The sequence below is a fragment of the Brachypodium distachyon genome, chromosome 3 (assembly GCF_000005505.3).
Source record: "Brachypodium distachyon strain Bd21 chromosome 3, Brachypodium_distachyon_v3.0, whole genome shotgun sequence".
Classification (NCBI taxonomy): domain Eukaryota; kingdom Viridiplantae; phylum Streptophyta; class Magnoliopsida; order Poales; family Poaceae; genus Brachypodium; species Brachypodium distachyon.
The window spans coordinates 44704119-44844942 of record NC_016133.3 but is presented as its reverse complement, the minus strand read 5'-3'; the positions used below and the strand labels follow the sequence as shown (position 1 = coordinate 44844942).

The window sequence follows — 140824 nt, the reverse complement described above, 5'->3', positions numbered from 1 at the left end:
AGATGAGCTTAAAGTGAAGGTCTCCCACATTGGAGTATGGGGGAGCATATTGAGTATCTTCACCAAGTGACCGTGATCAAGCGAAGGATTCCAACTTGAGACGAGCATTGACGCCTACATCAACCTAAAGTGGATTGCTCAAGGCAAAGGTATATTTTGCTAGGTTTTCCTACTTTTACCGGTCTCAAGGAGTTTGGTGAGAGACCAGTTTATAAGTTCGATAGCCATTCTATCAAGAGGGGCTTTCGGGCGTTAGCTTGAACTCGTCATGCGTAGAGTACTCAAACTTTTGCATATTTTGTATCATCTCTTTTGGTTGATCTTTACTGGTTTTCTGTGTTAAAATGTATAGCTCGTTGTCTTCTTCGAAACGAGACCAAGTTCATCAAAATCGGAGTTCGTTTGCAAAAGTTATCGCCGTTTTCGTGTGTGTTGCGCTGCAGTTTTGGGCAGCCCGGATTTAAATCCGGAACCTCCGGGATTTCCTTCGGATGTGTCCAGTAGCTTCGGGTTTGGTCCAGAATTAATCCCGGAGCCTCCGGGATTGCTTCCGGGTCGCAAAATCTGTGTCTAACGGGCAGTTTTTGGGGGCCCTATAAATAGGGGTCTTCTTCCCCATCGGGTCTAGGGTTCTTGGAGCCGAAATTTTCCCATCTTTGAGAGCTTTCTCCACCTCCCCCAAGCCCCAATTCTTCCATCTATTTGAAGGGATTTCGTGGATCTAGTTGGGGGATTCATTTGTTGAGTTCCTCCTTTGTTCCTCCTCTCTAATTTCTCCAATCCATTTGTTGATTTGGGTCAGATTTGGGAGAGAGGGATTTGAGCATTCTTGTGTTCTTGCTTTGCATTTGGTGCATTGGTTTGAGCTCTCCACCTTGATTAGTTCAAGTGAGAGTCCGTGAGCTTGTTACTCTTGAAGGTTCACCTCTTAGACGGCTTAGTGGTTGTTGCCCCGGTGACCTCTTCGTGGAGATTGTGAAGAGGCCCGAGGTTCTCCTTTGTGGTGCTTTGTGAAGTGGTTGTGGAGCTTGCCATCTCCGGAGTGGAGGAATAAGCTAGCCATCTTAGTGATTGAGCTCCTGCTTTGGTGTGGGAGGCTTAAGGAGTTGGGTGTGTCCTTTCACGGCTATTCGGGTTACCTCTTGTGGTGCCCGCACATCTCCAACGGTGATTAGTTTCTTAGGAAGTGAACATCGGGATAAATCACCGTCTCCGCGTGCCTCGGGTATTTCTAAACCGAGTTCATTCACTTGTGCTTTAATTTGTGATAGCCATTGTGCTTGAAGTCATATATGATCTTATATGTGTTTTGTGCTATCTTATATATCTTGTGCTAGCTTATTGATTAATATAAGTACTCATCTTGTTCTTGCTTAAGTTGTTGGTGCACTATAGTTGAGCCTAGCATATTTAGGATTTGTGTTTGAAAATATCCGACTAGTTTAATTCCGCATTTAGGATATATAGAGCCAAATCCGTAAAAGTTTTAAAACGTCTATTCACCCCACCCCCTCTAGGCGACATCGAGGTCTTTTCAAGCATGCTCAATCTTGCTCTTCTCGAACCCCAGCTGGTCAAGACATTGGTCCACCTTGGTGTTCCAAGCTCGTGGTGCCTGGCGTAGCCCATACAAAACCTTGTCTAGGCGATATACCTTGCCCTCAGCCCCATCAGCAATGAAACTCGGCGTCTGAGCGACATACACTTTCTCCTTGAGTTCACCATTGAGGAATGCTGACTTGACGTCCATGTGGTGTACAGACCACCCTTCGTGCGCTCCCAGCGAGATGATCAGCCTCACTGACTCGAGCCTTGCCACAGGTGCAAACACTTCTTCAAAATCCACTCCCTGCCGCTGGACATATCCTTTTGTGACTAGGCGTGCCTTGCGCTTGACAATGTTGCCTGCAGCATCCTTCTTGAGCTTGAAGACCCACTTCAGGCCAATTGGACGATGGCCAGGAGGGAGGTCGACAAGCTCCCATGTTGCATTTTCTTCTATTGCCGTGATCTCATCCAGCATTGCCCGCCGCCACTCTTCACGTTCTCTGCCTCGGCGAAGGTGTCCGGCTCCGCTGCGTCGGCAAGCATAAGCTCTTCGACATCAGAACCGGTGATGTAGTCGCCGTACTGGTGATTGGGCAGTACGATCCCATCGCGCGCCCTCGTGCGCATCGGGTGTGCAGCATCGGCGTCAGTCGGGGGCGCCGCGGGTTCTGCCGCCGTTGCTGCCGCGGCAGGAGATGCGGCAGAAGTAGGTGTGGGCGATGCTGGCGTAGAATCTGCCGCAGTTTCTGCCGCGGCAGGAGTCATGGCAGGAGACTCGGCAGCTCCTCAGACCACGACAGTGTGGTACTCGACGGTGAACCACCCGTCGTCGCCTCCAGTTCCGTGCTTCTCCCAGTCTCAACTCGCGTTCTCGTCGAACATGACATCGCGTGAGACGTGCACACGGTTCGCCACAGGGTTGTAGCAGTGGTACGCCGCTGATCCCGGCTTGTAGCCGATGAACACCATCGGGACGCTGCGATCGTCGAGCTTGCCGGGATGGGGCTTCGTCACCTTCACGTGCACAACACAACCGAATGTGCGTAAATGCTGAACATCTGGCTTATAGCCGTGCCATACCTCGTAGGGAGTTTTGTCGTTGACGCTCTTCATGGGCGCGCGGTTCAGGAGGTAGACAGCGGACGTCACCGCCTCGCCCCAGATGCGCGCGGGCATCCGCTTGGCCTTCAGAAGGCAGCGCGCAGTGGAGACCACCGTTTGATTGCGCCGCTCCACGACGCCGTTCTGTTGCGGCGAGTATGGCGTCGTGAGCTGGTGCGCCACACCCTCGTCGGCAAGGTGTTCGGCAAAGGTCGTCGCCGTGAACTCCCCTCCCCTGTCCGTGCGCAGCATGTTCAGCTTGCACCCGGACTCCAGTTCCGCGCGCGGAACCGCAGGATCTGGGTAGCCGCCTTGTCCTTGCTGCGGATGAGCGTCAGCCACATGTAGCGGCTGACATCGTCCACAAGCAGCAGGAAGTACCGCTTGCCGGCGGGCGTCGCCGGCGAGATGGGGCCACACAGATCCCCGTGGACCAGCTCCAGACGTGTCGACGCGCGGTACTTGGCCACCTGCGGGAAGGGATTTCGCCTCTGTTTTCCCGTGAGGAAGCTGTCGCACACCTGCTCGACGTGGTCGATGTGCGGCAGCCCCGCACCATGCCCCGGGCAGACAGCCGGCGCAGCGCGTCGAAGTGAAGGTGGCCATACCTGGCATGCCACCGCCAAGCGCCGTCGTCCCCTCGCACTGGGGGCACACGGGCTGCACTGGGTTAAGGTGGAGCACGTACAGGCGCCCGCTGTTCCGTCGCACTCGGGCGAGGAGGATCTACTGTGGATCCCAAGTAGCAGCACGCCACGATGAATGTTCGTCTCGCAGCCGATCTCGTCCATCTGCCCAAGGCTGATGATATTGCTGCTGAGACGGGGAATGTAGTAGACATCCGAGAGCACGCGATGCTCTCCACTTCGGCACGTGAAGACAATCTTGCCGCGCCCCTCGATGTCCACCAGAGATCCATCTCCGAGCTTGACGCGCTCGGACACGCTGGCATGGAGCTCAGAGAAGATCTCGCGGTGCTCGGACATGTGGTTCGACGCCCTATTGTCCAGGAACCACGACATGTCGCACTCCCCATCACCTTCGGCAGCACGAGCCTTGGAGCGCTCCTCATTCAGCATGACGCGCTCCTCAGCGCCATCCACAATCACTGTTGGCACGCACACGCGCGCCATGAGGAGTGCCGGCTCCTCGTCGTCGGCTTGGGCTAGATTCGCCCTCCCCTTCCGTTCCTTCCTCGGTTCACGACACTGCTTTGAAAAATGCTCCATCTTGTTACAGTTGAAGCACTTAACTTTCGTCATGTTGATGTTGCCGTCGGCGTCGCGGGCGTGCCCAATTCCTTGCTTAGGCGCCTTGCCGCGCCCACCGCCGTTGCCGTTCTAGGCGCCCAACGTGCCGCCCGCTTTCTGGCCAGAGCTGCTGCCCTGGCCCGTGTGTTGCTGCTTGCGGCGCGCCTCCCACTCCTCCTCAGTGAGCAGGAGTTGCCCACCAGCCGCCGCCGTCGTGTTGCCGCCGAGAGCGTACCGGTGTTCTGCCGCCCGATCAACTCCTCGAGCGACATCATCTTCAGGTTGAGGAGCGTCTCAATGGACATGGCGATCTGCATATACTTCTCCGACACGCCAGCGAGGAATTTCTTGACAACTTGCACCGTCGCCACCGGGTCGCCCAGCGTCGCCATGTGATTGACGTGGTTGTTGAGATGCATACCGAATGAGTCCAGTGACTTCGCCGGGGTTGAAGGCGAAGCAGTCGAGCTGGGTGCGGAGGCGCTCCGCCGCCGCCTCACGCACGCGCTCAACGCCGAGGCGCATCAGCTTGATGGCCTCTCATCCTTCCCTGGCAATCTCCTTCGAGGAGATGATGCCCTTCATCTCCGGCGGCACAGCTCGGATCAATGCCGCCAGAGCGTTCATCTCGTCGGTCTCGCTGATTTCATCGTCTTCATCAGCAACGACCGCGTGCCACAGACGTTGGGCATGCATGTTCACCTTCATGATCTGCACCCACTCGACGTAGTTCGTTGCCGTCAGCTCGGGGTAGGCGATCGCGCCTCCCCTGCCGCCGGCGACCATCCTCTCCTGGACGATGATTTGGCGGTTGTCGTACCGCCTCGCGCCAGGGCTACGTCCGCGTGGTCATTGCGAACCAGCTTGCGAGCGTGATCTTGATCCCACGCTGCGGGAGCGTTTGTCGTCGGCCATGGCGCCAGGAGCTCAACAGAGCTCTGATACCAAATGTCAGCCGAACTCTCTCCCTCGCACTCTCGATCTCTCTTCACTCTCGTTTCTCTCTCGCCCGTGAGGTAGACAAAATGAAGGAGACGAAGTTTGCGCCGCGTAATCCTTCCCGGCTTTTCGGTTTTCCTTTTATTCAAGCGGCCAACAACGTGTTGCCGATTAACGCGGATCACACCTCCTCCATGCTGCACGAATTTTGCATCGCGCCATCCCACGATTTCGTGCAGCGATCTGGCCGGTGGCTCCCAAAGACTCGCATGGCATAACAGCCCATGCAATGACGTGCAAGACTCGCACACGTCGCGAGCTCAAGCCCAACAGAAACGGAATAGAGTTTAACTAAAAACGGAAAGAATAAACTGCAAGACCAAGTGCACATGATTTATTAACACTATATCTATATGGCCAGACCCCGTATATTCCAACACGACATGTCTTTGCAATCTGCATTTTTCCTATTGCCATCATTTTGTAATCCTGCTAATCACAGAGGCCTAAGACACAATCTTATTTATCGTCGATTTGGTAGAGGCAACTTTTCACTTCATACAATTTGTTTTTCCTTTTTTTTGCGAGGAATTTGTTTTTTCTGGACCTGGGCCGGCCGTGCCGGACTCTGGTCGATTCGTGACCAAGCTATCGAAAGTAGCAAAATAATGCAAGGGAGATGGACCAGCCAAAGTGAGAATTGAAATGTGTAGATCAGCAGCATCCACGATGAAATTTACCCGATCTCGCCTGATGGACGACGACGTGCAAGTGCCAGATTTCTCCGCGAGTATGTGTGTGAGATGGGCAAGGATAAAAGTGGTTGGCGCTTCGATCTCACCAGCCGACCATTGATTTGTCTCCGTCCTAACCATGCATCAGAAGAATATATGATATCCGGGTCATGTTCATCTTCTCACTCTCAGTACACAAGGATAGATTTGGCTTCACGTGCATTGCTGACGCACTAACCAAAGCAAGCATGATTCAACGTTACAACTACTGGCTACCGGCAGCTAGTTCCAATTGGGGGCAGGCACTAGCGCTCTAGCTAGCTACTGTACTCAGGATTAGCTAGCTGGGCGGTTGTCGTCTGGTTATATGTGTGTGGCCTGTCTCAATCTGAAGGTGATACGGATTGGAGGGCGAGAATCGTTGATTAGTGAGATATATCCGAATATATACAGGTATGTACTCTCCCCATCCCTAATTAATTGGTGCCGGCCTTTTTTCAAAAAACACTTGTAAATTTCCGAAATAAATCTGCAGTCCACATCTTCAATTAAACATGGACTGTGCGTTAATTTCGAAAATTTGCAGGGGGTTTTCGCAAAAGTTTCAATCGAACGTGGACATCAGATTTATTTCGGGAATTTACGGAAGTTTTTTTGCAAAAAAGCCGGCGCCAATTAATTTGGGACGGAGGGAGTACATAGTACGAGTTTGCTGTTTTATCTAGTTAATTACATCGTTTTTTTGACTGGACCTAGTTAATTACTTATATTAGCCTAGTTAAATTCAAGTTAATTAAAGTCGCCGGTAAGATACTCCGTAAGGAAAAAGGGTATCCCACCAGCTTTGGTACAGGCCGAGTCACCGGCCGGTGATTAGATAGAATTACCCACATTGGTGCTACCGTACTTAGGACGAATGTTTTTGCCAGGATATATAGCTTGCTTGCATGTTCAGCGCATGTACACAGCACACTTAAATTTACATTGCTGTGTCTGTCATCGGTGTCTTCTTGATGGACTGTCATGCCACTGCCTCCAGCTACGCCTATACGTCGACCTGGCATGGAATGCTCCTGTCTTTTTTGTCGCAAATTTGGGACTCAAGAAATAGCGTGGTCTTTCGTGGTGCAGTCTTGCCACTTGATGTAATTATAAAGAACATCATAGATGTCTCGACCCTTTGGACGCATCGATTAAGCAGACCGATTTAAAGGCAGATGATGTTTCTTTGCCGAACTACCTATCCTCCCAACTCGTGAATATGCAACATTTCTCTTTGTAATGAAATTCATAATGTGGAGAAACTTACCCAGTTGATTCCTCAAAAAGAAAAAAAAAATACATTGCTAATTACCAATTTTCTAGCTCCACCGTCCATTTTAGCATAGGTATATTTATATGAAAAATACAGCATTATGTAGCTCGATAGACTATATATCGACTTGAGTGACACTGAAATTGATTATGGTCAAATTTCATGATACAAGTGGTTACGTACCCAGCTAGAAATGCTTTTTTTTTATCAACAAGCTATATATAGGTCTGCTGATAAAACAACCGTAAATATATTACAGGGCCGAAGCTAGCTAATTCTTGGCGATATTGGCACTTCTATCACTTCTGAAAGCGACATAGCACAAGCTACTATAGCTGCCGATCGATCGAGAAACCGAGAAATAACCAATGGACGTCCTTAAACTTTGATCAAATTTATAGAAAATATACTAATATATACAATAGCAATTAAGTGTAATATGAAAATATGTATCGTGATGGATTTAATAAAACTAATTTAGAACTATAGATGTCGTTGGGTTTTTCTATGGTATTGGTCACTTATTTAAGAAGTGTGACTTTTAGTACAAAACTAGAACACCTTAATGCAGTAACAAATAAAGGGAGAGTTTCAGATTAATCGATGCTTGGCCGCCTAGTTTACCAGGACATGAGAAACATCTCTTGGTGTGGTGGTGGAATTATGTGTGCAGGACTCCACCCACCAGGTTCAAATCATGACGCTCATAATTACGCTGTAGGGCTTTCCCTTACCGTCTTTCCAAAAAAAAAGTTTACCAGGGCGTTCAAAATACCCTCTGTTTTTAAATATCTGTACATTTTGGGGTTATCCTAAGTCAAACTTTGCAAATTTTGACTAAGTTTGTAGATAGAAACACCAGCAATATTTTAATACTAAATAAATGTAATATGAAAATATTCTTAATTGTAATGATAGTACTAGTTTGGTGTTGCACATGTTGGTGTTTTTTCCTTAAAAATCGTTCAAAGTTGATATAGTTTGACTTAGACAACTCCGAGTGAACAGATATCTAGAAACAGACGAAGTAGTTAATCGACGGGTTAAAGGTATTATATGATATCAGCATGCAGCTCATACAATGCGAACTAGCTAGCGTCGTTCGGAAGACTTGTCGCGTGCATGTTTAGCCGTTCAGGTGGACAGACTATTAGTGTTCTCAATCGGCCTACTTTATTAACTGTATCCTCTGAATTTTGGACCCTTCTGTAGTTGTGGAAACTTCTGATCCACGCCATGGATGCATATGTTCAATTCACAATGATAATTGAGAAGATTTTTTTTTGCGAGAACATTGAGAAGATATATAGAGATAGATTATTAATTATTTGGAATCATCGGGGCATGTATATCTTTGTGCATGAAGTGGGGTCCTGTATAGGCGCACCGTATGTAGATAAGAACATTATCTGAAAAGGCCAGGCCAGGGTCCATCCAGGGATAGTGCCAACTAACAAACTTTTAACTACAAATACGATATGCTAGCATTTTTAAACAGTCCCCTCGCTCGGATATACTAAATGAAGGACATCACCGGCCACATAGACGGATTTAGATTGGTACAGTACCAAATTCATGCTTAGAGAAGAAATTAAGGTGGTTAGTGGCGTGTCACCATGCGCGAGCGGACTAATTAGCAGTACTAGTCGTCTAGCCTTTTGGTTAAGTGGGACGCATCAAGCATAAACACATGGGATTAATGGTGGAGCTGAGGGTGACCCACTAACTACTGGTCTACGTACGTGGAGTACTACTCTCTGTACCACTTGTTCAGGGAACTAACCACACCGGCCGGGCTATACTATACCGCACCGCGCACAGGCCGGATGACAGGAGATAATTGCAGGTCTTTCACTTTATCGTCGTCAATCATACAATTGAGCCGCGCCCATCTTAATCTTAGCGCACTGGCGGCAATTTTTTGTAAATCCAAGATACCCAAACCATCAAGCTAGCAATCCAGGAGTGCAAACCCTTTTTGCCAATTGACGAGACAACGTACTTGCACCGGCACATTGCGGTTCTCCTTTCCATATCCAACCACGTTTGTTGCCTCGTGGATTTTCTTGATGATCCACATTGGCAGTTTGTACGTAGAGTTAAGCAAGGGACGGGTTAACCAACCGCATATATGCATGCGCACGTACTCTTCTTCGCTAACTGCTCTACATTATCCTGTAAATTAAGCCGTGGTTGGTACGTACGTTCAAGTTAATTGGGGCTCGCTGGCTGCTAAGGTTGTTAATATCGACACAGTGTGTTGGGATGTCGCGGGTTGACGTCCGTGCACCGTGCTATAATTGTGTTAATAGACTAATCGTTGTGATATATCACACACCATGGTCCACTTTGCATCGACAGAGAACACGAATAAGGCACCCCGGGAGGCCGGACGGAATTATCATTCGGTCACATGCATGCATGCGGGTCCTTGTAATTCTTTTCGATCTCAAATGTAAAATCGCTAGCTAGCTAGCTATAGATTACTTCAGCGATCCCATCCCCGGTCTAGCTAGCTAGTGTGATCGACATTCCGAATCGAAAGGAAAGCGATCGAGCAAAACGATCAATCAATGACAAAGACATCATGCATCACTTCACTGTACATCGATCGACATAGGTAGCCATGCATGCACACCCCAGCCCAAACTGCAGTCACTCTCAGGCCCCAGCTTCTAGCTCCCTCAAGCACAATGTTAAGTAGTTAGGCACGTAGCCCCTCTGTTCCAGAATAAATGGACGGGCCAGCTAGTGCGTACGTACGAGCTAGTACGTCCCAAATTAACAGATCGATCGATTGCAGTTTGCAAGAGAACACATCATGTGGCCGCCATGCCAATGATCCGTGATCGGTCGACGCCGTGCATCCAATTCCATTGGTTTGCCTATAGCCTTGTACGTTGCTGCACTGCGCAGTGCATGAGAATGTGCGATGCAACCCCTATGGTGCACGCACACCCGGGCCTGCAGCTGCAAATGCAATTGCAATGCATGAATGATAGATCGATCGACAGACAGCCCGAGGCCAAGGGGACCCCATGTGTTTGTGCAGCTAGATAGCTTTACGTATACATGTATATATATAGGTGTGATGCATTGAATACGTTGCGCATATGGATACGTGAATGAAATCGTGGTTTGTTCATGTGGTGCGTATGCAGTTATATATATACTCCGTATACATGATAGTACTGCATGTCTTTTTGATGCATGCATGTACGACTGCAAAAGGCTACAGAGTACTGCTACTGTACAGCTTGCAAGTTGGAGAGAAGTACTTTAAATCGGATCATGCATCGGGTCGGGAGCTGCCGATCGACCTGAGACGTAGTACTGCTGTTTCCCGCCTAGCTTTGGGAGCCCCCTGATATCAGACTTTTTGAGATGTTTTCTAGCATATTATTCATTTCAAATTAAAAACACTACAAACAACATTACTATTTGGTACGAAGGTTTTGGAGTGGATTATCTCTAGTTTCCTCAACAAAAACACTCTATTTTTTTACCAAATTAAAACACTTCTCAAACTAGTGTTTTTTTCGTTTTGGGTTTTGAGACCCTCAAATATCAAAACACTAGTGACTTCCCGCATTCCTATGTACATACGGATGGCAATATATGTATGGCAATTAGCTTCCGGGAGCTTCAGGAACTGCAATATGTATGGCAATATATGCATATTCGAGTTTAATCCAGCCTATGTACATACGGATGTGTATTACAGAGCTGCCAGTATAGAAATTCTATTTTGCTATCGAGAAGTCTCCGTTTCTTAGTTAGAGATGATTAGTCCACGTGTTTGGATCCACCGTCAGCATGTGGGAGAATGAAGAGGAAGATGGCATCATGAACTGAGATCTAACCCATTTTCTTAAAAACCAGGCGGCTGAAATATAATCACATACATAGAAATTAAAGATTGCATTTACCTGGATTCATTCCAGGGTTTAACCGATGTTATTCTTTCAGTGGTAGGTAATGTACCCGTCAACAGCGAGGCGCATGCGGTGATTTCGTCAATCTCTCAAGAACCGCCAGTTCAGTCTCTCGGAGGTGCTCATAGGAGTAGAATGTGCATGTGCATTCATAGGGATGAGTGTATGCATGTGTGTGAGCGCTTGCGTGTGTACTGTGTTTCTAAAAAAAATCATATATTGAAATGCACGTATCGTATTAATTCGACAAAACATGAATGATCCATATGTCTGTCCTGGATCAAGTACTAGCTAGCTAGGAGCCTAGGATGGCAGGGAAACAACTGTATACGTATAACCCTGTATAGATCTCGGCATGCATCAAAGTGGCCGGGGCCCCTGTAGGCCGTGTGGGTGGTGCAGATCGGTGTACACGTATCACGTAGTCCGTGGGTTCTCTGCTGACTTTATGAGATGGTTGGTGCAGGGTGTATGCAGCTGAGGCATATCGAGATCAATCAGTCGTTAATGTCATTGGCGCACTTTTGCTTACTTTGGCGCGCCGGGGCCGTTCATTGTGCCGACTGCCGAGCTTATCTCAGTCTCTTCTGCATGCGCACCTTGTCTTTTCGCGCTGCACAGCCACTCTTGGCTGATACACCGACTTTCTTGTCCGGTTTCGCGCGCGGGTCGTTTATGAAAAAAGAGCTTGAGGTGATTAATTTCTAGTTATTCGTATTTTATTTCTGCAAACAATCGAATCAGTAGCACTTTAGCAGTTAGGCACGAACGTCCAATTAACCTCACACCTCGTTTGATACCCATCATTTGAGCTCAGAATTCAAGAATTCATATCGAATTCCAGAAATGAACTTGTTTGGTTGGCACGAAATTGGTCACGGGAATTCAATCTCAAATTCCATGAAATTGTACTATAACTAATCGCAATTCCTCTCCGAAAGCCATCATTTCTCTAGAATTGTCTCTCACTCTACAAATCCATGTGATAGACAAACATGATTTTTGAACAATAAATTCAACTTCAACCAAATGAAATTCTATAAAAAAAATTGTACCAAACGGGCTGTCATTTAATTTAGGTACTGCGGTACTGTATTAATACTTTTTTTTACTACTAGAATACATATATACGTACAACCAACTGCCTTCCTTGTTCATTCTCTTGTCAGATCACCAGCAGGAGGATCACGTTTGGAGCTAGCTGCTGATGTACATAAAGAGAGAGAGAGAGAGATATATGATTATCTTAAGCTGGTGGATCGAATAAAGTGTCTTTAATCAGACTTGCACACATGCATGCACGGAACTGAACTAGTCCAAAATCGTAGCTGCAGGTTCAATCGTAGTTAGATGCTTCCTTTTCTTGCATGGTTGGTTGTGGTTTGGAGGCGGATCATGTGACCGATCTGAACCGCCCTTCTTCCACTACCTGCCCTGGATTTCCTCGTCTTGCACGACACGGAGCTCGACGCCAGACGTGTGAATCGGCTGATCGCGGACTTGATCCTTCCGCAGACGGTACGTATCTTTCGCCACAAGTCACCGCCCTAGCTACGTTCCTCGATCTGGCCACTGCAGTGGAGCCGTGCTGCCGTATTGGTAGTAAAAAGTCCAAGCATCCAACTGGAGCCACTAGTAGCTTTGCTGCGATCGCAAGGTAATTTCCCTCAAGATTCTTCGTTACCATGCTGTCACTGCTCCAGGTCGATCACCAGCTAGCTGGTGTGCGTGGAAGCACGTGAGCGGTGAAGTGGAGAACCCTCTCGTGTTTCTCGTGCCGCCGTTTAGCCCAGTAGACTATCTTAATTTAATGTGTACTGCCAGGTCAGCCCGCCACCGACACACTCATACCTCCTCCCTCCTGTCTGTCTGTCTGTCGACTCGATCGAGGAGTACACCAGTACTATGCTTGACCGGAAAGCAGTGCAGTGGCGCTGAACATGACTTAAGTATGATGTTGCCAAAGTTAGGTAGTCGGCCGGGAAAAAAATGCAACATGAACCAAGACTAATCCCCGTCCTTGCGTAAAAAACCAATATTACTTGTCTCAAATTTGTCCAAATATAAATGTATCTATGTATAAAAATCGTCTAAATACATGCAACATTTCGATAAATAATATGGTGGATGGGAGTAATAATAATATTTGGGCAAATACTCCGGCAGTTTTGTCGTTGTTGGATCAAAGACAGCGACTAATAAACGTTACGGCAGCCACAGTTGAACGCGGGTGCATGCAGACCGCAATTTTAGCTTCTTTTTCCGCGGCGGACAAGCTTCAGAAAGAAGACGATGTGAGGTTTTGAAAGGGAGGCGCCAGCTGTCTGCCACGTGTCTGCTCTGAGAAGAGCCGCTCCGTGGGCCAGGCCCCTCCCCACTCGGCAAAGAAATTGTCCAACGCTGACTCCGTGGGGCCCGGTGGTGGGGCCTCTCCATGAAAGGAGCACGACATGTTCTAAAAAAAAAAAAGAAAGCAGCACGACATGGGCGCCCTGCCTGCGACTGCGATCAGCTGAACCGCAGCACAACGCTGGCCTTGCTCCCAAATCCCAAGTTTACGCTGCCTGTGAACAGTAAACAAACAAGACTTCAATTCCTTCTGCTTGGGAAATGCTAAGAGAGTCACTCCGTTGCTTGGAAATAAGATACTCTAGCCCAAGATGTTCTACATTTAGCCAAAAGTGGTGCTTTATATCAGGTGAAAACCATCTTTGCGGTGCGAACTTAAAAAATTAAAGAATTACAAGTGTTGGAAAAGTGATGTTTTATACGTGTGTATAATTTCGAGTCCAAACTCAATAAACTCGATTGTATTAAGTAGCAGCAAAATAAAACAAATTCGGCATGAGTACTGGTTCTTCATTGTTTGGCATTGTTCACTTGTATATACATATATTTTAATTCCTTTCAAATGCCTTTGAGTTTTGACTTGAAATTTTGCACGTTTGTAAAGCATCAAACTTCTAACATATGATATTTTTGTAGATTTTTTTAAAACTATTTAAACCTGATTTTTCTAGAGTTTGCACTGAATGGCAGTTTCACCGAATACGTCGCCTTCTAATTTTGTCCAAAGTTTGACCAAGTTTATAGAAAAAAGTCTGCCAACATTTATAACTTTTAATTAGTTCCATGAAATCTATCATGATATATATCTTCGTATAGTTATTTGATATTGTAGATATGATTATATTCTTGTACTTTCTCCGTCCAAAATAAGTGACGTGGATTTGTATAGAAGATCCTATCACTTATTTTTGGGACGGAGGAGTATAAAATTGATCAAACTTTAAAATATTTGACTTTCATCACGAAACATTTAATAAAAAGCACGAGATGGAATTCTCTACGAGGATTTCCAATAATTTCTGTGGCTAATTTCATGAAACTTTTAACAAATCTATAGTCATCTATTTCACATTTATATCATTTGTTTATTCAAGATACGACGGATATAATTGTTTTTTTTTTGTTTTAAGTTTGGACTGCGTGGAACTAAGGCTAACGGAGATGAAATTAGAAAAGCAAGAATCATAACAGTTGCAGCGGCTCACTCGGTCAGTATCCCAGTCATTGTTTTCGTCTAGCAGAAGCTTCTATCTTATTTTCTCGTGCCGTAGGGCTAAGATTATGGCAATCCTTCCTTTCCGTTTGAAACATCGCGTGTGAAGAACCTGAAACATGGACACACAGAACGCGTGACGCCTGTAAATCTTCCTCTCTGCTGCGGCTAGGAAAGTGAAGTGGTTACATCAGCCTCCTGATAACCGGTCGACAGGATCACAAATTCCTTGGCTGAGTCAAGTTCCAATCCACGTCGTTGGGTTCCACGGGGTAATTTTGGATTACGGATTTATTACTAGCCCGGATTTGTTGGTTCGAAGCGACGCGTGTCGAAGCGGCGTCCACTCTCGTATAAAATACTCCCTCTTAAAAAACCGGTTAATCCACACACCGCTTCTCTCCCTTTCAGTGCCTCCTCCGGCTCTCTCTTTCTTTCTCCCTTTCCCCCCTAGCTTCCTTCCCCGAGGGGACTGCCACGTCCATGCCAGCCGGAGCCCATCGCGAGGCCGACCGACACCGCCACCGAGAGAACGGACGGCCAGAGGCTTATTAGCCGCCGCGGCATGGCGAAGCCCACGCCCGTCGCCACGGCGGAGGAGGCGGCGGCGCTGCGCCGCCGGCTGAGGCGCCTGGTGGCGGCCGTGACCACCGGCGGCGCCGACGGGGACGCCTTCGACGAGGCGGCGTCGGCGCTCGCGGCTCTCAGGGCCGCCGAGCTGGGCCGCCGCAAGGATGGTGGTGGCCGCGGTGGCGCGGCGGGCGCCGGGGGGAAGAGGACGGCGACGCAGGCATCGGTGCCGGAGCAGTTCCTCTGCCCCATCTCGTCCGAGATCATGAGGGACCCCGTCGTGCTCGCTTCCGGCCAGGTAACTTTTTTTTTTGCGCCCGGCCTGCGGTTTCCGTGCATTTTTATTCCGGAACGCCTGGCATCCGTGGTCAAAATCGGTTACTCGTTTGGTTTAGGGTTGTTAATTCGGTCTTTCTCCCTCCTTTAATTCGCCATTCCTACTGGGGACCCATCGACGAACAAACCGCGTACAGTAATTACTGCCTTGTTGTTGTTTCTTAGCCGATCGAGTAGCTTTCTCGCGTGTCGCCCCATTTCGATGCGGTTCTTATACTAGCTGCTGTTCCTGTGTAATCCCGGTTGCTTCTCTCGAGTACCTTTGTCCTGGCCTCTTGAATTCTAGGTGCTTGTAGGATGCCCCAATCGTCAAACGCGAGCAATTAATTCCGTGGTGGACGAGCTTCGGATGATACTATCACCTGTCCCTTTCTTGGTTCAGAGAGACTTGCTTTTCTCCTTGCCTGTTTTTGCTCATCTATTGTTTTCCTGTATAATACTTCAGCTCTTGATTCGTCGTTCAGTGATGTGATTGCGGTTGGTTTTTGCAATCCTTGGGTTACACAATTTTTTTCTAATTTCCCCCCGTCTCTCCAGTTTGGTATAGTCGGATTAATCTGTTTCTCTTGGACCTTTTGATTGTTCAGGTTTCTGCAAAGGTTAGAAACTTCTCTTAACCTGTGTTCTTGTTTACCCCTTTCATTTAGTTGTTTAGTTGATGAACATTCTTCATACACGGGGTGGTGGATTATACTATTTTTATGTGATCAGTAAATCACCAATATAGCTGCTCTTGATTTTATTTAGTCTTTTAATCTGCAGATAATGTGACTTTTAGTTTTGTTATTATTGTTTTTATGTCATACTGGTTGTACTTTCTCTATGAGTAGTAGTACACAGAAATCAATCCACAATTCCACATGGAGCTTGATCTTCATGACTGCACAGCAGGGTCACACGTCATGTTGGTCTCTGTTCCATTTCGTATGGAGTAACTACAAGATCAATATGAGACCCACTTTTTATTGCCTGGATTCGAAATTAGGAATATTTATTATGTGAATCTCTAAAATTAACTCCATATGCATATCCATCTGACACCCCCCATGCTAGGACCATGTGAATCGAGTTATTGCCAATGCCACGTTTGCAGGCTCTTGCTTTGCCTTGGCAAGTCATAGAAGATTCAGCTTTTTATGGTTTTGGATTGGTGTTTAGTTGGTGTGATGCAAGTGACAAATGAATTGAATGACCATTTCAGCTATTGTTTGGCCATGTGTAGATGCCATGTGCAGTACTGTTTTGTCCTGCAATTTGGATGCAAAGCATTAACTTTGCAGTTTGGTTACTTAGTTGTTTGTTGTACTTTATAATTACTTCATAATTGAAATTAAGGCATTTGCGAGTTAAATCCATTTAACTCCGGAAGTGAGGGACTCTGTTTTCAGCAATTACTTATCTTTGACTTATAAGTTGTAAGTGTGGTCTCAGATTTAGAAAGAAATTTTGCAATTTCAAGTCATGTGACGGGTAGGAAGAGGGTCATGCTGCTAGACTATGTCAAAGTTGCAGTTGAAAGGTCGTGTTTTAGCTGTACGTGTGGATAGCAGGTCTGTAGCACTGAAATTACACATCCCTTTCAGGTATGTGCTGTATTCCATACAGCACTGTAGTCCTACATCGTCGGCCGGTCTTACTGGAAATTTAATTCCGCCATTCAGGAAAAAAAAAACTAGATTAGGTCAATTCTGACTCTTGAACAATATTATTGTCATGCCAACATCATTTTCACGCGGTCCCATATTTGGTGCTGTGTATTGATGATTGATAGGCTTTAGCAAAATTCTCTTTATATTAGCTCCTACTCCTGTGGTCCCTGATCTTGACATCTGTATAGATACATTTCATACCGTTTTGTTTGGCATGAATTGGCACAAACTGTCATGAATCAATCAGTATGTTGCATAGGGATCACGATGTATACTTGCTGAAAAGTTATGTACCTCAGGAACATGTTTGATACCTAGTCATTGTCTTCACGGTATTGCAGTTGGATAGTCATGTTATCTGTTGTTTGTGAGAGGTTCAGAGATTTTTTTGTGTGTGCATTGGAATATGCAGGTTTCACATGACTATTTTATTGTACTCTTCCTGCAGACATATGATCGCCGTTTCATTCAAGAATGGTTAAGCGCTGGAAACCGAACATGCCCACAGACTCAGCAGGTCCTCTCGAATACAATTCTCATTGCAAACCACCTTGTTAGAAGCATGATCTCACAGTGGTGCACAGAGAATGGGATCACTCTTCCACCAGTTGAGGACCGAGAGGAGGATCTAGTTACCAACAACGAGCGAAAGGCGTGCGGTGAAATCTTTGATAGGATCACTTTCTCATCAAACATATCCGAGCAGAGGCAAGCTATTAAGGATCTCCGGCTGTTGACAAAGCGCAATAGCTCATTCCGAGCAGTCATTGGAGAGAAGCCAGATACCATCGCGCAAATGATTTCTGTTGTCGCCGACTCAGAGTTAGAACACAGTGCAGAAGTTCTTGAGGATACAGTGACTACAATTCTCAATCTTTCAATCCATGAGAGCAATAAGAAGATCATTGGAGATGACCCAACGGCAATCCCATTTCTTATACGGGCGTTGCAGTCAGGGACAATGGATGCCCGCAGCAATGCTGCGGCTGCCATCTTCAGTTTGTCAGCTCTTGACAGCAACAAGGCAAAGATTGGCGAGTCAGGTGCATTAAGGCCTTTGGTTGATCTTCTTGAACAGGGAAGCATGATAGCAAAGAAGGATGCGGCATCAGCTATTTTCAATCTTTGCATGTTGCATGAGAATAAATCCAGAGCTACAAAAAGCGGAGTTATTGATGTGACTCTGAAGGCCATCTGCGACGAGTCCCTTATTGATGAATCCATGGCTATCCTCGCCCTGTTATCAAGTGACCATGAGACGGTGGAGGAGATCGGCGAGACTGGTGGTGTGCCTTGCATGCTCCGCATAATAAAGGAGGAGGATCAGTGCAAGCGTAACAAAGAGAATGCGGTGGCGGTCCTGTTCGCGATCTGTATGTACGACCGCTCAAAGCTTAGGGAGATCGCGGAGGACGAGAGTCTGAACGGATCGCTTGCTTGGCTCGCGCAGAATGGCACCACGCGGGCACGTCGGAAGGCTGCTGGCATCCTCGACAAGCTGAAGAGGACCATGCACGCCACACATTACTCCTGTTAGCTCTGGATGCGGCAGATATGTAATTAGGAGAGCAAATAAGAGGGAGATGTTCATTTGGTGTACATATTGGTTGCGTATATATCTACTCTTGGTTCGGTACATAAGGTTACAGTTTCAGAGTAAGCAGTGGAGGGTGGTGCCCCCTTTCCTAGTGAAAGAGTTATGTTTCCTATTCATCTGAAATTTACAATTTTAAAAGTGTTTCCGCAGAGCTTTGCCATCTGGTACCTACATTTGGCGATATAAATTTTGCTCAAATGTGATCAGTTTTACTTTTATTTGACCATGGCTATTTTCCAGAAATTTTCATTCTGGTTATGACGATGCATTGTGAGCTGCAACTTGCATGTCAGTAGAACAGTAGATTCCTCAGATGCATGGATGATTCTCATGCGTTGTCAACCAGACTTCTCTGCTGATTCCTAAATGTTGCCAGTCCTTTATCAGGGCTGTCGGCGAGCTTTTGACCGATGGTCTGTCATGATCACTCCACAGTTCAGGTTTTAGACGAAAAATGCTGACCAATTATTACTCGGATCGAGGGTTCCAGCCTAGGTCCAGTGCCTGGGTTGACATGGCACGTTGCATTATTTTATACTTTTTTCTTTTATAACAGGTCCACTGTCATTTTCTTTTATACCTTGGTACCTGTATAGTAGTGGTATCTTACAGTAAAAATCATCTCTTCAACTTTTGGTTCCATCTCAATCCAAAAAGCAAGAAAGAAAATATAAATACCTACTAAGTACTCTTGTTGGAGATGCACTTATGCTTTGTTTGAATGTAGATATTCAACCAAGAAATTAAATTGGGGATCCAATACCAAATCTGAGGGGAAATGAAATTGAGCTTCCAATTCAATATTACTTTTTGGATGCTCATGAAATTGATAGTTGGAATGAAAGAGAAGAGCCAATTCCAATTCCTGTTTGGACGTAACTCCTACTTGAATTGTTAATTGCATATGTCTTAAAATCAAGCGACAAATACACAGAACACAGAATACGTTGATCTAAGGTATAGGACGACAAGTTATGAACTTGAACATACATCTTCAATTACATAAGAAGAAGGACAGTGATATACTTGAACATGAACCGATAGCAGAACAGACTGCACAAGAAGAAAATGGAATGAGGGGCTGGGAGTGTAAAACTAACCCCAAGAATATCTCCACTGTAGCATATCCGGCAATGCCGGTTCTGTAGCTTATCCCGCTATTAGGTAGTTGTATTTTGTTGAGATGCTAACAGCTTCTAATCTATCTTGTAATCGTTGTACCAGTATAAATACAAGACCACCGGCAGGCTATTGCCTACGCCAAAACCAATCTCTGACTTGGTATCAGAGCCCGATCTATCTCCACCATGACGTCCGCTGCAAGCTCCGGATTCGAGCTCGTCGGATCAATATCATCTGCCGTCGGCGCCACCATGTCCGTGACTTCGCTCGGTGGCCTCATCAGCGTCAAGCTGAACCGCGACAACTTTCTCCTGTGGCGTGCACAGGTCGAGCCTGCCCTAAGCGGCCAGCTCACGCCAACCAGCCAGAGCCTGTTTGGCTACCTCGACGGCTCCATACGCGCCCCTGCTGACATGATCACCGAGGGGACCGGCGACAATGCGCGTTGCGTTGTCAACCCAGCGTACCTACGCTGGTTTCAGCAGGACAAGACCGTCCTCAGCATCCTGCTCTCCTCCATGACGGAGGGGATCCTCGCGCGGATCGTCTAGCTCAAGACGTTGGCGGCCGTCTGGGCTGCCCTTCTCGCCATGTTCTCCTCATAGAACATGGCTCGAGTTGCCCAGATACGGTACCAACTGTCGAATCAAGAAGAAGGGCATGACGGCTGATGACTTCTTCCACAAGATGGAGGCACACGCTGACGCTATGGTGAACACGTCTTCCCTTTTACATCATCTTCCCTTTTGCATCGTCTAATCCTAGTTCTTCTCCTTCGGATCCCTCAGATTTTCCAACTTCCGAGCCGGTCATACACCTTGATTCTATGCGATTTTATCATGTCGACGCTAACCCTGCAGGAACTCTCTCGCCCACACGACCTGCACCTGGCTCGGACGCTCCGAGCTCGCCAGGTGCCTTGGACAGGAGCAGCTCTTCGCCTGTCGCGACAGCAAATCCGGCTGCAACGGCTGCCGCGACAGCGACCTCTACCCCGACGTTTGTCGCGACAGCAAATCCGGCTGCGACGGCTGCCGCGACAACGCCTTCTTCCCGACGACCCAGGCCCTCCGTCGCCTCTGGCCCTGCCTCCTCCAGCTCCTGCACGTTCCACGGTGGTCACCCGGCTTCACAACAATGTTCGCACGCCTCGTCTGATCACGGATGGGACAATCCGGTACGACCCCAATCGGCGAGCATTCTTCACCGTGCCAACATCCCATCGCCTTGCTCTCTCCGAGCCTGCATGGCGAGCTGCGATGGAGGCCGAGTTCTTTGCCCTCCAGGCCAATGGCACGGGAGTCTGGTGCCTCGCCCCCCCCCCCCCCCCCGTTCAGCATGTGGTCAGCTGCAAATGGGTGTTCAAAGTGAAGGAGAAGCCCGACGGCTCCATCGACAAATACAAGGCTCGCCTGGTTGCTCGCGGCTTCACGCAACGACCTGGCCTCGACTATCTCGACACCTTCAGTCCCGTGGTCAAGCCGGCCACGGTGCGTCTTGTCCTCTCCGTGGCCGTCTACAAGCGGTGGCATCTTCGTCAGATCGACGTCAACAACGCGTTTCTTCATGGCATCCTCTCTGAGGAGGTCTACATGCAGCAGCCCCCAGGCTTTGAAGACTCGCGATCGCCTGGTCATGTCTGTCGGCTTCACAAGTCGCTCTATGGTTTGAAGCAATCGCCCCGCGCCTGGTATGCTCGGCTCAGCGACAAGCTGCATCATCTCGGGTTCACTCCTTCCAAGGCTGACACGTCCTTGTTCGCCCTTGCTCGAGCCGGCATGACAATTTACATGCTCGTGTATGTCGATGACATTGTCATTGCTAGTTCCTGTCCTCAAGCCGCCGATCGTCTCCTGAAGCAACTACAAGTGTCTTTTCCCATCAAAGACCTTGGGTCTCTTCGGTATTTTCTTGGGATTGAGGCTACTTCTACTTCAGGGGGAATGCACTTGTGCCAGCAGAAGTATGCCTTGGATCTTCTTCATCGTGCTCACATGGAGAACTACCGGCCTGTCTCTACTCCTATGGCTGTACAGGAACCACTTGCCCGTGATATTGGCTCTCCTCTCAAAGATGAAGATGTTTTCCGCTATCGGAGTATGGTCGGTGGCCTGCAGTATCTGACCATGACACGTCCTGGCATTTCTTTTGCTGTTAACAAGGTTTGTCAGTATCTTGCTGCACCGACTGAGGCACATTGGGATGTTGTCAAGCGAATTCTTCACTACGTCAAAGGCACAGTTGCTACCGGCATCCACATTCGGCGGTCTCCCTCCACAATTCTCAGTGTGTTCACCGATGCCGACTGGGCCGGCTGCGCAGATGACCGGCGTTCCACTGGTGGCTTCGTTGTATTTTTCGGTCCTAATCTAATCTCGTGGAGTGCGCGCAAATAGCCAACAGTTTCTCGGTCCAGCACGGAGGCAGAATATAAAGCTCTAGCTAATGGTGCTGCCGAAGTTACTTGGATGCAATCTCTACTTCGTGAGCTTCTCATTCCACAACCGCGTCCTCCAGTTTTTTGGTGTGACAATCTCGGCGCCACCTATTTGATTGCCAATCCGGTGTTTCATGCCCGCACAAAGCACATTGAGGTAGATTTTCATTTTGTGCAGGAAAAGTGGCGCTTGGGTGTTTGGAGATTCGCTATGTTTCATCCGCTGATCAAGTGGCCGATGCCTTCACGAAACCCGCTACCAAGCTCATGATCGAGAAGATGAAGCACAATTTTAACCTTGGAGCCTCTGGTTAAGATTGAGGGGGAATGTAAAACTAACCCCAAGAATATTTCCACTGTAGCATATCCGGCAATGCCGGTTCTGTAACTTATCCGGCTATTAGGTAGTTGTATTTTGTTGAGATGCTAACAGCTTCTAATCTATCTTGTAATCGTTGTACATGTATAAATACAAGACCATCGGCAGGCTATTGCCTACGCCAAAACCAATCTCTGACTGGGAGGAGCAACATACACCAATCAATTCCACAAGGAAAACAGATTACAGAAGAATCAACCACTAGCAGACTAGCTGGACACCAACTTCTCCGCTACGTGCTTCCTCCTCAGTCCTCCCTCCCTCCTTCCCAGATCTGAGATGCGTCTCGATCTGATTCTTCTCCCGTGGATGTGTCTGTGGGGAGGGGAGGGGGAGCTTGGTCCAGATTGACCCCGTGGATGGAGAAGAACAGGCGACGGTGGTCGGAGAAGAGCAGGCGACCATGACCCCATGAGGTTCACGCTCTGGTCGAGCTTGACGTCGACCGCCAGAGCTAAGAGAGAGGGGATGCGGGAGGTGGGGATGTATGGGGAAGAGATGGCTAGATAGAGCTCTTGCCTGCGCCGCGCGCCAGCCGCTGCTGTCGACCGCCGCTCGCCGCCTGGTCACCTCGCCCACCCCTCTGCGTCTCGGGGGAGGATAATGTATCTCGGGGAAGAAAACGCTTCGGGAGGGAGGAGGACGCGGATGAATTCCGGGCAATACAGAGCTCGGGGGCTCGGAATTACGAGACGAGTGAGGCAAGCAGTGCGGGAGACGGTTCGGAATTCAACCTCGATTCGAGCGGTCAATTCAGTGACAGCCAAACAACGGAATTCGGGGTATCCAATTCCAATTCCCAATTCCTAACTTCACTGCCTACATCCAAAGGGAGTATTAGGGTGTGTTTGGGAGGGCTTCACTCCACCTAAACTCCACTTCACCCCTAAAATCCACTCCACTTCAACTCCACTTCACCTAACAAAAGTGTTTGGCACACAAATTAGCTCCAGATCCAAATTAGTTTTTTTCTTTATCGAAAATTAAGTCCAGATCCAAATTAGTGAAACGCTGTACTCGTGCTCTCTACTAGAAGAATCGATCGATTAGTTTGCCCAAGGATTCAATTGATTGATTGTATCACCACCGTTGTGGACGTACGAGCAGCAGCAGCCGCGAGCTGCGTCCGTGTCATGGCTGCGTAGATCGAGCCGTCGAGAGCAGCAGCAGTAGCCCCGGACGAGCAGCAACAACGTCCTCGAGCACCGCTCTGCAGCCGCTCCAGACTCCCTCGCTACCTCAGGTAGCCGCAGCTGTGTGCTGCATCCGCCCCATGACTGGGTATCGCCGCCTTGAGCACCGCGCTGCACCTGTCCCAGCCGCCCTCTACGATGATTGCGACCATGACGGGAGTAAAAGATGACGCCCGCGGCGGAGAGCATGAGAGCCGCCCTCCTGACAACGGAGCTGCGACACCGGTGGTAGGCGGAGGGAAAACGCCGGCTCGCCGGAGATGCGGTGGAGGATGAGGGTGTGGGCTCTCCTGAGATGGGAGCAGCAGCGGCGGCTTGGTACTGGTGGAGTAGATGGGCCGGTGGAGAAGGAGTGTGGGCTCGCCGGAGATGCGACGGCAGAGGAGGAGGACGGGCTAGACGGAGATGGGACGGAGGAGGAGAGCTGCCATGGGGAAGATGAACAGAACGGGAAAGAAATTAGGCCTCGATGGTGGTCGGTTGAGGGTAACTTGGTGGCATTGGTGGGTAATTTTACCCCAACTCACTAAAATGGAGCAGGTGGAGCACCTATTTCTTGACTTCAGTAAAATGAACTAGAGGGTTGTGCTGCTCCACTTCACCTAACATATGGAGCTGAAGATGTTTGGGACAACTTCACCTACTTCAGTGGTGAAGCTGTGAAGTGAAGCGGTACCAAACAGGCTCTTAGGCTCTTAGTGTACTTGCCAGTTCATCCTGAAACGTCACTCCTTTGCTGATTCCGTCACCTTGGGTGATGCACCCTTTTGTCGCTACTTTCACAACATCACGCCTGGACGCAGAAACGACAAGCAAAATTACATCTGAGCTGAGGGCTTTTTCTGAAATCTAGTTGGATTGTGGCACTGGTTTATTAGTAGATCGGTGGCACAAACAAAAATTTGGCAATTACATCTGCCTGAAATAAAGCTGGTCCAATCATCATGGGAAAGCAAACAAAGTTTTGAGAAGTACATATGCCTGAAATAAAGCCGGCTCGTCCAATCACCATGAAAAAAGGGGCGAATACGATTGTTAGGCTTGGCGATGGCTTTTGTCGGTCAGTTTTATAGAGAGATCGACCCGAGTGTCAGCACCACTGCAGACGCATTTCCGGAGAAGAATAATGCCCGTTGATGCTTCCCGCGTTAGACAAGTGCTAGGAGGAGGAAGGCATTGAAAAGACCCGCAACACTTGGGCGGAAGATATCACAGAAATGCCTGTAGCTATAGACCGCAAGTTCAGTATGCATGGATTATTAGTGTACTCCAGAACCATGTTTTGACAAAACTTGCTCAACCTCACCAAGGCCACCCCTTGCGTATCTGTTCACGGCGTGCTGCCGTACTAGGTCATCAAGCATTCAAGCGCAAGTCCGAACCATGCTACTTAGCGCACTGGATAGCCTACCCAATTTCAATTAAAGAGGAAAATTGACACACCGAATTCAGTCCACAGTCTTTTACTCCCTCCGATCCATTGAAAGTGTTACTTATTTTGTACTAAGTTAGTACAAATTTCGTACCAAGTGAGCGACACTTTTTATGAATCGGAGGATGTACTTGTTGTCTTCAAGAAAAAGTGTTTACCTAGTCTTTTAATTGTTTGGTTTAAAGTGTTTTTTTTACTTTTGGTTTATAAGCCAAAAACCTATTTAGATGATTTCGACTTTGATTTTTTGCTGATATCATCATCTAACAATATCAAGTCACAAGCTAAAAACAAAAGACTCGAGTAAAGCAGTAAAGCATAACTAAATGGGGCCTCAAGCCCTGTTGAGTCATCGATTAATTGCACACACTTGAAAAAACAGAGGAGAGGCGAAGAGATGATGCTTTGCTCATTCACCGCGTTTTTTTGGGTGAAGTTTTTGTCACCCAGACATTCGGCCGAGCATACTGCTTCTTCCATCAGTTTTGGCGACTCGTAGGCGATGAAGGGCGGGCGATTTTGTTGTCCAATGACAACGAAGGGGGATGAGTTGTTTCTTGATGCAGCTTAACAATGGATATTGACATATTGTGTACTGCATAAGGAGGAAGCGACACACTTGATAGCAGTAATGTTGTTGTGGTAGTGGCTGGACACTCGGAATGAAGTTTTTACCGGCGAACGGATGATAAGAGCAACCAAATTTTGCTTCAATATGAAGCGATGCCTAAGCGATTTCCAACAATTAACTGGCGCCCAAGAGATCAACATGCCCAACACTAGCAAAAGTTAAAGGTGGGGTGGCTTAAACTCGACATCGATGGTATTAGTATGGGGGAGAATGTTATTCGCCGGCTAACGGTTCATGATCTGTGATGAGCCAGGTGATGCCGTAGAACGAGCGAGATATATACCTTTTGTCCATGACCCGTTTCATTCTAAAGCTTTTGCTTGCCTTCAGTGTTTTCGAGTTGCACAAGACGGGGAATTACATGCATTGAGGTTGCCTAGCTTTGTGTGGAGATTAAAGCTTTTGCTCCTTTGAACATTAGTTCTGTTAGTTTTGTCTCTGTTTATGAGAGTCTAATAATGTCGCAGATGTTCTAGTGGTGCATGGTGCAATGCTAGGTCACGCCTCCCCAACCACTTGGCCGGATTGTTCTTAGCTTTGTACGGTTTCTGGTTGCTAGCGATCCTGTTGTGTTAACGGAAGCTTCTCTGCGCGTAAAAAGTAACCTTGCACTGGCGTTTTAAGTCCAACTCGTCGCGCGTCCATCTAAGGTAACCCACGGTACCACCCGACATAAAACTTTGCAATTAACCCTCTATCTCTTACTTTGGATAAATAGGAACCACTTACTAACTATTTTTCTCAGCATGCAAACATAACACATCAATAAACCCCTCGTGAATATTGCCATGCAGACTATGCCACCTCATCAAATAATGCATGACATTTGTTTCAAGTCAGCATTCATTTACATTTTTTGTGAATGCAAACCATGACACCTTCTCTATTTAGTCATGTCTGTTTTTGTTCTCTCTTTTTCTACATCATTTTGTCACATATTTTTTATATTTTATTTCTTTTAAATTTAAAACAAGAACACTTTTACATTTCTCCTCATTAATTTTAAGCACCTATTAATGTATTTATTTTGGTTACATGGTAACGCGCGGGGTATCGTCTAGTAAATAACATAAAAGCGGGATTACCGAAAGTGATGCATCATTCAGCACAAAGTTACAAACGGGATGGTGTCATTCAGCACAAAGTCAGAATACACCGGATAAAAACGCACGACTCAGATCGAAGATCAAAGCTCGGTGGTAGGAGATTATGTGGCGGTTTTATTAATTGGATGTTCCACCGTTGATCCGAACCATGCATTTTTACTCTGGAATAATCTGCAAATTTCATACGTCAGGAAAGGAAAAAAGAGAGAAAATGACAGAAACGGGATGGTGGCGCTTCGATCGGACGGCCGAAGTTGTCTGCAATTTCTTCTCCAGAGTCCTGGTGTCCGTCAGAACTGGAAGACCCCGAAGAGAAACGTCTACCTCCCGCTGTTCCCATCAATCCGGAGAACCGGATCTACTCGTACTCCGGCTACCCGCCGCAGATATACCGCGGGCATATACTAATCTTGCACACTTCCCCCTCTCCGGGACGGATCGCCCCTCCTCCCACCATCTCCTCGTGCGCCCCAATGGCGACGGCCCTGGTGACCCGCGTGGAGTCGTGGGTGCGGAACCAGGCGGCGCGGCTGCCCCCTTGGGCGCCGCCGCTGCCCGTGCCGCGGTGGCCCTGGCCCCCGCCGCGGGCGCCCGCGTGGCCCGGGGACCGACGGCGCCAGCGGGAGCGCATGTTCCGCGAGGAGTTCGAGCGCCGCCGCATCCAGCTCCGCGAGCTCTGCCGCGCCGTCCGCGTCGACACCCTCGCCGAGCTCCAGGAGCTGCTCTGCGCCATGGTCCTCGCCGAGTGCGTCTACAAGGTCCCCCTAACCTCTCACAACCCCTCCACTCGCCTTTTGTTTCTGCGATTCGATTCCGTTGGGTAGATTAGACAGATCCGAAATTCCGAAGCCAGGCATTTCTGGCTGCTGGATACGAACGATGCAAGTGGCTAGAAGGAATAGTTCTTTTTCAATAATGTTAGGAGTTCGAACGTTTTTCTCTAGACAGATCAGCGTTGGTAAATGTCTGCCTGTATCCACCAAATGTTACATCCCAACTCGGGAAAATCATGTGCTGTTGATGTGTCATTCGTCATCTCGCACTCTCCCTAGGAAAACACATCTTTGGGTTAGGCTGGTGTGTTCAAGTTTTTTTTATATAGTTCCATTCATTTTCTTACCACATTTCACTCGGTCCCTTTTTGTGCATGGCAGAGGCCTGTTTCTGAGATGATGAGATATATCAACAAGTTCAAATCTGATTTTGGCGGAAACATTGTTTCTCTTGAGCGTGTTCAACCGTCCTTGGACCATGTACCACACCGGTAAGCTGCAAGCTGCAATTCATAACTTTACCCAATATCTAACTATAGGCTTCCTTTTCTATAAACCTTTCTAACCAAGAATGAAAGTAATGTATCATACAACTTATGCTTGAATGAGTAAGTCTCTAGTAGGTCAAGTAATCATGTGCTGTCCTCGCTTTACATCAGCTCTTTTAATGACATCCACATTTCACACAGAATAAGCCTTCCCTGAAATGATGTGGTTGTGGTGTGTCCTAAAAATGCCATACTAAGGTTTCGCAGTGTAGAGATTCCAATTTTTTTTGCCATCCCTTCTTGCTTTGAATATGGAGTGGCAACTAGCCACGTGAGATGGGATAGTTAGTTCCAACTTTACCATACTTGCATGGTGCAGGCCCCATTTGTGCTAAGCGCCAGATTTCTGGAATTCTTTCTTGTTCAACGTTCAGTTTTGGTACCGATCTTAACAAATACAATTACTCCGAATGGATAGAAAAGATTTGCAATGCACCCTACCCACTTTGATGACCATGACCTAAGATGAAATTCATTCCATGGGAGGAGAACCCATGTGAGGTACAATTTTCACTAATTGTAAATCAGCAGATTGCACAGACTCAGGTACATTGCATAGAACTCCTGATATTGCTTAAACCAGAAACAAACTCTTTCAAGTGTTTTGTGTGTGTGGACGGAACCTTCAAGATAGATTTGACTCTTCAATGAAAGCCTTAATTGCAGGATTCACTTAGTGACGGGCTATGTTACACGGTATGGGGATACGGATATGGTGATACGGTAAAACGGCCTTTTCTAAATGCACTTACGGGAATACAGCAAGTAAAACAAATAAACATCGAGTATACAATGTTATACAGGGAGAGAAAATTGAGGTCGATTAATTTACCCAGACCCAGCAGCAGATGATTATGTGTTCAACCTAGATGCCATGCCCTAACAAAAGATGGATTGGAGTTTACTTCCGTACGCGTACAGGATGGAGATGGCCGCCTGGCCGGATGGGCACTGCCGCATGACTTGATCGATTGAAGGTTGGAAGGCGAGATGGAGCGAGTCAGCGAGACGCGGCCGCCGGCGTGGAGAGCCGCCGCTGGCGGAGATAGCCGCCGCCGATAGCTTCACGTTCTGTAACTGTGAGGTGTCGTGCGTCCTTTCCCTATCGCACAGCAGTTTTTCCTTTGTTTTTTTAATTCAAAAAATGGGAAAATCATGGGCGAGCGTATCCCTGCCGTTTTCTGCCGTATCCACGTTTTGGGCCGTATCCTGCATGGATGCGGCGGGTATGGGCTGTATCCGTGCAACGTAGGTGACGGGGCACATCCAGTTGGATATGATTGTTGTAGTGGCTGTGGTCCTATCGCATAGGGTCCGGAGGGTAAATGAACCTATATCAGTCAATTCACTTGTTTGGACAGTGTGTGTGATTTTTGAAAGTTACACGCTGCACAAAGCAGATCCTGCTACAACTCTTCAGATATTTGATTTCCTTGTTTGTTGTGCTTGTGTCCAGTACTTGATAAAAGAAGCATTTCAACACCTAGAAACTATAGAAATGACGTTGGAACATTAGGTCACGATTAAGGTGCCTTTCATGCCAAGGACAATGCAAAATTGGTTTGTGTGCTCATTTTGGTTGTCCTCCTTAGTTTGACACGGTGATTTAATTGCTCTGCCTTGCTTCGTATGCTTGCTCCCTGTTTTTTGGCACTGTAATCTCTAACTTCCTGTTTGGCACTGTAATCTCTAACTTCCTGCTTTGAGCAGAAAACCGCTGTTACTCTCTGGTTTCAGTTAAGTGGAGCCAGGGGCTATGCATCTATCTAAAAATATTTAATTGCTCCATACCGTGATCTCATTCAGAGTTCTACAATCAAGCTTTGCTTTAAATCTGGACACCATGTCAGCATTCTTTGGAATTTTTTAATGTTTTCTGTAGTTTAAATAATGAGAACCTTCTCGAGTTCTCATGATATCGCTGCTTCTTTTTATCTATCTGTTGGTGTAATCATGTAGATATCTGTTAGCGGAGGCTGGTGACACTCTATTTGCTACATTTATTGGCACAAACCAATACAAGTAAGGTTTTTGGTAACTTCATGTGAGATGTTTACTATGTTTACTACTGCATCAAGTTCTCTCATGTTTTTCTCTCTAGAGATGTTATTGCTGATGTGAATATACTCCAAGGAACCATATTTCATGAAGATACTACTCAGGCTTTAGCTGATGCCATTGGCGCTGAGCAGAATGGTGACCCAACTGGTGAAGAAAACCTTGGGGTACCTCATCGAGAAAAACCAAAACAGTTGCGAAAATCAAAACCTGCTGCACACCGAGTATGCATTAGCTACACTTATTGTTCAGAAAGCATTTCTTAGCGTTTCTAGGAATTGATTCAACATTTTTAGGATTTCCTAACATGATAAATCATGTAGGGTTTTCTAGCTCGTGCTAAGGGAATTCCAGCACTGGAGCTATACAAACTTGCACAGAAAAAGAACAGGAAACTCGTTCTTTGTGGACACTCTCTAGGTGGAGCGGTAGGTACACATGCATAACATGTAACATCTAACTGTTGTTATGTGCTCATGCATCTCAAATTGTATTACAGGTAGCTGCTTTGGCTACTCTTGCAATATTAAGAGAAATATCATCATCATCTCCAACGAAAGAGGCTAACAGGCTTCAGGTGAAGTGTATCACATTTTCTCAACCACCTGTTGGGAATCCTGCATTGAGAGAGTAAGTTTGATTAGAATAGCTATAATATGATACTGGAGTGGGTGCAGTAATGTTAGAAATACATGTTAATAATGGGAACCACTTCTTAATTGCTATTCTTTTACATGCATTAGCTATGTTCATCAAAGAGGATGGCAGGACTACTTCAAATCCTACTGTATTCCTGAGGATGTGGTGCCCCGTATTCTATCACCTGCGTACTTCCATCACTACAATGCACAAACAGCCGAAGCACCTTTTGTAAATACAACTGATGTAAAATCTGAAGAAAATAATGGGACAAGTACAGAAAAGACCAATGAGAACAACAGGGAGCAACTTGTTCTTGGTGTTGGCCCTGTTCAAAAGTCACTCTGGAGGCTTTCAAAGCTTGTTCCCTTGGAAGGAGTGCGTAAGAGTTTAAGTGTACTTCAAAAACAAGCAAATATTTTTGGAAAGGCATCCACACAGTTGGATAGTTATTTGCAGTCAAAGGTTGATGAATCAGAAGAAGAGCCACAGTCTCTTGAGATTCAAGAAGGTTCAGAAGGAATTGCTCTTACCCCTTTATCTGATAATCATGGAGGGTGCACTGAAGGAAACAGTGGCACTGAAAAAATTAATGCACCTGGAGTTGGAGGTTCCAAGCGATGGAGTAGGGTTCCTTCTTTGCCTTCATATGTACCGTTTGGTGAGGTCAGTGCTACGTCCTTCTGATTTATTTACTCCAGTAGCTGGGCATTAGTTGTAGCTCCCATTGGCACCATATCAAAGCTTTGTTTGCTTCTTTGTCATCAAAGCTTCAGCATATGCTGATATGACTTCAGCAATAATCTTACTGTTCCATGTTAATGCCAGCTGCCGTTTATTGAGGGGTCCAGTTTTATGTTTCATTGCATCTCGTCATAATCATGCAATGGAAATATTGAGTTCTCTTCATATTTTGTCCATAATAATACTTAAATTGGGGTCTGCAATGTTTGACAACGATTTATTCATATCAAGTTACCATGTTAGAGCTTCCACTTCTGTTAATGTCAATTTTTTGCAGCTTTACCTGTTGGGAGATTCATCAGTCAATACACTTTCAGATTCAGAATACTCCAAGATGACGTCGGTATGAGCTTTTATGTCTGTGCCCGCCCCCTTCAGCAAAACATTTATGGAACATGCTGTTTGTCTTGTGTTCTAACGTTTTGTCATATTGGATCTACTCATTCTCTTGCTCTGTTCTGGCAAAGGCATTTACAGGTGCAGTCTGTTATAGCGGAGTTAAGAGAGCGCCTTCAATCACATTCGATGAAGTCTTATAGAGCCCGCTTCCAAAAGTAAGATCTTCTCATTTTGTTCAACAAGAACAGATTATCAGCTAAAACATCCGTCACTCATTAGCCAACTTGAAGCCACACATGGTGCTCTTAAAGAAAAGATAATTAGTACTCTGTATGCCAAGACTACGGACTTAAACTCATAATTTACCTCTATACATTTGAACAGATGGAAGCATGCACCTGACCATCCTTATGCAATGCATCATATATTTAACAAAGGATAGGTTGACATTTATTAATGAATTCTGAGGATAACAGAACTAATGCTGTACACCATATGATATCAAGAACGAACCTGTTGTTAAATGTGCTGCTACTAGTCCATAACATCGAAATACTATATTTATGAGGGTCCTCCCCTACTGTCTCAGTAAAATGAATGCGTTGGAATACCATAGGGCACTAAGCGTCAAAAAATACGTTTAGCTTCGCAAATGCAGTACAAGACAATGTAGTCAGATTGAATTTCAAATTTCATGTCTGCATTTTCAATATTTGCTTTTTGGTCTGAATTTCTGGTGCAGGATGGCAGCATTTTCTTATATTTATTTTCAATCAGATCTATTGCTGTCAAAAGACCGCTCAATACTAAAGTTTATCATCTTTTTGCAGAATGTATGATATGTGCATGTGTGCAAATGCACCCCTTTTTACAGGCATTGAGCAATTACAACAATTTTCACATCTACAACAGCTACTTGGTCTGACAGCCACAGATTCTGTTGAACTTGGCCACATCGTGGAGCCTCCTGCTATTAGGACTGCCACATCTATTCTTCCTCTTGGATGGACTGGGCTTCCTGGTGGTAAAAGTGTCGAACCACTGAAAGTTGATATAATTGGACACAATCTGAGCATGTGCACCCTTTTCCAGGCTCAGATAAATGGAAGCTGGTATGCTTTGGTCTGTGCCAGAATTTACAAGCTTACTAGATTAGCAAAATTGACTTTATTTAATAGAGCATTCTAGACTTGTAGTTGGGTTTTTCCCTATATGCCTTTTCCCATTTTTTCTTTAGAACTGTGTTGATAAACCATTATTTAGCTCAACAAGAATATTAACATCATAATGCTCTAAATGCAAGGTTTTGGAAACTAGCAGCCATATAACTAATTAGACTACCTTATATGCTAATGGAGTAAAATGACTATGATTCGCATAAGGAAATAAAGATAAGAATTCAGCCAACATTAGAGGGGTAATCGCCAGGTTGACCCTTCTAGTTTGACAACTGGATCAGTTTAATTCCTGAAGTCTAAAGAAGGCCATGTAGGTCATTGAAGCTAACAAACTGATCAAGGAAATCCATGTGATGAAATGTCTCAAGACATGTTCTAGCACCCTAGTTTTGAAAACCGGACCGGGCCGGCGGTCCGACCGGAAAAAACCGGAACCGGACGGGCCACCGGACACTGCAAAAACTAGGGTTAGCACCCCTTGAGGGTTATGGATCCATGTGCTTGATTTGGATCTTTTTTTTATGTTTTCTTGAGCACCTTATTCTTGATCCTTGTCCAATACGGCAGTACATGGAATGTTCAAATTTTCTGGTAATATAGATGACAAATTAGAATGTTGCGAGATATCTTACAGAGGAAGTGTGCGGACATCGAATGGATATGTGACATGTCATCCCAGTGGAGTATTTGACTTGTTTTTCAGACCGAGATGACCTTCTTTAAACCTGAATAGCAAAGATGATCTAATTGCCAAACCTGAGGACCAATTCAGTCATTAACCCAACATTAAAGACACCATTGTTGTTTTATGTACTTTGCTAATAAGTTCTATCATTATATGTAACATTGATCATCCATAGCTGCAAGTCATATAATATCATTTTTGTAAGTAATCTTGTTGAAGTTTAGCAAGTTCAACATATTTTATGTCTGCTTGCTGTACTTGGTCAATTGGTTACCCCATGAAATAAGCTTTGCTCTTTTCTGTTGTACTTTAGCCTTGCAAGTTCTCAGTCTTATATATTCATGTATTCCCTTGTTTAATTGAAAGTATCCATATACAGGTATTCGACGGTCATTGAAACCCTACCATCGGCTACTTCTTACTCATCAGATCAGGAGGTGCAACCTACACTGCAAAAAATGCGGATTATAGTTGGCCTTCCTCAAAAGCCGCCTCCAAATTACACCAGTGAGGATTTCATGGTTCCTGTGGTCACCGGTGTTAATTTAAATTCAGATAATGGGTTTGAGTCATTCTTTGAAGATAAAGGTTGTTGCAAGGGTTTGAATGAATTTCTCATATATGGCACGAGTGATTTTGTAACAATATGTAAAGAGGTCTATGTTAGGACTCGGAGAGTGCGATTTCTTGGACTAGAGGTACCCTCCATATCTTTAGGTATGTTGTTATTTTCTTATGTTCCACATAAATATTGAACCGGGGACACATTTCTGCATGTAGGGGGCAGGTAAAACTTCCCTAATAAAAGCTATGTTAGGACAAGTTAAAGAAAGAAACAATGCAGTTCTCGAGTGCATACATGTAGATATGCATAGCAAGGGAGTATCAAATGGATTGTGCTACTTAGATTCTGCAACAGTGAACTTGCAGGTAATGCAGTTACTTTTTCATTGTCAACTTAAAATTTCAGGTTACAATTATGCAATACTGAGAAAGGCATATCTTTGATAATAAGTACCTCTCTTTTTGTTTAATTGGTACTCTTAATTTTGAAAGGTCTCCAAAATTTGGCTGCAGCTTCTGTTGTTTTTGACATAATACGTAGTTGAACTTTTGAAACTTTGACTAACATCTTAAAAATAAATAGATAGATTAGATAATTGAAAATCATATGCTTAAATTTGTTGGGTTAAATAAGCATATTGCAATGGAAATTAGTGGTCATAGTTGTGATTTGAGACCGTGCTGGTGTTCAAAATGTCAGCTTTAGAGAACTGGTGGGAGAAACACCATCCCTATTGTATTGAATTTGCCTTTTCCCACTCGTATCCTGTTGGTATGTGATACTGTAGTTGGTCCACCTACTGTTTATGTTAGAACCTTTTCCATTAAGACGTAACTTAACCCCCTATTAACATTTTTTGGGTGTCTATGAACACTTGTTATATGTTAGTAACATATTCCTCCATTCCACAATACAACGTGTATAGATTTTTCTCATTTGTTCCATAATACACCTCATTTTTCTCTTGGTACCGGCACTCGGCCAATAACTACTCACATCCATTTATTATTAACCCAATATGAGTGGTCAGGCACTAGAAACGAGAGCTGTCTTGGTCCAAGTGCGCAAATCTATATGAGGTGTATTTTGGAATGGAGGGAGTATTAAGATAAGAAAATAGATTTTGTACATGTGCATGTACACACATTGTTATAGGTTAGTAAAATATTAAGATAAGAAAATAGATTTTGTAAATGCAAATGTACACACATGTGCTATCCGGGCCTGCCCATGTGTTTACAAGTGCTTTGAGATGCACTCTTGTGTTTGGTTCCTATTGATTTGTTAAAACAAATAGCCTGCAATATCTCTCAGTATGTACCTCCTATATTTGTCACACTAAACTGTACCGGCGTCCCCTCCCCTGGTATCTCTCACCCCTCCTTTTAAGTTTTGGAGTGTCCATGCGTTAGCCGGACCAGTAGATGAGGTGGCGGATCTAACATGGGAGAAGAGCCACAAGTGTCCTCTGTTCCAGCCCCCGCAACCATCATTGCCGGATGGCTCAACCTCAATCCAGCAACGAGAAGCTGCCATCACTTCCTGCTTCCTCCACCACGATCTCCACTCCCAACCTCACCGGCACCCTCCTCTGCCTCGCCCACTTGCATGTGGTGGTGCAGCCGAGGAAGGCGAACAGCTTCGTGAGCATGAAGCTGATGGCTGAGCAGCTCCACCCACCCGTGACGACCGCGTGGTGGCCCTGGTCAGGAGATGCTCATGTGCTCATCCACCCTGTTACTGAGATAATATGGCTCTCCTGGCCTTTGATTCTCTCATGAGCCAGCCAAGCCATCAAATCCTCTCCCCGTCGTCAAGTCCAGCACCATCTTGCTCAGAGCCCCAGACGTGCAGACCCGGTTGTCGTGCATGCCTCACCCACCATGGCCCTCGTGCCGCCCCCACTGGTGCATGTCGTTCCTGTCAAGCAGTTAGTGAGCTCAGCGGCCATTCTCATGAGTGATTAGTTTGCGTGATTGATGTGTTGAGCAATATGAAGAACAGAGCATGAAGATTCCCCACAAGGTCCTCCACCCGTCCTGCAATGTTGTTCCGACCAGCACACCGCACAGTGTTTTGTGTCGGCCTTTGCTCTTTGCTCTGTGCGGCTCGACCTTGACGAGAATGCTGGCAGAGATACCTTGCCAACCCGGAATCCCTGCAGTGTGGACGATTTTGTGGGGAGCAAAGTGTGCACTTTCGTTTGCATTCTGGACAAATTGTCTGGAGATTTTGTGTGCATCTCCCCCCCCCCCTCTCTCTCTCTCTCTGCTGAACAGGAGCTCTCCTTGCAGCACTGAGCTAGTCACCTTCCTTGTCTTCATCAGAGAGAGAGAAGGATAAGTACCCCCAAATTGCGAAGGACTCCATGGATTGATGGATTAGGTGCCTTGGATCAGGAACAGAACAACATACGCTTTGGTGAGGAACTGTAGATCCACACAAGGTACATGACGTGGGCACGCATCCAGGACATGTATGTGGTGGCGAAGAGCCCCTCGATGGGTTTCCAGGTCAGGTCTGCCGCCACGGAGAGCACGGCAGGGCCTGCACCGGTGAGTTCCCCCGTCGTGCCCAGATGATCTGGCACGCGTTCTTGTCCGTGCCTCCCCCCTCCCCCTCCCCCCGCAGTTGAGCTGATGTGATCGTCCACGAGGTCTCTCCATTTATTCATTTTCCTCCCGCTCCATTGAGCTGTACTGTTGCTGACAGGGGTAGGGAGGTTGAGAATAGCTCACATGTTCACTCCCTGAATCTCAAAGCATGTTCAGGGTAAGATACTCATGTGCTGATGTGCATGTACAAATGCATTTCCCTTGCGATAAACTTGCATGGTATAACCCAATGACTACTTTACAAAAGAAATAAACACCTTCAACCGAGCTCTTCCAAACTGAGACATGAACATACTTGTCTACCCAACTGACCGGTTCAAGAAACCCTAAAATCTCAACAAAATTATAGAAACTGGCCAGTCGAGGTTTTGGAAAATGGGCTGTTTCATGGGCTTTTTTATCCCCTTACTGAATAAATGTATTTTACCTGTTAGATACTGAAAGAACCTAACTTTAAAGATTGAAAAACGGAAACTGGCTGTTTTCTAGTGGACCACCCGGGTAGCAGTTTGTTGGCCAAACTGGTTTCGTGAACCTTGCCCAGTAGTGAGTTCTGCCACAAATATTTGATCATTTTTGCTCAAGAACAGGTGCTGGTTTTAGTGGGAGATTTTTTTTATGCCCTTACAATGTTTGACAATACATTTCTCGTTACAAAATTTGATAACCCTATTTTCCTGCAACAGTCTACCAAACCTGTATATGCCCATTTGGCCATTTCATTAACACCTGAAAACCATGATCGCTCATTCAAAATGTTTGTGTACACTGTTTTCTTTTACTTTGCATTTTGCACTATTTATGTGTTGTCAAGAATCTAGCATTAACTTGTACCATGATATGTATCATTTATAACATGCTCGCACATGACTTTCCACTAGATGTGTTATGATTCACTACAGTATTTAAGAATACAATTGTGCAAACATATGGTTATAACTGTAAAGCAAAAGCCACTTGAATCAGAAACATTGTCTAGAACAATCAGAAACCTTGGATTAGTTCTGAAGCATACGACTGGTACGTATTATTGTTTCGAAGCATACGACTGGTACAATCAGAAACATTGTGTGGCGCAATGGAAAATTGTAATATTCTACTTTATGTTAAACAATTGTTCAATCCGGTACTTATTTCTGTCACTTGGCCAGCTTGTATTTTGTAATCAATCACTAAGTCAACTTTCAGTTACTCGTAATTAGTTCCTACCTCTTATCCGGTGTATTCTTTGTCATATATAGAGATGGGGAGTAGAGTAGAGATCACAGTAGTCTCATGTCTTCTGCATCTTTGATTACTGAACCCCAAAGAGTACCTCATTAATCATGAAATTTTTATTCTGACAGGAGTTACCTTTAGAAGTTCGGCGATTTAAAGAAGAATTGCAGTTAGGATTACATGATCTCAGCAGGAAGATTGACCTAATTGTTGTTGTGCATAACCTAGCACATCGAATCCCGCAGTATTACCAGTCCAATGCTTCTGAACCTCGGCCAGCTCTTTCACTTCTCCTGGATGAAGCCAAGATTCTTGGCTTCCCTTGGATTCTTGCAATAACCAACAAATTTGCTGTCAGCGCACATGAACAGAACGAATTAATCAGCTCAGCTATGGAAGCATATAAAGCTTCTCCTGATGACACCAAAGTTGTTAACTCTACCCCATTTTCAATGCCAAGTGCCACAAATAGTCTGCGGCCCATCAGTTCAACCAGTGGCAATTTGGAGAACAAGGACTCTTCAGGCAGAGCCACTTTTCATCCAGTAAACTTTGTGCTGTCACCATTTCAGAGGAAGGACATTGTTATGCATGTGGAGGGTGTTACTGCCCTTCGACAACATCTGCATCAAGTAATTGCCAATAATGAAGAACCAGCTCTTGAGGTACTTATCTTTTCTTTCATGTTTATGTTTAGGCAAAATGGGGGAAAGGAGAGCATAATTTTGTCTGTTAATATTAATTTTCAGATATTATCAGGCATGGTAGTTAGGAGTGTGCCACAGAAAATGCATTTAGTTAGGTGGAGTATTCATAATTTGCCTGACAGAAAATATGTTCTTTCCTTAAAATCCAATACGACATTGGTCTGATTGGCAGCATGAAATACTTCCACTATATCATAAGATTAAAATTGAATACAATGGTAGTTTTTGACATGGAAAATGATGATCCTGGGAGTGCACTGTGTATATTTCTTGCTGGCTGCAACTCTGTATACTGCATGCTTGAACAGGAGCTTGCTCGCGAAAGGTTGTCGCTGGAGCTTGCGAGAGAGAAGGCGGCATCTCTGCAAGCGAAGCAGAAGCCCCTGAAACGAGATGGATCTGTCACAGCTGCTGCTGTAGGTGCATCACTTGGTGCAGGCTTGGGGATTGTAATGGCTGTAATAATGGGGGCCGCATCAGCCCTCCGGAAGCCCTAATATGTTTATGTTTTCTTTTAACGTACTTTTGTTAGCATATAGTTCTAGTTCATGTACTTGTAATTGAAGAATTCCTAGTATAGAAGGCAGGTACTAATTTAAGCAAGTGAAAAGAAAGGTAGAGGAGTTAGCTAGGGCCCATTTGACTGTGTATAGAATAGGTTAGGGCTGTGCTGATAGTGGTTAGGTTTATGTTGTCTCAGTATCACGCTGAGATATTTCCCACTTCATTTTTCATGCATATGTTCCAAATTTATTAGTCTATCTATACCTATATATAAAAAATTAAAAAATACGTAAGGTTTCCTTCACCTTTTGTTTTCGTCGTTCGTCAAACGCTCACTGCCTTGGGTTGGAGGTAAGCGGCTGCCGGTTCGTGTGGGTGGTCAAGATCGCCGTGGTGGTCCGCAAGGACACGTCGGGCTCAACGACGTGACCAATGAGTGGGTGGACGTGGACCAGGAGGCGGTCCTGCAGCATCCGGCCGTGGGGCTCTGTACGTGAGCCACAGCGGGTACGGCGAGCCGATGCTGGCATGGGCGCAAGCATGGCCGACGCTGGGTTTGACCCTAATGCTATGAGTGAGCATCCCCTGGCTCAAGCATCTAAACCAACTACTGATTGTTGGAGCGTTGGAGCGACAGTGTTGAAGGCTAGGTTATTTCTTTGCTTCCAAACATGCCAAGCTGCAGTTTTAAACACCTTCACGAAAAGAGGCCCTTTGAATCGAATTCTTGTCCTGATAATATTGTCGTGGACTTCAGATTACCCCTTCTTGACTGAAGGGGAAACCAAAGAAAATATGGTTTATCCCTTCTAGAGAGCAGTGACCTCAGATTATGTAACAAGTTAATACATTATACCTGTTGCAATTTCTTTTTGTCATCATACTCCTATCGCTTGTGTAGTTGTGTTTAGCTGAGCTTTGATTAACAAAACCCAAGCAAAGACCTAGAGCTTGGGGGTACATTCGCATTTCAAACCCACTGCTCTATCATACTGCAGCTTGGCAGGCCAAGTAGTAGTAGGTTTTACTGTAGTTGCATCATGTATATTTGAAACTGCCAACTCATGTATTCACTAAAATTACTAACCGCAACTGATAAACTGTTTACGCTTTATGCAAACATGCTGAGATGATATTGCGTACACAATACATCTCTTAGGGCATCTTCAACAATGGGTACTATACGGGTACCAAGAAAATGTTAACCAATGTGGAGGAGGGATGAGTATCATAAGTGGTGGCTACTTGTACAAGTAACCAGTACTACACGGGTACCAAGAAAATAGAGAATATGACATGTGGGTCCATCAAAGAAGAAAAAGATATAAGACAATAAAAAATGTATTAAAAAAGAAGAAAACTAAATTAGTACCAATCCCCATTGGAGATGCCCTTATTCCATCTATGCTCGAATATTGGACTCTGTTTCTTTCTTTTTTAAATATGGGATCAGCAGAAGGAGGAACGAGACGTGGCGGATGAAGGGTACTATGATCAGGGAGTAGATAATAGAGACTGCGGATGATCTAGAAGATCCAGGCAAGCTAGCTCGATCAAGATATAGTTGTATTTATCTTTATTTTTGTTTTTCTATAATGTTTCAATTGGTGGTGCTGGAGCTACTCCTTTCTTCACAATTTTTTTTGTACAAAGCACTTGTATATGCATGGAGACTCGAATAGATGTTTTCTTCCACCGCCAATTTGAAAGTGTCGTATCCCGGGGCTTAGACACCGGGGATGCGAGGCACCCCCTTTTTGGTTCGGCAGTGGGCGTTGGGGATCGCTCCGGCGATCGCCGGCGAGGCCAATGACGGGCGTACAATGCACAAGCCTGTTTACCCAGGTTCGGGCCACCCGGAGGTATAAAACCCTACGTGCTGCTTCTGAGTTTGTATTAACCAATGAACAGGTGTTTGCAGGTTGCCGAGGGAGTCCCCGGGTGCTCTCTTCCTTTTCTGTTAAGTGCTACTTGCTACTTTCGGCTAAAGATCCGAACTCTCACTCTACTGGAGTGCAATCTAGAAAGAACCGAACCCCCCAACCGTTGGCGCTGGTCCTCCTTTTATACTCAAGGGGATATCACAGGTGCCTCGGTGCATGGGGCACAAGTGTCGAGTAAATACCCTAAGCAGCTTGCTCTTACTGCGCTGGCATGCATGCATGGTACAAAGCACCGTAACTAAAGCGGTATGTGCCTTGGATTCACTGCGGGCCACTCACTGTGGGCTGACTTGATAGGGAACCACCCTTCTGTCGGAGCATTTAATGCTTGCTTGTGCCATACTCCACGCCTTGACCAGCACTGTGCAAAAGGAGCCTGCCGGGCGGCTACGTGGTGCCAATACTCTGCTTGCTCTGGGCGCTGGCCCTGTTATAAGCGCCTACGCCAGGAAACACCCTCCCCGGCAAGTGACCTTCTCGGAGGGCGCCCTGAAGGGAACCTTCGCGCTGCCATCCGGGGCAACCCCCACAGCCCGGCTAGTCCTGCCGGGCTGGTGGTTCCCGAGTAGCTTGCACCGGGCTGTCCGGGGTGCAGTCCTTGCGGGGAGGAAGCGAGCCGACCCACGCGTTGCGCAGTGGTGGTACCCCGGGTGCCACTGGTGCGATAGAAAGTCAGAATTAATATCTACCCAAAGTGTTGTTGCTTACAAAAAACTCCGAATTTGAAGATCGATCGAGAGTTGAGACGAACAATTGTTTGGGACAATAGTGATTTGATTTGTTAAGACAATCAAATTTAGAAATATTTCCATTTAATTGTGTTCGGTTTTAGAAAAATATAAACATGTGTTGTTTTATTGTCCTAGCAGCGCAACGGCTTTTTGCTAGTGCATTAAAAAAAACGTACACATTTGTTTCTTTATTGCGATCAACTTCGACCTCATCGTGGTGAGGCTATGTCTTCTTTGATCCGTCTGGCCAGATTTGGGATGGTCATTAAAACTCTCCTTTTCGCTTTCTTCTCCGGCATGATGGTCTGTTTATCAGATCACTGTCGTCTGCGTCTTCTGGCTCCAACGGCGACGTGGTTCAGAGGTCAAAAGGCGTGCCCCCGGCGAGTGCAGGAGAAAGACAACAATGTTTAGCTGCATGAATTTGTGTGTAATTTTCTTTTACTTCAAAAATGTTTATGTAACGGTTGGTTGATTTAATATATTGCCTTGTCTCGAAAAAAATTATAGGAGGTTACACATTTGATTTTTGTTTATTTGGATAATTGAATCTTTTACGGTATCGGGTTTTTAGTTTTTTTAAGGAACACACACAATCCTACTAACTCGAAGACACGGCCAAATCGTCGGTCGCCAGACGGGATACATCAGATGGAAAGTTTTCAAGCCACACGAAATGTTCGACCTGATCGTTTAGCGATCACATCATGCAGCACATGCGCTGGCTGCCCTCGGGCAAAAAGCAACATAAAAATCGACGAAAGCCGTACGCAGGATGAATTTTGCCTTCCTGAACATGGCACCAAGAGGAGCAGCATCATGGTCATTTGAAGTGAGAACACACCCATGAACCTGACAGTCCGTCTCCACAATTACACGGCCCGTACCCAGGTGCTCCGCATACGGACTGTCGCGAGTAACAACTTCCGCTTCAGTTTGCAAAGCACATGCAGCCTGAGGAACACGTCCGGCCACGACAAAAATAAAGGAAAAGGGGCAATTCTGCTTTAGGCTCTTAATTAATTCATTTCCATGAATTAACATCACCATGACGGGTAAACAATAAACCGAGACCTATGTGACCGACTGGCACGATTTATCGCCAACACACCCCACTATCCACACACACAAACACACACCGGTCCTGTCCACTTCTGTTAATTAGACCTTCCGCGGCTGCTTGTTAATTTCTCTGTGCATCTCTCTCTCAGCCCACCTCCGGATGGCAATGGGTACCCGATACCCGCATACTCGACGGATATATATCCGTTTAAGATACGGTAAGAAAAAATACCCGTGGGTATATAAATGGTAAAATTTTATACCCGATGGGTATGACGTGTACGTGTATGGTATTGGAGTATTCGAACCCGTCTACCCGCACCCCAGTTGTCAGCCTAGTACATAAGTCCATTACATCTTGCCTAAGCCCAGCCCAATACCTTTAGTATCCCAACCACAAGACCTAACCCTAATTTCCAATTCCCCTCGTCTGCCACCAGCCCACCACACGCCCCAGCCTCTCCTCCAGTCACGACCTCGCGCCTCCGCCGCCCCGTCTCCTCCGCGGCTCCACTCCGCCCTTTGCCCCTCCGCCACAAGCCCATCACCCTCCTCCGACGCGACATCGCCCCGCCACCTTCCACTAGTCCGCCGCCCAACCTCCTCCACCAGTCCGCCGCACCTGGGGTGCAAGCAACACCGGCGAGATGGACATTGATTTCGAAGGCGGCAACACCGGTGACTGCTAGGGCGACCACGCGGTCGGTGGAGGCGACGCGGAGGTGGCGCGATGACGGCGGGATCTACCGGAGTTGGAGCGGCGTCGGCGGGATCTAGCGGAGGTGGCGCGGCGACGGCAGGGTCCAACGGAGTCGGCGGCGGTGGCGGGACCTGTCGTGGTGGTGTCACGGCAGATGCCATAGGATGGCTTAACTTGGGACCGATGGACGAAAGAGGATCCGGAAGAGGGAGGACGTGAAGGAAAACACGCACAAAACACTCAAGCACACACATATTTACCCAGGTTCGGAGCCCTCTTTTTGAGGTAAGACTTCTACTCCTGTTTTGTTGTATTAGACGAGATAGGCAAGCTTTATAATGGCGCTCCTTGAGCTGTATTCTTGAGGAAGAAGAAGAAGAAGGGGAAACCCTAAATGCCTAAGTGTCCTCTCTGCTTTCTACAGAAGGGTAAGGTTCTATTTATGGGCCACACATGTCACACTGACATGTGGGACGAGTCTAACGTCATCTTTCTTGGGCCCCGCCGGGCACGCGGCTTGGTTCCCTCCAGGCAGTACCGTAGGAGACAAGACAATTTTACTTTTTCCTGCCAGCCTGTAACGGGTACAGCTATCCTCTGCCGGCTTCCGTCATAGATTCTCTTTCCGTGCTTCTCAAGCGTGGTCACCTAACACCGGTACGCAGGCGCGGACTGCTTTTCTAAGATGATGAGGGTGCTGCTTTACTTTGCACCGTGTGGTCAGGATAAGACCGTTGAGGGATCTCGGCTATGGCCGAGATCAAAGTGCTCGTCCTTATCCGGCAAACTCATAAGATAAGATAGCCATGCCGGCATACGCCCGGGATGCCGGCTTAGTGTTAGTTTAACTTTACGATGCCGGCATACGTAACTATACCGGCTTTGACTTCGTCGTCTCGGCTAGAGTTGTGTCGCCATGACATTACCCGGGGTCATCCCCCCCGACACTAGCCCCGAAGCTGTTGTGGTCCGGCAGAGAAAAATGTCGGGCCGCGACAGTTTTCCATAGATAGACCACCAACGCCTACTTGGGTTCAGCCGAGAAGGATGCCGAGACAAGCCCAGGTTCTCCTAGCCGAGATCAATTCATTCCGACATTCCGGGTTGGCACGCTCATCCAGCCCTTAGCCGGGATTCTTTCTTCTCCATGACCAACAGTTGAAAACTCACTTCTGCCGATATATACGCCACCTGTAACTTGGACTCCTCACTTCTAACGGGAGGATATGCTTGAGCTATTGCCATTGCGCTTTTTGAGGCAAACGTGCCTTCCCGTCGGACAGTAAAGCCGATAGAGCCATTAAGGGAGGAATTTCGGTTCCCACGCAGACACTTATCCTCCCGGATCTCGCAGGATTCTCGGCGGCATGCCGCGCAGTAACCGAGCGTGCGCTTTGATGGGAATAACTGTTCCAAATCGTGCACAATCTTCCCGTTAGCCACTAAGGTGGTGGGCACGGGAAACCCGCACCCCATTACTGCGTCGCGGGTATAAGAAGAGGAGGAGGGCGTGGGCAGAAAACCCTTCGCACTCCTCGCCCTCCTCGCTCCCTTCGTTCTCCTCTGCCTTCCTGCTCCTCGCGCACTCTGCCGCCACTGCTAGCTCCGAGCTCGCCTGCCACGGCAGTTTCTTGACTTCGAGCTCGTCGACACGGTTTCTCACACCCCTTTGGGTTTCCGCTGCACTCGCCTGCTAGCTCGAGCCTCGCGCACACATCTCCGCACAGAAACTCAAACCCTAGATCTAGTTCTCCTCCATGGCGTCTTCCTCCCACAACCCCGTCTTCGACCCTACTGCTCAGGCGGAGGAGAGGACCAGCTCCGAGCGCACCGCCTGGGAGGGCTCTGACGTGACTCCGGCGGACATCCAGTGGCTCCGCTGCTCCCGACGGATCCCGGAGGAGGTCGAGTGCCGGGTTCCCAGTGGAGAAATCGTGCCAACTCCAGAAGCTGGTGAGCGTGTTGTCTCCCTCTCGCATTTTGAACGCGGCTTCGCTCTTCCTGCCAGTGATTTCTTTTGGACTTTCTTAGATTTGTTTGGCCTCCAGCCACACCACCTTCCGGCGAATGCCATGCTCACTCTTTCAGCATCGTCACCTGTTGCGAAGGCTACCTCGGCCTTTGGCCCTCCATCGGCCTGTGGTCCTGGTACTTCATGTTCCGGCCACAGGTTCTCCCGGACAAGGACAATCCCGACGCCGCAAAGCCGATGACTCAATGCGGCGCCGCCAGAATCGTTCCTCGCCGCAACTCGGCTTTCCCCAGGATTCAGGGTCTTGAGTCATGTAAAAAATGGCTCAAGACCTTTTTCTATATCAAAAACACCTCAGAGGCTGACAAGATCAACCTGCTGGGATTCGAACTCGGCCTCCCAGAGGAAAAGAGAAACTGGTCTTACGACCCAAAGGACACCCTCCCGGAGGTCGCCGAGATCCATGCCGCCATCCTAGAGCTCAAGGACAAGGGGATGACGGCCGATGATCTGCTGGCCACTTTCGTATACGGGCGACTGTGCCCGCTCCAGCGCCGGATTCACAAGATGTGTTTCTACGGCAGCCAATTTGACCCAGAAAGGGTGTCGACCATCAAGCTTTCTCACGCTGAGGCTCGGTGCCGGGTCAAGGCGATCGCCAAGATGAACATGTCGAAGCGATGGACCCGGGGTATGCCGACATACGCCCGGGATCGTCGCGCTCCTCTGGTAAGTTTTAGTTCTTGCTATCTCCTGTTCATATCCGACATATAGTTATGCCGGCATTTGTCTGATGTACGCTTATCTCGACTCAAACCAACTTCTTTGTGCAGAGGTTCTCTCTTCAGCGAAGGGAAGACGGGGGTTCCCCAGACAAGCGCTTCGCGGCCCCGCGCAGGTCCGCTGACACCGAGGACCCGGATTCGGAGGATTTCATGCCGATCCCCCATGCTGGCCCTCGCCGTGCCGAATGTAAGGGTCTCTGACATTCTTTTGTAATCCTTTCAATATTTGTTAGCCAAGTACTCATACTTGCTTTATCCCGGAAGCAGCCGATTCGGGCGAGCCTGCCGCTGAGGCATCGGACGCAGCCGCCGCTGCCGCGCCGATCCGGGAGAAACGCGCGGTCGCGAAGAAATGCGCCGCCGACAAGGATCTTCCGCAGAACGTGAAGCGGAAGAAGACTGCAGAGCGTGGCCCTAAGCCCAAGCCCCTGATCGTTGGTTAAGGCCAAATTTTCCTCAACCGCTGATGTCGGTTTTCTTCTTTGTTGTCAAGCAACTAACTTTTTCTTCTGCAGGGAGGCTTTGACGGCCACGCAATCTCAGACCTGCATTGCGTCTAAGATCCCGGCGGCTCCCTCTGCCCGTGCCGAGGCTTCAAACCCGGCCATGGGCGAGACTGAGACCGCCGTGGATCCGACATCCCCCACCCGGGATGTCGGCCCAAGCGCCGATGCCACGGTCGTCGGCCAGACCAAGACTCCTGCGGCCGGGGTCTCGGCAACTGAGGCTGCTACCGAGGCTGCCCCTATCTCGGCCGCAGTCGAGACGCCGATGGAGCCGCCAGCCTCGGAGACGCCGCAACAGCTGGCGGCGGGTCCTCAAGAACCCCAAGGGCCGCAGCCGACTCTGACGCCGTCTCCGTCTCCGTTGCGGCAGGAGGACGCCCAACTTGCTGCTGCATGGGCCAAGAAGGCCAAAGGCCCCGCTGCAGCAGGGTCGGCAGCTCCGGGCTCCGCTGGCCCACGGCCTTCCGGCAGGCCGCAGGAGGTTCCCCTTCGGACGACCAGCGGACACAGCTGGGGGTCGTTGGGCCAGTCCGTCATGGACTAGAACAACGCCGATCACTACGAGGTGACCTCCAGCAGCTTGCAGTCGGCACGACAGAGCCCCTTGGTGGGACCACCACCGGCAGTGACCCCGGAGTCGATTCGACTCGGATGTACCAAGCCAGGGTGGCTTTGTTCGAGACCGGCCAAGCCACCGAGGTACGAATAATTCCTTAGAAAACTTTAACTTCTAAATTCAACATAGTATCCATATTCCTAGTCCCCGAGGTTTAGGGCGAGTAGAAGATAGTCAACTCGGCCTGAATCTTAGAATACCTCAAACACTTATTCCCTGAGATTCAGGCCGGGTTTAGAATAGCCGGCCTGAATCTTAAAATACTTCAAACACTTATTCCCCGAGATTCAGGCCTTAATTTCCTGCTGCAGTAAACTTAACTGTGAATCACTGTTTTGCAGCTCTGCACAAATAAGCGCACCGCCATCTTCAAGACTTTGCTAGCGAAGTACAAGAAGTTGGAGGCGGAGCACAAGGCGCTTAAAGCTGAGCGTGAAAGCTAGGGTAAGTTTATTTTACCAGAAAAGAATCTTTGTCCGAGTATCAATGTTCTGCAAGGACTAACACGTGCTCTTGTTAACAGCCGGGGACAACGCCCAAGTAGCGGAGCTACTGAAGCGCGTCGCTGAGGTCCAAGGTAACACGTCGTCCCTATCCCGGGTTCCATTCATATTAGATGTCAGCCTCTGTAATATATGTCTGTTAAACAGATGAGAAGACTCGGTTGGCCGAGCAGCATCCTGGATCGGACGAGAAGACAGCTTCCGTCATAGATTCCCTTTCGGTGCTTCTCAAGCATGGTCACCTGACACCGGTACACAGGCGCTGACTGCTTTTTTGAGATGATGAGGGCGCTGCTTTACTTTGCACCGCGTGGTCAGGATAAGACCGTTGAGGGATCTCGGCTATGGCCGAGATCAAAGTGCTCGTCCTTATCCTACAAACTCATAAGACAAGATAGCCATGCCGGCATACGCCCGGGATGCCGGCTTAGTGTTAGTTTAATTTTACCATGCCGGCATACGTAACTATGCCGGCTTTGCCTCGTCGTCTCGGCTAGAGTTGTGTCGCCATGACCGTACCCGGGGTCATCCCCTCGACAGGACCCCATGATTCTTTGATTTGATTTGTAATCTGTTTTGGATTTTTTTGACTAATTCAAAAGAGAATTGTTTGTGTCAAATTTGTTGATTTATGATTTGATTCAATTTTTTGGTAGTGCTTTGTTCTCAGATTTTTGGTGAAATTGAAAGGAAATTAGCTGCTTGTTTTATAAATCATCTTGTTCTCCCAATAATAGTGAATACATGAGGATTTTGATTCACTGGTGATTTTCGTACACATAAAAATACACATGTGAGTGTTTACGGGTGGAGATTCTTCCCTAGTTCCCAAGCAGGGACCGAATATTGTTGTTTAGCAAGTCGGGTAAAATACCCGCGGGTAACCCGTACCCATGACGGGTGGCGGGTATGGTAAAATTTCATATCCGACTACGGGTATGGGTAGCGGTTGAGGGTCGAGTCGTCGGGTATGGGTATGGTTGCGCTGTACCCGTACCCGAACCCGTCGGGTGCCATCCGGAAGCCCGCCCGCCCCCAGCTCTCCGCTCACGGGGTCAGTTTCCGGTGCTGCCCCTGCATGCCAGAGGAGGCCGAGACGGGGCCTCCACTGCTGCCGCCTCTGCCACCAAGGGGCGCCATCTCGTCCTCCTCCGCCGCCGCCAAGGGGCATGGGCTCGACCTCCGCTGGTCGTTTTGGTCTGCAGCAGGAGGAGTCCATGGCACAGATCTTGTGTGAGACCGGCGGTAGAGGCCAGCCTGTAGTAGAGGTCCATGGCTCGCGAGTAGTACTCTTATGGCTCACGAGTGCTCCTTTGGATTGCAGTACTTCAAGCCTATTCTTCTTTTTTTATCTTTCATCCATCGACTGATTTTCTTATGGTTAAGGATTGATTAGGTAATTTGGTACTCCGTACTTAACCGATGAGGTACTGTGTTTTGTTGATCTTGGATTTTTGGTTTCTTTTGGAATCTTGTATTGTGATCTTGCAACATTGTACGGTGAGTACCTTCATGTACAATGCGATTTTTGAATATTTGTGGTTTCTTCTTTGGTGATTGTGCTGTGATTTTTGAGTACCATCATGTACCATGGGAACAGACTAGGTACTGTGATTGTTGTGTGATGTTTTTGAAATTGATGACGTACTTGCTAATTGTCAATTGTAACATCATGTGTATATTAACAAGGTACTACAAATTGATGAGGTACATCGAGAAGTTGCTTAATACTTTTGATTGTAATCATACTGTAGATGAGTATTGACAGGGTACTTAAATTGATGAGGTATGTATATTTGACGATATGTTTCCATGCACTGACATGTACCCTGATGTACTACTCATCGCATAAGATCATGTACACGAGGTATTTACAAACTAACGAGGCCCCATTTAGTTTAAAATGTAACAAATTAACTAAGAAAGAGAGAAAGGGGGGAAAGGCAAACATGTGGTTAGAAAGGGGTGTAGATAGTGGGGGGTGTACAGCCTCCGCGTTAACGAATTATCCCTGATTTATAGTGGTACCGCGTGGTAGATATTAATGAGAGGTACTCCCTCCGATTCTAAATTCTTGACTCAAATTTGTCCAAATATGAATGTAGCTATTCTTAAAAAACGTTTAGATACATGTAATATTTCGACAAAAATTTAGAATCGGAGTGAGTATTTGATAAGCGAGGGACCATTTTTGGAAGTGATCGAGTAAACAGTGCCCAGTACGTCACATCTGTATTATCTCAAGCTAGATTTGCCGGCACGGGCCGTGGGCGTGGTCACACAAGGAAGGAGTTTGTTTTTGGAAGTGAGCGCTTGGTTCTAGAGCTGGAAATTCCACCGCGGCAAACTTTTATTGCACACATGTAGTTAGTTTCTTTTAAGATTTTTGTGTGTCGTGATCTAAACTGTGCCAACTATCTACAACTATCTTTTTGGCTATTCGAGAAGAGATCACACGATTTTTTAAGTCTTTTTTTTAGACTGAGGAAAGATATTTTTAAAGATATTTTGGGAGTATATATCTTAGAATAGATCATACGATCGATCCCTATCTAATCCTTGATCATGTGGCCTACTGGGACTAACTTCCCATGGACTTCAACTTTATTTAAATCTTTGTATACATCCAGTATGGTAGCAGCAAGGGTAAACAGTAGACACACTAGAAGTTTATCTAACATCCAGCATATCTTTACTTCATACAAAGATCTGAATTGGTGGTTGTCAATACACTTAATTGAGGTTATTACCTATACAACTAGAAGAATATGTAATTGTACACATTCAATATGGTACATATACGGATCATAATTTTTTTTTACTACAGTTGATTAGATCGATTATAATTTGAGATAATTGTTATTCAAAAAAAAATTTAGAATATAAAGGCAAAAACACATTTAAACGTACATGCATCATGCGTGATCAAGGCTAGGGAGCAGATCACGAGGTAGGTGGTCGATAAACTAGTCCTGAATGAGATATTGGTGTAATCCGAGGAGATTGTGCCCAAGATGAACGGCAAGGGGCGTGATGTGAGTTCTCTCCCGATGGTGTTGGACGCTATCAGTAGCGACGCGGAGGTGCAGACGGAGGCAGTGACCCTTAAAGCAATGGGAGCGGAGCCAGTAGCCCTTCAAGCAAGGCGAGCGGAGCGAAGAAGGGCTCTCGCCATTACCCCGGATCGAGATTCAGCGAGATGGGGGCGCACATGAGTTAGATAAGATGGCGGCAGGGGATCAAGCTGTGACACAGGAAGGCAGCAGTGGAATGAGGGCGGAGAGGAGGAGACAACACGTTTATATACATAGCAATGCACATTAGGTTAGGTATTTGATGGTGAATGAGCTTTTTCTACCCGGTGAATGCTCCGAGGCCGAATGCACTAAAAGAACAACGAAAAATTATGCCGATTATGAGGCGAATGGGTCGGCCTATGGACAAGCCATATGGACAGACAACGAGCCAAATGTATGTGTGAATTGACTGCTAAAAAATCATCAAGTTTAAGCATGCTTGGGCCGAATTCGTTGAATCAAAGTCGAGACGATTGGATTTTTTTTGAGAACTCGAGCCGAACATAGATGATATGCACATGTGTTTTCACGCGATCAGATCGGTGGAAAAATCTAAAAAAAAACATATATATACAACGACGTAGGAAAATGTAAAACTATGAAGAATAAGAATAGCAAACCGTTAGCTGGTATACCAATGGAAGATCCATCGTTGCTCGTACATGGAGGCCTCCTCCACCTCCATCGTCATGAATCAAAAGCCATGAGAGTCGTGTATAAGGCCAGCCGGAATGACTTGCGAGTCGCCATGCAATGCTTCCTGGTGGCCTCTATGATGCAAAGGAAAGAAGGCGCCTGGATGATTCTTGGTGGCCTCCGAGATGAATGGAAGAACTATGTTACTCCTATAGTGTGAAACAACTATGCTTCTAAAGCAACGGTGCATTCTCCTTGTTTTATTATATTCGTATACTTTACTGTGAAACAACTAAGTTTACTACTTCTACTCTTATAGATTTTGCAGTTGGTCGTTGTTATGGTACGTTGGATAATCCAATCTTGTACGGTCTCTAGACTCTAGTTTCTAGTTTTTGGTCGTTCTCTTGTTGTTATTGTACCGGGAGAAAGGTTGAGCTGTTGGGCATGCTGAGCATCGGAGCGCATGAATCCATCCGCGGGGTTGCGTTGGCATCGAACATAGATCAGGAAGTATGGCTAACGGGCCGCGCCTAACCCAGCACTACCCACTACTTGTTGGGCTTAGCCCCCGGCCCCACTGTTATCAGGCCAGGCCATGCCGACCCACGAAGGTGGAAAGCAGGCCCAGCCAGGACACACAGCCAAAAAATTTGAAGACATGCTAAACGATCCGTGCTGAGGCCCAAGTACGGCTGAGCTAGGTCGCCGGCGGTCGCCGCCCGTTTAACCACATACCAGGCCAAGCCCGAACTGGGCAGGGCTAACGGGCTTTTTTCCGAAAGTCCCGGCCCGTTGGCCAGCTAAGGTAGCTTGTAGGTGAGCAGTGACGATAAACTGGCCTACCCGCGCCCGTGTATATAGGGGCTAGGCCGGCCGCAAAATGCGTCCTCCTGGCCCAAGCGCCACACGAAGCCTTGTTGGACCGGCCTGGCAAGGCTAAGCCCCGCGAGCCTACCGAAGCCTGTCTAGGCACATGGGTCAGATCAGTGAAAAAAGAAGAAAAAAAGTTGGGCTAGGCCAGATTAGAGAAAAGAACGATTGGGCTGAACCAAAACATGAAGAAGTGGTGGGTTAAAAGAGAGAAAATGATGAGTTGGACCAGAATTGAGAAGATTAATGGGCCGAATGTATTAATTGTAGAAAAATGGGTCGTGCCGGGTCGACCCGAGGGCCTGAGATTGAAGCCCAGGCGAGGCGGGGCCTCGGGCCGTCTTAGCCTGAGCAAACTCGGGCCAAGCCTGCCGGGCTTTCGGGCTTTGCCAAAAGGCCCAGCCCGTTGGCCATCTATAGTAGTGATTACTGATTACTAGTGTGACTAGTGAGCGGCCCAGATCCATGGAAGCGCCAGTGGGTGGTCTCTCCGCAAACAAACTGAACAACCCTAGCCTAGCGCCCCCGCCCGCCCCAGCCGCTGTCTCTCCCTCCACGGTCCACTCGCCGGAGCTCGCGCCCTCCACCTCTACCGGCGACCTCCAGTGAACGCTCCGAAGTCCGGATACCGAGGGCCATGGCGCAGAGGGCGATGGGTCTTCTCCGGCGTTCCCTCGGGCTCGCACCCCCGACAGCTCAGAGGGCCCTGAGTACCAGCGCCGCGCCGGCTGCGGCGGCGGCGGCAGCGGAGGGAGAGGTGGTGGCCGCGTCCAAGGAGCCGAAGAGGCGGAAGAAGAAGAACCTGTTCGATGTCGTGCAGTTCTTGCCTGATTGGGGCGTCGGCTACAAGGTCGCCAAGACCACCTGGCGCGACGTCTCCTACCAGATCACCAAGATCAACCTATACAAGGTGATTATTCACCCCTGTGTTTCCTCTCTCTGCTCATCTGCATGAAATATCTTCTACTTTTTCCTTGTTACTTCATTAGTGATTTCTGTAATGTAATGCAGGACGGTCGTCACGGGAAGGCATGGGGGATTCGGTATAAAGCGGGTTAGTTTGACTCTCTCCTTCTGCTCTCCTAAATAAGTTGCCAATGCGTTTATTGAAGCTGTTATTACAATGTTCTTGATGCCCTTTACTGCGTTGGTGGCGTGTAAGAGACCTGATAGGTCATATGTACAATGGTAGGGCATGAATGTGCCGCGTAACACTACTTCTGATACACAATTGGGTATCAACCTGTGCAGTTGCATATACTAGTCTTTCATTCTGTTTTTGCAGCTTGGCACCCTCAAAACAATTTGGCTATTCCTGATCACCCTGATTTCGAATAACATGGTCAACTATAGTTTGTATTTGTCTTGGATAATTAGTTTGATAATTTCAAAATGGAATAAATTTAGGTAGAACTATTTTTCCTGCTCTAATACTTACTGCAGATATGGCAGGAGGACTTGCTCTTATTAGGTTTAGGTTTTCTATTGAGGTCTTGTCCCAAAACTAAAATGGACGTACAAATTGCAGCTTAAAATTTCATTTCTATGTACAAGACCGAACACATTCCTCTTCTGAATATCATAATTTTGAAAAGGACTACCAATCCTTAACCTTAACAGGAAACCTCACCAGTGAAACTTTTAGATAGGCTTGGGAATTCCTCAGATTAAACGAATTATTCCTCCTCAACTGGTTGTATAGTGTGTTTTGGACTATTACTCTATTAGTAACGACTGTCGATGCAAGAAACCATACTTCGCAAATCTCCAGCGAATTGGCCTGAGGTTCTGGCACTACTTAAGGGAAGAGTTCGTACAAGGTATGAACTTTGAGAAAAGAAACCTTTGCTTCACTCCAGAAATGTGGCAGCTTAAAATTTCCTAGCTATGCATAATGTAGCATATGGACATTCTGGGACTTTGACGTCTTGTCCCAAAAATAAAATAAAGAAAAAATATATACTGGTAATATCACAGCACAACAGTACGTAGACACTCTGCAATACAAAAAGTACACATAAAATTTCATCGAGTTTTAATGGACGTACAAATTGCAGCTTAAAATTTCATTTCTATGCATCCGGTAGCATATGGTAGTTTTTCTGTGACTTTGGAAGGTATTATCCTAAAACAGAAGGAAAAGGAAACACAGGGCATTATTAACTGTATAAAGATACTCGAGAGTTTGAAAAGCAGTACATGTAACAGTTTGTCAACATCAACAACAAATCAGCGTGATGAGGGCAGCCAACTCTTGATCTTTTTTTTCTTTCTGATGTGCCCAATTTCAGCAATATTTACGACAGTAAGATGCCTCAAGTCATTGACAATACGGAACTTGTAACACATTCTTGAGCTGTAGCCGGACTCAAATTTCATGTCTTGTTTTTAATGGCCAGCATGTTAATCTTTTACGAACTCATTCATTAGTCATTACTGTCTTTGAATATATGGATTTTACGATTCCTACCTATCTTACATTCTGTTCCAATCCCTACTAATTAGAAACTTCTATGTTGTTTCTATCTCTTTTTCATTAACATGGAAAATTTTACAGGCTTCTTTGAATTAGATAGACAGAATGTGATCTTTGAGTCCAAAAACCAATTTGCTCTGCTTTATGTTCAGTGCTGATCCAAAACATTCAGTTTTTTGCTGAGCTAGTTGCCCCAAGCCGTTCCTTTTTCCCTATGTCTAGGACCAAGATAGAAACTAGGTGGTTAAACTGCCTTTTGATCGATACTGAAAAATTACTGTTTGCACGAGTCACTGCACTGTTTCTATTGGCTGGCCTCAGACAAAATCTCTTAGGAAGCATCGAAACGAATGTAGAAACCTGCCACAGCAAAGACTTGGCTTGGGCTCAAACCAAAACCAAACACACCGTCACTGAGAGGGCATACTCTGGCTCTCAAATGTCGCTGCAGCTGAGTCTACATACATAGATGGCGTAGCATACTAAATAGGTTATCAATGTCAGGAATATATTTTGCCAGGTTTCTCTTTTTGGTTGTGTAATCTGTTTCTCTTCCAGGTGTGCAAGCGGCAGATGCTCCAATCAAAATCAGTGGAGTTAACAAACGTGGGTGGAAGTACATAAAGGCATCACAGAAGACAGTACAAGATATCCCCAAAGTGGAAACACCAGTTGCCGTGTAGTTGCAACTCCAACGATGTTGCTCGTCTTTGAGTTGAACGAAAACCTTTAGATGGTTGTTTCTAGATGAACAGGGATCCATGTTGACGCTTGAACTCACTGTAGTGTTTTATATCCAGCTTTTGGCGGGATCCTTTTCGATTTTCATGGTGTACTTGATAACAAATATACCATGTTCTGTTGGTAATTTGTAATGGCTTCTAGTTTGTACTCTAATAATGCACCTCCGTTCTTTAGAAGGGGTTAAACATCTAGACGGAAGAGCACCAGTTGAAAGGATCATGAGTCATGGCGGAGTATCACTATGGAGTGTCAACTGTCATGTCGTCCATGAAAAATTTGTATTGTAGAGTACTTTGTTTTTCTTGGCAGTTTAACATTTCCAGTTATCTCCAGGACTTTCAAGTGTGTCTGCTAGTATATCGTGAATGTTCGAGATCTCTATTAGTGAATTTAGTTGGAAAGAATGAATGCAGCTCGGGCTCTCCGGAGCTTGAAGGTCGGATGAGGAAGTGGTGTGCCTCCAGCTTGGGGTTGTGTTTGTTTTGCCTGGAGCCCTGGAGCTCCACACTTGCGATAACTACCCACTGTTGCAAGGAAGGTTTGAGGCCCTTAGTGTCTGTTTGTTTCAGTGGTTGCACCTGTAATGTGCTGAAATGACTTGAATGCCCTTGTAGTTCAGTAGACTGCCTTTTAAGTGCTGGCTTCACTGTTATGGGCTTATGGGTAAACACTATTTTTTCTGTAGACAACTGATTTTTCATGACAATTTTGGCGGCTAATGTAGCACGTCGGGGGAGCATGGGGCGGCGGTGGCTAGATATTGAGCCATAGGATATTGAGGCATAGGAGGGCAGCTGCTCCGTTCCATGACGGCGTGGATGCGTCCAGGAACACCTCGAACACCACGCACCTGGCTACTGCCGTCCTCCTCTACGGTCATCGACCATGGAGGGGTGGCCAGGATTTCTGGGCCAAATTTACTTATGGAACATACTGACTGATGGCCAGATTTTGGGATCGTTGTGTTGGTCCAAACTATTGAAGCGCCAAATTGTCTGCCCATTAGTGATGAAACTATGGCCAAAAAAGGCCACTTCCTTACCGGCTAGCTATATAAAGTTCTCTCCCCTAACCCTAGCCTAACCCCTTCGCCTCCTGATCCTTCTCTCCCTCTCTTATATTCTCACCACCGCCCGCTCCATCCCCCGCTCCCATGCGCCGCCACCCGCCCTCAACTGCTCCGGCTCGACCGTCCCAATGCCTGCCCCGTAGTCTGCTCTAGATCCACCATGGAGGTGCAGATGAGGCGATGACGACTAGGCAGCCGAATCTCGCCGCATGATATACATCCACTCATCCCTCGATCTAGATCTGACGGAGCACAAAGATGGATCCACAAGGACGTCACGTCGGCGACAAGTAGGAACTGCGCCTGCCGACGGCCACTAGCGAGGTAATGCCTTTGCCTTCTATTGTGCTCCGTGGCGCTCTTGTTTCAGTTGTTCCATGGATTCTTGGTGAAATGTTGTCGATCTTCGGATCTAGCTATCATCTCCTTTTCTCCTCCACCACGTCAAGTGACAGATATGGTTCTAAAGGGATGACCATGTCATGTAGTTTTTACATGTTTGTAGGCTTGGGACTTTGTTGCATTGCATGTATGGTTTATGAAATCTTAGATGGTCTTGTCTTTCTACCCCCTTTTCTGTTTTAAAGTGTGTACAAAATAGGGAAGGAAGATATGCTTTCTTTTGATAGTAAACAGAGATTTATTACTCAACTAATAGGGGATTACATTTTTGGTTCACTAGATCTGTTTTCTAGAGGGGCATGAATAATCCACTCAGCCAATCTAGATCTCATTCCCAATTAGCTACTAGATCTCATTCCCAAATAGCTACTAGTTCCCACTCCGCCAATCCATACCGTGCGAGCAACAGTAGTTGATCCCACTGTTGGAAATATGCTCTGGAGGCAATAATAAATTTGTTATTATCATATTTCCTTGTTCTTGATAAATGTTTATTATCCATGCTATAATTGTATTGACAGGAAACTAAATACATGTGTGGATAAATAAACAAATAACTTGTCCCTAATACGCCTCTACTAGATTAGCTCGTTGATTAAAAGATGGTTAAGGTTTCATAACCATAGACACGTGTTGTCATTTATTAACGAGGTCATATCATTAGGAGAATGATGTGATGGACAGACCCAAACCTAAGCATAGCTTTTGATCGTGTCAGTTAAGTTTAAATTGCTAATGTTTTTATTATGTCAAGTATCATTTCCTTAAACCATGAGATCATGCCACTCTCTAGTACCGGAAGAATACTTTGTGGACATCAACCGTCATCTCGTAACTGGGTGATCATAAAGGTGTTCTTCAGGTATCTCGGAAGGTACTTGTTGGGTTGTATGGATCAAGACTGGGATTTGTCACTCCATGTGACGGAGAGATATCTCTGGGTCCTCTCGGTAATATAACATCCTAATGAGCTTGCAAGCATGTGACTAATGTGTTTAGCCACAAGATATTATATTGCGGTACGAGTAAAGAGAACTTGCCGGTAATGAGATTGAACTAGGTATGGTGATACCGACGATCAAATCTCAGGCAAGTAATATATCGCGAGGCAAAGGGAATTGGATACCGGATTAATTGAATCCTTGACATCATGGTTCAGCCGATGAGATCTTCATGGAATATGTGGGAACCAATATGGACATCCAGGTCCCGCTATTGGTTATTGATCGGAAAGGTGTCTCGGTCATGCCCACATGTTCTCGAACCCGTAGGGTCACACACTTAACTCTTAATGTCGCTAGGGTTTGATGAGATAAAAGATGGTGACATCGAATTATGATTCAGAGTCTCAGATGGGATCCAGAACATCACGAGGAGCTTCGGAATGGTCCGGAGATAAAGATTTATATATGGAAAAGCTGTTTTAGGGTTTCGAAAAAGTTCGAGATATTTTCCGGTATTGACCGAGAATATTCTAGAAGGTTCCAAAAGTTCTCGGAAGGTTCTGAAATGTTCCGGATTATTCCTGAGAATTTAATTGGGCTTCTGTAGTAATTAAGTAGAGAAATCTAATTAATTATCCCCTGATGGGCCTAAGCAGGCCCATAAGGGGAAAAGGAAGCCTTCGGTGGAGCTCCACGTACGTGGGGAGGCCGGGCAGAAGGAAAAATCCTTCCGGGACTCCCCTGGCCGGCCCTAGCCCCTTCTTGGAGGAGCGGCAAACCCTGGCCACCACCCCCTATATAAATAGAGGTGAGAGGCAGGGGGAGAAAACACACCAAGCCCTCAGCTGGATCTCTCTCCCTTGAGCCCCTCTCCTCCTCCTCTCTAGCGAGCAGCGAAGCCCTGACCGCGAAGCTCTCCACCATAGCCACCACCACGCCGTCGTGCTGCTGGAATCTCATCGACCTCTTTCCCTCGCTTGCTGGATCAAGAAGGAGGAGACGACGTGAAGCTGAATGTGTGGATACCAAGGATGTGCCGTCGTTTCTGCAGTGAGATTGATCTCATCGAAAGTTCCACTACACCAACAACGATCCCGTGATCGTAACGCTTTGTGGTCTACGAGGGTATGATGCTTATTATCCTTCTCGTTACTTACATCTATTAGATATGATCTTGGGTTTGTTTCGCAATCTCGTAGGAAAATTTTTGTTTTCCATGCGAGGACCCTTTCCTATGGTTGCAATTTTGCCGGACGGGCAACATGGGGATTTGGTGCATGTAGTTCAACAGGAAAGCTCACCAAGTCAACTACTGTTGGTCGCACGGTAAAGAGATAATCCGAGCGCGAAGAATCAAAAGGGGCATCAAGTGTGGAAGGCCACACCAGATGGAACAAAGAGGGACGGTGTGCGGAGCAAACACACTTCAAGCGGCCAAAAACATACTATGCTCAACTTGCATCTAGAGTGGTCTACAAAGCAAGCAGCACCTAGTTTCGTAAAGGAAACCCAATTTAAAATGGCAATGTGACCAGAATACTCCGTGTCCATGTTAGACGGCCCACAGGCTTTCTTGTTTCCAAAATTTCTTATTTGTTGCCATCGAACGAGCTTTTTCTTAATACCCCTACAATGGTTACATCTTTGGTGGCAGCAGATTAATCATTCACATTATGGTCAATACAGATTATGGTACGTCATGGCATTTTCCCGACGAGAGGTTAACAAATCATGGAGTGATCATTCAAGGGTATGCAAGTGCACGTGGCATGCATCTCGGCGCCCAAGTACACATGGTAATACATGCATGACTAGCTTACGCTTGACTAAGGTGCGTGTCTCATGGTTTGTTTCCTTTTTCTTGGAAGTCATGCATATGGCTGTTATTTACTACTCGTAGGATATCTCTTACCTTTTGAACCCTTTGTATGTTTCTTTCTATTAGTAGTGGTACGCAGTTGTCTTGCAGTTAATTAATCCTTCCTCGTGAAATATCTGAACTGGCAACGTGTTCGGAGCAAATCAAACAAGCAGCAGAGTATGTGCTGTCCTGTTTGAAAGACAAAATTAAAGAACAATTACCTTAAAAGGAACGTCTTAAGTCTAATTTTCTTTACCCGAATAGTATGTGGATGAAGGCAATACATGCATATATGGGTGCATTTCTGTGAAAAGAAAAGATACGCATGCATATCAATTTGAATTAAATTTAGCGTGCTTACCGGGTTGCGACGGTGCAGCTAGCGGTAGCTTCCACGGCTGGGGCCTCGGGAGCCACGGCCGGCGGCAGCGCTACCACAGCTGTGCCCACACACACAAACGTAATCACGTATCAGAGTCAAAGCTCTAGCAACTCTAGCAAGTTAAAACGCATTCAGGCAAGTATTTGTGCAGAGAAATGGCACGTACGTACTGGGTTGTTGCTTGGCTGCTGCTGCCGGACTCGCCGCCTGACAGTCCGAGGCCTCGTCGGCGACGACGCTCTCATGCGGAGAGCACGGTACGGACGGCGGCGGCTTGGACCTGCTTCGGGGGAGGCGCCCAACCATGGCTTAATTACTACACCGATGTCTTGGACTGGGTTTGCATGCAGTAGAGGCACAAGGGAGGGTTTGCGTGATTGGCCAATTAGCTCGCCTATATATACTGCATTTCGATCGGGCGCCCACACTTCTTCCTGGTTGGGCTATCCAGAGATTTGGCCCATCATTTAGAAATTCCGTGAGATTTACAGGTTACATTTCTCTAAAAAATATGGATAGGGGGTGTGTGTACGGTGTACCTACGTTTTATGAAATTTGGAAAAAACAATCTCACGCTTCTAACTGATGGGTCAAATGTCTGGGGGCCCGGCCCAGCAAGCAACATAAACTTGTGGGCGCCCCAAGTCCTACGGTATGCTAGGAGGGTCAACCGGTCAATCACCCAAATTCTCCTTGCTCCACTGTACTGTAACTCAGTCCAAAGACATCGGTAAAAATAAGCCATGGCCACAGCCGGCTCCGCCAAAGCAGGTGTCCAAGCTGCCGCCGTCCGTACCGTCCCCTCCACATCAGAGCATCGTTGCCTCGTCTCTTTCCGTCTCAGGAGAGTTCCCGTTCCTGTCGTGTCTAGCAAAAGCGAAGTTAGCATGCAATTTCTCCGTTTCTAAATACTTGTCCCTGTTTTAGTAAAAACTAAATGACATCAATGGCACTTCTTGCCGATGTTTCCGAGAAACAGATAAATGTTTCTGATAATATGCAATGACACATGTATATTTTAAAAGTGACCTTAACGGCTTGGCCCTAAGTGTCTAGTCGTGCATGCAGGAACAACCAATCCTGTAAGCATGCTCACGTATCCATTTCTCTGCACACATACCAGTTTTAAATTTTAATTTCACACAGTTGATACGTACTCTCTCCGTTTCTAAATACTTGTCGCTGTTTTATTTAGGAACGGAGAGAGTACGCACAAACGTGTGTTGGGGATCAGCTTTGGTAGCACCGTCGCCTGCCGTGGCTACGGTGGTGCCAGTCCCAGCCATGCCGGTGCCCGCGTCGTCGCAGCTGTGTAAGCACGCTAATCAAATTAGGCAGATATGAATGCATGCGTGTCTTGTATCACAGAAATGCTAAACTTATATTAAGTCGCCCGATACGTGTCTGTGTGTGATGCCTCGGTTCCGGCCGTGGCTCCGGCTGCGATCGTGGCTGCGGTACCGTTGCCGCTGCCAGCCAAGATTTGGGAGGCGTTCATTATCGCTTATGCCATGGTGAACGGTGGGGTGGTGGTAGGCTTAACCGGTGGTGCTTTCTCCCCAATTGTAGCCCAACCCTTCTATATAGAGGCCGGTGTCTGTTGGAGGACGTGGGACACTTGGTTTTACTTCTAAAGTTGGACTCGTTATCGCAAACTCGTGACATGAGGAGATATGTATGTACAACTGCCGCACACAGGCGCATCGCCAAAGGCAAAAACACTTGGTAAAATCCATTTTGCTTTCGACAAAGGGTTTTACCGAAGGCTTTTTCTCGTGACCTTTGGCAAAGACCCTTTGTCTTGATAGTTTACGGCAAAGAGGCCTTCGACAAAGAACAACCATTGACGGCCCACGAACGGATATGGCGTGAATGTGGCTCTCGTCCAAGGGCAGGACATGTGCCGAGGATTGCTGAAGGCCAAGCCTTCGGTTGCCGAACTTTCTACCTTCGGCAAAGCCATCGCTGGTGGCTGGCCTAGTGCAGCCCACATGGCGCCAGCATTTGGCAAAGCCCTCGTAGGTGGCTCACCGAGGGCGGCCCACGTGGGAAGGAGCTGAGTAGCATCAAGTATTTGACTACCTTGATTGCCCATATTAGTCCACACGCATTGCACAATGTCCTGGGGCCATGAGGCCCTTTGTGCATCATAGGTGTCATACAAGAACTTGTCCCACAATGCTGACACCTAGGATTTGTAAAGAACCAGATGGCCTCAGGACATTGTGCAATGCGTGTGCACTTGCCTGGGCAATCAAGGTACTCCAATGCTTGCTGTTACTCCCTCCTTTCCAAATTATAAGTCTCGTTTGAGCTTTTTAAATAAGTACACTAGTTTGAATAGTTTGTTACAAGAAATACACCTTTTTACATTATTTCACAAGTAGATAAATATTTTTTTAATAATTACTTCATTTTAAGACATGTTAGGACACAATGCGTATACTTCGGACCATTCGTCGAGTGATTTCAAGCGTAACCCTATACAGCGCGCCCGCGATGTCTACGGGGTACCTTTTTCACGAAAACTATAAGACGATGGCTTGTACAAAAGTGGGAGGTATACTTCCTATGCAGCAAGAGCTCCTATATAAGTACTAGCATGCATCCACTGCAAGAGAAATAGCCTGTACAGACATTATTTTTGGTTTGTAGAGACACTATAATTGTCTCTACATAACTTTAGACATGCTTGATACAATGTCACAAAGCTGCTACTATGGACAGTGTCGCTATGTGTGATGAGACACTAAGAAAACGTCTCTATTGTTTTAGACATTGCATAGAGACACCATACCGTCTCTATGTTCAATACGACATTTCATAACGACATTGCATTGTGTCTTTATACTTTTTAGACATTTCATAGAGACACTATATGGTCTCTACATTCAACGTGACATTTTGTAAAGATATTAAATTGTGTCTCTATAGTGATGCATTGAAAAAATCATGTTGAAACCAATTCTCGAACTCAAGACCTTAAGGAAAACTACACACTCACCTAACCATCTCAACCTGATACCAATTCTTACTCATACTTCTAATGAAATTATTATGAGTAGTCTGTTACATGTCTCAAACCTTCTAAGAATGTCTCTACACAACATAATATGTGTCTCAAATAGTGTCTCTAACCATACCGTAAGGTCATTTCCTCAAGTATTTCAAAACCATGTCTCTACATGAGTTTTGTGACAATCTATTAAATGTCTCAAAAAATGTCTCTACACCATAATGTCTCAACTAGTGTCTCTATATTTAAGACATTGTCCATAACGCCTCATAGAATGCCTCTACATGAAACTCTGTCTTAAAATTGTCTCTAGGTAGAGACAAAGAGTACACTGCCTTGATGAAAATGTTTCTACAAGACATATTTGTTGTGGTGATCCGTGTATGAGATAGAACCTTGTGGACATGCACGAGCAAAGAAAGCACGTGAGATGGAGTCTATGAGATGAAAGACAATATCAGTAAACCATAAGACGATGGCCTGTGTAGGATCTCCACAAGTTTGCTAGTATAAAGAGCAATCTTATGGTTTACTAATATTGGCTCTTATCTCATTTGGCTCCATCTTACGTACTATTTATGCTCGTGCATCTCCACGATGTTCTATCTCATGCACGAGATGCTAGTACTTATATTGCTCTTGGTCCATAGGAAATTAGGAATGAGTGCAGTGATAAAGAATTAAAACCTGTATACTGCCATGATTCTCTCATTATTACTCTATCACATTGTTTCTTGCTATTGGTTTGGTCATTTATCATCTAAAATTTAGTTGATCTTGACTAAAGTGTTTGTGTAGATGCTCTTTGCACAAGTTATTTTGTACATTTAGATGCTTATTATTCATGACCTACAACTTTGCTTCTGAACGAGAAAATATAATAATACCTCCTCTGAGGTTTACAAGGCACGGGTGCATATCATAGTTTGACCAACAAAGTATGAGTTCAATGCCACAAAATGTATATCGATCATTGGAAACTTCGCATACCGTAGTTTCTAATGGTATACTTTGTGTGGCATACTACTCGATGACCTAGGTACAAGCACAGACTTTATAAACTAAAATGGAGGTAGTAATTATTATTTTGAGAGTTATTTCCCTATTGCAATACTTTCAGAGTCAGCATCGTGGAACAAGTTATGACATGACGCCTATGAATTCTAAGAGGAAATTACACTGCAGGTCCATGAACTTGGCAGCGATGTTCGGTTTCATCCATTAACTTGAAAACTGTTCAAATTACTCACTAAACTTGGCAGCTTTGTTCATTTTAGTCCAAATGGCCAAAATCAAGTGAAATTTGGCCAAGCTGGCATGTGTCGTGGACCTGGCCTGCGTGTGAGAGGGCTTTTCACAATTTTCTGGTTATTGACTATTTTTGTTTAACCCCCTCGATCTCTAGAATGGGGAGACGCTGCCCTCGCCGGTGAACCCACTTCGGGCAGGCATACGCGCGCGGCGTCTACGCGAATGGCTCCGTCGATGGGTTCGGTGGCGGCTACCCGAATCTGATCATTTGGACTAAAATGAGCAAAGCTGTCAAGTTTAATTAGTGAGTCATTTGAGAGTTTTCAAGTTAATGGATGAAACTGAACATCGCTGCCAAGTTCAAGGACCCGCACTGTAATTTCCTCAATTTCTAAAGGACAAGATGGCCCCAGGACATTGTGCAATGCGTGCGGACTTGCCATGGCAATCAAGGTACTCAAATGCTTGATGATACCCCCTCCTTCCCAAATTATATGTCGTTTGTGCTTTTTAAATAAATACACTATTTTGAATAATTTGTTACAATAAATACACCTTTTTTACATCATTTCACAAGTAAATAAATAATTTTTAAAATAATTACTTCATTTTAAGACATGTTAGAACACCATGAAAAAGTGGGAGGTATACTCCGGACCATTCGTCGCGTCATTTTCAGGCGTTATACAGCGGCCCTGCAACGTCTACAGGGTACCTTTTCACGAAAACTTGAGGTTTCTGTGATTTTCCTCTTTTTTAGTGATAGATTAGGACATAGGAACACTATAAACCAAAACGTAGGCCTAGTCCTCACAGAAGTTTGCTCCTCAGTCCGAATTGCGAGTTTCCCCATCTAAGTCTGGAATCTTTGTGTGGCGTAGTTCAGTTTGTGAAGGAAGTGCCATGCACCTCAGTGATTTGCATTGTATTTTCCTCTTAACACGAGATTTATATACCCATGTTAGGACACCATGCAAAAGGGAAAGGTCTCCCCAGCATTCGTCCCATGATTTTAGGAGTCACCCTTTCCGTGAGGCCCCGCGACGTATTAAGGGGGTATATCTTTTCACCAAAACTTGAGGTTTCCTGTGACTTTCCTCTTCAATTCGTTAGTGTTATCTTAGTATATATGAACAAGAGAAACCAAAAATTAGCCCAAGTCCTCACATAAGTTAATTTGCTCAGCGGTCTGAATTGCGAGTTGCCCCCTCTAAGTCCGGAATCTTCGTGTGACGAGTCTAGCTTGTGAAAGAAGTGCCACCTCAGAGCTTTGGATTGTATTTTCCTCTTAACACCACATTTATATACCCATTTTAGGACACCACGCAAAAGGTGTCTTTCCCAGTTAATTTTCTCAGTTTTATTAAACCGGGTGGCTCTTTAATTATTGCTTTAAATTTGTAGTTCTTGTTTCAAATTGCGATTTCTAATTCTCTGTTATTTTTATTATATTATATTGATGCTTTATCACATACATATTGGAATCCTATATCTTACTTATTCTTCTTTCTTCTTTCTATCATCCTTCCCTTTATCTACATCCCTGTAGTTTTCCTTCAGAACCTAGAATCTCGTTTCTTTTTCAGAGAAAAATTGCAGTTGCTACAACTATATGATAGATCTACTCATTTATGATAGAGATATTTATTCAGACAGTGACTGCTTCTTAGTTAGGATCTCGACAATATGAAGCAACAGGTTGGTTATTAGTTAATTTTCTATAATTACTAAAAAAAATTCTTTTTTTTAAAGAAAATCTCTCGGCCATTTGTCGTGATTTCAGGGGTCACCGTGTCCAGTAGGCCTCACGGAGTCTACAAGGTAGCTTTTCACCAAAACTCGAGGTTTCATGTGACTTTCCTATTTTTTTTTTGTGATGTATTAGTACATAGGAACATATGATACAAAAAAACTAGTTCAAGTCCTCATTGAAGTTTGCTCCATCGAGAGTTTCAGTTCAGAACCTTCGTGTGATGTAGTCTGGTTTGTGAAGAAAGTACCACCTGAGAGCTTTGGATTGGATTTTACCCTTGACACCTCCTTCATATACATAAGTTAGGACACCATGCAAAAGGGAAAGGTCTCCCGACCATATATTGATAGCATGATTTCATGCGTCAACCTGCTCTTCAAGGCCCGCGGCTTGTACACACGTAGCATTCCACCAAATTAAATTGTCAGTTTCATGTCACTTTCCTTGTTAATGATGGATTATACTTGGAACATGGAAAACTGGGGGTACAGAACGAGAGACGGCATGAAGTAAACAAAGAAGGGTCAAATTGAAAAGAAGGAGGCGGAGGCCTTTGTCGAAGGCCTTACTTTGGGCCATTGGCAAAGCTTGCGCCACGGAAATAAAGAAAAGCAAAAATGAGCTTTGCCAAAGGCGTTATTTCGGGCCTTTGGCAACACTACCAGGATTCCAGAGTTCGGTGTCGGCCCAAAACCGTCAGAAATAGCCAAAAAACCGACAGAAATATAATTCGTGTCGGTCAACCGTCACGCAAATACCGTCAGAATGGAGCGTCGGAGAAAAACCATTTGCGTGTCGGTGACCCATCACAAATAATATTTCTGGCAGATACTTCTGACGGTGGCCGACAAAAGAATATTTTGGCGTCCGGTTTCGTCGACTTTTACTCTGACGGCTAAACCGTCAGAAAAAAATGACATGAAAACAATTTGTGTCGGTTGAGCCGACAGAAATATTTATTTTCTGCGTCGGTTTATTTCTGACGGGTGGCCGTTATGTTTAATGTTTTTAGCACGACGGTAATTAAGCTGACGGTGGGCTGTCAGAACATGGTATTTTTCAGACGTTCTAGTAACCGACAAAGAAATAAAAGTGCCCTCAGAAAAAAGTGCTTTGGGACGTTGCAATAACCGACACAAAAAATGGACTACCATCAGAAAAATGGAATTTCACAAATTGGAATAAATGCTTTCTGACATTGCGATAACCGACAGAAAAATTGACAACGGTCAGAAAAATAGAATTTCACAATTATAGGCTAAAAGCTGCACAAATGAAACAAATAGCTCCAAATCATAATATATACAAGCACATCCATTAATTAGATGCATGATATCCACACAACACAGATTCATCATCCAGATCATAACATATTCCACACATAAGTCTTGTGTCCATACATAACTAGGTTCAAGCATACTACTACCAGATTCAAGTCCACACATCCAAAAGGAATGGCTGCTACAGAATACATGACCATGAATTGTTAGAGCTCAAATTCCCCAAAAGAAGATAGTTTGTGATCTTAGTGGGCATGGCCAGCACTAGCTACAGATAAGCATTGTTAGAACTCCAATCACCAAAAAGAAGACAGGTAGATGACCATGTTGTTAGAACTCCAATCACCAAAAAGAAAACAGGTTGTGATCTTCTACTATTCAGTGGGTACGGCCAGCACTAGCTAGCATCACGATCAGCTTCACGGCCAGCACGAGCATCATCGTCGTGGCCAGCATCAATATCACTGTTAGCATATAAAGCTTCACTGTCATCATCAGATCCATTCTCCCCAGCTAAATTGTCACCCCGATTGTTGCCCAAGCCGATAGCTGTAGTGTCATTGATCTCCACATTGACAACATTGTTGTTGCCATTAGCACTGGTTCCAGCACCATCCATTCCATCATTATGGATTGATTGTGAGCCAGCATGTGAAGAACCAGGTGCTCCCTACAGGAAGCCATGATAATTTGTTAATGTGCTTGTCCATTAGAAAACAAGATTTGACATAATAACCGAATAATGGAAAAGGTATGTACTTTGTCACATAAGAAACCAAGATTTGATATAATAACAAGATATACAAGAACATCCATTAGATGAATGACATCGACACAGTTTAATCTTCATCCAAATCATAACCAGCAGTACAACAAGTCATAGACTTCACTTTGTGTCCATCCAAGTATCTCAACTAGTAGCTAGGTCCAAGTTTTAAAGTTACTACCAGATTCAAGAAAAATACAAGTGCACACATCCAAAAGGCAATGGTTGCTACAGATTCACACTTCTAGTCCTCCCAGGATCCAAAGAAACCAAAAACTTACTAAAAATGATGCTATCCGAAGTGTTACAATTTTGAACATGAACCCTCACTGCTGCACTGATTGTTGGCAGTCTGCCATTACAAAGATCATTAGTGATCCAGATTAATTAAATATGTCATCCCAATTACAAAAGGTATTTCCGTCGATTCTTGTCACCATCAACATTTCAATTAATATTATATATGCAAAGTTGATGAATAAACTTACCTGAAATTGTGCTTGCACGTCTTGTCGACGACGCAATAAGTGTGCTGGTGGTTCCTTTCCAAGCTCAGCAAAAAACATCTTGCATCCATATGTACAGTTCCAGCATGAAGAAAAAATAATTAGAAAAGGCATCCATATATGTTGTAGGACTTCATATATTGAGCAGATTTCTAACTTTGGTCACTTTATGACCAAAAAGAACAGCTATGTCTCATCATATCTATTATCTATCAAAATTAAAGACGACAAGCTAAGTCCTGCTAGCTGGAATGAAATCAATGTTTCCATGGTGATACAATCCAAAGATGGCCAGGATTTAAAATTTGTAGAAACTGAATACAGCCAGTTTAACTATTTGGGTTAGGACTTCCTTACCATGGTTAGTTCGTGGTCAACCTCTTGTTGCCGGGTTAAATGCACATTGTGTTGTGTTAGGCCCTCGTTGGCACGTCGGAGTTGATAGTTCTCTTCGGACAAGTGTTGATAAGAATCAGAAGTTGATGGGTTAGATTTTTTTCCTTTAGCTGCAGCAATAACATCTGCCTTTCTCACTGCGCCATCTCCTATAAGAAGGTGGCCATGAGGCAGGCCACCGCCCTTTGTGTACAAGACAAGTCCATCTACTTCTGGCTGCTCTGGATCATCTGGATGTGCAGCTTCAACTCCTTCCTGATAGTCCCTCTACAATATATAAATAGCAGTTACATTCATAGCCTCACAGATAGACACACTCACACAAAGTAAACAAGACAAGATTAGAGTATACCATGCGTTTTTGTGCTTTCTGGCTGAGGATTACTCCACTACTTCCATTGCTGTTCATATTCTTAGCACCTGATTTCATCACGGCATATGTGTTCAAAATTGTAACCTTTTCGGGTCCAAGCACTTTTAGTAATTAGTCATCATGGTTCTTAATCTGAAAATGGAAACAATGATTATTGTACTCAAGAACAATAGAGAACACTTGCAATGAATTGTTGTGTCTCTGCAAATGGGCGTGAACCCCCTCTGTTTTGAGCAACATCTTCATTAGACAAGCGAGAATCTTGGGCTTTTGATATTTTTTCCTTGAACTCATCACTATCCCAGTATGCAGCAAGAAGGGGCCAAACATCCTCTTTGCACCATTCTACCGTAGCATTTAGGTATTCATTCTCATTGAGTTCTCTACGACATGCAAGACTGTCATCAAGGATCTCTCCTTGGTTCTCATAATGCAGCTTCACAGCATCGACACGAACTTGGTACATTATATTCCGCACTCTCTTCTTATATTCCGCACGACATGCAAGAGTGTCATCAATGTTGTGACGGAGAAGTAATTTATGAAAGTATGGAAGCTGCCAAAAGCAGCTTACATGGCTCCAATTGTGTGTTGAATTATACCCTTTCTTATCATCTACAAGTCTATTCATTTGGTCTTCCACTTCAGCTCCTGTCAAAGGCCTAGGTGCAAGCCTTTCTAAATGCATTCTCTTGGTTTCTGAATTCATGGTTTTCAGGTAGGTAGCGTCTATGACAGTTGAACCAGCAAGCCTTTCTACCAGCTTTGAGTCGAAATGCTTTGGTATCAGACAAACAGTTTGGGCAAGTAAGAACTCCATGGGTACTCCAACCATAAAAGTTTCCATAAGCAGGAAAATCATGAATTGACCACATTACGCAGCCTTCATGGTGATATTTTTTTTGACTGAAGCATCCCATGTATCTACCCCCTCCCATAACTTCATAAGTTCATCCACAAAAGGTTGCATTAGAACTTCAGTCAACTTCTTTCCAGGGTGTTCAGGCCCAGAGATTACCATGGAAAGGAATATGTACTCCTTCTTCATGGCTACTCCAGGTGGAAGATTAAGTGGAGCAATAAATATAGGCCACCATGAATAAGAGGCAGCAGCTAGGTTGAACGGTGTGAAGCCATCAGTTGCAATAGCTAGTCTAACACTTCTAGGGTCACTAGCAAAATCTTCGAAGTCTTCGTCAAATTTCTTCCATGCATCCCCGTCACAAGGGTGCACCATCTTCCCTGATGTGGACTTATTATGAGACTTCATTAATTTTGCTACCTCCGCATGTGCATACAATCTTTGTAGTCTATCCGTAATGGGGAGGTACCGCAATATTTTCATAGGGACTAGCTTTGTTTCTGTCATTCTCATATCTAGGGGTTTTACAGAAGTCACAAATGTCTTTATGTTCATTCTCTTTGTAATACAGCATAGAATTGTTATAACATACATCAATTTTGACATATAGCATTCCCAAACCTTCTAACAATTTCTTTGAACGGTAGAAGTCTTCAACCAAATTAGAATCAGGAGGAAGAAGCTCATGGATTAGCTTTAGGGTATCATCATAATGTGCAGTAGACATGTTGTATCGTGCCTTTAAATCTAGCATCCGGGCTACAGTTGACAAACTTGTATGCTGTGCGTTGGCATGAACCTTATCATCAACAGTGTCAAGCATCCTATAAAACGCCTTAGCATAAGGTGTTGGATCCTCATTGACAATGTATGGTGTATGTTCAGCGGCTAGGTCATGTAACATATCATTCATGTGGTCCCCTACATCACTAGCGTACCCCATATCAACATCATTTTCATCATTCACAATAGGTGTCTCACCATGGGCTGACCATGTTGTGTAGTTCTCCATAAACCCCCATTTGGCCAAATGCAACTCTACATTCTCCCTTATGTGCTGATAATCATTGCGGCACTTCATGCAAGGGAAGCTAATGGTACCATTTTCCACTAAATTTGGCAGAGAAAAGGCACGATCTAAGAACAACTTGGTTTGTTCTACCCATTCAGTTGAGATACTTCTACGACTCCAACCACTATACATCCATTCACGATCTTCCATCGATCACACTGTTATGTTCTAAAAGAAAAAACAACACACTCAATAAAAATACAGCATACATGCAAAGGAGTGTAACATATACATCAAAGCATCGATGCATTGCATAGCACCATATAACAAGAAACAGCTACTCAAAATTTTAACTTTGCAGGATACATTTTAGAATGTTACAGAGTATTTGATTTCTTGATACTTACCTCGTCAGATTCGCAGGAGGCTGAACACAGAATGGAGCTTCGGTGCTAGAGGCGTCGTCTTGGAGGTGCGAGCTTCAGCCAGTCAGGAGTCCGGTGCGGAGTTGTATGGCGCGGGAGGGAGAGAGAGCAGCAACTTCGAGTGGTGTTGGGGGAGGGGAAGAGCGGCGGCAGGAGGATGGGGGAGGGGAGAAGCGGCGGCCGGAGAATGGGGGAGGGGAGAAGCGGCAGCAGGAGGATGGGGGAGGGGAGAAGCAGCTTCGAGTGGCGTTGGGGGAGGGGAAGAGCGGCGGCAGGAGGATGGGGCGCGCGGCCGCAGCGCGGGGAGTCCGGGGCGGAGTTGTAAGGCGCGGGAGGGAGAGAGAGCAGCAGCTTCGAGTGGCGTTGGGGGAGGGGAAGAGCGGCGGCAGGGAAATGGGGCGCGCGGGCGTGAGTGGCGGCGGGATCCCCATGGCGCGCGGCCGTGCGTGGAGGCGGGATCCCCACGGCGTGTGGCCCTGAGTGGCGGCAGGTGTGAGTGGTGGCTGCAGGAAGGGTCGCGGGGAAGGACAGGGGATCTGGGGCTGGCGGTGGGTGCGAGTGGGGGCTGCGCGGGGAAGGACGGGGGATCTGGGGCTGGCGGCGGGCGGCTGGGTGGCATGTTGCTCGGGTGAGGAAGGGAATAGGAGAAGAGAACTGTTAGGTTTTGGCGAGGAGAAGATGCGGCTGCATATTTTTATTTTTTTTCCTTGTGTGCGTCTGTACTGAGACTTATTTCTGACGTGGTTTCACAATTTACCGTCAGAAAAATATTTTTTTTTGTGACAATGCGAACCACCGCCACGATAATAATTTGGAACCTTTTCAATTAAATTCTGAAAACTAGTATATAACTATAAAATTTGACCATACTCTAAACAAGTACCGGCACAAATCACCTAATGTACAAATGTTTTCATACAAAATGATCTAATGTTTTGGGATCAAAAGGATAGATTAAAATTCATTTGCATTACAAACCTCACACTTTCACTCCAAAAGATCATATCACTCTTATGACATGCCACCATTACAACAACATGTACGGTCATATTTCTCCCAAATGGCTTCAAGAAATAATGGCAACCTTACTAGTACCTAAATGGATCCCTGGTTGATTTTCATATTTTTTGGAGCACATTTGGGTGTTATTTGAATTAAATTTGGTTAAAATACACGTTAATTCTAAATAATAGCCAACAAGTATAAAAAATTACCATAATCAAGTAGAATCTACGAAATATAGTCCTATGCATGTTCAATTTATTTCAGAGCGTTTAGAGCAAAACTTATGGTAGTTGCTTCATAAAAGTGGTAAAAAACAATATTTGTGACAGTGTTATTTTTGTGACGGGGACACCATAACCGCCACAAATATTTGTTTTATGTGACGGTGAACCGACACATAAATTGTTAAGACCGACATGAAAATGCATATTTTCCGTGACGGGCACCAGCCGCCACAACTATTTGTTTTAGGTGATGATGAACCGACACATAAATTGTCACGACCGACATGAAAATGCATATTTTTTCTGTCGGTTTCCAACCGCCACGAAAAAAGGTATTTTCTGTCGAAACTGTCAAAGCCCGCTCCGAAAATTAATATTTTTGTGTCGGTAGCGATTAGCCGTCACAATAATTATTTTTTTGATGGTCGTTCCAATGCCCGTCACAAAAATAAAGCACCGACACCAAACTCTGGAATCCTGGTAGTGCAAAGATTTTGAATTTTTTTTCGCAGCGAAGCAAAACAATTTTGATTCGGCGAGTGCACTGGAAAAAATTGCAGGTTTCTTCAACAAAGGCCTGGCCTCCGGCGAAGATCCCACCGTTCGCACTTCGTTAACCACGGCGGGCGAGCCCACATGGATGTTGCCTTTGCCGTGGGCCTGAGGCCGTCTTTGTCGTAGGCATTTCTTTGCCGAAGGCCTTTGGGGCCCATTGTCGGAGCTTACTGTTTGCCATAGGCTTTCATGCCGGCCCACAGCGAAGACCTGAAAGAAAGCCCTGAAACACCTACATAGTATTTGCCATAGGCTTTCGGAGCAACTTAACATTTGCCGAAGACCTGAAAGAAAGCCTTCAGCAAAGACCGATGCCTTTGGCAACGAATGTGTTTCTAGTAGCGTACATAGTATTTCTCTACAAAAATGGATAGGTGTGGTATGTATAGCTGCCTTCTATGAGTTTTGAAATAACAGGGAGTAGAAATCTAACAGATTGGATAGGTGATATTCAATTCCTAGGTGTACTTTCTAAATTTTGAAGCACAATTAGTTTTGAGCTGGCAAATAATCATTGTCTCAGAATTCACTGTGACAAATATCACTTGCCCAACCTAAGTCAGTAGTCCACAACTAATTGTTGTTCTAAAATTCAAAGAACTCTATGCGGATTCTTGCCTTGGAAGTCGATCTATTCTTCCCCGATTCTTGTTAAGTTGCTCAATGATACTCTCAGAATTATAAGATGTTTGTATATTTTATTTGGCAAATGTAGGTACCTAATTACATGGATAGGTATTTCTAAAACGAAAATCGACGTCACAAGAAGAAGAATATACGCCACTGCTACAGTTGAGAGGTGTTTTTCGGCTATGAAACTTGTGAAAACAGATTTATGCAGTCGGCCCAATGATGATAGTTTGGGTGATAATCTCATTTTCTACGTGGAGAGAGAAGAAATGAAAAACTAACCAATAAACAAGTGATTGATCGCTTCATGGAATTAAAAGAGCGTAATTTTCCTAATTTTCACTTCTTAGGTTACCGAGTGCTTGAGGCTTGACGATGTATTTTGGCAATGCCAGCTGACTTCGACAAGTGGATTCGTACTTAATTTCTTCATTTTGGTACGCGCTCGAAGATTACTTGTTTTCTACTTCATGCTACGCCATTCTAAGAATTGTAAAACGCATTACTATCAGTATACTTTTGATTGAACTTGCATATACTTTTGTGTGAATGTCAAAGTTGTGCACCCGGGTCTTTTTCTATAGCTCCACCCCTGCCGTCGCCTGGAAGCGGCCCTCCTCCTCACCATCCCCGGATCTATGTATCAGGCGCACTAATCGTCGCCATTAATGGCTGCCGGTTTTGGGATCGTCGGAGCCATGAGGAATCATGGAGGGATTAGGGGAGAACGTGAATTTGGGATTCGCGTGTCTTACCTGAGGTGGTTTTGGCAAATAGAGAGGCCTAACGGACCGAGGTTGTGGGCAGTTTTTTGTAAAATTACCATGTAGATCGGTGGGCTGAGAGGCGGGGGATGCACAGGATGCAACGCCTTACTTTTATTATGCTTTAACATGGTTGAGAGTAGCTCTAACTTGATGGTGATGGTAGTACTCAGTATTTCTCAGGACTTGTGTTCTTTTTTCTTGCGAGAAAGGAAATTTCATTGATCACAGAGTAGTTACATCAGACAAATCCACTAGGCGATTGCATTAGAGCCAACAGGCAGTTGCGTTGGCTTGATCGAGCAAAGGCCGCAAGCTGATGACTATGTAGGAACTTGCATTTGAAGCCAGATCGCCCGTTCGATTGTTGTTGTCACATATTTATGTATGAACTTTATTTTGAGTAGTTTTGCAGCTATCTTTTCGCCGGTGTTTGACTCTTGTACTTACTTTTCGTGTCTTTCAATATTTGTACAACACACTCGAAATACGTGATTATCTTTCGGTACTTCTGTTAGATCGAATTAAAATTGAAATATGTGATAAAAATTAGGGTTTTGCTAGCGCACAGGCGTCTGTTTTTTCCCTAAAAATCAGTCGATCCTTGCTCCGTTGGATCATGCGCTATGATCTGTGAAAATTTTGTGGGCTTTCTTTATTTTCTTTTTCTTCTTTTCGCGTTGGGCTGCCTTCCCCTTTTTTTGACAGCAGCATGGGCCGCCTTCCCCTTTGTGTTTCTCTTTCGCAGAGGTGCCCGTGTCCTCGACCTCGAGTTGTTCTGGAAATGAGGGGCGGGGGAAGCGGGGTTTGTGGTGGAGGAGCAAGTCCGGCTGCGGAGAGACGAGTCGGCGGCGGAGAGGTGACTCGCCCCCATTCCGGTGAGCTCCCACCTCGTTCGACGCTAACCTGAATGCATTATCATTTGATTATGGTGATTAAATATGTGACCTTTTGTATTTTTTTTCTGGTTTGTCAGTGTGAGCTCTGCTTTTCATCTAGATCTGTCCCTTGTATATTAGATTTGCAGTATCATAGGGGTGTTAATCATAAGAGTTAATTTTCAAATAGAGTAAACCTAACTAAACTGTTTTTTTTGTTTCTATAGGCACATGTGCATTATTAATGAAATGAATTTTTTTGTCTGCTCTAGCTATACATGTTTTTTGTCAATTGAAAACACCAATTTGAATTCAGGCTGGCAAACATGATTAGTTCGTCGAAGAGTTTTAGTTTGAAAGCTGGTGAGGTCCTGGCTCTCGTCTTCCTCGGCTCATGGCTGCCCCTCACATCCCTAGCGGCGCGGGGTCAGCGTCGATGGGGGCAAAAACATTGATCTTTGAATTCCACTAGCAGTCCTTATGAATTTCCAGTTTAAAGTCAGCGCAATCGCCATGTATTTATCTATCAATGCACTATATACCCTACTTTCTCAATTTAGGACCCTGACCTATTTGCCGGACTGACCTTTCCATTGTTTTTCCCCTGCGTCTTGCATTAACAACCCTCATGCAATTCTAGCTTACTGCAACCCTATTTTTCATTTTTTTTGTCATTTTCACTGTCTAAATTTTTGTTCAATTTTAATTGCAGTTTCTTGAAGACAAAGGAGAAGAGTTTCTTCTCCATTGATCTGATTGAGTTCTTTGAGTTCTCCATGATGTGTTCAACTCAACCATTGATTACAAGCTAGTAGGTGTTGTCTACACAAAGGGCACTTGTCTTTCTGAAGAGAAAAGGTATAATTTGGAGAATCATATTGTGAGCATCGGTCCTGGAGCGGCAACATTCCTTGTCCATCGCTTGTACAAGCTAGTGTAATTATCTATGAGCTTTGTTAAATATCACCTTGTTTGTCTTTATTTTGTATTTTTTTTATTTTAGCTTTGCTGCTGTTACCTTTTTCTAGTATGGGTCTTTTTGTGTGTGTATGTGTATTGCTGGATGTTTGAAACCTTTTTCACAGGGTGTGTTTTTAGCCATTTAGTAATTGGTTTCTTCGTAATTTCAGAAATTCCCAGAACCTCAAATGGCCTTAGGACACTTAAAAAAGGCAATATTCTTATTTACACTAGAGAGCCGGAGGACGCAACCGAACTCAAGTGTCGCATTGACTCTGACGGATGGCTGGCAACAATAGGCTTGACCATGTGGAAAGATTTCGTGCTCAAAGCGGTATGCAAGAAAAGAATCATATTTTCTGTTTTTCTCTTCAAGGAGATGTCCAGCCTAGTAGTTTGGGTTAAGAAGCGATGAGTATCTTGTTATACAACAACTTAGACATGAGTGAAATTATGCGTTTTGCACCATAACTATGTTTTGATTTTGAACTACCGAACCAAACAGCTCTAAGCCTCTAATGGGTTGTGTTAGAATGTCCACCCTTACGATGTATGCATACATGAATGAATTGGTACCTTTTCTGTTTGTGTTACGTTGATTACCATCACTGTTGTGTATTTCAATGCTCATATCAGTATGCTCATATCAAGACCTGTCGGGGGAATGACCCCGGGTAGGGTCATGACGACACATATTGGTCGGCTAAACAATAGTAAGGCTGACGTAGGCAAGTAAGCCGGTATTGTTAAGCCGACTTTCTAACATCTCTATCTTGTCTCATGTGATTGCAGGACAAGCACGAGCTATCTTTTCTCGGCCAGAGCTGAGATGTATCAATGGTCTTATCCTGGTCGTGTGGCCTAAAGTAAAGCTACGCTCCTTTGACGACGGAAAGCAGTCGTTGCTCACGTCGTTGTGCTAGACGATTGCACAGTCACACCCCATAGAAGGACGGTGACAAGAGCCGGGGCGTGGCTACAGTGCGCGCCGTCTCACAGTACGAAAAGCACAAAGCTGCGTTGTCCCCTCCCGGACAATCCGGAGGGGACCATGGGCATACCCGGCGGGCCCAGGAGTAGCTAGGGTTTCCCTTTGCCCCACATGTCAGTGTAACATCCTTAGCCTATAAATAGAGGCTCCACCCCTCCTGTGAGAGGGGTTCCTCCCTTAGACATTAGAAGCTCTCCTTCTTCTTTTCCTTTGAATACAGCTCAAGGAGCACCACTGTAGCCCTCTAATATCTCGGCTAATACGAACAAAGCAGGAGTAGGAGCTTTACCTCTACAAGAGGGCTCCGAACCTGGGTAAACATCGTGTCCACAGTAACTTGTGCGTGGTTACTCTACGCCATCCCTCCTCCGGATCCAACATCGCCCATCGGCCCCAACTCAAGCCATCCTATGGCATCTGCCGTGACACCACCACAACAAGACCCCTGCTATTATGTATCTATTTTTTGTATGAATAATTTCTTGACAGAAGCTAGAGGTTTACCTCGATTCAGCGAACAGGTACACCGTTTCCTTCGGTTTGATGTTCATTCTTTTTTGTAAGCAATTTTGAACTACATTCTTTTGCAGTGTGTGATGCTTAGGTCTATATACTTATGTTGTATGATCATTTTGTCGATGAAAGCCAAAGTTTCCCTTGAATCAGCAATAAAAAGTTACAATTTCTCTATTTTTAGCCTTTTGTGTGTTTTATCTGGCTTGCAGGGGTAAATATGATGGTTAGATAGATCTTGTTATGCTGTCTAAATTGTTTGGCAAGCGAAGCTAGAGGCCCACTTGAATCAGTAATGAACTGGTATACTTATTTTTGCCGTGCTATGTATGCTTCTTTCTAAACATTTTTTTGTCACAACAAGGTCAATTGCATGTAGTTTAATTTTGCGCAATCTGGCATATAATTTGACGCATTTTTGCAGCCGTCCACTCCTTGAAATGCATCCCCAGGTTTGTGCACCTTTTACATGTTGATTCTGATCGCGCAATTGGTTCTCAATGTGCCCCCCATTCTTTGTTCTTGTTGAGAGGATGGGAAGCTTTTCTGGGATCTTTTTTTTTCTGAATTTGCCCCATTTTTGTCCTAGGTTCAAATTGTAAATTCTGCAGATCAAAGGCATTCCGAGTTCATTACATGGAATTTGTCACTCAGCTAGCCTGGTGTTGTTCAAAGGGTGGGTGTGGGGGGTGGTACAAAGTGCACTTCTGCACGCTTTAATCAACACAAAAATTTGCCCATGCTGATCTTTTTACTCAATTGCACGCACTTCATCATGTGCAATCGGTTGTCATACGAAACACAATTGCATTTGTCTTTGACTGGAGTTGCAAACCTATAATTTGGCGATTCTTTTTTTTTTCTCGATTCTTCGTTGTTGTCCAGACGAGGGGAGCTTTTCTGTTTTTTTTGTGTCTGAATGGTGAATTTATTGCTATAGGTCACTTTATCTTAGCAAAACCTAGTAATCTAAATGTACTGAGTATCTAAGCTTTTGTTCCTTTAATCGAAAGTACAATGTTGTGTTTTGCAAGTAGGTTCTTTTCATGTGTGTGTATGGAGAATGCTCTAACTCTTATCCGTTGGGGAACTTACTACTGTAAATGTTGTCTGCATCTAAACTATCTTGATGTGTTTATTCCACTGTTGAATGATGTTTAATCCTTGTCTTGATCTGCTTATTTTGTGCTCCCCCTGGTAGGACCTTTTGGAGGTTGAATGTGTTTATCAGCCCAGAAGCACAAAAGGCATCAGGTTTGCACAACAAAATACCATAAATCATCCCTATGGTTTCTATTGTGAATATATGTTGGTTCATATGTTTCTGGTCTGTTGTTTGCATGTATTGATTTTTTGGGACCAAAGTTAGCAGCTTGTTTCGGCAAAGAAGCTACCATTTTTTTGTTGATTGTGGGCTCATCGGAGATTTGACTGTTTTTGGCCAAAAAACCAGGCAACTGCTAGAATTGCAAAAAACAGGCACCTGTTTTTAAGCCAAAACCAGGCGACTGGTTTCTGCTTTCAAAACAGGCGTCTGCCCAATAGACAGACCCTATTATGTTGCTCGAAGTTCGGGCAACTATGGTTAGTTCCGATATTACTGAAATCAAACTGAAACGCATTGGTTATTATTTCTGAAACTGAACTATATTTCAATTTAAAATTATACTGGATGAAATACAAAAGTCATATAGGATAATTCTTAAATAACCTCCACCGAGCCTTATAATTCCCGGACTGTTGGTCGCGGCCAGGATGTGCTTCCTACTTGGCGAGCTCGGCCTGCTGCTCTCAATTCCTGGGGAGAATTTTGAAGAGAAAATGTCTGAAAGATCACTGCCGAGGGGAGATGGAGTTTTTCCTTTGCTTGGTCGTTCAAAATAGGCTTTGGCCCGCTGACCGTCTTGCTACTCGGGGGTTGCCGCACATTTCCCTCTGTTGCCTTTGCGATCAATCTGTGGAGAATTCTGATCACTTTTTTTCCTTCAGTGTACTTTTGCTAAAGAAGTTTGGTGGTGTTGTAATGAGTCTCACATCTCACCTCAGGTCTGCGAGTATCTCTTTGTTTTCGAGGTCCATATCGAGCTGGTGTTCCAAGACCTTCAAATCGAATTACCAAATATCCTATGTGGTACACATATGTATTATTACTGTATTATTCTACTAATGTATATATTTTTAAGATATTATTTGGCACAAAGTTAGAGATTATGATAGCACAAAATCTCTAACAACTCCTGAAGTGCGTTTAGCGATTCAAGTATACAACAAAAAAGCTAAAATTTGCGCCACACCGGTTTCCCATACAACAAAAAAGCTAAAATATGGTACCAACGCTAGCGATGCCACCAAACATTAAATACATGCATGATGAATTTGCATCCTTGTAATGTTCTTCAGGTTTCCCTTAGTCTCGAGTGGAAGACGAACTCCGGGAACGTCATTGTAACATCTCTGCTAACAAAATTTGCAATTAGCATGTAGGAGTAACATCGAAGCTGGCCACATTATGGCCAAGTATATCATGATTCTAACTGGTTTGCAATTTAATTGACAAGTTGCAAGAAGAGGGCCCCAATTTTCTACTATATACCTTTGTTCTAAACGGATTCAGAAGAAAAAACAAGTTCCACAGTCAGATTTCTTTGGCTCCATTTAAAATTTTAATTTGAACTTCAACCATAGGGACTCGAATCGACATAAGTTGTATCATAATTCATGTTGAGACTAGAAGTAAAAACATATCACTCTATCCAAACAGGCTGATCATATTAATATATACAAGAACTGGAAGTCTCTTAGCAATTGACTACAAAACTAAAAAGTAAATGAAACAGCTATTACCAATTGGCCAGCATAAAAAAAATTCAAGGGTATTTTTTAGCAGATAAAAAAAATTAGTACACGACGCCAAAGCAGCTACTCTGTTTTTGACTTGGAATTAGCCGGGTTACGGGTTTAGCCCTTCTTATGAAAACTATTCTGAACACCCCTAACTAAATTGGTAATCAAATCAATCGCTTAAGTAACAGTACCTGAGGTATGTGAGAGTCATGTTCTTCAACAGCGAAGGATGGACGTTCACAAGATTGCGCCACTCGTCGATATCGATTTTCCCATCTTTCTTTGTATCTGCTTCTTCAAACGTCTGAAATAGACCAGTTCATGCATGAAAAAGTGTTTTTTATTCTTGATTAACCGGCTAATTATAGCATTTGTCCATTTTAGAGAACTCATCTATCTTGTTTCAAAATCTCTGTTACACGCACGTACCTTGTCGATGATGGTATCTATGACCTCATCTGAAAGGTCCAGGTTTGATTCTGCAAGCGTGGCTTCCATCATTTGCTTCAACTGAAACCAAAACAAACAGAAAACGATACACGATTAGCAACAAATTAATTGTATTAAAAATAGCGCGACAAAACATCTTATGGAGTATATATCTTTTGAGAGATCTAACATCTTATATTTAGGAACGAATGTAGTATGAAATTGTAATACTATTTTAGGTACACCCACCTCTTGTTTTTGTATGAAACCCTGATTCTTGAGATCATACAACCGGAAGGCAACTGCAAAAAAACATTAATTATAAATAAATTGAGCTGGCCATTATACACGACCAATTGTCAACTTTCTTTCTCATGTATAAATGATTTTTTGAGGGTAAATGATAGCCAGTGGGATTTAAAAAAAATATCAAAAGTGTACAACTCCTCGCCAAGGGTGCAGACATTGACCATATTGAACTTTCCCAATATCATTAACTAGCTTTAGTTATTACAGCTATATGTACGAAATAACAAGAAGAATTAAAGTTTCATCCAAAACATTCTAAACAGATTCAGAAATAGCATTCCTACACATGGATATGGACTTACAGTTAATCTTGTCATCAGCGGGGGCGTCAGGATGGAAGATAGATAGAGCTCGTGCAAATTCCTCGAATCCAAGAGCATGAGTTTGCGTCGTGTCGAACAAATCAAATACCTAGGAAAATAAGGGGTTGGGAAAAATTAATTGACATCGAAAAAGTGATAAAAAAAAAGACCCGAGCAGCGCGCATAAGTAAATCATAATGCATATATAACGGTAACCAGCTGGACGGCAAAGAAGAAAAAAAAAATCTCAATTCGAAGCAAGCATACCCGATCAGCAAACATGGTGCTTCCTCTGTTGGCCCCGAAGATTCTCAGATTGAACTCTTCCTAGGAAGCAAAGGAGTAGTAGTAATTAGCGCGACAAGATCAAACACGGGAGGTGTGCGCAGTTGTTTGCTTGCATAAAAAGGAGGATTTGTTTTGGCTGACCTTATTGATCTTGCCATCCTCAACGACGGCACGGTCGATCCGCTTAAACAGCACGTACAACGCCTCGATCTCGTTAACGCTAACTGTAAGTTAACAACACCCTCAGCTAAATCAGTTCGACGAAAGAAAAGGAAGCCTCAGCTGAGCCTGAGCGTTGCAAAACAGAAAATACTTACATATGGTTTGGCTGGCCAAGCCCTCGGGATCATCGGGTCCTTCTTCCCTAGGGTTGCAGCAGTTCATCAGAAGATCTGCCGCCTTCCAGAGGCACGAACCCAACAAAGCCATCGCAGATCTTCCCTACTCGTCGATATTCACCTGTGGGAAAACCGATCAGCTAGCCAAGACGCGCGAGACCTGGGCAGATGGATTTAGGATCATCGTGCTATACTAATAAAACTAGCATTGGTGTATGAATTTGGTTCCGAGTTGCAGAACTGATATGCTCCAGACTCTGTTGTTACTCGTGAATCCAACAGCGTGCAGTGCACGAGGGGTTCTCACCCGGATTCCCTCGCGACGGTTTCCTCTTAGCCCACGCCGTCGTGCCGTGTGCCTTTTTTTTTATCTTCTCTTTTTTTAGGGGATTTTATCTTCTCTTTTATTTAGAGGAATCGTGCACGTCTCCTCACCGGTCCATCCGTCCGTCCGGCCCGTACATCTCCTTTAGGCCCAGACTCGTCAGCGTAAGGGCGTCTACAGGACTGGCGTACCCGAAACAGAGCCCATCACTCTGATCCGGCGTACCCGGGCCGGCCCAAATCTGCGCACCATGGCTTTCCAAATAAAGGAACCCCTACCTCCGCTAACCCCACCTCCCCCCTTATTTATACCCTCCTTCTTGGCTTCTTCGTCCTTCCATCGTCCCCACTGCCTGACAACAAGCAAGAGAAAGAGAGGAGAGATTGAAAGCACGCAACTCAAAGGACAGGCTAGAGAGAGAGGGCGAGAGATGAATGCTGGGGAGGCGGACATGGGGGAGCAGGAGAAGGGCGGCGGCGCCGTTAGTTGCGATGGTAAGGTGGGGGCCAAGGCGGTGAGCCTTGAGGAGCTGCGGAAGAAGATGTCGGACTTCGCCAGGGAGAGGGACTGGGAGCAGTTCCACTTCCCCAGGAACCTCCTCCTTGCCCTGGTCTGCTTCTCGCTTCCTTTTCCTCTTCAATCTCATTTCGTGTTTGTAATCAATTTCTTTGTCCCATTTATTTACCCGATTAATTTGGGGATTTCGTGGCCGGGAAAAACGGAGCGTGGGAATTTAGGGTAAGGTACTGAGGATGGGTTCGGCATTAACGTTATTGTTCAGATTTTAAAAAAAATGATTGCACGGTGAAAAGCTTTGTCCTCCACATCTTTGTCAGATTGGTTCCTTTTTGTTCTCTTTTACACAACACATTGCAAAGTTAATGTGACTTTTCTCTTTTGGGTCAAGTAATGTATGATGGTTTTGCTCACAGGGCACAGAAAGAAGAAAGGGGATTAAAATGACCCTACTGAGAAAGTATGGGCGTCTGGGTTCTAGTAAAATCAGTGATGAGATACATTTTTTTACCATAGCTTAACTAAAGGGAAGGATAACATTAAAAATAAAGAAGAACATTCATAATCTTAGTTAGTTCTGATTTTTGCAGATTGAAGTATCACGTTATTTTATTTTAAATGCTATCATGTTCAGACTGTTCTGCTCACAATTCCATTAGCTCTGCGTTAATAAATCTATTCTAGAATATTATTGTTGAACAATCATAAAACATGCATTGCATAATTATTTGATTTTATGACATGGTCAATAGCCAACGGTTTTGCTTGATGGATGTAGCATTTTCTATGCATGTAGACATTTTCAATTTTTCAGCACTGATGTGGAGCAGGGATATAATATATGGATTACTGATATTACTTGTTTAGCAGACCATTATATCTTCGGTTTGTAGAAGTTTAATCGGTGACAGTTTCAGTCTTGCATACTGTAAGACCAATTATAATTTGATAGGTTGATTTCTTATAAAAAGAGAATAAGGCAGGGTTAACTCTGTAGTTTCTTATCTCTTGTTTTCTTTGCTCTCGTGTTTGAAATTGCTGTAGAGATTTCTTCCTTATTAATGCTATTACGCGCAAAGCTTTTGCTTGTTCTTGAGAAAAAGAATTTCGCATGATGTAGACCTTATTTATTTTTTCAAAGTTTACTTCATATATCTTGTGTCTAATATCTTAAGTCACTTTTGTGCTAAATTGACCAATTTGTTTTCGGGGTTAAGATATTAGACATTTATTTTTGTGCTAAAAGAAAAAAGAGAATTATTATGTACTCATGTTGCCCCCATTTAATTTTTGAACTGGAAAATAGAATATAGTAAGGTCAAGTTTAGTAAAATGAGCAAGATTGGACGTCAACATTCGTGCAGAAAAAGATAATTTCGTCTAGATTTGAGGTTCTTTATTTGCAGCGAGATATTATAGAGGCAACATTATGTCTTACTGTAATAGTACTAGTAACTGCTCATGTTTGTCTTTTCCGTGCTAACATGGACTATACCAACATATAGAACAGCACCTTAATTTGCTGCACCATATAAACGTGGTAGATCATCAACCAAGCAGTCCTGACAGAGGGCTCAGAGAGAAAGCTGTACAGGTAGTACAAGCAAGGGGACAAACACAAATCATCAATCCTTGCTCCCTGCAAATTACAGTGCCAGTACACATCCTGTTGCAATATATCACGTTCTGTTGTTCACTATACATTATCCATATCAATAGTTGGGGCGAGTTGGACTAAGCAGGATCCCACTCACCTCACCAGCCACTAGATGCCAATTATTTCTGGTGCCGTCTGCTGTTGTTGTGGGGGAAGACAAAAAAGGCCTACAGCACACCTTTCTCCCCAGGTTTTGCCCACCTAGGAGATGCCCATTATAAGTGCAATTGTGGGGATGTTACCAACTAGCTCCTGGATCTAGTCTAGTTGGCATGTAGCACATTTTTTGGTCACATGAATACTCCATTTGATGTGTAAATTGTTGTGTGCTTGTTGCTGTGCAGGTAGGGGAGGTTGGCGAGCTATCTGAGATATTTCAGTGGAAAGGGGAGGTGCCCAAGGGGCTACCGGGTTGGGACGAGGCAGAGAAGGAGCACTTGGGGGAGGAGCTCGCCGACGTGCTCCTCTACCTTGTCCGGCTGTCGGACATGTGTGGTGTTGATATTGGCAAGGCTGCCCTGAGGAAGATGGAGATAAATGCACGCAAGTATCCGGTTGGACAGTGCAAGGGCTCATCCAAGAAACACACATGCTACAGCTCTGATACAAATGCTGTTGCTAACGAAAACGCCACCACTCTCACTGGTGATAGCGAGCATAACAATGGAGTTTAAGAGTTGCAACTTCTCCAATGGTAGCTTGGATGGTTCTTGTGTTTTGTGATTTAGGCTTTGTGCTAGTGATACAGGGAGCCTCTCTCTTTTGGTGTTAAGGTTTGGCTCTGAGTTCGCTTCTATGTTACTAGATGCCTAAAGGAACAAGTTTATGCTGCAATCTCTGTAGGCTAAGATGCTAATGAAATGAAATGGTATTTAGCATCCCTTTAATTTGTCCTAGTATGCAGCAGCATAATGTGCAACATTGGCCAGCATTTACTTACTGTGTTACTGGTTGTATGCCAGGCTAACTCCAAGATATGAACTCAGTTGCTTCAACTTTTGAACAACATGTGTTGTTGAATGGCATTTGTACTCTAGTTGTCCTTCTCCCAGTACAAATGAACAAATTATATCCAAAGTATTTATGAAGACTAGGGGACCTGACCCTTTGGACCAAGTTCAGGAAACTCGCATCATAGCGAGTGGCCGTTTTTGTCGGGGTCTTTCTCCTTCCTGCATTTTTCTCTCTACAGCAGTTATCTTGTATAATGCCTCTCAAGAAGAAAAAAAAGTTGCTCGAGTGATGATATGATGTCTATTCACTGTTTTTTTTCCATTGCTCATAATTCCAGCCTGTTAAGTGAAGTTCAATGGATTTTGGTAAGCGTGAGCGCTTATGATATTTTTCTAATGTTGCCAAGTTTCTTTTGAATGTCCTGAAGTTCAGTATTGTGTTTGCGAGTGTTTACCCCCAAAGGTTGGTCGTAATGGATTGGTGGTGTTGTTCATTTGGAAGATTCTACTGACATGTGCTGCAGGACAATGCGATCAAAATAAACAGTATTCATTCTTTGAGAGATATTTTTCCATTATATCCACTCTCTAATCTGTGAACTGCAAGACTAACACTGTAATAAAATGGTTGTGTGCATCATCGATGAAAACGCCATGACTCTCTCCCCTTTTTGAAAAAAAAAATGCCGTAAGGATGGTAAGTGTGGGTACTTCATGATTGTTTGTTTTGTTTTTAGGTTGTACAGGTCTATCACAGTTGGGTTTCGGTCTACTCTCTACTGATGATGCTGCGGATGGAGATATCACGTCTCGTCATGTTCCCCTCCGTAGGCCGTATGTTTGCGAGTGGGAAGGGTGTAAATGTAAAAAAGCACTTTCAGCTACTTGGCAACAGTTGAAGCCGCTTGTTCAGCAAAACGACATTTGGACCCTAATTAAGCATGGATACAAAACCTGTGCACCTCGATCAGCGTCCGACTGTCCGTACAAATACGAGCATCGTTGGAGCCGGACATCTGCATGGTAAAAGCTGGAAACCCTGTGTGCCTTTGGCTTTCATGGATGGAGTGGATACATGGAACGGCAGGTGTCAGGTGACGTGATGTGGTGGCAATTTGGGAGACAGAAAAGCTCCCCTCCCCGGGGACGCTTATCTGCTCTTCTCAAGGGGACCTGATCATTGCAGGTCTTATCGGCCAGGATCGCAGTTCCGATTTGTTCGGTTGCTGATCAGCTCGGTGGGCGTTGGATTGAGGATTTGACGCCAGCCACAACATCATTGTTGTTGTTTTCTGTTGTGAAGCTTATACGTGATGTGCTAACGCATCTTGTGGGTTCTCGCAAGTGCATGTTTTTGTATTATATACTCCCGTAGTATTATAAGATGAGTGAAAGAAAGGTAATCAGGAGGAAGAATAGAAAATCTTGTACCTCGAATGAAAATAAAACATCTCCAACCAGACTCAATCCCTAGGCCAGACCACCACCTATGGTAGATAAAAAATAGAGAAAAATGCGCAGCTGGTTCATCGTACATGATAACTGCTAAATTCTGATGTTACAACTTGGCACGTTGAGCACCCGACGTGAAAAATACGAATTTGTCGTGGCATGCTGACATGGACAAAACTGGCCGAACCAGGCCATTTTGGCACAAAAAACGAGCATGTCCAAAGAGAGCCCGAAATTAGTCTATCCAATGCTGCTACTCAACAAACGGACGCAAAAAATCACCAAATGACTATCTACATACTTCCGATCAAGAACTTTGTCATCCAAATTTGCCACGGGAAGGAAGAAAACTGACCATAATTTGGAGCCACACCATCGGTTCCCGACTATGATGCTCCATCGCCGCCGCCGCCGCTGTTGGACGACAGTTGAACCTCTGATGAACTCCCCATAGCAGCTCCACCGCCTCCGACGTCCCCTCCCATGTCTTGGCATTGTTTTGAGTTGAGGATTCGGGGATATACGGTCAATGGTGCAAAGAGAAAAGGAGGAGGTTTTTTTTTGCAAGATTTAATGGCTTAGCTCGGCCCGCTTTGTCCACGTCGGCAAGCCACGTCAGCGTCCGAATCGGCGAAACGTTCTTTTGACGTGAAGTGCTTAAACGTGCCAAGTTGTAATTAACACCAGAATTTAGCAGTTTTCATGCACGATGACTAATCTGCACATGCGTGTCAAGTTGATAGACTAACAGTGCAGTTTCCTTATAAAAAAATCGCAGACCACTTGTTCCAGCTTGTTGCACGTCATCAAGCCAGTTGACGATCCACTGACTTGAAAAGACTAGACCAAGAATGTATGCAAGAATAGAAAACCTGCAATGGGGAAATTTAATTTATAAATCCACTAGAAATATTATCATCCGTGCAAAGTCAAATTGCCCAACACATAAAGCTGCTGCTCAACCAATCGGAAGTGCGCGCAATCTTTTGTTATCCCCTCGTAATCAAGAAACATAAGAGGAACATTATGAGGGAGATAAAGATTAGAAGCTATTTGGACCCTTTATTACATAAATCGAGTGAATATGACACCGGAAAAAAAATGTGTACAATAGTCTCACCCTCATGAGTCATGACAAAAACAATACTTTGAGTTGCCCTTTCAATTCCACTTTAACATGTTGTTCTTAGTTAGAGTGACACATTGCCGCAAGAATCAAGGGGATAATTTTTTTTTAGCGAAACCTAAAATCTCCAAACCACATCGCTAGGAATTGTATGTTAGAACCAAAGCATACTCATTGATTTGACCGAGAACAAACCACTGAGGTGGAAATTCCAACAGAACTCATCACGACCAAGAGAGAGGTTCACATTAGCACCTAATCCTGACCAGGCCAAGAATCTTTCTAGAAATATTAGTTGAGCGCCATTGATGCAGACGCGGTTATGACGATCTTTCACGATACCAAAGAGATAGCAAGAACAGCTCAAGAACAGCTGAAACAACACTCAATATTCGATGGGGGATAACTAGTTCGGTTTACAAAAGACGCAACCCAAACTATAGTACTTGTGAACCCATGAAGAATCACAAGAAAGAATCACCAGGATCATATCTAGATCAAAGGACATACCCTTCAATCCACACACGAAAGCTAACGCTTAACGAACACGAGTACTCTCAGCACATACACAACCACACATGGGTGTCTACAACTCTGAAATCTGAACCTCCTTTCAAAGAGAAGGGTGGGAAATACTTAACTAGGAACATTCCTCCTAGTTAGGTGTGAAAGCAACCCAAAATGAGTTTTAAAAACGTGTGGCTCTGCCTTGGAAAGGAGCAAACTTGTGGAGACTCGCGCAGCAGTCAATTCCTGAACACCTTACATTGGAACTCTCATATCTTTTGACTTGGGCCTTCAAATCATGCTCCGTTTGTTGTGCCTGCAAGCTGACTTCAAGTACTAGTTATTACTGCTCTCTACACATGCTGGACCCTTCCGGAATGGTGTGGAAAGAGGTGGAAACTTGGAGCACGAAATCTGAAGTGGTATTTCTCCAATGTAGACAATTGTTGTATCCTCTTTGGCTTTTCCGGCAATGTGACATTGGTAAGAACATGATTTGCGATATTATCTTCCTTGATCATTACTTGGGCCGTATCATCCATCCTTGATTCCCCAGACACCATAAAAACATGACAAGATCATATGAAATTTCTGAAGTTCATTCAGGTAAATAGAACAGTAACACCGTGATTATGGATGGCACCAGGCGGGTAGATTGGTTATGTACTTATGTATTAGTAGAATATAAACATTGGATTCGCACATAGTTTTTACTTTATTGAATCAATGGAAACTTGTTGGAGATGGGCAAGCAGCCAAGCATATATTCAAACTCTGTAGGAGAAAATTGTGCATTTAGATGAGCCCAGGTGCAACCCACAAATTCTTTTTGATCCTTTGTAAATAGGCAATAGTTGGTTTAGTTACCTCGGCCTCCATCGAACTGGGGTTAAAATTATGATTATAATCCTTCAGGCGGAGAAACACTTATATTTGTAGAATAGGAACCAATTTTGACATTCAAATATTGCTCAATCCATGGGATCGAGCCAAACAAACTAGTAGTAGCTTTACGTATATTAATGTAGCTGTCTCCCACACGCTCCCTAAAAAAAGTCTCACAAGCTACGTCCACATTGATTCCAACAAATTAGAACCACAAGCAGTGAGATCCATCTGGAGGGATCTTGGTCGATGTGGATATGCATACACGTAGGTGACTTTTTCAACCAAAGATTAATTAATGTAATCGTGTATACATAGTATTAAATTGATCCAGCCGTCCTATATGTGTGCATGCATATGCGTAGCAGGCTGCCAACAATTTTAGCACGCGCTTTGCAGGCACACATCATAAGACTTGTTCTTGCCCGCCATCATGTAACTCTTAATTTATGTTGGCAAGATATAGTTTCTCCCTATAAATATCAACCCCCTTTATGCTTCAAGATCACACAAGCAACACCGCAAACCAACTAAGCCTAGCTAAGATAGTCAGGAGAAGCAATATACAGTAAGAGAAATGGCCATTCGTGTCTTGCTCCTTGCCGCAGCTCTCCTGGCCTTGTCCTCCTCTCATGGAGCCATCGCCTCTGATCCGAGCCTTCTCCAGGATTTCTGCGTTGCAGATAAGATGTCTCAAGGTACGTATGTACACATGAAATTAATTATACCCTCCCAGTTTCTAAATAGTTGTACGTTTAGGTTTGTCGATCTAGATTTTATATGAATATATCAACATTTACGATACTAAGTGAATACACTATGGACACTTTCATGACGGGTACAATAAAATTAATTTGGTGTCGTTAATCTTAGTATATTTTTTTATAAAATTGGTCAAACTTAGAGAATTAAGTACAACTATTTTGAAATGGATGGAATAGCTAAACAGTTCAATACTCACCTTTTGTTATTATTTTATGACTGTGTCGATGCATATGCAGTACGTGTCAATGGATTGCCCTGCAAAGCTGCAAAGGACGTGGTCGTCGAAGATTTCTTCTTCTCCGGCCTTCACATGCCTGGCAACACCACCAACAAGCAAGGCTCTGCAGTGACCGCGGTCAACGTGGCACAGATCGGTGGGCTCAACACCCTAGGAGTCTCCCTCGTTCGGATCGACTATGCGACCAATGGCCTCAACCCTCCCCACACTCACCCGCGTTCCACCGAGATCTTGACGGTACTCGAGGGCTCCCTTGAAGTTGGCTTCGTGACCTCAAACCCTGATAACAAGCACTTCACCAAGGTTCTCAACAAGGGAGATGTGTTTGTGTTCCCCAAGGGTCTTGTGCATTACCAGTTCAATAGGGGAACAACCCATGCGATAGCTATTGCAGCGTTGAGCAGCCAAAACCCTGGGGTGATCACAATGGCCAATGCAGTGTTTGGAGCGAAGCCTTCCATCTCAGATGATGTTATTGCTAAGGCCTTTCAGGTGGAGAAGAACACGGTAGATTGGATCCAAGCTCAATTCTAACTATCTGAACCAAAGTGTTTGTTCGTACGTTCAGTCGCCTATTTTACGTTTAGCTTTATTTAAGTTGCATTCTTTATGATGTTGTAAGTTGATATCATGTGTCTGTGTGTGTTCTTTATGTTTTCCATGAGTAATGAATTTTCTGTAGTACAATCCTATTTTTATTAACAAAAGAAATTTGCTTGTTTCTTGTTAGCCGTTACGTACCCGTAAGTTTGCCAGTAAACATTTCCTTTGGAGTGATGAATGTTTTATGGACAATTCTTGTCTCTTGTTGTGATAACTGCCATCCTTATGAACTCGCAACTCCAAGTGAATTTCATGGCGGAGCTTCTTCACAGCAAATCTTGGCTCTTGAGTTTGTGTCAAACTAATATGTGTATGTATAGGTACAAGTTGGATTTATGGGTACTATAGTAGGAAAGTTAACAATATAATACTCATGGAAGATATTGTCCCCTTTTCATAAAATAACTTGTGGTTATCACTTTAGCTCAACGAGTTAATTTCTTGGAAGTCTATATTTTCTCAAATATTGGATACTTTTAGTTCTTGTCAGGAAATATAAAAACGACAAGATTTAGCTTTAACTTTTGATACCTTTCACGTCCCTGGCCCCATTCATAGTTGTATGGCTGATGAACTTAAGTAGTTGTGATTCCATACATGTGGCATCCCAATAAGAAATAATTAGGAAAATCAGACAAAGAGGGAAAACAAGAGAAAAGGTAAGGAAAAAAACACAAACACTTCATCGACAAAAGAAATATTATTAAAACCAGATAAAATATTGAAGAAAAACACAAGATCATAAAACAAATACTCCAAACATTTTCACTAACAAACCTTGGAGATAGAAAAATGTGGGAGATGGTAGATAAATAAAACAATCAAATATTCGAGAAGAAAAACAATCAAAATTTTGATCTTTCATGAATGTTTCTAAATTGTTTGATCTTTTTACAAAAATTTCACATTTTCCTGAATAACTCTGATTTTCGTCAAAACCATTTTTGCGACAACACTGCCGGTGGCAGAAGATGGACACAAAAAGTGTCATGGTGGATTTTATGGCATGGAGCAAGGAGATAAGATGCAAATATGGCCACCAGATCAACACCCTTCAGCTGGACCGTGTGAACTTTGGTTTTAGATTTGGATATATTGGGCTTCTACCTACGTACGTACAGCACACTCTGATCGGGTCCTTTGCGTTTATGTACGGGTTAGTTAGCTAGTCGGAAATGGCAAGTCACATAAGTACCTTGATTGTCCGTCACGACAAAGCAAAACCAAGCCTAGCTAGTTCGATGACCACGTGAAGAAATATTCCATTCCATGCATATATGGCACGTCAAGTCCTGACGAACTGGAGCAATAAATCCCAAAGCATCGACATCCTACACACTTACGACGCTGATCCATTCTCATTCTGAGATCAAAATATACTCCTAACAAAACATGGCATCCCGGCCAACCAGCGACCCCGAGACGCCGTCCCCAGCGGTGCCGCTGCTCGGCAACAACAACGCCGCCTCCGACGGCCGGACGCAGACAACAGCGACGACAACCACGGTGGTGGGCAAGGCCCTGAGCAGCACGGCGGACCTGGCGAAGCACCTCCCGACGGGCGCCGTGCTGGCCTTCGAGTTCCTGTCGCCCACCTTCACGGCCGATGGGCGCTGCACGCCCGCCAACCGCGCTCTCACGGGCTGCCTCATCGCCGCCTGCGCCCTCTCCTGCTTCCTCCTCTCCTTCACCGACAGCTTCCGCGACGACAGCGGTACCGTGCGCTACGGCTTCGTGACGCCCAGCGGCCGGCTTCGGCTCATCGACGGTGGTGCCGTAGGAGCGGCGCCGCGGGAGGCGAGGTACAGGCTGGGCGCGCGGGACGTGCTGCACGGGCTGCTGTCGTTCGTGGTGTTCCTCGCCGTGGCCATGGTGGACAGCAACGTCGTGGCGTGCTTCTACCCCGTCGAGTCCGACGCCGCCAGGCAGATGCTGGCCGCGGTGCCCATGGCGGCTGGCGCCGCGGGGAGCTTCCTCTTCGCCATGTTCCCATCCACGCGCCGGGGGATCGGCTTCCCCGCGTCATGAGCTTGGTGTGTCTCACGTCCATCGGGAGTTCGGGACCCTTTGGCTGCGATCCTCCGTTGATTTGATTTGTGGTCATGTGTCATGGAAAACTCAACTAAAGTGGGTATCTTATATGTTGGTTTGGTCTTTGGTGTGGTGCGCCGCAGAATTCCAACTTATTAGATGTTCTTATTTTTGCGAAACGATCTTCTTAATGATGCGGGCAACAAAGCGAGCCACATGGATGGGATCCACAACCCCGATTTTCTGTTGGATACAAGCAAGCCACATGGACAGGGTCCACAACCCCGTTTTTTATTCCTATTGGAACGATTCAAAAAGGATTGGGGAGATGCTACTTCTCCCTTTGTCACAAATGAAGGAGGTGCTCACGGTGGAGTTCGAGTTGGAGCTCGAAAAGAGATTCTCCGCACCGTCATGAGCTTGGTGAAATTGATGAGTCCGTCATCATCGAATTGGGTTGGGTGATGGTGAGGCTCAGCCGAGATGGATTCTTCATTGACGAACCTGAGGAGGAGATATCAACACACCAAAAGGTTGATGTAAAAGGTTATCGATTTTTGGGGGGTTTTGTAGCTGCATGCGAGATTTTGACATGTTGAAACTCATACTTTTTGCTCCATACACACGTGAAACATGCTGCAATGATTCTAGTAGTCTATTGCAAATGTGACGCTCATGCTGCAAAGATGTTTTTGCATAATTATGTACATTTGGTTTCTATGTTGCATATTTGCACCCATTTTCTCCGCAGTTTGTTGCAAAAAATAGGCATATATTCCATATCCATAACACATGAAAAATCATTGCACAAATAATTTCGAAGTGTTGCAATGTTTTTAGACGGATCATTAGAAAATATATTGTGATCGCTTTGCAAGGTCGCTGAGCGGAAGATATTAAAGTTGCTCATGAACTATGTAAGTTTATTTACCAATTAATAAAGCTGCCATGATGGTTTTTCCTAAAAAAAAGCAGTGTTTATTGGGAGGAAGAGAACATGAACTAAAAGGAGCAGACTGGACCGGTTGAAATTGAAGTTGCTAGCTCCGGCGAGAGGTGAAACGGGACACAACAATATTTATTAGGAGGAAGAGAGCATGATGGAGCAGACTAGCTAAGGGCTCGCCAAATCTCATCTGCTCCTTCCCGCCGGAACGAAGGAAGAGACGGCGAGGGAGGAACTTCAAGCCAGGATTTTAACCATACCCAGCGCAAGCTTTGGCCAATCAATCCAGCGACAGGTGATTTTCAAGCTCACGTGACATCAGAGTTGCAGCATTATAATTATTTCATAACTACGTTCAGGAACATTATAAACTTCAGACGCCGGTTCTCAGATGGATGATAAGGTTTATAGCATAGGAAATACAAATTTGTGCGGCACTCTGTCAAAATACACGCTAACAACCAAAAAATAATGGATTTAGATCAACGTCATAAGAATACCTTGTGGTTCAATGAAGCTGGGATCATTTCAAGAACCACAATAAATCTGGATGACAGTAAAGGGTAAAGTTCTGCTCATGGAACCAAGTGATCATACCAATAAGATCAAAAGAACACAATGCCCAACTAAGGTATTAAAACATTTCAGAAGCAAAGTGCAATATCTATAGCTTTTTGGCTCAGCACCAAACAAGTAGTCAACCATTGTCTCCCATAGCAGCTTATAACTCAACAGTACCCGAAGACTACTTATAATAAACTGAACTAATTAGACAAACCAGATGGAAAACGAAGCATTCAGATACTTGGACACTGGAACTAACCAAAGGTCTCACATAGAAACATTGGAAGACTACATCCTGGGAAGTTCAACCCTTGCTGAGCACAAACATCTCTTCCAAAGGACTGCACTCTAGTCGCCCTTACGGCGGAAGGAGCAGCCCTCGGTGAGCCTGGCCTTTCCTCCTGTTGGCTGGCATAGCACAGTTTGGCAGCCTGGGCACACCACAACAGTCTGGGAGTGGCTGAACACAGTTGTTCTGCAATGGAAATAATACATTTACAGTAAGCTATGAACAGAAGAAAATAAACTTCAGGTATTTATTGAATTGCAGTGGAAGATAGTATTACAAAAACAACCACCAATATGATATATTTATTTTGATAATACCATTCATTATGTATTTTGAACTAAGCTAATCACTACAAGAATTTGGGTTAGAAAGAAAAGCTACCTTTTACTTGTCTCAAAAACTGAGCAAATTGCAACAGATGATGTAACAAGCAGACGTTTTCATACAAATGTTGCCAGCACATACATTCTGTAAGCATTGTAGAATGTTCCACAGTATACATGACATGACCCATTAATCATGATTCACTACTCAAGGATTATATCATATACTCCCTCCAAAAAATAAGTGACGTGGATTTGTATAAAAATCTATACAAATTCAGGTCACTTATTTTGGGAAGGAGGGAGTACTATATTACTATTTGAATAACATCAAGAAAATCTATACAAATGTGACAGGCCGGTAGTATAAACATACTGGCTAATTTGGCTCCTAGGTATCGGAGTGGAGTATACGGTTCCTAGTAGTTTCCCTCACACAATCTAAGCAAAGCAGGCTAGTTTTACAATTTAGAACTAAAATTTTGGATGACACGAAATACCACAGCAAATCAATTGCATACTCCTATTTAAAAGCGAGTAATGGATACGGAAAAAAAAGGAGGGTAACAGAGGTTCGATGATCACGAAATATTACATGTTGAAGCATCCCTGGCACTTGACATCCTGCAACAGAATAAACAGATCGGATCAAAACCAGGTCAGAGGCGAGTGAAAGAACAAAATAGACTAACTCGTTTAGATCACAGTTCCCGTAACAGAAAAGAAAGAAGAGATGCAGACGAGCAAGGGTTACTACCATGAAGAAAGAGTTGGGAGACTGCACGAGGCGCTTCTTCTTGTGCTTACGCTTCTCCAGCTCCGGCGGAGGGTTGAGGAGGTCGATGTCGTTCTGGAGCACCTGCGTTCCACAACCCAATCGGTGATTCAGTCAGGTCAGAGACATCGCCAACGAGATACGGCGAATCGAATCAGCAAGGAGGGCGTCAGCATGCGCAAGGAAATGAACGGGATCGTACCATCTTGGAGAGCTCGGCGGCGGTGGGGCGGCGTCTCTGTCCGGAGGTGGGGAAGAAAGAGAAGCCCTAGGAGGCGGCGGCGTGGACGAGATTGGCCGGGAGGGTTTTGCGTGGGCGGGTGTGGGTGCTTGTTTTATAGCAGGGTCTGGTGAATCTGAGCCGTCCGATCGGGCTGACGAGTCATATGGGCCTCATGGAGGACAAGCCAACTTGTGGCTTTGGGCTGGGCCATCACTGTTATCTTTTAGAATTCTTGATAATTTCCTCTCATTTTAAAAAAAAGAAAGATAATTCCCCTAAAGAAAAATTTCCTCAAAGCTTTACAAGCCAAAAGTAGGAGCTATCCTTTTTTCGCAGATAATCGCACATTTTTTAAGTTCCCTTAGTGATTAGTAAGTATTAGTTACCAAAATGACAGCTAGTTACTCATCAAATTGCCAGATTATTTGGAATGATGTTTTAAAAATATTTATCACCATCTTATTGGTGATTAACATGGCAACGATGTATATTTATCATGAAATTCTGGAAGCACCTCACACTGCAGCGCTCTAGCCGTGCAAATGAGTGATTAGTGCACAAGCTGATCAATGCCTTATTTGTTTGGACTTCTGTTTCAACTTTTGGTGCTTCTAGTTCTTTAAAAAGCACTTCCCCCGTTTACACATGAAACTGAGAAGCACGTCGGGAGGTGCTTCCTTTCAGAAGCTGCAGAAAACACCTCCGAACGTGCTTCTTAGCTTCATGTGTAAACGAAAGAAGTGTTTTTTAAAGAACTAGAAGCAGCAAAAGCTGAATCAGAAGTCCAAACAAACATGGCCTAAATGCACACGAGAGGTTGACAAGATTCTAACGTTCGCTCTTTATCTTTTCTGATAAGTCATAAAAATGAAGTTAGGTATCTCCAATGTCTATTTGGCTGTAACTTATTGTATGTGTATGTTTGGGGAAATTTTGAAAGTTTATATTATATAAATATTTTTCATTGCAAATTTAATGATACTATTTTGACCAAACCAATATTGTTTTTTATATTAATAGCAAGAGCTACAACAGAGCTTAAAAAAAAGCAAGAGCTACAAAAGTTTGATAGCACCCTTCCAAAGGATCACTTTTGGTTTCATTAAGATAATGCTTTGACCAATGATAACTCCGGTAATAATAATTATATGATTCGGAACCATAATTATTAGCAAGAACTTTTGAATACAAATCTACTGAATACAAATTTAATGCATGAAACAACACATTAATTTAGTAATTCTTGGTCAAACTCTTGTTACAAAACCAACTACGCCAACCTTGTGAAAAGAAAGGAAAAGAGGGAGTATGATAAGTCGGTGAAGGCCGCAAGGGCAAATGGGGTAGCCACAACTTATGTTACACTCGTCCCTTTTCGACAAACAAGGATGAAGTAAAGTATATACTCCGTACTACACTACTGAATATTACAGTCTGTCTTACACAGGGTGCAAAAATAGAAAAATCAGCAAGCATAAGCTGTCAGCAAATTACGCACCAATATGCTGTCTCTGCAAGAACGCTAGATCCTATCTAGAATTTGTGGTCACCAAACCATTTATTCTTCCCATCACGTTGGTTTCGGAAATTTGGATATTGCTCATTTCTGAAGCTGGAATCATTGCGGAAATTCGAATCACGCTGATTTCTGGAACTTGGATGTTGAAAATTTCGACCAGTTTGATTTACGGAATCCCGATCACGTGGACCAAAGTTGTTTTCTATGTTTGTAGAGGCAAAACTTGAATCATTCTGGTTTCTGAATTTTGAATCATGCTGGCCAAAATTGCTCTGGATATTCATGGGAGCAAACGCTGCATCACAGAAGACAGTAGGCGAGCAAAGTGAATCAATACATGCAACATATAAAAGCTGCTAGAAAGGAACTCTGCCGAAGCTTTATATACATAATTACCTAGCAGAGCATAAGGAGTTTGCAGGGTTGTTAATGGGATAACAAGCAGCCATTGATTATTCACAACAGGAGTATTTAACAAGATTTATCCATACATTTTATGCAAACAATGAATGCTGACAGCATAAACAAAAAACAGATCAAGACACGACATTTACCTCGTTCTCTCATTCTCCTTTCTCTGTCATACTCAAACTTGTCACGAATTTGAGTAACCCTTTCCCATGTTTCACCTTGCCTGCTTTCCCCAGAACCAAGATCCTGCAGTGCAAACTTGTTACTGACAACACCTATGATAGACGCATAATTAACTGACAACACCTGTGATACATGCATAAATGGACAAACTCAAACTCGCTTGGTGTTACGACAAGGGTATTTAATGACACGGGAATAAGTACACTCTTTAAGAACTGAGGATAAAATGGAAGATCCAGATCAGGAAGCTATACTCATTTAGCCGCGAATACTGTAGTACAAAGCCAAATTTATACAGGCCCACTATTCCATTAAAGACTGCCATTTCATCATCAACCTAACAGTTTTTACAGAAGTTCCAAGTACCTCATTTCCAAAATTAACTAGGTAATCGTCCTTGAAAACTGAGGTTCAACAATGTGCTAATGGTTGTTGCTCCGACATGGAAATAGCAGAAAAAGATGGAACAACAGAACACCTGAGAGTGAAACATGGACACCTTGCTCATGTAAATTTGCTTACTGGTTTCAACATTAATTTACCACAGACAAAGATGGAACAACAGAATATCCCACAACATTAGCATATGTTCATTCTCAGACTGCACTATAACATTTATGTTTCTTCTTGCATAAGAAATGACATGTAACATGTATCAAGAGTACAAAGAACAGGCACAATACCTTATTTGGCTCTACGCTGGAGCTCCTTCTCCTACTGCGATACAATAGAATAAAATATATGAGACCCTTTCTTAATGAAGATATATTCGTTGCACTAATTATCCATCTACCACGAAACTCAGAAGGGTAACTAGTTGAAAAGGTCGCCGAACATTTAAGCTGAAATAATCGAATGATGAGAGGACAGGACAAAGTTTTTAGTTTAACCAGACTTTATCAAAATATTATATTTTGAAATAAACATGGACTTATGCTCTGAAAATAAAATAAATAAAGTACATGGTAATTAAGGAAATCAAAGATTTAATGCCAAGTGGATCCTTCAAGATTAGCTAATAGACCACTTTGATCCTATAAGTTTACAGAGGGCCAGTTTGATATAAGATATTTGCATTTTGGCTCACACACCTGAAATGCCATGGATAGTCACATGGTCATATATCGTCGGCACACATTCCCCTAGCTCTCTGTAAGCTCACATGATCAGCACAAGTATGGAACAATGTAACTGATATGTGAATCTGCCAAAGTTCCTCCTTGGCAATTTAAACCAGAAACATATTGAAAGTATTTGAAACACTTGGAAACAGGCAAATCATCCACAGACAGAATGATGTCTCAACCTCAGCTCCAACACAGTTGAGCAGATAAATTAGATGACGTGGAAGGACTGACATACACTAGGAGAGAATAGGTGCTTATGCGGCATGACCACCACCATGTTATCTCATGGTTGTGCAATGGACTCCAAATGCAAACATCAGGGACAAAAGTGGCTTCTTAGGCTATTAGCTAAACTTTGGGGGACCAATTTGGTGATTTATGCATAAACGAATTATAGAACTACTCAGGGTTTGCTACCTGTATGGTGAAAAGTCTAGATCATCTTCTTCAGCAGAGTCGTAATTAGCACGATCTTCAGCAATCTTCTTAGAATAACCTTCATCCCAGTACAACCGTTCCCAGTTCTCTCTAAGTTCTTGGTACAGTTCCATATATTGTTTGCACCAAGTTTCATGTTCCTGTAAATTGGTGAAGTTTAAGTCTTTCAATGTGAAAGCAAATGTTTGTACTCCCTCCGTCCAACAAAAAGATGTCTCAAGTTTGTCAAAATTTGGATGTATCTAGACATGACTTAGTGTATAGATGCATTCAAATTTAGTCAAAGTTGAGACATCCTTTGTTGGATGGAGGAAGTATCTGAAATCCACTAATAGCAACATGAGTAGGATAAGGAAAAAGAACAATGTATTACAAAAGTATCTGGTCCAGAAATACATAATGGAGATAATGACATTACCTGAGTCCGGAAACATTAACTGTTCACAGTACGATGGATCTGTTAGTCTTGTTACTTGCCTAAACAAAGTTCTAGCATGCTAGTATTTTCATTGAAGTCAGTTTGATCATGAAATTGCTACAAACAACATGTTCTTCAGTTTGCATTTGTCCTTCGAAGACATGAAGAGCTAAGTTAAACGCTCAAAAGCTAACAGATCTAACTACTAAGAGCAAAGTAAAATATAGCAAGTTAATTTTCTAATTCTATTGTTCTTATGGGAAAAAAAATACCACTATCAGAATTTGAAAAAAATCGGTCAATAAAAAAAACCACTTCTTGATGTTGCATTATCAAAGCATCCAACTGTTTCACCACCTCAAAGTTTCACATATATGTATACTGTGGTTCCAAACCTCTGCATAATAGCTGCCAAGTGGTATTGTTTTGTACCATCTCTAATAATAAAGAGGGAAAACATTTAGTTTATTCTGAAGTCTGAACCATCCAGGGGTAAGCAATCTATGTGATCTACAAATGTACAAAGTTACCAGCAGGAATCATTTCCATCCAAGATCAACCAAATCCTTCATAAATGAATATAAACTAGTCAACCAAAGTCAAATTCACTCAAAACCTGCCCAAATCAACCACTGAATTTCATGTAATTCATAGCGACAGCCTACGGGGAGGATGACATTACTGACAAAAGACGGTCTAGCGAAAACGCCTCAGGCGCAAAGAATGGTGGGCCTGCGCCAGGTTAGCATAGGGAGGAAAGAGAGCCAACAGAACTGGAATTTAAAACGAAATGCCGAGCTAATCCACTTCTATCCAAGATGAACAATATTTCCAAGAGAGAAAAAAAGACAAGTGGGGAAGCTACGGCCTAAATCCCAATGAAACCGTTTCAATCAGATATCGTGCGTTTCATCGCACTCGGTTTTGCTCGGAGAAATCATCCCATTTCGACTAACTACGGAAAAACAAGTAGCGCCAAAAAATCTAGGGTTTAAAGAACAGCTAAAAGCTTAGCGCTGAGAACTGGGGAGGCGCAGTGCGGTCGTGATTACCGAGTCCTTGAGGACGAGGCGCGTGCGGCGCATGAACTGCTCCCGCATCTGCTTGCGGCGGCGGTTGGGGAGGTTGTCGCGCGGGATGGCGAAGCGCTCGCGGTGTGGCACGCCCTCCCCGATCTCGTGCAACTCCCCGTCCACCGCCCACCACTCTGATTTCTTCGCGCCCACCATGGCGGCGGGCCCGCGCTTCTGCGACCATCCGGTGCCGCCGGTGACGAAGCCGCCGCGGCGGTGCGCCCACCGCCGCTGCGTGTACAAACACCGCAGCATTCTATTCCTGCCCTTCTCGCTTCGTCCCCTTCTGGTCAGGGGTTTAAGCGTTACACTTACACATTCGCATTGATTTTGATTTTAGAGTAAATATCACAAAACCCTAGTTTCTGACGGAGTGTATCACGGTAAGTACACATTTTCGGTTTTTTTTTTCACTTAACCCGTATTTCGGACTAAGCCGTATTGTAAAAACCGTAACTTTGCTGTCAACGCTGCTAATAGGAAAAGTGCCGTGGGGGGCCCACCTCTCGGTTTCTGAAACGAAATCTTACTTACCTTAGTAACACCTACCTGCCCCAAGCCCCCTTCGCGGGTCTTCTTTCCCAAGACCGGCGGAGCGCCGCCCGCGCCAATCCCCCTGTTTGCAACCTCCCGCGTCAAGATGCCACCGGCAAAAGCAGCATGACGTCTCCAAGATCCCTCTGGCGCACTCGCCCTCATCCCCGGCTGCCCCGAGCGCCCCCGCACCGAGCTCCTCCTCCGCCAACCGCGCCTCTCCGTCGACTCGTCTCAACCGGCTTCCTTTTCCCGACCGACCCCGCCTACGAGTTCGTGGTGAGCTTCTCCTTCTTTCCTCCTATTTCTCCCCTCGGATCCACCCCCTAGAGCTCTGCCGTATTGTACGCCGTCGGCGAGTTTCTCCCATGAGCGTTCTGCTCCCCCGTGCCGTCCATGGTGGGAGCATTCCAGCCCAAACCAGACCCACAGCCCCACCGCACCTGCAGCCCCCCTGCCCGCCCATCCGCCCTGCTGCCCAGACGCGCTGCCCGCTCGTCGTCCCGAACGGAGGCGAGGCTGCCACCGCCCGTCAGTTTCCCTGTTAGCGTCGTTGACAGCGAGATTTAGGGTTTTGCGATACGGTTTAGTCCAAGAATACGGGTTAAGTGATAAAAAACCAAAAGATATAGTTTTGCGATACAGTTCGCCAGATACTAGGTGTTCTGTGATATTTACTCTTGATTTTACCATTCCATTGCTTTTACCTTGCTACAATATCCGTGTAAAGTTCCACACCTGTAAAAAAAACTAATCTAAACTTCTTCATTAAAAAACCTATTCCTCCGAAAAACTTGGACTTCACAGAAATCACGGTGGCATGTCTTTGTCTTTCAGTGAGCAAGGTAATTTTAATCAGGATCCCTAGGCGTGATAGTCTGTCCAGAAACAAGATCACCATGATACGACGTCTCTGAACACGGGCGCTCCTCCATGTTTTAATCCCATAATCTCTGTTTCTATAAAAGAATCAATCGGTGGCCGCGATTGGTATTTTATTGTAAAAAGATTTATCTCTTACCGTAAATAATTTATTACAAAAGATCGAGATGACGATGATTATTGTCATTCTCTTCTATCCATATTTTTTGTCGAAATATTACATGTATCTGTACGTTTTATATATATATATAGATACGTTCCGCTCTTCCAATCCTAAACAAGATCATAAATAAGAGTCCCAGGCTCTGCTTAACGTCCTCTTATATGATAGGAGCTGGCATACAGAATTACAAGAAGTTGGTACTTTTTCCAATCCTTTCTGCTTTCTCACCAGCAAAATAGGATCGATCGCGAATTCAAAGAAATCTTTAGCCTCACTTCTAAGATGAGCTAGCGCTCGCATCACCTTTCGATATCCTATATTTTTTATATTCAACAAGTAGCATTTTTCCACGGCATTCTTTAGATTGATTTCACTGCCCTCATCTACTCCTCAGCTGGGTATCTATTTCTCAATACGGTGCTTTAGTGACGGATTCTGCATCGCATGGATCTCTTAATCAAATAGAGTCTCCCGGATAGGTCAAAATGAATGTGACACCCGTGATAGGACTATATGTGAGCAAATTTGAGACAAGTAATATGAGTTGGATGGAGTACTAAAGTTAGAATAAAACTACTAAGAACTGTCAATAATATGTAACGCTGATTTCTGGTCTAATTTATATCGAGTAGTCTTATTTGTTTTATTCATGAACATTTAACTATACAAATCCTAAGGAATCCTAAGGCCGGTGGTTTCTTCGCCTCCTCCTCGCTCCACGCAGGCGTTTCTTTTCCTGGGGAGCCGACGGTGAGCTGCGGCGATTGGTGCATTTGGCTGGTGTCAGCGGCGTGACGTCGGGAGGAGTTCATGCATGCCGGCGCGTGTTGGGCTGGTGTTGCGCTGGCTGTTTGGAATGCTCCAGAGCTGGTGCGTTGGCCCGGATTGGAGGCGGTGGTCGTTGTTCTAGAGTGTTCGGACGCTGCTATATATTCTTCAAGAAGTTGTTGGCTTGTGGGACACAGCTCATCCCGGAACTAATGAACAGCAACCAGTTCTCCGATGAATCGAAGTATACCAAGCTTTGGTCGCGGAGGGAGCTGATCCAGGGGAGCGCCGGTTCCGTTCAAGCCGATTACGTTCATGCCGGACCCGTCGTCCCGTCGGTGCGCCGCCATCCTCCGCCGCCGCCGACCACCGGCGACCTCTGGCGCGACCACCCCGACTCCCCCAGACCCTCCCCGACCCCATATACGGCGTCAATCGAGGCCGCCGGCACCTCAATTCTGCGGTGCCCCGGACTGCCACCAGCCGCCGCCTTCTATTGGTCCGAGCCGTCGCCGATTCGTCGCACCTCCGCAGAGATTGGCGCCTCCGCGACCTCCTGGGCGTTCCCCCGACTCCGTCCGGCCCCTCCTCTGCCTCTCGGACTCCTGCAGCGCGAGCGGGCGGGCAGCGGCGCGCAGGCGGCCGTCGGGAGGGCCGATGTCGTGCGGTCTGATTATGTTCTTTGTGGGATCTGAATTCGGGGTTCCAGGGAGGCAAATTGGTAGGGATTTGTCTGTCCAAATAATGTTTTCGCGCTAGAGTTCGCCTCTCAGACGAGGATGCAGGAACTTAACTGAGAGAGCCGTTTGATTAGAACCAGCAGGGGAATAACCTATTTAGAGAGGCTGTGGTATTTATGACCAGGAGGGGAGATTAATTGGAACAAGAGTATAGTGCTTTCTTACTTATGGATTGCTGCTTTTGCTTTTGAGTTCGAACAGTCGGTGTAAGTAAGCGGCAGGCCAGTTATAATAACGGCAGAATTAACATGGAGACTTCGAAACATGAAGCACTACTGGAATTGTTCTTCGTCAAAAGGAAGGGATACTAGAATCATCCGTGATTAGTTAAATAACTTAGCTAAGTTATGTAGTCTAATCATCTCATATTCACTTGATTTGGTCATTATGCACATGTCAGAAAATATTTGAACTGGCTTAGTCAGGAATACTGTTTTTTTCATGTAAGACGTAGAGGCAAATAATCAATCAATTTGAGTTCTCCCCCCACTGACAGCTTGTTTGTTGGAGAGATCGTAGATCAGATTAGTATGGAGACTCTAACCAGTTCAAAATAAGCCAATTACATTTTAAAGCCAATAAGATTGATTAGCTTGTTCAGATTGATGTGGATTTCTGTTCAACTAGAAACTTTTTGGAGCACCGTCTCCTCCTTACTTCAGCTTACCTTGGTGAATTTTCCCAATTTTTAGCTCTCATGTTGAACACCCAGACCTAGGAATGTGTCAATTTTGGGGCCAAACTTGTTTGTAGGTAGTGCCAGGTTCTTCACTTGGTGATCTTCCACCATTTCGTTCCTCTTGGTTGCTAACTTGTCATGTTTGACGAATGTTAGAGAATCTGTGCCGTTAAGAAATTTGTGTTTTGAATTCTTCAAGTTGAAGTTTGCATTTTGTTTTGATGTCAAGATATTGTGTTTTGAATTTCTTTCGGACGGTGTGCTTATAATATATTTTTGTTGGAAAAATATGCATCCATGTATGGAAAATCTGGATTCATATGGTTGTTTTGTGCTCTTGGTTCGTGGATCCAAAACATACAGAATTCATAGCTACAAAATATATAGACAATGTAATCTTGGTCAACTTGAAAAGTCTAATAAGAATTCGTACAGTACCAAATTTATTGCTTGCTTTTCAAGTGAAAAGTAATAATTGGTGATCGCAATTTTATATGATCTAAAAAGGTGAAATATCTGTGATTAATATTCAAAGAATCTCATGTTTGAGATCTGAAATGTCAATAGATATGCATTAATTGTCGCTTTTTACACTTTATTGTGTACGGAGTAGGATTAAATGTACATGGAAATAAACTCCTTATGTTTGGAAGTATCCGGAGTTTACTGATATATGTCCCCCAAGACTGATTTTAAAGATCGCGGGGAAGAGTCCCAAAGATGACTTCAAGCGGAAAAACTCAAAAAAAGGAAAGTTTTGGGGAATCCAGGTGTCGCCCTTTTGACCTGTGTGCTTGTTGGCCATGGATTTCAAAATATGAAGTGGATTTCATGAGAGGAAGAGAAGAATTTCCGTCTGATCACTTCTGTTTTTGTCGATGGCGCGGCGAAGCGTGTGTACCTAACTAGTAATATGTAATGATGATTTCTGGTCTAATTATATCGAGTAGTCTTGTTTGTTTTATTCATGAGCATTTAACTATACAACACACAACTGACTTATTTTCTGTCATTTCACCCTGATTTTGTTAGTCCTTTGGTAAACCATAGCCATGTGCGCCTTTGAATTGCCTATGCTGTCTGCTAACATATGAAAGCATGTGCCAGTTGTATACATACCCTTCTTAAAAACAAGAGTGAATTTCATTTTTGATCCCCAAGTTTCATTTTTTTTGACAGTGTCGATCCAATTTAGTGGAATTTCTGTCTTTTGACCTCATTTAGCAAAAGTTATGCCACTGATGACCCATTTAAGCTTTGGCTCAAATTCCCTCCGTTCTGGCACCCTGTGAATCCTCACCATCCTCACCGTCTTCTGCTTGCTCAACGTGCAGCAGCTTCCACTGTGAGCACTGTGTCCTCGAGGACCTTCCCCGGCGGCGATGGTGCCTGTACGGACGCAAGCCACAGCGAGTCCGGTTGGCACAGAGAATTTCCTGTCCGGTGCAGGTTTAAGGGGCCCAAAGTCGGACACTTTTGCTCGGAAATCATCGTCAAGTAGAATATTTGCTGACTTAAGATCTTTGTGGATGTAGCACTGCTGTGCCAGGTTCTGAAGATACTCCACGACTCCACGTACCGCAAATAAATGAAGAAACCAATACGGAGTATATGAAATGAAATGGCTAATTAAACCTGCTGTGATAAACAAAGTGTCGCCGGATTGATCAGCTCGCACCCTCACCAGTCGCCACCAGTTCTCTTCCTACAGAGATAGGGCAGCTCGCTGGCTCGCCCACTGATTTTGGGAGCAGACAAAACAAGGCATTCTCTTTTCTCTCCAAATCACGAATAGAAGCGCATGTAGGTGTTTCTCGATCCTTCCCATTCCGAGCATGCATGTCACACATGTGTGGTACTGTTTTCTTCGGAGTTTCAACTCTTTCCGAATAAGATGAGTTGAGATAGGCATAGCCATGTAAAGACTAAGATGGGGATTCGGATCAAAAGCTTAATGGGGTAATTAGTGCCAGAACGGTCATCAAATGGAATAAAAAAATGAAAAGTCGAAAAAAAAATGAAACTTGGAGGTCAAAAATGAAATTCATTCTAAAAACAGAGCACAACACACACGCTGTCTCCAACCTTAGAATCAAAATTAAGGAAAAACATTATCACGCATGTCTCCAACTTTAGAATCAAAATTAAGGATAGACATTTATCTGCCATCACGTAAACATGCAGTTTTACAAAGCACGTCACAACCCATGGTAAAAACTGAGCTGATGTGTGTTGTACATGATTTCACTAATTCTCTCTAAAAAACATCGGAACGTTGAGATAGTACAAAGCCTCGGTTCTTTCTCCAGTACTAAAAAAGCACAAGGAAGGATATTTGCATGTACAATACACATTTTTTATGCACACTTTGATCAACCTAAAAACTAACCACACAAGTCAATCACACTCAATAAAAAGAATCGATCACCAAAGTTATAACTCCTTGGAAGGAAATGTGCTCCTGCAATTCTGGTGCCGTACACGTATTTCGTACACTTTGGCAACTGTGGAATATGGTCCAGTTATTTTCACCGATAACGTTGCTGCCTTTTCTTGGTTAGCTTCAGAAAAACTATTCCCTGAGGCTCCACGCAGGCCTCCATGCTGCAAAATTACCTCTACCGTTTGTCCAGGGCAAATTACACCAACTGCCGGGGATACCTGTGTTGGAGACATGTTTCTTTCAGTGCTGAGGCAAATTATCACTTCTCTACAGTTATATGTCTACCAAGATCTGAGGAGATCGTTTATACAAAGTTTATAAAACTGTTCAAAATGAAATGAATAACATATGGGGAGTCGGACAAAGCATTAACCCACCTTTAGCCAAGTAGGGAAACCAGTAACATGTGTACCAGAAGAATTCCGTGATTGGCCAATAATCTCAAAACATGCTGTGTCTTTTGTAGAATGCTGTGTCTTTTGCAGTTTCAAAACAGAAGGGCTTTGATCTTGAAGAACGATGTCATTAGTGCTGATATTTGCTTCCAGTAATGCTTCTCGCCCCTGAAGCAAGTGCAACACTTTCTTATTTGAACACATTATCTCCCCATATTCTTGCCTCATTGTCTGTTTGTCAATATGTGCAACATCCAAATTGAACAAGCATTTTACAGGTTTGTGATCACTGTCTGTAGCTTCCATGCAAGAGTCGTACCTGAAAATATAAAATATTTAAGTGCCACAAGATTTTTATTAATATTGTATATCTCATGAGGTAATCAAACAACAAATAACTTACAGTGATATTGAACACACCACCGGACAATCCAAAGAACACTCGGTTCCCGAACTAGCTCGGCTATCACGGTATAGAATTCTGTCACACCAAGCAGGAATGCGTCTCTTCTCACTAGAGTCATAGCCTACATGTCAAATAAAAAAGAAGGTTCTTCAAACAACTGTTGTAGGAATCAGGAGTTCAGTAATACTAGCAACTCATAAGGATCACTATGGCACCATAAGGAAAATGGTTACAGTGGTCAGTATACACTAATGTAACTAATCCATCAGGGTCACTATACCAGTATACCTGATAAGCCAGCTGTTTGTTTCTCAAATTTGTAAGTAGGTGGGAATTTGAAATCTCCTTCACGAAATCCCTGGAAGACTCTCCCAGATCTCATTTCTGCTCGCAACTGGTCATTCTCCCTCAGACAGTCAAAGTGTCTCCGGGAAACCAAGCCCATCGCCATATCATAGCAAATATCATGCAGACGGTAATTAAAGTCACCAAGAAAGACAACCATGTCCGTATCTGACAACTCTGGCATTCTTGATCCCTAAATAACAAGATTTTTAGTATATCAACAATCTCAGAATATGGATCTAGAAATATCCACTGCAAAAATAAAATGAAGATGAGCCAGTAGCATACATTTGCTCGAAGAAGCTGACCAGCAGAACTAGAAACTGCACCATCAAAACAAGTTGAGTAATAGTGTGTAAGATTAAGAAGTTTTACATTTATTCACACGACTCTTGATTCTGATTAGCAAAACTGGACAGACATACAAATTTGAATGCTATTAAGACATGGGAACATTAATGGGATAAGATTGAACAATACCTGTTGTTGTCAATAATCCATTTGAATGGGTAGCAAAGGTCATTGTTCTAAAGACATGGTCAAAGTCTTCATTCCGTCGGATCACAGCTTCCGCATGAGCAGCAAAATGACAATTTATAAAGCAAATGCTTCTATCATGTATTCTCATCCTCAATCCCACTGCTCCCTGAGATAATGCAATACATTAAAAATACTGTAAACTAAGCTGAAACAAAATCCATCCACAGTACTGCTTCTAAAGTCTACATTCCCCCAAAACTAAATTACATGAATACTTAAGCAGAATTGTGCCATGTTCAGCACCACATAACAGATGCACCAACGCAACCATGTCCAACCAGGAGACATGGGCGATTTGCACAGCCAGGTCGAGGTGGGATACGTCGGCATTCGGCAACACGGCAGTAGCTTTGCTTGCTTCAGATATAACTGGATTGCACTCTAGTTTACATCAGATATCTTACAATTATATCTGTAGTAATTCCATCTGTTAGAAGTACAGATGGATTCTGTTTGTTACAAGGGCCGCCTCATCTATTATTATAACTAGGTGATTCCCCGCGCGTTGCCGCGGAAAATTCTATGTGCACGTCTGAATATGATTTTAGAAACAAATGATAATAATATGATTTAATGTAAAATAAATATGAATATTGTAGGACAAAACGATTTTATCATTCATAGCATCTATGCAACAAAACAATAGGTTTAATTTTGATGTGCATGAACATTAACAATTTCGAAAAAACCGAAAAGTGAAGTTTCGTCAACCTGAATATTTGTAGATCTTAGAAAAAATGGCATACATATCATGAAAATATGTGTGTTTGGTAAAATATTTATATGCAACGTGAAGATGAAAAAACTTAGGTATCAAAATATTAAATTCGAATGGACCACCAAAATGGATTCCTAATGTACAAACACATGATGTGGATGGTGATGTGGAGCCTTTCAATGCCCATGATGTGCATGATGTGGATGATGATGTGGACACTTTGCATGTCAAGTTTGCAAACATTAATTGCAGTTAGTGGGGATCAACTTTATAGGTTATATAGATATGAGGTGGTACGTGCTTTATCATGTGTGGTCAGTAACAGTCACCGAAAGGGACCCTGCTTCCAAGTTGGGTAATTTGATGTTGCACCAGGAGGTGGCAGAAACCACAACCGCTGCCCAAGGGGGGCACAACTAAGAGTAAAATGCAATATAAGTCCCTTTACTTGGACGTGTGGTCACTATACTCGAGAATTCCAGCTTCTAATCATCATACTTGTCTAATGAGCTCACTTTACTCCGTAATCATGCTAGCACACGATTTCAACGCCACGTGGGCAGTCAACTTACCAGCGCTGACGAAGAGAGGCACGGGAAGGTGAACATTTTTTACTTACCCCCTCCTTCCCTTTTTCCACACTCACATACTCCGTGCCCCCCTTTGCCCTGTCCTTCATCAAAGCGATATCTCCGAGGCAGAGTAGAGAAGGAAAGGCGACAGAAGGCGATGTCGAGGTGGTTGTCGTCATTGTCGGCGATCAGCTGCCAGAGACGCTGTGGGTCGCGACGCCGCTGGCCACGAAGTTGCTCGCGCAATGGCTCCAACCCGACAACCAAAAGACGACCAGCCGTCCCAATACGGTCAGTTCACCATCTTTATTTATCTCACTCCAAATGCAATGTGAAAGGGGATCGCAAAAATTAGGGATTTGGAGGGGTGGGGAATTTTTTCTAGGCTTCATATCATTCAAAGGGTTCAGCCTGGGGTGTTATTTGATAAAAACAGATGGTAAAATGAAGGGCAGATTATGCATAGCGGAACAGATGGGAGCCCTCCCGCACCCTCTCTTCGTCCACTTTGGCTGGTTGATCATCCGCGTGGCGTTGAAATCGTGTGTTGGCATCATCAGGGACTAAAGTGAGATCATTGGACAAGTACAATGGTTAGAACCTGCAATTCTTGAGTATAGGGACTAAAGTGACCACGCGACCAAGTAAAATGACTATTACTGCAACTCCACGACTAATAATGCAGATTGACCAGGAGGACAGTGAAGAGGTGCCAAAGATCTAAATGAATGTGCTAACTGGCATGCACATTTCCAAGATGATGCAAGTCCGAATCCACATCGGGGGCGGCCAAGCTGGTGGTGCTTGTGGACTAGGGATCGAGACATAACTTCGTAATTGAGGAGGTGGCATGGCGCATTGACACCAAGTTGTTCCCGACAAAGGGTTAAGCGTGCCGATGGTGAACGGCAAGCTGGTGACTTGCAGCTGCCTTTACGGTGGCACCTTACTCTTCATCAACGATTCAAGAAGAAGCTTTCATTACGGACCTCTACATGATCCTGTTGAGCAGGTTCAACGTGGCTTTGGGGCACAATAATTCAAAGCTAGAGTAATCTCTACAACAAAGTACTGCACTTGCAGAAGACAGGAGTTGGGGCATATAAAGCAGCCAGCAAAGAACATTTGCCTTAAATCAAACACACTTTAAAATAAATGGCCAACGAATCTGGTGCTTTGAATGTTTAGCTGAAATAAAACCAGATTGCATTTGCATAACTCATAAACAAGATGAACATGCTATCTAATATGAATAAGAAACAATATATCAGTGAAACAACAAAAGTACCTTGTTGCCAATAGCTCGCCCTAGTCCACATGCTACGGTTGCATTTTCAATATCACCAATGAACTGCTTAAGATTTGCTCTAACCCTGGCGAAACAAGAAACTCAATAATTTATACCAAAAAATGAGGATAAAGCTACAGCAAAAAATTAGTCCTAAACAGATTACCATACACCAGTAAGTAACCCAGCCATCTGCCTTGAACCAACACGCTCAAAAGAGTGGCCTTTCAAGATCTGCCCGATTGCATCTAACCACCACTCACCATTTGGGCTTCCCTCAAGACCTACCTAAAGCCAGCAGAAATTATATCAGGATTAAAACTAGAAAAAACAGCATATCACATTTTTAAGAAATATTTATGTTTATCAACATTCTCGAATATTTTAACAAACCATGTCTTTGCAGTGGCCTTGCAGTACAGGGCATTTATATAATTCTAGTAAAAAATAAGCCAATTTTATATAGAATAGCAGCTTGTTAAACATGATTGTGGGTAAATCTATATTCAAGCTCAGGAGATTGCACAATGAGGCAACACATTCATAGCCACAGAAAACTCCAACTAATCAGCCAACCACAAAATGTCGTCCGTCCAGTTCTTACAAGTTTCTAGAATTTGGTCTGGCCCTAAAAAGTTAGCATCATATATCATGAGAGCAGATGATTATGCGCAACAACAGTGATGTAATAAGTGAGAAAAAAATGAACCCATCATTCTTACCGTCTCTTTAGCTGCGGACATTGCAAGAAAGCCAGCACCCATCTCTACCTCTTGCAATCCAACTACTAGTACCCCAACCTCTGCTGTTGGGAGTTTCAACCAAGCTCTTAGTGACTCATGAGATGCTTTTTCTTGCCCAACATTCCAAGAACACACTAACACTTTCATATATTCTAAGTTTTTGTATGATGTTTCTCTCTCAACCAATTCAGAACACAAAATGCTGTCGGTAGGCCCTGGAGATGACAAATTCCATCCACGGATTCCCCCATGACCAGCCAATGTGAAGATATATGAACTTCCAATGGCCATACACAGAATTGGACTGCTATGTGCAATCCATCCTCCCAGCAAGTTGCCATCCAGGTCCAAGAGCTGGATGTTGCCATCCATGTACCCCACCCACAATCTTGTTCCAAAGTTCAAAATACTTTGAACAGAAGATAAATGATGCTGGAACTCTTGCAAACGATTACCGCTACCATCCCATTGAGCAAGAGAGCCATTTGCAGATCCTGCCCAGATCATCCCATCCGTTGACATTGCTAACGCTTCTATTCGTCGAGTATCATCTCCAAATCCCGCTTTAGCAGCAACTCGACGAACTGCATCAGCTGCTCCCATCAAAGCATTTCGTGATCTCTGGAAAAAATTAACAGGACTGCGAGCTTTCTCTTTCCTTGGAGATGAGAAAAGGTTTTGTTTCGTTTCATAGCCATATTGACTCTGAGCAGATAAGACATCGAAACGTGTATCAACTTGGCCATCCACATTTACCACTTTCAGGAGCTCCTTAGTGCGAGAATCCCTATGTGGAAAAAGAGATAAGAGTAAGCACAAGTATATGGACAGCTGGATAGTCAGCCGAAAGCAACATTAACAGATAAATGGACACACGAAATGTACCAGAGTGCAAATGAGAGGTAACCAGCACTCCATACTTTTGATCTAGAATTGTCAGACAATAGAAGTTTTACATCAACAGCAGGCAAGGGACAGGCCCCTCCATCGCTGACCATGGTCCAAAGGTCAATGAATGATCTTTCAACTAATAAGGAGGTCTTACACTTCTCTTCTCTCTGTAAAGCAAGAGACTTATCAATTGCTTCTCCATACCATACTTTGATTATTCCCCCTTCAGATCCAGACCACAAATCACCTAGGTTCATTCAAAGAAAATCAGCATTGTAAGATTCTGACTGCAGTTCGCTCAACAAGATGAGTTCAACTGCACAAAATACAATTAACTGTATAGAAGAATGGTACAAAAAGGTAACACAGTAAGTCGGCGTCTTAAATATGGCTACATGAACGACAAATTTCATGTCAGATAATTGCGTTTCAACATGACAACACCCTATTGCATCAATATTTTCAAAATGAATAGGTAAACTAAGGTGACCCTTTGGCCCATTAGATGATAAGTGACTAAATTTTTTTTGCACCTTTGTGCAGCTCATGTGGCAGATCTAATAATTGCATGTTTTTTAGCTTTCTTATAGATTCAAAACTATACAGACATTTGGTTGCATTAAAATGGATATGGTAGTTCTCTTAGCATCGTGACAAAAAATAATAATTCAGGACTCTATCTTCTATCAATTTGGGGAAAGCAGAATGGAACCATGTCTTCACAAGTGTTCATTCTTTGTCAACCAAATATTAAAATCTCTACACAACTGATGGTCCTTAAGATGCTGATACTAGAGCACGAGCCTTCGAAGTTGGTGTGCATAAGTAGTTAAGTGCCCACTGCTACCAACATGTTGCCAGGCCCTTCTGAGCAAAAGAATGTTCTCTTTAAGCTCCAAGGAAGCTAGTTTGCTGTGTGAAAACAATTTTGTGAATATAGTACGAAAACTAATGTGCTGGACATGGTGTAAATTATCTTGTTTGGTGAGTGCACTGTTTGCATGTCTTCACGAAAACTACAGCAAACACAATACAAGTCCATTTGGCTCAGAATCACAGGCAATATTGCAGTTACTGTGAAAAGTTAACCCAGGGCTAAATCAAATGATAACAAATTTAATGAATTACACCACCCCCTCAAACAAAAATTTGAAGACCACAGAGGGAAACTCAAGAGGGCTTATGAGATTACAAGAGTTACTAAGCTGTTGTTTTCAGAAAATATAATATTCTAATGAGTAAAAGGCGTTTTGGATTATGTATGGTTACCGATATTTCGATTTGCACCGCCTATGTTCAAATCTGGCAGACAATTTTTAATCTTGCACTTTGCACCAGGCCAACCTGGTTCACAAAATCCTCTCCCACTCACAAATCAGGCCGTCCAACCGTCACCCTATTCAACATGGCTACAGGGGGATGAAGGGGTTGATCATGGCGGGCAGTGGCGATGGTGTCATGGCAGCATCCCCCAACAACAGCGCAAATCAGACCTAGCACGCACTAGACATGCTCTGCCTATGCTTGCTCCTCGTCATGCCCTCCATGTTTCTGTTAGACTGGCCACCGCCACGACATGGGCCCAACTTCCGAAGATTGTTGTGTCTTCAACAGCGCCACGCATCCATGCATAGCTCTCTGTCTCCCTCCCACTCGCACTCCTCTTCTTCGAGTCAGGCCTTCAGCTCATCCATTCCAAAACAGAGCAGATTTGTGGGCATTGGTTGGGCGCTGAACCCTTTCTGTAACAGAGTACAGGAGAAATATATGTGATGCTTGGGGCTTGGGGATGTTATGGTCCAACTTAATTTGGGAAAAGCTTACTGATCAGGGCATATTTTAGAGAATTTTGGTGGCGACCATCATTACCGGATTTGGATAAGAACATCAAATTCGCACCAAATTAGCTCACTGGAGTTATAGAGGAACAGCCTAGGTAGCCAAATTCGGGCCAAATTTATGGGTGCTACTAGGGAACAGCTTAGATCCAATGTTGAGTGGAAGACGGAAGCGTGCCTACATAGACGTTGTGAGCGTGCTGTTCAACTAGGGCAGCGTGAGCAATGGGTTCTGGCTATTGTGATCACGAAGGACTTCCCGAAAGTGTTCAAGGCGCTCCTCGACGAGCTCATCTGGCAGGAAAGGTAGCTCAACGCTGTTCTGACGCTCTCTACTAGGCAACCACAAGGTGCACAACGAGGAGGCCTCCACCATCCTCATGTTCATGTCACTTATAATAACTTTCCTTACCAGCCCAGCTGGCTTTGCAATGTACAAGCTGGCACGGTGCTGGGTTCGGTACAAACACCGCTTGGTCGATCGCACTAGCCGTAGGTCCAATGACGGTTAACCTTGCGGAGGCCTCATGCAGCATAAAGCGCAACAAACTGACAGTATACGTGATGCACCAAGTTTAGTTACCAGAGCAGTCACCAGGCATCTCCAAGGTGCAAGGTGTGTGTTCTAGCAGCTCATCACCGTGGAGGGACAGGCGTTCATCACCATACGTACATACCCAACAATGGTGCACGCAAGGTGTTTGACAGACTGGGAACACAGGAATGTGTGAGGTTGCAACGCACGGTAGGAGTGACATGGCGAGTTGGCGACTGACATGTAAGTTGTCTGATAAGTTAGTTTAATACCAAGCATCTAGGCCAACGAAGGCTTGCACACAATAGGGTAAAAATACTTGTCTGCTTGACTCGACATATACTCCAAGTGCAGTTTTGTAATCTGGACAAACAGATGCAATTAACTAATAAGGTAGATGTTACTACCTTCCTTTTGTCTACATGGACGGATTTGGTGCCCAGATGCTTAGAAAGTTAGGTACAGATAATTGATTTCGGATGATCCATTGCATTGTTCAGACTGAGCTTTAAAGTCAGACAGCTGTTTCATTCAACATATTTGAGTTAACTACTTCATTGATGAGCACCATAGACATTATATTCTAGATAGAAACTAAGCAATTCAGGGTCAGTTCTTTGTTGACAAATTAATAAATTATGCATCTCTGCTGATAGGCAGCAGAAACTGTTTTTTTCTAATCTTGCACAGGATGCTCTGTAGAATGTATATCTAGATGAAGTACATGTATGGAGCAAAGTTTTAAAAAGCGGGCTGAGCAATTCAGCGGCAGCCTGAAAATTGGTGCTAAAGCGGAGCTATAGCACGCTACTTGTAAGTTTTACAGTTAGAGGCACACTGCTTGAAACGGTATAGTGGTCCCATAGCGCCGCTAAAGCGTGCTATTTAGAACTTTGGTATGGAGCCACTTGTTTGCAAATGATGGTAATGTAAACAAAAATGTCCTTAACCACGACAATCGGCTGTGTTGCATGCCTGTAAGTCAAAATTGTGCATACAAAAATAGGGCCGATGAGAATTACCATACGGAGAGATGGCTAACGCGAATACAGGCGCACAGTGCGCATCCCACCCAATGCACTCTCCTGCCTCCGGACCAGGATCAGCACCCCAACCCATGATCCGGCCATTGGCATGTCCGCTCCACACCACACTGCGGCAGGGGTCAGCCACGAGGCAGAGCACCGGCGGCGTCCTGCACGACTCTTGGAACGGCGCGCTCGCTTCGTCCCCCCACCGCTGCTGACAAGGGGACGATCGGAAGGCGTCCGCGAGGTCCCAAACCCTGACGCCAGCCTCGCCCGCCGCCCAGAGGTGAGTGGAGGCGCAGCAGGCGAGCGCGCGGAGGGCGGTGCCAGACTGCGACTCCCTCAGAGGCCGCGGACGCAGCTCCAGCGGGGGTGGGCGGCCCTTCCGCACGGCGGCGCGAGGGGGCGGACAATGGACGCCGGACGCGGAGGCGGAAGCGGCGAACTCCGGGAGGGAGTTGGCATGGTGCGGGCCCGGGGGCGGGGGCCAGACGTCGGTTGCCGCGGCGTGAGAAGCGGCCGAGAAGGCCGGGAGGGAGTGGCTGGGGTGGATGGACTGAGGGGAAGCCGCGCGGTGGACGGAGCCGGAGAATGAGGCGGAGGCGGAGACAGCGGGGAGGGATGATGCTGAGGTTGAGCGGACGTTCCCCGGTGGAGGGGAAGGGGAGGTGGAGCGGATGGGAGCGGGGGCTGGCGGAGGGGAAGGGGAGGAGATGGAGAGGAAGAAGTCGTCGGGGATGTCGTCCCACGGGGAGGAGCCCGCGGCGGCGGGTGTCGCGGCCTCGCCGGGATCCGCCATAGGGGAGAGAGATCGAATGCGACACAGCCTGAGACAGGTAGGTGACAGCGCAAAGAGTGTGGCGTGTGCAGGGGTCAAATCGGGCGTGGAGAAGAAGTGGACTTGCGCTTGCACAGGTTTCCTTTCAGTCGTGCGGGGTCATGGGCCGGCCGGCTGTTTTTTTTTAAGAGAGAGAGGGGGCCGGCCGGCTGTTGAGACACTGTGAACGGCCGCGCCTTCCTTCCCCGTCGGATTGCCTCAAAACGGCCGTGCTATGCGTGCGACAATTTCTCCATCCGACGCATGTACGACTCTGCTTCGAGCTGGCTGTTAATCTTTTTTCTCCCTTGGTCGCCTTTGTTTACCCAAAATCCAGACCCAGGCAAGCCCAAAACCAATCGGTCACAACCGTTCATCGTCTTCTTTCTCGTGCCTGCAAGGCTGCGACCCGGCTCTGGATTGATGCCGCTGCTGGTTTTTCGACAACATCATGGATCTCCATCCTCATCTTTGGTCGCTGCCCCTATCACAACCATGTTGTCGTCGTCTTTCCTCACCGCCATCGCTGCCGTAACCATCCAGTTTTCATCCTCGAAGTCATCTTGTCGTAACCATGCCGTCCTAATCCTCGATGGTCGCCGCTGCCATCACGACCATCCCGTCCTTGTCTTTGGTCGGCCGCGGGTGACCACGCGTACAACCAATACTGCATCGCTAGTCATCCTGATGTGCTCATCCGAATCTAAGGAGAATCTCAAGGGCAAGAAATCTGACTTGCAAAGTAGAACATACATGTTGTTTATTAGCTCTGCTTTTGATACAGTGGCTCTACATGCTTTCATAATGTGTATGTATGCAAAGCTTGTTGAATTGTTCTCTGAAAATTCAGTAGCTCATGGAGCTATCGGTTGTAAACCAAGTATTCGGCAAGAATTACAGTACTGTAGTTCATAATTGTTAGGCAAAGAATGGCACCATTTCTTCAGTTTCCCCCCTCCAATCAGAGCTACTAATTGAATGAGAATTCAGAACATCTTTCAGTCACATATATTTGCCATTTCGATCCGACTTACATGCAGTGCTACAGATTACGATTGATTTGCATATCAACAAGAGGAGGGAAGAGGAAGAGGCGTAAAAGGTTATCGGGAGAGGAGTTGTGGAGAAATTCTTATGGGACACTAAGTATTTCGGGTTTGTATTTGGATGGGCCCGAAGCCTGGGAGTAGACAGAGGGAAAGAACAAACGTCGTACAATGATCTGACGTGAAACGTCGTACGTGAAGCAATTTCACCGATGTCGTGCGTCGTTGCTAGTGTTTCTTTTTTCGGCCGGTTTTCCAGGGACCGACCTGGCTCACATTTGAGTGGAATCCCGCGACGCGCGGGCGCGACCGATGGGTCGCGCGAAGCCATATCCGGGCAGTCAAATGGTCGATCCGACGGCTAGCGACAGACACGGGCGCGCAAGAGAGATACCGAACGAGATGGGAACGGTTGGTGTTGATCATCCGAAGGTTTGGATATGACGGTGCAATTTTTAGTCTAGGTCAGGTGTTGTTCCCGAGGTCTGTAACATTTCCAACAGATGATGCATAATATTGCTTCCGTCATAGAAACCGTTTTATAGGGAATAGACAACAAAAAACGTCACTCCAACAAATGATGTATATCTATGGAGCGTGCCCAAAAAATTTAGGTCATGCCCCAAAAAATAAGCCGAGTGATGTATATTTGGAGCAGTGGATAGGGCACTCACGTGGGAAAGCCAACCGCCCTTCTTCCATGTCACCTGCAGCCGATGATTCCCGGCCATGGACGGCGGCACCGCCACTCCCCCGACCCCTCCCGTCTCCACCGGCCCCTTCGCTGCCAGCGCCCCACCCTCGACCTCCACCGCCGCCGCCGTGTCGAGCTTGCCCCGGCCCCGGGCACCTTGCAGTCGAGGCGGGAAAGAAGTACCACTGTGAGTCGCGGATACGGATCTGGGAGAGAAAGGGAGCGCGGGTCCCAGGGATAAAGGCTATAGAGGTTGACCTCGGCGATGGTGTCGATCCGGAGGCCGTCCCAGCACGCGGCGGCGGAGGTAGTAGGAGACCAGCTCCTCTTCGGTCTGGCAGTGAGGGGCTCATCGGGGTCTAGGATATGGGGGTACTGGGCATAATTTGGGGGGAATTTTGGGTTTGGGTGGGGTGGATTCGATGGATCGAATCGATAGGTGTGGTTGCTAGCGCTTTGAGGTAGGGGAACGAAGCATAATTTGGGGAGAATTATATGTGATTCATATGTTTGTGTGATTATTTGTTAAATATCTAGATTCATATGTTTATCACATGTCTGAGAATTTGCAAAGTGCGAAATGTTGCCATATGTGGTGACCTACTTTAGATCATCTGAAATTCTACTAGTGCACTATTTTATATCATATGGAATGGCTCTCCTATTTTTAGGACGCGAAAAATTGCAAAAGTGATGCCCCGTCCTAAATTCCAACTGCACTATCATACATCATCCGTTGGAGATGTTCTTAAATGGGCGAGTCCAATTTTCAGTTTTTAGATCTTGAGTGAGGAAGACAGATCCGGTTCTTAAATGAGCACAAAAAGGAAGTTACTACTTTCTAAGGGATTGTGAAACGTGTCTAAAAGTCTCGGAGTATTTGAAGCTCGCCAACTACCAAGTGAAAGAGGTGACACAAGTAAGCAGGGTTCGTTTCGTACGCTACTTTTCGTGTGTTTTGCCCTGTGGTAAAGAAAAATCACAAGTAAAAAATCATTTTTAGATAACTTCTACCCGTACTTGCATACATGGTCTTCATCTAAAAGTTATACGACATAGTAAAAGAGAGGTATTGGATCCCTTAGACTAGAAAATCAGCCTTCAAGAGGAAAAGTTAGATGCCACAATACAAGTTTGATGAATCTCTGCTATAAAAAAAAGTGTTTGATGGATCTCATCTTCATGGAGCCCCCTAGCAGTGTTTTCAAGGCATCGATCAAGGAGATTTGATCATCCATTTATTCACAGAAGATGCTACGTTTCTCCATTCCGAATATGTTTAGGAAGCCATGAACTATGGTACAGGAAAATTATATAACGAAAATATAAAAGTGGTGCACGTTTATATGCAAATTCAGCACATCACCCCAGACTGACGAGCAAACAGAGAGGGTTAATTAGTGTATGGAGACACATAAAAGCGTATGGAGACATACAATTCGTTGTTCCGTTCGGCGATCGGCACCTCCCCATTTGAAGCTCTGTACGGGTATGGCCCGAGTTACACTTGTTTTGCTACTGACTCACCTCATTGTGTGCAGAATGTCGTAGAGTGGTTGCAGGAGCGTGTTGTAATGAAACAGGTCCTTTAGCGTCATCTCCATCGAGCTCACCGACGCATGAAGTTGCAGGCTGGTCATAAGTGATCTGACCTTGTGTTTGCACGAGTGACTGGTGTTCTTCAAGCTACAATCCTACGTCGAAACATCGATGTCTCGTCGGGCAAATCACAAGCTTTCTTTCAAGTACTATGGACCATTGCAAGTTGAGAAGCACTTCAGGGGAGGTCTCCTACAACCTCAAGCCGCCGAAGTCAGCGAAGGTACACCACCCCGTGATTCACATCTCTCTACATCGCGCTAGTTTGTCGCCGGCGAAGCGTGCCTTGCTGGAGCTCCCTCTCGGTGACGACCAGTTCAGCCGGTATTTCGTGGCTAAGCAGTTGCTGTAATGCCGTTGTCACCTCCACGACAGCAAAGAGATAGAGCAAGTCTTGGTATAGTGGTTTGGCTTACCTGTTTCACACACTAGATGGGAGAGCGAAACTAACTTGCCAAGACAGTTCAAAGTAGGGACAACTGACTTATGATGGAGGTAGGGATTCAAGTGTGATGGGCCTGCCACTTATCCCGTCTCCCATCGCACCTGAAAAAAAAACCACTCATCCCGTTTAACGAAGCCCGCATATCCCGTACGGCCCGAGGTGGACGAGCCCACCGAGTCCACTGGGATCCCACTTATCCTTTCTTCTTCCAACTACAGTATCAGAGAGCCGCATGGAGGACGGCGAGAGAGGGGCAGAACATATAGCGCCGCAGTGCGTATAGCACTCGAATCCGGTGAGAAGGGCGGCAGCCGGCGGTTGTCGTGGAGTTCGTGGTTATCTTAGCTTCTAAACCCTGCCTCCTCTTAGTCCTCTACCTTCCCCCTCGCCTTGGCCGGCGCCGGCTGCTGCATGCCTCTGTTCCAGAGATCTGGCTCTTATTTCCTCTGGTCAGTGCTTTCTCCCAGATCTGCAAGTCAGTGAGGTGTTTTTATGAGTAGCAATTTTCAGTTACCCAGTAGAGAGAGCAGTGGAATTTTACAGCACCTGTGGGGATTTCTCTCGTCCTCCTCGATTTTTTTAGAGCAATCGTTAAACCCAATTAATTAAGTTTCTGCTAGTTCCAGTGATCACCTGGCTTGTACAACCCTAGATTTTCCAGCAGCAGCTTCAGGTAGCTAGCAGGCAAAAGCACCTGGCGGGATAAACGGATACGTGGGTTCAACCCACCTATCCCGCGAAGCCCAGTGAACAGTATTTTTGGGGAAGGTGGACTGCTCCCGCCGGGCTTTAGTTTGCAAACGGTGGACGAATGTGCGGCGTGATTGTATGTGTTGTGTCATGTAGGCCTGTAGGGGCATTTGTAATTGCCGGATTCCGTTGTCTGTGTATATGAGTGAGTTTGTCGATAACCAGAAATTAAAATGAACCGATGAAATATGTACCCGGCGAGTCCTACCCGCTCTTACGATTTCCCCAAATCCATCCTAGTTCTCCCGAGAGATCGTACGCAAGTGTACACCAAATTATGGACTATCAGAACAGTTTTTTATGTTAGAACCATGCTCCTTGCAGAACTGGCCTGTAGTCCACCCTTTGCCTTCTCATCAATCAATCCATTTTTGCATTTAGCACCCCATACTTTGCAGAAGATAAATCGACAGTCCACCGATCTCCCTATCCAATATAGCAATCCGTTCATTTAAATTTTGTATGAGACCATGCCAAACCTGTATGAAACCATATCAAATTGAAACTCTCATGAAATTTGAAATCCAAATGAAACCCTAGTGAAAAGTGAAACCAGAGGGAAATATGAATTAAAATACAGTAAAATTCGTAGTTGGAGTGGAACATGAGAGACCACAATTGCTTCAATACGAAATGAGATGAAATTTTTTCCTCAAAAAAAATGAGATGAAATTCTGGTGGAACTGAAGCCCATGCCAATCCACGAGAGCATGAGTTCTGTAGAAGCATTGGGGGTCGCGTTGTTGATGGGAAAGGAAAACAAGGAAGAACAAGTTTGTCCATTGAAAAGTAACAGGATGAGATGCCCATGATCCAAAACAAATTACTTCCATATAGTTTCTCCAAATGATTCTCAAGCTCTTCTGAACTAAACACATTTAGTTGCTTCTTAATATCAAGGTTTCTAAATTATAAGATGTTCTAGTTTTGTCTTAAAGACAAATTTCTTATGTTTGAGCAAGTTGAAAAATATACTAAGATCTGCAATATCATATAAAGGTTTACTAAGATATATATCATGATGAATTTAATAAAACTAATTAAGTGTTTTATATGTTGGTATTTTTTTATAAACTTGGTCAAACTTTAAAAGGTTTGATTTAGGAGAAAACTAGAACATTTTATATTCAGAAGCGGAGGTAGTACCTCAGAAGAAATGCAGGAATTTTGGCACAATCTACATATAAACTAGAATGTTCTGTTTGCTGTAAAATTCCCTCTGTTCTTATAAACCCATAGGAAGTCGACAAACTGGCCAAAAAAAATCTTAGTCTCCCTACTCTAACTGTTGTTTTCGGTGCCCACGAGGAGCTACAACCAGCGACAAACTGAAGAAAACGGACCGCTCCCGCCAGTTTAAAAACGACAGTGAAATGGACCGGAGAAGAGATACACATCAAACGACTATGATGTACTGTAGAGTTTTAAATAGGAAAGGTTGGGCGCCATACCCGTGGCACCCCCAACAGAATTCCTCCACAGCTTTATGCGAGGAACATCCAAGAGCGACAGGCAATTTTACACCAGGGGCAAGAAAAGTCCTAGCTCGTTTCCCACTTCATCACTTGCGTGTGATTCTTGTTTGTTGCAGAAATACCAAAGCATTGACGAGCGCAGGTATTTTCAAGACAGTACAAACTAAAAGCATACTTTGTTTATACTATTCCGTCTCCACAAATGAAAAAAAAGATGTTTATATAATTTTGTTTTGTCTCCAGAATCATTTGCTAGTTGGTGCGTGATACATGCTGAATCCAAAGCTTATTTGTAGAAACAAAAAATTAAACCGCATTAGCAACTTGGAAGGATTGATTTTCAGGGAAACAGGCGTTCATGGGCCAGGTTGATCTTGACAACAATGAGGAGCCAATAATATTGGCATTGCACATGCATATGCATAGTACTCCGTAGCATACATAAGAATCATAATCGTGTCTACTACCTAGTATTTACAAAGAAGAATGATGCACTAACGAAACCTGCAGTACATGGTATATGTCATGCCTTCGATCTGATTACCCTTCGATCATATGCAGACCCAGGTGGTTTCTTGTGGTACGTTTGTTCTTGCCGCTGCTTATCTTGCATAATACGCAGTTTGTATGTAGCTATGGCATACCTCATGCAGGGTGAGGTGCAGGACCTCCCTGTAACCGCAGCCCTCAAGGGCCAAGAATTTTCTAAAACGGTAGTCCGGGGAGCCCATGGAACAATTCCAGTGTTAAATGACATAACTTCTCATGTGCTTGCACCCTCGGAAGCTTGTGGAAAGAATCTTGAAGGAACATCTCTTATTCGCAGACCAGTGCCCCAGTATGATGCAAGAGTCAAACCAAATATTGCCATTACAACAACAGAACAAGCTGCAGGAACTGCCTGACTGATTCCAAGAAACTGGGTAGCAAGAAGTCCGGCTAGGGTGGAGCTCTGCATTCCAGTACACACTGAAATAGTCCTACAAACTGGCTCTTCTTGCCTTCAAACAAAGCAATAAGAAATTAGCAAATGGAAATCATGGCCCTTCAGAAGTATATCCGACAATTTAACCCAAGAGTATCTAATAGAAGCACTTAATAGTTAGTATGATACTACTGCAGCTTTCAGCTAATACTGTCAGTAACGGGCCATTAACTAGATTGAATTAATTTCAATAATTTAGGAAAACAATGGCCAAGACTAAATGTGCATAAATTGTTGTGTTCAGTTTTTTTTATAATAGGTTAGCGATCAATGGAGTAATTTAGGTTAGACATGCACGGGATGCAAACGGGATCCCGCGGAAGTCCCGCTTCTAGTTCATTTTTCAAATCTTCTATTCCAAATTTTGTTCAGAATTTGAATAAGAGATTTGAGAATTGAACTAGAAGCAGGACTTTCGCGGGATCCCGTTTGCACCCTTAGCACTGACATCAGAAGAGAATATGAAGTTATGATAAGTGTAACACATTTTGCCTTTTTTTTAGTAGAAAAGTACTTCAGTAGAAGTAAAAATTATAATCTTAGTCTTTTTTAAATAGGTCAAGATAACCCTAAATGCAGATATGCATTTCGTGTGTGATTAAATATGATGTGCATATATAGCTTTGGCAGAGGTAACATATAGCAGCATTGCACAAATGAAATACTCCGTAACTAAGATGCATACTAATTCAAAGATATTCCAGATAAGATTAAATAGCGCTCTAGCGAGATCAAAGAAAAGAAAAATCAGTGATGCAATGTAAACATTAAGAATGAATACGGATGCAATCTCAGTATTAAAGAAGTACCTGAACTGAGGCAATTTGGAAACCCAGTAGCCCACAACAAAAGCCGCAATGTGGAAAATCACTATGGGGAGAAGTAACATGAATCCTTGTGGTGAGAGGAGCATGCTCCTATTTATAGCAAGAGGGCTCCCAATACAAAGTGATGTGCACACCATAGCAACAAACGGCATGACTGGTTGTATGACATTAACCACTGGTTTTGCATAGGTATTCAGAAGGAGACCTAGTGTCACAGGAACAAGAACCACCTGGCAAATGGGAAACCACAGACATAATCACAGAAAAGACATTATGGACAAGAAATGCATGAAGTGCAAACCAAATCCAACCGATTCAAGATTGCCAAAGATTTCATTACCTGCAAAATAGATTTCGCCATCGCAATTCCATCAACTGGAACCACTGATCCAATCAATAATCCAGTGAGAATAGGCGTCACAATCACCGAAGATATCGTCGAGTAGGTCGTGAGCAGAATACTCAGCGCAACATCTCCTTTGCCGAGGAAGCTAGCATAGCTTGAAAGCTGTGCACCCGAGACACAGCAAGTAAGCATGAAACCTGCAAAGAAGGCCGACGGCATCCTGAACGCCCTGGCAATCAGCACGCCCAGAAGTGGTTTAAGCATGTACTGTGCCGCATAGCCAATAGACAGTGGCACCGGTCTGAAAATGCAAGACACGAACAGACAAATGATGATTTCAGCATTGAGCTATAAACCCAAGCAGCCTTCCTGCTGTATGATGTTGGGTGAAGGAGTAGAAGGGAAGAAGGTAAAACCTCTTGAAGGCCAGCGCGAAGTCGTCGAAGGACAGTTTGATGCCAATGGACAGCATGATGCCTCCGAGCGCAGGTGCGTACAACTCCTTGGAGACCCTACAGGACAGTTATAATAATCAATGACCATGTGTTAGTTACCCAAGATTCCAAGCCAAGAATCTTGTTAAAGTTTCCAGGGGCTTCGGCTCACCAGGAGAAGGTGGCGGGGTTGCCGAGAGCGGCGACGGCAGTGGCCACGACCACGAGCGGGAGCAGCGCGGAAACCGCCTGAGAGGTGTCCCCGGCGTCCTCCGCGGCCGACTGGGAATCATCAGTTTCCGCGCGGAAGGAGAGCAGCCACGCGCTCCCCTCCCGGCGCGGCCATCCGACGCGGCCGAGCGACGGCGCGGAGCAGAAGGTGGTGGGCGCCGCCGCCGCCCGCCGCGGCCGCCGCCAGAGGAGCGCCGCTGGGGAGGCGTAAGGCTGTGCGGGAGGGGGGGTGAATCCGGCGGGGCGGAGGGGCAGGCGGCGGTGTCCCAGTGCGCAGCAGGAGGAGGAAGAGGTGGAGGAGGCGGCGGCGGCCGTCACGGCGACGGACATGGCGATGATGGCGAGGGGGGGCGGGAGGCGGTGTGTGAATGGGATTGGACGGTTGGGGAGTGTGCGGGCTTCGTCTTCGAAGAAGATAGAATGGAGACGGCCAGCAGCTGTCATGTTTTAAGGGTGCCACGAAAGCATGTGTTTTTAATTGGAAATCAGTTTTTACGGGAATTAAAGGAGCTGGAGGAGCTTTGTCCTTCTGTTTTTTTAGATGACAGGTCGAGAGGAGTTGGAAGTGAAGGGTTTGTTAGACTTTGCCGAGGGAAAGGGAGTCACGAGGACTACGATATTTGTTTGGCATCTCTCGGAAGCACATTGGAAGCGTGGACGCACACGTGTAAGGTGAGAAAATATATCCAGCGGAAACTATCTTGAGAAAAAATACACCATAACAAATCTATAACAATATACTATAAATTGCAGTAGGTCGTGAGAACCGCGGGCGGTTGCCTTTACGTCCGCGCCTCGCAAATCCCGAACTCTTTGTCTCTTCGTCGCCCCCCTCTCCCTCCCACTCTCTGTCTCCTTGTCACAGTCAAACACAAACTCCGATCTCCTCCAACCCCCCCCCCCCCTCCCTCTGCCTTGTCATAATAGTCCCACGCGAACTCGAGCAATGGCGATCGGGACGAGATAAGAGCACGGGATGTACCGAGAGAGCACTGAGCCAGAAGAAAGAGCAAGGAAATATGGGCCAGAAAGAGGAAGGAGAGACACGATGGGCCAGAAGAATACGAGATGGGCTGCTGTTGAGTTGTAAAAAATAAAAATAAAAAGTTCACGGGCTAGGCCAGGGCGTGGGCTCAAGGTCAAGGCCCATGCACGGCCCGAGGCTGGTCCCAGGCCGGCACGGCCTTATTATCGTGCCGGGCCGAGCCCGCAACGGGCCAGGCATGATGGGCTCACAGGGTTCTTGAGAAAGCCCGCCCCGATGCGCCCGCACGACCAAATGCGTCATGCACTCGCAACGCCTCCTTCCCTGATCCCTCCTCCGCCCACACAGCCCGTCCTACTCGCACGCCTGCTCCCCTGATCTTGCACACCGGATGCGTCCTCGCAGCAACTCAAACATACTAACATATTTTTCATATGGGCTAAAAATTATGAAATATGAAATGATATCGGAAAAAGCGTTTTCGGTCGACTGAACTAACGTTTTTTCGTTCAGAAAGTTCGGTAACTGCTAGAGTTGCTCTCAACCCGTAGCAACTTACATGCAAAAGACACCACTTTTGAAAAATTCAGCTAGCATGTTTTTCAATTTCTTTTGTTCTTCTGTAGCAACGCGCGTGGCTTTTGCTAGTATATTATATACTCCCTCCTTTTCACAAAGAATGACGCCCACGCTTTTCGAGGTCGAACTTTGACCAAAGATTAGATCAATTGTATGTAGATTATATGTTACAAATTTTATATCGTTGGAAAGGTTTTTGAAATATGAATCCAATGATATAATTTTCGTAACACATAAATCTCAAATCATTAGTCTAATTGTTGGTTAAAATAAAATCTTGAAATACGTGCGTGCCATTCTTTGTGAAATGGAGGGAGTATGTCACATAACCCACATATATTGGTTTAACCGGTGGGAGGAAAATTTAAGCTTAGTAATGTAGTTAATTTTTTATTTATATTAAATATTTTTACTTATGACATTCTTAATAAAGTCATAAGAAAAAGAAAATCATCATTCGAATCCTGTTATGCTATTGTAGATAAATGTGCTTGTTGAATTGCCTCTCTAGATGCTAGTATATTTGACATGTACACCTTGTACGATTGATCTATCAATATTCCCAAAATAAGCAACTATTTTTTGTTGCTAAGACTCTTCGCATTTGATTTGCTTAGCACTCGAGCATTATTTAGGACCAAACACTATTTGTATATGCATCCATATTCATCATTATCTATGTCTAATTACAAGGAAAACATGTGGTTTTATTATAGCACATGAGTGATATTTACCGATGTCCTCTTCCATTGGACACCTATGGATATGTTCGGGTTTCATAAACCACATTTTTTTAGGAAACACGGTACAACGCAACGCAGACACTTACAGATACGCACGTACAATCAACCCTATGAACATACCTCTCGTAGTTGACGGATATGTCACTCTCACTGAAAGAACAATGTCTGTTAAACCCAGTAATAATTCAAGTAAATGCAACCACCCATGCCAAGTCTACCACTTGAACTTGAGTGGTCAGGTTCCATCAAAAAGAACCAACTACGTGAGCATATAACAGTATTAAACACATTTTTGACACTACGTATATCTTACCAAGGCATATTTTTTTCTTTTTAGTTTAATTAAGCGATGCACGTTGGTCAACCATAGGCACATGTGCTGGACTAATATTGCTGGTTATGCAAGCACAGATAATCCAACCACTTGAGCTCCTTGTCGCTGTAACTGAAGTCGGTATTAATGTATCTGTTTCTAAATACAAGAAGTTTTAGCTTTATCTGAAGTCAAACCTTTTCAAGTTTAACTAAATTTATAAGAAAATCTACCAACATTTGAAATATTTAGAATTCAAATTAGTTTTATTAAGTTTGTCATTATATATATTTCATAGTATAATCATTTGATGTTGTAGATCTTAGTATATTTTTCTATATAAAATTGATTAAATTTAAATGGTTTGACTTTTTTTTTTGAGAACCATTTAAAAAAAAGTTTGACTTAGGCGTGTCAAAAATAAGTTGCAGAGCCTGTGGGCCGGTGGTGGGTGTATAATCTGGACGCTCAATTGGCCCACGTGCGCGTCTACTCGGCCTTAAACTCGCCTCGGTACAGGAGACAACACAGCCCACAAAGCCCAAATATCGCTACGTACGAGCTCATCCGCACCAGTCCAGTACTCCAGTCCACCACCCACCGCCGCCAGGAACGAGACGACCCCAGCTTCTGCTCGCCTTGGTTCCGGTTCCGGCGTACTAGTAGGAAAGGGAGCGCTATTTGCCGTGCCTAACTGCCTATGGGTTGCCTTGGCCCTTGGGGGTCAGCGCTCAGCAGGAGGCAGCAGAGGCACACCAAGGGGTGGGGGGAGGAACCAACGGCGACGGCGAGCGCGGGGGCTCCGGCTCCGATTAGCCCCTCCGCCGTCTGGGCGCCCTGGTATCCTCAGGAGCGCGGCGGCGAGCCAATGCTTCGGCTGCTCGGCGACGGGGATCACGTGGGCTGCTGCCTGTACCCTGCACGCGCTTCCATCCCATCAGTAGGGCGCGCATGGACCCACCGGTCAGGCCCAGTCGAGTGGGCCCGACGCCACGCGGCTCGCACGGCGGTGGCGCCTGAACCGTTGGATCAGCCACAGCAGGCACGCGCGGGGATCCGACGGCTCAGGATGCGCCCGGGCGAAGGAAACGAGACCAAGCTACATATTTGCTGCACCTGCGTCTGCATGCACCTCACCTCTGGGCTCTGCAGGCTCTGCTGCAGCATAACCACTTTCGATTCTCCTCTCCAGAGCAGCGGAAAGGTGAGGAGACCATCTCCCCCTGCATTTCATCTCCCCTCCCCTTCCCTTCCGATCTCCTTCTCCTCTCAAACCGTAACGCGAACCCTGGCCGTAAGATTCTTCTTCTTCTCTTCACCGCGCGCTCTGTTCTCGCGTTCTCGCCTGCATTATGTGCTGCTGTTCGCGTGCTTCTCCGATCCTTGCGTGCTGCTGTTCCCGTGCTTCTTCGATCCCCGTTCAATCGTGTTCCTTGCGTTGTGTCCTTTTTCGTTGCTTTTTTTTTCTTACCGTTTTATTTTTGCGTTGATGCTTTTAGTTGTTGTAAGGAGGAAGAGGACGATGTTAAAATCACTGAGACTCGATGATTCATCTCTAATCGCCTCTCTTCCGTATCAATTTTTTTGTCGATGCTTTTGTTGCTTTTGCGGTTGCTGATGGGGTTTTGTTGGAGGAGTCTAAGGAGCACCCCCAACCCGGTGGTGATCTCTATCCTCTTCCCCATGATTCCCATCGTTTTTATTGTTGCTGTTTTCGGTGCATGCATGCTAGCTACACCGATGTCATCTGTCGTTCTCTTAATTGCTTTGTTTTCTTATTTACCGCGGTGTCCAGAAATAGCAATTTCTTCGCAGCGTCTATGGATTTGGGATTTGCACCACCTGTTTCTTAATCCCGATGGGTTTTGCTGCTCTGTTCGTCCTTGCGCTCTGTTGACTGCTAATTAATGTTCTAAATCTATCTGCATGTTTCTCTTCTTCAAAAGGGTTTTGATCCTTGTCGTACATAATAGATTTGAGTTGTCTTATGTTGGTTTCTTCTTCCTGGCCACGGTGCACCGCGTCAGTTTTTAATGCTGGACTAGTTGGTTACCGTCATGGTATCTGTAGCGCGTCATTGCTGTTTTGACAGCAACTTTGTTCTTCTTCAATTCTTCCTGGATGCTAATGTGACTATGCGAGCAAGGTCGCATCTATGCATATACTGCTGTTATCATCCGCTATTTTGTTGTTGGAAATGTACTCATGTATATTGTTCACAGTGACCATATATAGGTTTTGGTTTAATTCTCGTGTGAACTATTCGATGCAAAGCCCTGCATTCCGTTAGTACACCTGAATAATGCAACTTCGTCATTATATAAGCATCCTGTGATGCACTCAGGGGGGGTTCTGAATCCAAGCTTGAGTACCCCTGTCATAGAATTGCTTTGAACTCTGCAAATAATTGCATATATGTGTTCAAACAAGTTTGTGGGTATATATGCATTCTGCGATGCAGTGTCAGTATGTTCAGTCTAGGTTTTGCTGATAGCGATTTCCAGGCTGTTGTACTCATACCGAAATCTTTCAGGAAAGATAACCCTGTAATGGGTGCAGCTGGTAGCCTTCCTAGCCTTCCCGTAACATCCAAGTTGTCTACCGCAGGAGAGAATGACTCAATTAAGTATGCCACCTCATCTATGCAAGGATGGCCTGAGGAAATGGAAGATGCTGTGAGTAATATTATTGCAGTACTTTGTAAGATTATAGGGATGATAGTTCTAGAAAGTACGTTTTAAGATTATTGGGATGATAGTTCTAGAAAGTAGATGATCAATTTAGCTTGCAATGTGGTGGATACTGAACTTGATTGCACCTTCTTATTTCAGCATGCAGCCATCCTAGATCTAGATGGTTCCCAGTCTACATCATTCTTTGGTGTTTACGACGGCCATGGAGGTTTGATCTTTACTGATATTATCACAACAAAATCAAAACCTTTCTGCTATTAGCATAACTGACAATTTCATGTATCGATTAAAGGAGTTCTTTCATTAAAAATATATATACTTGAGAGCTATCAAGAAGTACAGATCATGTGCATTTGTGTATTAGCATTATATCCCTTCATGCTTTGTACGGTTTACTATTTATGCCACTGTTTTCAACATTTAATACAGTTTAGATTAATCAATTCTTTAATGATGCTACAGTTCAACATATGTAACCAATTCTGTGCTAAGATACCACAGGGATAACATGAATCATTCTAAACTTTTTCCAGATTATTTTAGCAATATGTTGAGTACTTGGATGTATGCTTTCTTTCCAGTCAAACACGAATATTGTAGAGATATTTTAGCTAGAGTTGTTCTTCATATTGTTTTGAAATATGAGCTTGTAGCCTTGTACACACATATGGTTGATCCACCCTTCGTTTTCTGTCATATATGATGGCCATACTGAGTTATATATACTCATCTATATTAGATAATGACTTCAGTTATATATTTTATATTTCAGGAGGTGAAGTAGCACTGTATTGCGCAAGACAATTTCATATTGAGCTTGTCAATGATCCAGACTATGGCAACAATCCGGCTACCGCAATGGAGCATGTGTTTTTCAGGTTATTTCCTAGATGATTAAATCATGTACTCTACATTTTCGACTACATAAGTTCACTTCTTTTTCAATATTGAAAAGTAAAAAAAAAGTCAAGCTTATACCTTCTTTTCTTTGAGAGTTGCGATTACTACATAAGGTCACTTTTTGCATGTGCAAATATGGAATATGTAATTAAGTTACTGCTAACTGTTGCAGAATTGATGAGCAGTTGCAGCAATCGGATGAATGGAGGGAGTTAGCTAATCCTCGTGGTTATTGCTATTTGATGAGGTGTCTCAGGACTAGTCTTTGTGCTGCTTGGCCCGTGAAGGTGATATATCAATTCCTGAATGTTCTTTAAGCATCCAGCTGTTGAAGAAGTTAATAAATTTTCATCTCTTGGACAATGCTTGCATATTATCATGTGTAAAAAGGAACTGGAGGGATCGTTTGAGTATGATAATATTGTACTTCTCCAAGATGTGCTTTGGAGTTGGCAGTGATATACTGATATATTTATCTCCTTACCCAATTACTCCCTCTTATCCATAATAAGTACTTGATCCTACTTGTTATATCATGTGCCTAGTTTTCTAAATCTGAAGCCGAATGCTCCATATGTTACAATGAACGTTGGTCCTTATCTTTTCCCATGTTCGAGTTGATCTTTTGTTTTCATACCAGTTTGCTTCTTTTATCGAAGGGCATATCATAAATGACGTTCTCAGGGATGGCACTTTGTTTCTTGGCAACCTTTTTCTCCATAAGCTTATGAAACTGTTTGTTGCATACTTCATTTTGTAATTTATCGTTTATTTTTTCAGGCACGTTACATTGGGCCCCAATATGAAGGAAGCACAGCATGTGTGGCTATCATTAGAGGCAACCAGATCATTGTTGGTAATGTTGGTGATTCCCGTTGTGTACTCTCAAGGAATGGTCAGGTATAGTGGCCATTTTCTTGTCAACTTTCTCTGTGGACATCCAATATTGTCATAATTAATGCACTCAAGTGGTGACTGATAGTCCTTATATCCATTTCATCCAAAGGCAATTAATCTATCCATGGAACACAAACCATACCACCGAAATGAAAAGGCGAGAATTCAAGCAGCAGGAGGACAAGTACTCATGGATATGTTCCCTAAGGTACTAGCAGGACAAGTAGTCGGGACAGAATTGGGCATCTACCGTGTTGATGGAAAATTAGCCATGTCCAGAGCCATTGGTATAGTCTTATCTGGTTTCTTTTTTGTTGGTTGCACAAAATCTATTTCAATGTTGATGGGCGTTTTGTCTGCTTACATTTCAGGTGATTTTCAGTACAAGCAGAACAAAACTTTGCCTCGTGCAGAACAAATGGTGACATGCAATCCTAGCATTCGCGCTGTAAGTTTGTAACTATGTTCGTTGTGCTGAGTTTAAGTTTAAGATGTGCGTGATCTGATGGAATTGACCTTTTATTTTTGTTTCTAGGTGAACATAACTGATGATACTGAATTTCTTATTATTGCAAGTGATGGTATCTGGTAAATCCTGACAAAAACAACACAAGTGGTTATTTTTCTATACTTGTTTCTAAGTGCAATATTCATGCTTGTTTCATCTTAAACTAGTCCTCCCTCCGATCCTAAATTCTTGTCTCAAATTTGTCCAAATATGTATGTATCTATTCTTAAAAAGCGTCTAGATACATGCAATATTACGACAACAATTTAGTATCGGAGGGAGTAGTATTTATCCAGGGAGGTTGTCACATTTGCTTTAGATAAATTCGATGTGCTCGGGATTGTAATCTTCTGAGTTCGGGTTACTTTGAAGCCATGTGTAACTCAGTTTGGTATCATTTCTTGAACTGGAGGAATTAACGTTCTCTGGGTTGGTTAGCTAGTGCTTTGTGGTGCCTTTGGATGGTTTTATGTCTGGTTGACTTTGCTATTTGGATATTCGCAGCTTCATATTTTCGACTCGTCTCTGTTACTAATAACCTTAGTGCTTCACGACACATTTACACCAATAGGAATTGGGCTTAGTATTCTGTTCCTGCCGGAGAATGCTAAACTAATCAGGGAGTGAAGCCATATGTCTTGCATATATGCTTAGTAGTTAGCACAATATGTTTGATTTTTTTTCTTTTGTTTCATACTTTATACTTCCGCTTATATATTACCATAGCAAAATTAGACATGTCTTGTTTTTCTTCTTCTTCAGGGATGTCATCACAAGTCAACAAGCGGTTGAATTTGTACACGCATGCTTACGAAATGTGAGTCTTGTTTCCTCTATTTTCTTTTTCTGCTTGTCATTGGAGACATTAGAAATAAATATTGTACTAGTTGAAGAAATATATTGGTTGGCATACTGTTGTTTCAAGGAATGACTCCACATGTGTAGTATTATTTGGTACTGAATATATGTCCTATCAATGCGATGTGATTCTCTGACCTGTTGAGATCTAATTTGAAGACCATAGCAACGGCCTGTTTTGCATTTCCTGACAGGATTGTTGTGGTGAACGCAGGGGATGACAAATCCGCGTGCCATCTGTGAGTCACTTCAAAATCTATGCCTGAGGTCGGAGGACAATTCTGCTGTAATACTGGTTCAGTTCAAGGACGGTGTCCGGATTGGTCCAAGTGGTGAAGCCAGAGCTGATAGTGACAACGAGATCGTCGAAGTGCAAGCGCAATCCAGCCGAACCACTGAAATTGAAGATTGCTTCTGGACGGGTTTGTTCGACGAGGAAGGATAGCTGCACGCCACATAGTTTTGAATTTTGATCAAGTAGAGAAAGCTGATACTAAGTTGGGACGGTTGAGGGTTAATCTACAGGTTGAACTTGAAGTGCTATTTTTTCCTCTTTGTCGAAGACAGAGTTGATGTGCATGTTGCCGATACACTGTAGATTTTGCCTAATGGGGTCGTAATTAGCACGTCACGTTGTTGTATCGCTGGAGATTTTGCCTGAGAGTTAGAGCCACTTCTACGAACGCACTTTGTTTGCGTTCTGATGTTGGATACTGAAGATGCTTAACAGTGGTAGTTTATATTTTCTATGCAGCAGAGTACGTTTCATGCTCTGGTCTTTCATTTCTGGTGTGTATCAGTGTTAATTGCGATGAAGACATAATTCTACTCGACTCCAAGCCGTGGGACGTCGACATCATCCTGGAGCAGACCGCGGTGAGGAAGACACCAAGGAGGGAGAAGGAAATGGAGGTGACGACGATGATCTGTTTGCTCTCATCACCGTGTCAATTCGGGAAGATATGGTGCATGTGCAATCTACTCGATTCATGGACAAGATGTCGGTGTATGTTTTAGTTGCTGCTCGGGTCGATATCAGACTGAACATCTTGCAGCACTTGGTGTTGTTGGAAAATTAAACAATTTCGAAAATAACAATTCAACGAATAATTCCTAGCAACTAACAGATGCATCTCGAAAATAGTAAAAGTATTAAACAGTCCAACCAGCAATATGAACTCGCAGAGCATAACTAAATAACAGATCGAATCACAATGTACGTACTGTTGCGGTGGAGAGGAAGTTGCTGTTGCGTTCGCTTGACGAAGTTGTTGACGAAGAAGACGGCGGCGTGTCCCGCACCCGCCGGTTCGAGGAGGCAGACGACCCGTGGTTGCAGGGAAGCGAGCAGTCGTGCGGAGCGCTTCCCAAAAACCTTATTCGCCCTCTCCCGTACAGGATCGCAAAGGCGAAACGTTCCGAACACCCGCTCTCCCGATCGCGGGTGCACGCCGGCGCTCGGGATGGAGTAGACTACGACGACGGTGCAAAAGCGAGAGACAGGCGAAATCCTAGTTCGGTTGTGTTGCGTACTGATCGGAGGGACGGGGCGGCTGTATATATAGTCACGCAGGTATAGGTCGGTTCGGTTTAGGAAACCTGAACCGACTCCACAAAATCTGCACGCGTCTGTAACAGATTTCAAAAATACCTCGTGCGCGTGACAAAAAGATAGGAAGCACCACACCGACCCGACCCGTCAAAGCCTCGAACTCGAACCACGAAACGTGGCGCGCGCGCGTCGTGACGAGGCGAGCGGAGTAGGAGGAGGAGCACGCGTGGGCATTTCCCTTGCTCACTTGCTCAATAGATGAGAAGCAACATCCCTTATATGTTGGTCTCACTCACTCTAAACTAGCAAGGTGGACTATTTTTATTTCCACTCCTCTCATCCCACTTCATGAATGGGTCTTTGAGATTTTCAGAATTTATTAAAACTTGGGCTTGAGCTGATAAGGCCTACCAAATTCTAACAATCCCCCACCAGATCTCAAATACCCATTTAGAGATTTACCTATTCTCGCTACTTGTTTATATATTAGTGTTTTAGCAGAGACTGTTAAGTTGAACTTCTGCCTAAAACTTTAAGTTACATCCATCCACACTCACAATGGACTAAGCCTTGAATTGCAAGATGGCGTAAAATAGATTTCACTCAAAGTCAACTAGTACTGGGCTATCAGTAGTCTACCCCGCGGGTGGAGCATATGCGTCATACTCCGTGGTCTCTTCATGAGTTACTAGAGATCACCCACTCATAGACTGCGACGTTAGATAGTCGGACTCATATAGATGTGTTCTTTCAAGAATACTCTGTAGGACAGTATTTTTCGCTACTCATAGCCGCAATGAACACATTAAGACATGTCGCCAACCTGCCTTATAGCAATTTGAGAGTCGCACATCTTCACATAGAGAGGGTTATAACATACTCTTCTCTGTTATACCGATAGCTTCGTTCTTCCCAGATCCTATTTCTCGGGATCTCCGATCACATAGGTTGGGTTACCACTATGGCACAACATTCATGGGTCTCAACCCCATCTCCCTCGATGCACTCTCTATCACATTACGTGATAGTCCCTTGGTAAAGAGATCTGCCAGGTTTTTGTCTGTTTGAATATATGTCACAGTTATCACTCCGGAGTTTTTTAATTTCTTGACAGACTGCACACGTCTCCTCACGTGTTTTGATGACTTCGCGTTATCCTTTGAGCTATTCACTTTAGTAATAACCGTTTGATTATCATAGTTCATCAGAATAGCCGGCACTGGTTTTTCAACCACATGCAAGTCCATCAAAAGATCTCTCAGCCACTCTGCCTCAAAGGTGGCTGTATCTAAAGCAGCAAGTTCTGCTTCCATAGTTGACCTCGTCAATATGGTCTGTTTGCAAGATCTCCATCATACTACACCACCACCAAGTATGAAGGCATATCCGGTTGTGGCATAGAGATCATCTGTTTCAGAGATCCAGTTCGAATCACAATATCCCTCAAGCACAGCTGAATGTCCTGAATAATGTATTTCATAACTCATTGTACCTTTTAGATAGCGCAATATCCTTTCTAGTGCACGCCAATGATATATAACCGGGTTTGACGTGAACCTACTCAATTTGCTCGCAGCAAAAGAGATATCAGGCCTCGTAGCGCTAGCTAAGTACATAAGGGAACCGATTATTTGAGAGTATCTCAATTGATCTTTCCCTTCTCCATTGTTCTTTCTGAGTATCACGCTGGGGTCATACGGTGTTGGTGAAGATTTGCTGTCAGTAAAACCGAAGCAACTCAAGACCTTCTCAATATAGTGGGATTGCAACAAAGTAATTCCACTCTCATCTTTAACCAACTTAATGTTAAGAATAACATCAGCCTTTCCCAGATCTTTCATATCAAAGCAATTTGATAGAAACAACTTGACCTCATTTATCACTTTTATGTTTGTACAAAAAATCAGAATATCATCCACGTATAAACACAAAATAACACCTTCGCCCCCACCATGGCGATAGTACACACATCTATCAGCCTCATTAATGACAAAGCCTGCAGAAGTTAAAGTTCTGTCAAACTTCTCGTGCCATTGCTTAGGTGTTTGTTTTAGTCCATACAAAGATTTTAGTAACTTGCACACCTTTCTCTCTTCACCCTTTACCACAAATCCATCTGGCTGATCCATGTAAATTTCCTCTTCCAACTCTCCGTTAAGGAAAGTTGTCTTTACGTCCATTTGATGAACGACAAGACCATAGGAGGCAGCCAGGGATAGTAGTACTCGAATGGTACTAAGTCTAGCAACGGGTGAATAGGTGTCAAAGTAATATTCGCCTTCTTTCTGACTGTAGCCTTTCGCCACAAGCCGTGCCTTATACTTTTCAATAGTACCGTCAGGCCTTAGCTTCTTCTTGAACACCCACTTGCAGCCTACTGGCTTACAACCGTGGGGTCGTTCAGATAGCTCCCAAGTCCCATTAGAAAGAATGGATTCCATCTTACTCTGAATAGCTTCTTTCCAGTCATCTGCATCCGGAGATGCATATGCCTCTGCAATGGTTTTGGGAGTATCCTCCACAAGGTACACAATGAAGTCATCACCGAAGGATTTTGCAATCCTTCGTCTCTTACTCCTGGAAGGAGCTTCATTGTCATCCTTCTCAACATCATCCTTATGATGTTCAGATTCATTATCAGATGTATTAGTTTCAGGTATGCTAGACTCAGGTAATATTTCAGAAGAAATTCTACCAATGCTATGCATATCTTCCATAGGAAAAATATTCTTAAAAAATGTTGCATCACGAGATTCCATAATAGTGTCAACATGCATATCAGGTACCTCGGATTTAACTACTAAGAATCTATAAACCACGCTCCGCTGAGCATAGTCTAGAAAGACACAATACATTGTCTTCGGTCCGAACTAGCGTTTCTTGGGAATTGGAACGTTGACATTCGCCAAACATCCCCAAGTGCGCAAGTAA

The 140824-nt window shown here is 44.6% G+C and overlaps 12 protein-coding genes and 1 non-coding gene across 18 annotated transcripts; 8 read left to right on the top strand and 5 right to left on the bottom strand.

The window, feature by feature from the left end:
* Window positions 1-14770: 14770 nt before the first annotated feature.
* On the top strand, window positions 14771-18754 carry LOC100841754 (U-box domain-containing protein 9). Its single transcript, XM_003574932.4, has 2 exons — window positions 14771-15252; window positions 17388-18754. Exons 1-2 carry the CDS (start codon window positions 14950-14952, stop codon window positions 18474-18476), a joined length of 1392 nt encoding a protein of 463 aa, XP_003574980.1. The 5' UTR covers window positions 14771-14949; the 3' UTR covers window positions 18477-18754.
* Window positions 18755-27153: 8399 nt separating this feature from the next.
* On the top strand, window positions 27154-39713 carry LOC100841452. The gene is made up of 14 exons (XM_003574931.4): window positions 27154-27594; window positions 27991-28100; window positions 30117-30179; window positions 30259-30439; window positions 30539-30643; window positions 30715-30845; window positions 30959-31520; window positions 31876-31941; window positions 32076-32152; window positions 32768-33049; window positions 34180-34498; window positions 34581-34730; window positions 38327-38863; window positions 39214-39713. The coding sequence occupies exons 1-14, from the start codon at window positions 27310-27312 to the stop codon at window positions 39400-39402; spliced, it is 3057 nt and encodes a 1018-aa protein (XP_003574979.1). The 5' UTR covers window positions 27154-27309; the 3' UTR covers window positions 39403-39713.
* A 13561-nt stretch (window positions 39714-53274) lies between these two features.
* Window positions 53275-56365, top strand: LOC100841147. The gene is made up of 3 exons (XM_003574930.4): window positions 53275-53723; window positions 53825-53867; window positions 55848-56365. Exons 1-3 carry the CDS (start codon window positions 53451-53453, stop codon window positions 55970-55972), a joined length of 441 nt encoding a protein of 146 aa, XP_003574978.1. The 5' UTR covers window positions 53275-53450; the 3' UTR covers window positions 55973-56365.
* A 24688-nt stretch (window positions 56366-81053) lies between these two features.
* On the bottom strand, window positions 81054-83703 carry LOC100845096 (calcineurin B-like protein 6). 2 transcript variants are annotated; one of them, XM_024461741.1, is made up of 9 exons: window positions 83669-83703; window positions 83341-83521; window positions 83165-83247; window positions 83003-83062; window positions 82736-82844; window positions 82374-82426; window positions 82125-82205; window positions 81887-81999; window positions 81054-81305 (listed from the first exon to the last, which is right to left on the bottom strand). In XM_024461741.1, exons 2-9 carry the CDS (start codon window positions 83450-83452, stop codon window positions 81248-81250), a joined length of 669 nt encoding a protein of 222 aa, XP_024317509.1. In that variant the 5' UTR covers window positions 83453-83521; window positions 83669-83703; the 3' UTR covers window positions 81054-81247. The 2 variants fall into 2 exon arrangements, with proteins under 2 accessions (XP_024317509.1, XP_003572528.1); XM_003572480.3 differs by lacking the exon at window positions 83669-83703 and having other exon boundaries at window positions 83341-83644.
* A 288-nt stretch (window positions 83704-83991) lies between these two features.
* On the top strand, window positions 83992-86879 carry LOC100840842 (dCTP pyrophosphatase 1). The gene is made up of 2 exons (XM_003574929.4): window positions 83992-84296; window positions 86204-86879. The coding sequence occupies exons 1-2, from the start codon at window positions 84117-84119 to the stop codon at window positions 86531-86533; spliced, it is 510 nt and encodes a 169-aa protein (XP_003574977.1). The 5' UTR covers window positions 83992-84116; the 3' UTR covers window positions 86534-86879.
* Window positions 86880-91277: 4398 nt separating this feature from the next.
* On the top strand, window positions 91278-92514 carry LOC100840544 (putative germin-like protein 2-2). Its single transcript, XM_003574928.3, has 2 exons — window positions 91278-91480; window positions 91784-92514. Exons 1-2 carry the CDS (start codon window positions 91360-91362, stop codon window positions 92317-92319), a joined length of 657 nt encoding a protein of 218 aa, XP_003574976.1. The 5' UTR covers window positions 91278-91359; the 3' UTR covers window positions 92320-92514.
* A 1158-nt stretch (window positions 92515-93672) lies between these two features.
* LOC100844788 (protein DMP6) lies at window positions 93673-94545 on the top strand. Its single transcript, XM_003572479.3, has one exon. It carries the CDS (start codon window positions 93781-93783, stop codon window positions 94414-94416), a length of 636 nt encoding a protein of 211 aa, XP_003572527.1. The 5' UTR covers window positions 93673-93780; the 3' UTR covers window positions 94417-94545.
* A 1420-nt stretch (window positions 94546-95965) lies between these two features.
* Window positions 95966-97660, bottom strand: LOC100839931 (40S ribosomal protein S27). Its single transcript, XM_003574926.4, has 4 exons — window positions 97519-97660; window positions 97299-97400; window positions 97137-97165; window positions 95966-96404 (listed from the first exon to the last, which is right to left on the bottom strand). Exons 1-4 carry the CDS (start codon window positions 97519-97521, stop codon window positions 96278-96280), a joined length of 261 nt encoding a protein of 86 aa, XP_003574974.1. The 5' UTR covers window positions 97522-97660; the 3' UTR covers window positions 95966-96277.
* A 1086-nt stretch (window positions 97661-98746) lies between these two features.
* LOC100839623 lies at window positions 98747-102993 on the bottom strand. Its single transcript, XM_003574925.4, has 5 exons — window positions 102688-102993; window positions 101197-101357; window positions 100336-100369; window positions 99613-99715; window positions 98747-99353 (listed from the first exon to the last, which is right to left on the bottom strand). The coding sequence occupies exons 1-5, from the start codon at window positions 102961-102963 to the stop codon at window positions 99073-99075; spliced, it is 855 nt and encodes a 284-aa protein (XP_003574973.1). The 5' UTR covers window positions 102964-102993; the 3' UTR covers window positions 98747-99072.
* A 5604-nt stretch (window positions 102994-108597) lies between these two features.
* LOC100839321 (type II inositol polyphosphate 5-phosphatase 15) lies at window positions 108598-121364 on the bottom strand. Of its 3 annotated transcripts, XM_024461736.1 has the most exons (12): window positions 121032-121364; window positions 120754-120929; window positions 114810-115062; window positions 113904-114711; window positions 113348-113469; window positions 113182-113266; window positions 110544-110709; window positions 110352-110386; window positions 110007-110256; window positions 109716-109839; window positions 109295-109631; window positions 108606-109135 (listed from the first exon to the last, which is right to left on the bottom strand). In XM_024461736.1, the coding sequence occupies exons 1-12, from the start codon at window positions 121124-121126 to the stop codon at window positions 108908-108910; spliced, it is 2679 nt and encodes an 892-aa protein (XP_024317504.1). In that variant the 5' UTR covers window positions 121127-121364; the 3' UTR covers window positions 108606-108907. The 3 variants fall into 3 exon arrangements, with proteins under 3 accessions (XP_003574972.2, XP_024317504.1, XP_014756321.1); XM_003574924.4 differs by lacking the exons at window positions 120754-120929; window positions 121032-121364 and adding an exon at window positions 118211-119102 and having other exon boundaries at window positions 108598-109135; XM_014900835.2 differs by having other exon boundaries at window positions 120754-121364.
* Window positions 121365-123005: 1641 nt separating this feature from the next.
* On the top strand, window positions 123006-137109 carry LOC100844478 (probable protein phosphatase 2C 21). Of its 3 annotated transcripts, none has more exons than XM_014901514.2 (11): window positions 123006-123266; window positions 133019-133160; window positions 133317-133386; window positions 133951-134056; window positions 134251-134365; window positions 134859-134978; window positions 135085-135262; window positions 135347-135423; window positions 135511-135563; window positions 136246-136300; window positions 136556-137109. In XM_014901514.2, the coding sequence occupies exons 1-11, from the start codon at window positions 123229-123231 to the stop codon at window positions 136784-136786; spliced, it is 1185 nt and encodes a 394-aa protein (XP_014757000.2). In that variant the 5' UTR covers window positions 123006-123228; the 3' UTR covers window positions 136787-137109. The 3 variants fall into 3 exon arrangements, with proteins under 3 accessions (XP_014757000.2, XP_024317505.1, XP_024317506.1); XM_024461737.1 differs by lacking the exon at window positions 123006-123266 and adding an exon at window positions 131098-131689; XM_024461738.1 differs by lacking the exon at window positions 123006-123266 and adding an exon at window positions 131689-131779.
* LOC100839016 (probable sodium/metabolite cotransporter BASS3, chloroplastic) lies at window positions 125349-128293 on the bottom strand. The gene is made up of 5 exons (XM_003574923.4): window positions 127807-128293; window positions 127617-127712; window positions 127195-127501; window positions 126837-127084; window positions 125349-126043 (listed from the first exon to the last, which is right to left on the bottom strand). Exons 1-5 carry the CDS (start codon window positions 128193-128195, stop codon window positions 125806-125808), a joined length of 1278 nt encoding a protein of 425 aa, XP_003574971.3. The 5' UTR covers window positions 128196-128293; the 3' UTR covers window positions 125349-125805.
* On the top strand, window positions 126338-126447 carry MIR5185F (microRNA MIR5185f). The gene has a single exon (NR_126979.1). It is a non-coding gene; the product is annotated as a microRNA MIR5185f (primary transcript).
* Window positions 137110-140824: the final 3715 nt, after the last annotated feature.

Bases quoted from the DNA above. Each gene is read 5' to 3' on its own strand.
- LOC100840544 (XM_003574928.3), top strand. From the start codon at position 91,360: ATGGCCATTCGTGTCTTGCTCCTTGCCGCAGCTCTCCTGGCCTTGTCC. The intron at 91,481-91,783 runs GTACGTATGTAC...ATGCATATGCAG, and splicing joins TGCAGATAAGATGTCTCAAG to TACGTGTCAATGGATTGCCC.
- LOC100841147 (XM_003574930.4), top strand. From the start codon at position 53,451: ATGGCGCAGAGGGCGATGGGTCTTCTCCGGCGTTCCCTCGGGCTCGCA. The intron at 53,724-53,824 runs GTGATTATTCAC...AATGTAATGCAG, and splicing joins CCAAGATCAACCTATACAAG to GACGGTCGTCACGGGAAGGC. The intron at 53,868-55,847 runs GTTAGTTTGACT...TTTCTCTTCCAG, and splicing joins GGGGATTCGGTATAAAGCGG to GTGTGCAAGCGGCAGATGCT.
- LOC100839931 (XM_003574926.4), bottom strand. The intron at 97,166-97,298 runs GTAGTAACCCTT...ATTCTGTTGCAG, and splicing joins CTCCCAACTCTTTCTTCATG to GATGTCAAGTGCCAGGGATG. The intron at 96,405-97,136 runs GTAATATTTCGT...TTTCCATTGCAG, and splicing joins TGCCAGGGATGCTTCAACAT to AACAACTGTGTTCAGCCACT.
- LOC100844788 (XM_003572479.3), top strand. From the start codon at position 93,781: ATGGCATCCCGGCCAACCAGCGACCCCGAGACGCCGTCCCCAGCGGTG.
- LOC100840842 (XM_003574929.4), top strand. From the start codon at position 84,117: ATGAATGCTGGGGAGGCGGACATGGGGGAGCAGGAGAAGGGCGGCGGC. The intron at 84,297-86,203 runs GTCTGCTTCTCG...GTTGCTGTGCAG, and splicing joins GGAACCTCCTCCTTGCCCTG to GTAGGGGAGGTTGGCGAGCT.
- LOC100845096 (XM_024461741.1), bottom strand. From the start codon at position 83,452: ATGGCTTTGTTGGGTTCGTGCCTCTGGAAGGCGGCAGATCTTCTGATG. The intron at 83,248-83,340 runs GTAAGTATTTTC...GTTAACTTACAG, and splicing joins CTTGGCCAGCCAAACCATAT to TTAGCGTTAACGAGATCGAG. The intron at 82,000-82,124 runs GTACGTGCGTGT...GGTCTATTTCAG, and splicing joins TAGATACCATCATCGACAAG to ACGTTTGAAGAAGCAGATAC.
- LOC100839321 (XM_003574924.4), bottom strand. From the start codon at position 119,015: ATGGCGGATCCCGGCGAGGCCGCGACACCCGCCGCCGCGGGCTCCTCC. The intron at 115,063-118,210 runs GTAATTCTCATC...GAATGAACCTAG, and splicing joins GTTAGCCATCTCTCCGTATG to GTGATTTGTGGTCTGGATCT. The intron at 109,632-109,715 runs GTAAGTTATTTG...TTATATTTTCAG, and splicing joins GTGGTGTGTTCAATATCACT to GTACGACTCTTGCATGGAAG.
- LOC100839623 (XM_003574925.4), bottom strand. From the start codon at position 102,963: ATGCTGCGGTGTTTGTACACGCAGCGGCGGTGGGCGCACCGCCGCGGC. The intron at 101,358-102,687 runs GTAATCACGACC...ACCAATTTACAG, and splicing joins GCCTCGTCCTCAAGGACTCG to GAACATGAAACTTGGTGCAA. The intron at 99,716-100,335 runs GTATTGTGCCTG...TTTGCACTGCAG, and splicing joins CCAGCGTAGAGCCAAATAAG to GATCTTGGTTCTGGGGAAAG.
- LOC100841452 (XM_003574931.4), top strand. From the start codon at position 27,310: ATGGCGACGGCCCTGGTGACCCGCGTGGAGTCGTGGGTGCGGAACCAG. The intron at 31,942-32,075 runs GTATGAGCTTTT...AGGCATTTACAG, and splicing joins AATACTCCAAGATGACGTCG to GTGCAGTCTGTTATAGCGGA. The intron at 38,864-39,213 runs GTACTTATCTTT...ATGCTTGAACAG, and splicing joins ATGAAGAACCAGCTCTTGAG to GAGCTTGCTCGCGAAAGGTT.
- LOC100841754 (XM_003574932.4), top strand. From the start codon at position 14,950: ATGGCGAAGCCCACGCCCGTCGCCACGGCGGAGGAGGCGGCGGCGCTG. The intron at 15,253-17,387 runs GTAACTTTTTTT...CTCTTCCTGCAG, and splicing joins TCGTGCTCGCTTCCGGCCAG to ACATATGATCGCCGTTTCAT.
- LOC100839016 (XM_003574923.4), bottom strand. From the start codon at position 128,195: ATGTCCGTCGCCGTGACGGCCGCCGCCGCCTCCTCCACCTCTTCCTCC. The intron at 127,502-127,616 runs GTTTTACCTTCT...TTGCATTTTCAG, and splicing joins TTCGCGCTGGCCTTCAAGAG to ACCGGTGCCACTGTCTATTG. The intron at 127,085-127,194 runs GTAATGAAATCT...CCCATTTGCCAG, and splicing joins TGGCGAAATCTATTTTGCAG to GTGGTTCTTGTTCCTGTGAC.
- LOC100844478 (XM_014901514.2), top strand. From the start codon at position 123,229: ATGCCTCTGTTCCAGAGATCTGGCTCTTATTTCCTCTG. The intron at 133,161-133,316 runs GTGAGTAATATT...TTCTTATTTCAG, and splicing joins CTGAGGAAATGGAAGATGCT to CATGCAGCCATCCTAGATCT. The intron at 135,564-136,245 runs GTAAATCCTGAC...CTTCTTCTTCAG, and splicing joins ATTGCAAGTGATGGTATCTG to GGATGTCATCACAAGTCAAC.